Source organism: Cibotium barometz, chromosome 29 (assembly GCF_041138505.1).
Source record: "Cibotium barometz isolate CiBa-2024 chromosome 29, ASM4113850v1, whole genome shotgun sequence".
NCBI lineage: Eukaryota > Viridiplantae > Streptophyta > Polypodiopsida > Cyatheales > Cibotiaceae > Cibotium > Cibotium barometz.
In genome coordinates this window covers 33,173,529-33,317,707 of record NC_141074.1, presented here as the reverse complement: position 1 = coordinate 33,317,707, position 144,179 = coordinate 33,173,529, and the positions used below count along the sequence as shown (strand labels likewise).

Here is a 144,179-nt window from a genome sequence, read left to right as displayed (position 1 = left end):
GATTTTCTCACCAAAATTAAGCAAATTAGCGATTCACAAAAAAGAATTTTCTCACCAAAAAGTAAGCAAACCTATAATTAACTTTGCATTTTCACCAAAATAAAGAAAAGTATCAAAATAATAAATTAGTATTTTTTAAGCTGTGATTAGCTTTGTGTTTTTACCAAAATAGCATTTTCTCATCAATTCAACAGATTAGCTTGCCTGTCCTCCTTAATATGATCATTCCTTGTATAGCTTGTGGCCTCTTTTGATAAGGAAACCACCCCCACAAATACCTCACTTTCACTGAATGATTTTTTAAATAAGTATGCTAGTGAGATAACTCAAGTTTCTAAGAGATCCTCAATATAAGTTATAGGATTCTTAGCGATGAGGAATCATTTCAAATAGAGAGTAGAATTATATTGATGGCTTTGTGACTTAAAATAATTAGTGAGCACTTTAGAAGGATGGAGCTACAAGGAAAAGAATCTTTAGATATATCACTCTGTAACCAAAGCTCATGCCATATGGTTAAATATAGTTTGAACTTGGATAAGGCACCTCTCACATTCCAAACACACACTCTAAAACCAATTGCACACTTAAAAACCAAATTCTAATGTAAAACCAAAATTCCACTAGAGCAATACAATGGGTGGGATGTTCAAGTGGGACTCAACAAGTTTCTATCTTTGCACTTGAATTGGTAGTGGGTGGAATAGTCTATAGTAGAAAGCAACAATCTAATGTGGAATAGAGACATATATCAAAAGCTTTTTTGCATTGTAGCTCCATCCTTCTATTTGTGGTTCCAAAGCCATCAATATTAGTCTACTCTATATTTGTAATTCTGTGTTGAGGAGAAGCCAACTCCTTATTGCTAAGAAACTTATAATTTTATGTTTGATCTTATTAAGAATTGTATGGTTGACCTTATTAAGAATTTTAAGAAACTTGCATCATTTTTACTAGGATACTTCTTATAAAATTCATCCAATGAAAGAAAGGTATCTATGGGGGTTATTTTTGTGCTAATATATGGAGAGATAAAGCTAACCACTGCTTTGCTTGCTTTTGGTAAGAAAACACTATTTTGGTGAAAACAAATAAAATAGCTACTTTGGAAACAATATTTTATTATTTGTTGCTTTGCTTGAGAGAGGCAAAGCTACGTGCAATTTGCTTGCTTTTGGTGAGAAAACCCTATTCTGGTGAAAATGCAAAGCGGTTTTTTTTGTTGTATTTTAGAGTGTGGAGGTACTTGTCCATGTTAGATTCAACCACATGTTTGTAATTTTTTTATTTTTCTCAAGCAAAGTAGCAAAAAGCAAGCAATGATATAATTAGCTTTGCATTTTCACCAAAGCAATCTCACTAAAAACAAGCAAAGTTGTATTTAATGAGCTTTGCATTCTCATTAAAATAGTTTCACCAAAATCAAGGAAAGTAGCAGATACCTTTATGCAAAACAACAAATAATAAAATAGGTGTTTTAAAGCAGCAATAGCTTTCTATTTTCACCACCAAAAGCAATTAGCTTTGTAATGGATTTGGTCATAAACTAACTTGTGAGCACTCTAGAAGTATGGAGCTACAAAAGGCAAAGAAGATTTTGATAAGGAGTTGGTTTCTACTTGGGGAGGTGATGGCACGTAGAAACTACCCCCATAGATACCCCCAAATATCCTTCATAAGGTTAACCAAAAAATTATAGGTTTCCATAGATATCTTCTCATTGGATGATTTTTTAAAATAACTATGCTAGTGAAGATAAGGTTAACTAAGAAATTATAGGTTTCTTAACGATAAGGAGTTGATTTTCTTAACAAGTTTCTCCAAGATCCTTGATAGGTTAAAAATAAATAGGTTAAGTAATTTGTTTGTTTGTTTTTTTTTTCTCAAGCAGAGGCAAACAATAAAATAGAGTTTCCTCACCAAAATCAAGCAAAGAAACAATAAATAAAATAGTGTTTTCAATTATGATGATGGGATTGTTTGTTTTCTCAACACTGGAAAATGTCTTATATACAAAACCTATAAAAAATGGAAGATTGCCCATCCAATTTCCAAATCTAGAATTTTTTGTGGTGGTGTATTTATGTGGTGGTCGTCAGGCCAAGCCATTTTATTCATCCTTGTGTATATGAAAGATATTGTTCTTACTTTTTGTTCATCCAAGATATTGCAACAATGTCTAGTTGTAATTAAAAGGTTTAATTTTAACAAAGGATTGGATATAATTTTCAATAATACCTCCATACTTTAGGGTGGAAACATGTGGGAGCTAGGGGCTCATAAAAATTTCTAAAGCATCAAAGGCATGTCTAAGTAAGGATTTCATGTTCCTTGGTGTGCCAATGTTTCTAAGTTCAAATTTGGGATCTCAACAAACAAAACAATGCTTTATAAGCTTATTAGGGAAAACTATCACTAGCTCACGAGAGCATCTTAGCTCTCTCCACGAGAGGTTGATGTAATCCTCCAATCAATAACGTAGCTTCACATAGTTTAATCTCATGCATGTAACATACTCTCAAAGATTGTATTGATTGCATCCACAATGCCAAACTTCACAGGTAAGGTTCAAGAAATATCATTTCAACAAGCTTTCCTTGTAAAGTCTCCAAATAGTTCACCAATATTATGGTGTAAGGTCCCTGTCCCCACTGCACAACGAATTCAGGGCCGCTAGTGGAAGAAGCACTTCATGCGCAGGTCAGGGTCCCTTACTCGGGGCCTCGCCCACGGATATCCGGACAAGAGACTAATCCATCAGTTCTTCTAATACCGAACCCGAAAAAACTTCCCTTGCTCGGAAAGCACAGGCGATTTCTCCAGGATAATTTTTCTCTAACTTAGTCAAAAAGTCTTAATAACTAACTGAACTGATCTGACCGAACCCGTAAGTCCCATAGTCAGATCAGGGAAAGATTGCACTTGGATCGTAGAGACCAACGCTTTTTTCCTCATTGAGAGGCACAACCGTTGATTCTTTTCCATAGAACAATTTTTGTCTGAGATTTACTTCATCTATCATACCATAACATAATTGAGTCTCAATTTAGGGATCCATCAGTCCAGCCTCACCCCATCTAGTCCCATGGGTTAGCCAACCACCCAACCATTGTAGTGTTGGGATTCAATTAGGAATTTGGTTAGGTTTTGTCCCAGGTACCAGGGAAAAGAGAGTTCCTAGGGCCCCCTAGCTGGATATTCATGCAAACTTAAAACTAGTCACACCACTTACACACCCAATATGAAATACCTTCTTCAAATATTCAACTATCTTTAAAATAATCATTTAATAAAATCATAGTCACTGATCATAATCCTCCACGGTTGAATTCTAATTTCCAATCATGTGTACCTATGGCATCATTGGCAACCAGAACGCTCACCAGCTGTCCACTCAGGGGTCTTTTCGATGGCTCCTAGCTCATAGTACTCGACAATATTCACATATCAAAATGAAATCTTTGTTGCGAAGATCAGCAAGATCGACCAACAGATCCATATAAAAGAACCATGGACTTATCCGTTGTTGAGGACCAGCAAGGTCAATCAACCATATCCATGCCCGAATTCAGAAAACAACTCTTACTCCTTATTCCAATATCTTCCACGACACACGTGTGGGTATCTTCGACGATCCAGAGCCCGAGCATCGTATGGTCAGCACCCTCTAGGATCCTTCGCATGTCACCTAGCGCTTCACTCATATGCTGCTTCCTTGGTCCCTCATTCACCGTACCGGAAGCCCACCATTTTAATCGAACTGAGGCGCGACTGGTCAAGACCTTGATCGACCTTGCTACGCGAGACGTCCTCCATTGACTCTCTGTCAGCTATTGCAACTTTATCAGATTAGGTCTCCATGACCTCATTCACAAGACGGTCAAAATGCTTCCCTAGCATTCTTGACATAAAACAGTCATTTAAAAAAAACAGTTCATAAATACTGTTTCTATAATGAACTCTCGTCTTTCCACATTGTTCCACATCATTCCTCATTTATTTCATCTGTATTCCCTTTCTCATCACATCATAATCATTCACATCACAATTCACATGACACATCAATTCTCGTCCATCATATTCAATTACATCACATCCATTTATACCCATCACATCTCATTCATTTATATCCATCACATTCGTTCATTCATACCCCACCACATACATTTCCATAACCATCCCATCACATACATTCGATCCACATTATATCACATCACTTCTGTCCACACCATATCTCATTCATACACATCCATCAACAAATCGTTCACCTGTACGACTACCCACATCTATTCATACACATCCATCCAATCATTCACCTGTACGACTGTCCACATCTATTCATACATTCATATCTATCACTTCACATCCACATATATTCATGTTACATCACATCAGTTTTCATCACATCACATTTCTTCGCATACACATCCACATCACATTCTTTTACATACATTCACATCCATTCTTTCACATACATCCACTCACATCCCATATCATTCATTTACATCCTGATTCACATGACATCACATCTATTCACCTCACATCTCTTCACCACCATTCACATCACACATCTCATCACATCCATCTATTCACCTCACATCTCATCACCTCTATTCTTATCACATCTATCCATTCCTTCATTCACATCTATCTGATTCACATCACATCTCATCACATCTATTTACCTCACATCTCATCACCTCTATTCAAATCACATCTATTCATCCCTTCATTTACATCTATCTAATTCTCATCACACATCTCTTCACATCTATTTACCTCACATCTCATCACCTCTATTCACATCACATCTATTCATCCCTTCATTCACATCTATTTGATTCACATCACTCTCATCACTTCTATTTACCTCACATCCCTTTTTCTTCCTGAATTGTTTTTCTCAAAAAAAAGAGTGATATTTCAATTACTAATTTATTGAATTTCATTCATTGAATATTTACTTAACTGAATTCTATATTAATCACAAATTTTGATGAGAAATAAATTAATCATTTATCTGAATATTTCGACTTCGAGAGATTTCTTGAATTTTCTCTTTATAAATGGACTGAATATGAAACGATAGAATTTTTCCTCTCAGAGTATTTTCTTATTCATTTATCAAATATTCATGAAAATTAAACATAGAATTAAAGAGAATCTAATTTTGATATAAAAAATTTTATGCATCTATTTATGCATAAAATCAATTTAATAGGAATAACACTTAAAATAAAAATATTTCCAATATGCATCTTTCTATGCATAGAATTTAAATCTAATGAAAATAACACTTTTATATTAAAAAAATTTAATATATATCTTTCTAAGCATAGAAATCGAATCTAATGAAAATAACACTTTTATAATTGAAAAAAATATATCCTATATGCATCTTTCTATGCATAGAAATTGAATCTAATGAAAATAACACTTTTATAAATTAAAAAATATCCAATATGCATCTTTCTATGCATAGAAATTGAACCTAATGAAAATAACACTTTTATAATTAAAAAATATCCAATATGCATCTTTCTAATGCATAGAAATTGAATCTTATGAAAATAACACTTTTATAATTAAAAAAATATCAAATATGCACCTTTTTTTTCGAGAAAAGATCCTTTCATTAGTTATAAAAAAAACGCCCGTAGGACTACAAAAGATCCTCTCCTGCTCACAAGAAAAAACAGAGCAGAGAAAACAGCAGGCAGCTAGGGAGACTCTCCCTAGGTGCTGAAAAGTACAAGTATCAGTACAAAGAACTAAATGGCTATATCATACAATAGGAGGGGGGGAAAGCCAAACAGCAGGGGGACCCCGCGTGAAGGGTATAGAAGGGGCCGCTGCGCCAGGTGGTGTGAAAGGCCTGGCGCCGCAAGATCGCCTCATTCGAGTCGCCTCGAATGCAGTCGTACTGTCCGCGCAAGGTGTGGATCAACTCCTGCCAGATCCCCCGAACAGTCTCTGCTAGTGGCTCTAGTCTCTCCTCAAAGGCCCTGAAACACCGGGCCTTCCAGGTCAACCAGATGGTGATGCTGCTGAGGAACTCCCATCATAGATCCCTCTCCTGTGTCCAGCTGGCGGACGAGAAATCCGGTGAAGGAACAAGGCGAGGCTAGTCCCTAATGAATCTGATGGCCTAGCTGTCCTGCTCCGTCTCATAGCCCATAGCAAGCCCTGAGACAAAGTCGACCAAGCAATGGCACCCCATGTATACGTACCCCCTGGAGAGAGGGGCCAAAATACGCAGCATCCGCAGCCAAATCAGCTGCGCCGCCTGAGGGCAGTCCCAAAGGCAATGTCTCTGTGTCTCCATAGGGTGGCCGCATTGGACGCAGGCCGCCGGAAGACCGCTGTAGACAAGCCAAGTGCCAACTGCTGAGCCCCTGTGGCGACCAGCCACTGGAAAGTCGAGATCCTGCGGGCTTGTCGACTAGCCCAGAGCCGGGCCCAAAAATCCTCCAGAAACTCCTGTGAGAGTCCATGTAGCCGCCAGTGCCCCGCTCTGCAGCTGGAGAGACCATCCTCCTCACCGTCAAAATATGCCGTCCCAACCGAACAGTATACTAAAAAAAGGTAATATCTGTGGCCTCAAGGGATGCATAAGGATCGTGCCACTCGTACTCACGAGGGTCCCACTGTAGCCGGGCTAAGGGGCGCGCTACATATGCCCATATGCGCCAATCCAGGAGCACATCTGTAGGGTCTGGGTCAATATGCCACTTCCAAGAAGTGGCGACCACTACCCATATCCTTTGAAAGGTGCACTCTGCAACCAAAGGCGACTCCACCTCCACTCTCTGAAGTCTGCCCTTATCCTGAATCTCATAGTAGAGGCATCTGCCATCCTCAGTGCAAGCTCTGACAGCAATCAGGATCTCCAACTGTGTAATGTTGAAATTTGAGCATAATGATGAGCTAGGGTGGATCAAACACTAGAATCAACATGATTAAGAAAGTGATTAGCAAATGATTAACACGTAATTAGTGAATAATTAGCAGATAGATTAATGTAGGCATGGATACTCAAAAACCAGCAAATTCTCATTAGGGCTATGCCTCAATTTATAGAGTTTACATCAAGCATCAAATCCCCTTGATTTCTCCATGATTCATTCCCTGAATTTCTCCACCTCTTGCCTGATTCTCTCCACCTCTTCTCTTTTCCCTGAATATCTCCCAGAATAACTCCACACTCCTAAATTCCCTCATGCTACCCATTATTCTCTCCCAGTAGATTCTCCTAACCTTTTCACAGGTTCTTTCACAATTACATCTCATCTTTTACAGCCTCTATCCAAGAGCTTGTTCCCACACACACCCTATTCACTTGTATATTTCAACACCTCTCCTCAAGTGAATAATCCTAACACACCTGGACCCTGTATCAAGTTTCCCTCTTACTTGATAGCCCGCGACCAGTGCCTCAAGTCCCTAAACTCCATAGTCCTTGACACTCTCTCTCTCTATGTGTCCAAGGCTACTATAAGTGCCCGTGACCTTGACTAAAGTGCTCACACATACATCTACCACTTGGCCTACATCATCGGTGGCTCAGAGGTGGTTTTACTTTATTGGGGCAGGTTACATTGGGTTGTGGGTTCTCTCTCTCTCTCTCTCACAAAAGATGATCCGACTCCACTTCTCTTGGAGCCTCCATGAAGTTTGCCGATGTCGTTCCTTCTTCACTGGGTTTGCTGTAGCAGTCTCTCGCCATGTGTCCTGGCTTTCCACATTTGTGGCAAGTGAAGGTCCTCCCTCCTACTCTGCCTCTTCCTCGTCCTCGTCCTCGAGAGAATCCTCCTCGTGTGAAGAATGCTTTTTCCTCTCCTGCTGTTGAGTCGAGCTCTTTCTTCTCTTTGCCTCTGCTCTCTTGCTCCAGTAGAGCTGCTTCTATCTCGTGTATCTTCAGTTCAGGCACATTCTTTAGTGTTGCTACAATGTTTTCATAATCTCCTTTATCCACACTCTTCAAAAGTACAGCTAATGCTTCATCATCTTCTACCTTTTTGCCAATAGCTGCCAGCTGTTGCTTAATGCTTTTATATTTGTTCAAGTGTGTGATTAAGGGTTCACTTTCCTTCATGTCCAATTTGTAAAACTGCATTAATAGATTTATCTTGGAATTTTTTGCTTGTGTACCAAATAATTTATTGAGTTCATCCCATGCATCTTTTGCCCACTGTATCCCTGTGATATGGTGAATGATCTCATCATTTAAACTGAGTGCAATAAGCCCCAATGCTTTTTCATTCCTACACTTCCACTCATTTTCCCCTCTCTCTGGGTATTCATCTCTCCCTTCAACTAATCCCCACAGATTTTTTCTCATCAGCAAATACATGGTTTTTGTTTGCCATGTATAAAACTGTTCTCCATTAAATTTGGCTATTTCCTGTGCTGAATTCATGGTGATGTGAAGGGGGTCTTACCTCTTGATCCAAATTCAAGATTCAAGGGCAGTGTCTACCCTTTTACAACTCAATCTGGTGTTTAATAGATGATTACAATAATTTTATCAGCATAAAATCACCAGAAATTACATTAAATTGAGAGTAACCAATTTGTACGGGATGGTTGGAGTATCAAACCAACTCCGATTTGCAATCTGAAGCTTTAGGGATCTGTATCAGATACCTAATGGTTAATTTGAACCCTCAATTGCACCAAAGTACAGTGATTAGCACTGATTAATCACTGATTAGCAAATTAATGCTCTGGTTTGTGTGCAGAAAACAGAGTATGCGGGGAGCTCAGATCTGGTGCCTTCCACTTCAAATGAACTCAAATGCTTTCAAAGGCATCAATAGCAATGAGTCTAGTAGAGGATTAAGCCAAGAAACACAAGATTTGACCAAATAATGAAAGCTTAATCTCTGTTTTACCAAAGTCACCTGCAGATTTGATGAAGAGCTTTGATCTCTCTGTAGACTTGATGAAATTGATTTCTGTCTTCACCAGCTTGTAGAGCATGCTTGATTACCCCTTGGGCTAGGAGGAATTGAAGCAATTTGATTGGAGCAAGTAGCAATGTCCAATTCACTCAGAAAAATAGGCGCCAGCGATTTTCGTGATTTCTCCTTCGTTTCTACGCGGTTTGATGCGCCGTCTTGCTGAGCATGAAGCTGAGAGTGTTAGCTAGCTTGTGTTAAAGTCTCAAGACCTAATGTGATGTGTGCTAAGTGCTAGAGACCCTCCACTGGCTGGGGGTGAAGGGGAAGAGTGAAAACTCACTAAAAACTGATTTTTTTTTGCTAATTATCTTACTAATCCTGATTAATTCACTAATGGGCTCATAAATCTAGTTGATTCTAGGCATGGCTCTGATACCATGTTGAAATTTGAGCATAATGATGAGCTAGGGTGGATCAAACACTAGAATCAACATGATTAAGAAAGTGATTAGCAAATGATTAACACGTAATTAGTGAATAATTAGCAGATAGATTAATGTAGGCATGGATACTCAAAAACCAGCAAATTCTCATTAGGGCTATGCCTCAATTTATAGAGTTTACATCAAGCATCAAATCCCCTTGATTTCTCCATGATTCATTCCCTGAATTTCTCCACCTCTTGCCTGATTCTCTCCACCTCTTCTCTTTTCCCTGAATATCTCCCAGAATAACTCCACACTCCTAAATTCCCTCATGCTACCCATTATTCTCTCCCAGTAGATTCTCCTAACCTTTTCACAGGTTCTTTCACAATTACATCTCATCTTTTACAGCCTCTATCCAAGAGCTTGTTCCCACACACACCCTATTCACTTGTATATTTCAACATGTAAAGGCTCCCATCCATCGTGGGGCCACTAGTTCGATAGGCATGAACCACTCCTCTGTGAGTGCCTCTTGAATGTCATCCCTCATAATCAACCCCCCTCTGAAGTGACTCAGCCTCTCCACCTAGATCTCCTCTGGTAGACTGTAGAAGGCCTGCCAGTCTCCAAAGCTACGTGCTGGGCCTGCCGCCAAAGGTCCCCAGGCTAGACGCGGCCGAGAACCCAGCATATGGCCCTGCTCTGTGCGAACCGCTGGGCTCCAGATGAGCGGCTGTCTGGCCGCTCATTTGGCCGCTCCTCAACACAAGAAGGAGGTCGCTGAGAGAGCCCCGGTCTCAGCAGCTCCCAAGCTCTCAGGATGCTCAAAGCAAATCTGTCCTCCCATCCTCTACTAAGGCTTGTCCTCCTCATCTCTATGAAGATCCATCGAATCTCTGGTGCCCAAGTGCCCCCTACTGGGGGAGCCCGAGCCTGCAGCCGCCGTTGCAAGAGAAGCTCTTTCCAAGGCTCAGCAGCCCCCCTACTGGGGGAGCCCGAGCCTGCAGCAAGCCGCTGCAAGAGAAGCTCTTTCCAAGGCTCAGCGCCTGGAAACAGCCCCCAAACAACAAGCTTCCCCAATAAGGCTCTACTCTGATCGACTGGATCTATAATGCCTAAGCCTCCCTGAGCCAGCAGAAGTGTAATAACTACCCTGCAACCTTTGCCCGAGCTGGCTGATCGTCCCGCCCAGACCAAAGAAAGTTCTTGATCAGCCTCTATACGTGGCTGATGCAAGAGCTCAAGAAGATCCAGCAAGACGTAATGTACCACATGGTCGCTAACAGCACCTGATTTGCCACCACCACCCTCCCAGCCAAGGATAGTTGAGCTGTACTCCAATACAAAAGCTTCTTTCGAATGCTAGAAGAAGCGGGGCAATCTGCTGCTCAGGTGACAAATCTAGTCCAATCTGGCATCCCAAATACCGCACTGCTGTGCCAGGAGGAATCCATCTAAAGCCGGGGTCCGGGCTCCATGCCAGAGTGGGAGCGCTACTGATCCAAAAGGCCACTGTCTTGTGCCAATTGATCAAAGCTCCTGAAGCTGCACAAAAAACCTGGAGCGACTGCTCTGCCCGAAGAAGATTGGCCTCCTGGCCATGCAAAAATAAGCCCGTGTCGTCCGCAAACTCAGCATCGAGCAGGTCCTCCCCCCAAACTGGGAGCTGGAGTCCTCTCAAACCAACCTCCTCTGCCGTCAAATACATGCTCATAGCCTCCGCAAAGAAGAGAAAAAGAAAAGGGACGAGGGAACACCCCGGACTGATCTGGTCAGCTCAAAACTCGATCCTCCGTCCTCTTGCAATCAACACCTGGCTGCTGCGAGCCTAGCTCAAAGCCGCCACCCCTCTAATCCAACCTAGCTCAAAGCCCAGGCGAAGCATAGTGCCACCCCTCTAATCCAACCTAGCTCAAAGCCCACGCGAAGCATAGTCCCCTCTAAGAAACCCCAATCGACTCTATCGTATGCCTTCTCAAAATCGAGAAGCATCACGACCAAGTCCTCACCAAGAAATCTAGCTCGGGCCGTCGCCTCCCAGAAGGTGAAAATGTTGTCAAGGATACTACGCTCCTTGACAAATCCTATCTGGGTAGCCCCAGGAAGGGATGGATCCTCAAACTCAAGGCCTTTGCTAAGACCTTGTAGACAGTATTGAGGATCATAATAGGTCTCCAATGCCGAATATCATCTGATACTCCCTCCCACGTGGGGATGAGAAAGATCAAGCCCTCTGAAAAGCTCTGTGGCATTACCCCAGTGTCCAAAACATACTGAAAGCCCTTGCGCGGAGGCCTGGCCCCAAAAGGTCCCAATAGCACATAAAAAAGGTAGGCGTCAACCCGTCCTCCCCTGGGCAACTATGGCACGGCAGGACCCTCAAGGCCTCAGCAAGCTCAACCTCTGAAAGAGGCGCACCAAGGACTGTACGCATACGATCTGTGACCCTCCTCTGCACCTGGGCCCACACCGTCTATCTGCAAGCATCCCGAGCCTCAATGGCTGGCTCCGCTGAAAGCAGGTCTCTATAGAACCCAGTGGCAATGGCTGTGATCTCGCCGGGCTCAGTAGCTATAGACCCGTCCGGCCTCCCAAGTTGACGGACTCCTGCTCGAGCATGGCGGGGTCCAGTAATCTCAAAAAACTCCCCAGTCACTCTATCCCCAAGCTGCGTCCACTGAGAGGGCTAGCGACGATAGTAAAACTCATGTCTCTGCTCCTCTGCCTCTCTAACCTCCTGGCGTGCCTGGCTCAGCTGGGACGCCACCCACTCACATGCAGGCTGCTGCTCCCGCTCGCGAATCTCTCCCAGCCGTGTCAAAGCTGCAGCGTGCAGAAAAGAGCTAAGCTCCACGAGTCCCTGGGCACACTGGCCTGCTGCATCTTGATCAGAGCACTGACTATCATGCCAGATCCTCTCAATGTCCTCTGCGAGACTAGGATCTGTAAGTACCCTCTCTTGGATCCTCAACTGCAAGATGGGCTCCCGTGTCCTCTCCTCAAGCGTCAAAATAACTGGCGCATGATCTGCAAATGAGGTGCCACGGCAAGAATGCCAACGGTGCCCCCTCGCTCCCCGAACCAGTCGCCCACATAAAAGCGATCAATCCAGATAGATTAGTCCCTCCCTGCCAGCGATCCGACCGAGAGAAACTAAGACTATCCTGAGAGCAGGAGAAGGCCCCATGCTGCCATGCATCAGTGATCCTCATCCGGCGGCTGCGAATCTGCCCACCTGGTGTACTGCAAGAATCACGGATCAGGCACCAGTGGGGGCTGTGTCCCATGGCGACTGCCTCCCGCTCAGATAGAGCAACCTCGTGTATACATACATATCCAGGGTTGCGTGCTAAGTCTGCCACTATGCGAACGACCAAATGACAAATCTCTGAGGCATCCACACTCCCGTGATCCAAGAAAAAATGAGCCAATTCCCATAGTCGGCCTATCACATCTGTCACCTCCATCGCTCACATGATGAGAAAACTCAAATGCATGAGTCTTCAAAGTGCTAAGAGCGAGCTCTAGAGTCCAACTCACTCCCGGTCGCATGGGCCACCTAGAGGGAACGAGAAGGCCACCCGCTGAATCAAGTGCCTCCTCCCCGTGGGCCGGAGGAATCACTACATGAACTCTGATGGGTGCTGGCTCATGGGGGCCCTCTGCTCCAAAAAGCCGTGTAAAGGCGTAATCAAAAGCCTCCGAGTGCTGTCTAGTGCCGAGGCGACTCAGCCGACTGCGGATAGATGATATCCGTGAAGCCCGAATTGGCATGGTAAGTCTCCTCTGTGGTGCTCGAGCGAGGTCGGTGCTAAGCGCCCTCCAGACTCCAGGTGAACGCCAGGGGACTGCCAGGGCCTCCCTGGGAGGTGAGGTGGGCAGGGGGGAGAGGGGGCCGCTGCCGAAACTGGAGGTGAGTGTGGAGAGGGAGCCGCTGCCGAAACTGGAGGCGAAGGTGGAAGCGAGGCGGTGGGGGGGGACGGGGGTGGGGGTGGGGGGGTGAAGGAGGGGGTGCTGGCATCTCCTGGTCCTCAGTCGTCTCGCAGGGGTCTCCTTCTGGAGGGGAGCAAAGCTATTCCTCACGGGAACCCAGTGATGCTGAGACTGTGGCTGCTACTGCAGCGGTCTCTGCACGTGCTGCTGTGGCTGTCTCCCTCGACGGCGCCCCTGTCCAAGCTGCCACTCCGAGGTCTCTGTGGCCTGAGCAGGTGTCCCGAAGGCTGCCTGCCGAGCCGCATCTGTGGGCGGGCCATCAGGGGCCTGCTGTGGTGAGGGTCGGGGTCTCCTGCGAGGGCAGGCCTTGGCCAGATGACCGACCTGCCTGCAAATGAAGCACTGGTTCGGGAGCCCCGAGAACTCCACTCTCTGATCAATCCATCCCCCCCATCCTAGGTAGCTGAATGACCTTAGGAAGGGAGGAGATGTCAGACACCAAAACTCTAACCGAAGGTAGCCCAGCTGCTTTGGCCACCACTGAAGCTGCTGTGGGGCCAGTCTCTAGTACCGAGCCCACCAATGCTCCTAGCCTAGAGAGGAGTGGAAGATACTCCCGGCGGAGTCCAGGGAAGCAAACTGTAACAAGGAAAAGGCGCTCTCCCTGCTCGGCCTCCCTGCTCGGCCCGCTGCTGGGTCAAAGCCATGCTGCGAAGGTCTGAAGAAAGCCCGAGCATCCCTGATGTCAAGGGGACTCATGGCTAGGACCTTGGCCACGCTCTGGGCGGTCTCGAACTCGATCTGGTAATGTCCACGGCCTAGTAGCTGTACGTCCAGGATCTTGCCCACATCTGCAAGAAGGCGGGCCTGGAGAAGATCCCGGATCTCCCCTCTGCTGGGGCGAGTGCCGACTATACGGCAGATGGTGGAATGAGCCTGGAGGTGTTCCACCTCTACGGTGAGGCTCGCTTCCTCTTCTGGTGAAAGAGAAAGCCTGATGGGGGTGTCCTCAGCAGGGGCGGGCGAGGGGGCTGCGGGGGAGTCCCTCTGAGGTGGGGCGGGAGGAGCCTCCATCAAAGTCTGAAGCTATGGCGAAGGCGAGGCGAAAGTGGAGATCCTACAAGAACCAAGCTGCACACAGAGAAGCGGAAGACGAAGGCCGGAGAAAAAGGAAAAACCCCCCTGGGGGCGGAAATCAGCAAGAAAAGGGAGGGGGGGCGAGGCGGTGAAGGAGTAGCCCTAGGGGGCGGAAGCTACGCGCAAGAGGGGTGGGGGGGAGAAAGAACTGGCAGAGGGGGGGTCGGGGCGCTGCAGAGGGGAGGTGGGCGAGCGCGAAAAGAAGGGGGGGCGCGAAGGAGAGGTGGGGCGGCAGGCAGAACAACGTGAGGGAGGGGGGCGCAGTAGCAAGGATAGGCGGGGGGCAAGGGGGGGTGCAAGGAATGAGGGGGGCACGAGGGGGCGAGCAGGCAGGAAGGCGGGGGGCACAGGTGTGGAGGTAGCGCGAGCAAGGAGGGGCGGGAGCTTCAGCGAGCCAGTCACTCAGCTACTTACAATGAGAATTTTGCATCAAATATGCATCTATTTATGCATAAAATAAGAATAACACTTTTAAAAGAATTTCTTTTAGAATGCACAAATGGTGGGGGATTATTCTTTTGGAGTAACATAAAGATAAAACTTATTTCCACAAAATTTATGAAAATTTTACCATAACCTCCTTTGTATGGCTGACCATTTCTCAATTTTTACATTCTAAATTTATCCCAAGATGAAATAAAGCACTCTAATCTAATCAATTTTTCACTTCTAAAGAGTAATCAATAGGAAAAGTTTAACTCAATTTAATTGTTGTTACTCATTTTAGGATAAAGAAAGGCTGAAATTCTTAATGAAGAGAAGGGGGAAGCCTTTTCATCAAGGCTTATAATCCATAATCACATCGAAAAGCAAAGAATTCTAAAAACCATAGATTAGTATTAAAAAAAGTAGAATTAATAACTTACATGGGATTTTGTGAGCTTTCCTTTGGCTTGAGAGATTGAGGGTTCTACTCTTGTTTGGATCAAGAGTGGCCACCAATTCTTTGTAGAGGAATTAGTAAAAAAAATCAAATTTTCAAGTGAATTCAATCTTTTTGGCTCTGGGGAGAAGAAGAGTAACAGTGCATAAACACTATTAAGCTTTTACAAAGGGGAAGGCTTCTATTTATAGAAAAAAGTGAGCCTCAAACCAAGCAAAGTGATTCTAGAATTTTCCATATCAATTTTTGACTATTTTTGGGTTAGTTTAGCTTACTTTTTGGAACTAGACTTGAATTAGGAGTGAGGAGAGATGAAATATCTCATTTTATTGATTTAAAATGGAAATAAATGATAAGAAAAAAGGTGCCTCCTTCATGAGAAAAAATCCCTATTTTGAGGTGTCAAAAATTAGTTTTTTAACTATTTTCCTTGGTCCTTAGTCCATTCTTCATCTTATGTGAGTATTTACTCATTTTTGGGGGGGAGGGGTGTCTTTATTTCTTCAATTTATCTCCTCCCTACATTTGGATTAATCTAATTGATCTCTCAAAACCTTAATCCAAAATTTTCCAAAAAATCTGGACCCTTAGGCTAAGGCCTTTTGAGCATATTATAATTTATTTCTAATGCACCTTAGGAAATTCTTTTTAAACTTCTATTTTGAGGAAATTTAGTTTAATAAGAAAGGATAATTTTTCCATCCAAAGATATCTAAAAACTCAGCTATCTCTCTCTAGAATATTTTCTCTCTCTAAGCCAAAAAACAGGTAGAAACAAGATCTTTTATTATTCTGAAAAGGGGATTGATTACAGCGGAAAAAATTGGACATCTTGAGGGACTGGGGAGGAATCTTACATTCTCTCCCACTTGAAAAACGCGAGATGTCCTCATCTCGCAGGTGGACTATGATCTCTTTCTTCTTCTTCTTCTTCTTCTTCAATTACTTCCAGCGTTACTACCTCTTGGAAGTGGACGGCCGATTTAGAAATCTCTCTTTGCCTTCCCCTATCTGAGGTGGAGGTCTTGCATTACTTTGTATTGAGACTGCAGGTTAGTTAGAGGGTCTACCTTTGGGATTTTCTTGATTTTGACGGAAAGAAACTTGATTACTCTGGAAGGAAGGAGCTGGAGTCTGGAATCTTGATCCCTGATTTCCCTACCCCGAAAACCTTAATCTAAAAGGTGTTGGGCATATCCATACTGTGACATCCAAATCCTTGAGAGTTATAGCATTTCACTCCCTTGTTTAAGGGTGGAGCTTCTGAAGTTGAATTCCAGAGGGGATTGAGTTTCAGAAAAATGACATTTCTTCCATTCTGGAACTTCCTATATCCTGGGCTTGAACTTGATATCTTTTAGGCGACGGAAGGTTGGAATCACCTTCTGGAATTAAAAACCTTTTGAAAGGTGATGGTGCTGGTTTCGGCGGGCGGGACTTTGACATCAAAGGCCTTGGTGAAATCCTTCACCATCCGCACTGCTTCAGCCATGGAAACTGGCTTGGCATTCTTCACCGGGATATTCAAAGGTTCGTTCAGTCCCCGAATGAACCTGGCCATCAGCTATTCTTCATCCACTAGCAGAATAGTTCTACTCCCCTGGGTTAACTCTAAGAATTCGTTCATCTTTGATTCCAAAAAGCCGGGAGAACAGAACCTCATCCTTAGATAATTTTTGAGATCATTCCATGTCTGGGTATTCCGATCCAGACGGTTTGTCTCGCAGTGGTTTTTGCATGCCACTCTGGCTGTTTCTACTATCTTCAGTCTTGCAAGAGCCATTTTGCTCCTCATTGTACCCGGTGACATCGAAGTACTCTTCCATTGCTTCGATCCACTTTTCCACAGCCTCACCCAAGTTTTTCCCTTCACCCTTGAAAGGTCTAGGCTGCAATCTATGAAGAGTTTTACGAACATCCAAGTCGAGCTCTTCCTCGTCAAGTTGGGGAGGTTATTATTTCTATCAATTCATGCTTCTATCACTCAATACAAAAATTCTTATTAAGTCCTTTTATTTATGATTCAAATCCGATTTTAGATTCAACTGATTCTGGGGTTCTTTAGATTGGTCAGTTCCTCACAGAATCATGGGATAAAGATATTCATATAGAACTCATTATCGGATAACAATTCATTCAGAACATCTCATTCATATCTTTAACACAATAATGGTCCATTAGACCGAAATTTCCATTTGAACAGTCCTCCATGGGGATTTCAATTATACAAATTTTTTTATTTGTCATCCCTTAACTTGATCCACTGGTGGATCAAGTGTTAACAGTAGCAATTTGCCAACATAATCCACTAATCTCATAGTGATTTGCTGAAGTCATTATCGTCATTCCAGTTATGAAAATCATCACAGGGACTCATCCCATTCATCCTCATTGTGGTTTTGTTCAACTTATTACATTTCAACCAAAATTCAAGAATCATCATTTTTCAATTAGAATCCGAATCAACTCATCAGTTCTCAACCAGAATTTGAAAATCATATTAACCACATTTGAATTCATCATCTAGACAGCATTTTTGCTTATAATTTTAAGATCTTAGATTTACTCGTATATACTGCCAGTAAAGAGTTGCAGTTATACCCTCGGTATAAACAGGTAGTCACGGTCCTTGGAATTATAAGGTAAATACCATCATGTCTAGGCCTCAAGTAAGTCAAGGATTCTATATAATTGCGGTACTTCCATGAAGACCCAATACTTCATCAATTTTTAACATTTTTGGCTTTTCAGTTAATCCACTTTAGCCAAACTTGCTCTGATACCAAATGTAAGGTCCCTGTCCCCACCCGCGCAATGAATTCAAGGCCGCTATAGCAGAGCGAAAGAAGCACTTCATGCGCAAGTCAGGGTCCCTCACTCGGGGCCTCACCCATGGATATCCAAACAAGAGACTAATCCATCGATTCTTCTAAAAACCAAACCCGAAAAAACTTTCCTTGCTCGGAAAGCACATGCGATTCCTCCAGGATAATTTTCTCTGACGTAGTCAAAAAGTCTTAACTAACTGAATTGATCTGACCAAATCCGTAAGTTCCATAGTCAGATCAAGGAAAGATTACAAATGGATCATAAAGACCAACGTTTTTTTTCTCATTGAGGCACAGCCGTTGATTCTTTTCCATAGAACAATTTTTATCCGAGATTTACTTCATCTATCATACTATAACAGAATTGAGTTTCAATTTAGGGATCCATCAGTCCAGCCTAACCCCATCCAGTCCCATGGGTTAGCCAACCGTCCAACCACTGTAATGATGGGATCCAATTAGGAATTTGGTTAGGTTTTGTCTCGGGTACCAGGGAAAAGAGTTCCCAGGGCTCCCTAGCTAGATATTCATGCAAACTTAAAACTAGTCACACCACTCACACACTCAATATGAAATTGCCTTTTTCACAGAATCAGCTGTCTTTAAAACAATCATTTAATGAAATCATAGTCACTGATCATAATCCTCCAAAAATTTTTGGTTGAATTCTAATTTTCAAATCATTCCTTCCTCAGTGTACCTATGGCATCATTGGCAACCAGAACGTTCACCACCTGTCCACTCATTTCAGGGGTTCTTTCGATGGTTCCTAGCTCATAGTACTCGGCAATATTCACATATCAAAATGAAATCTTTGTTTGAAGATCAGCAAGATCAACCAACAGATCCATATAAAAGAACCATGGACTCATCCGTTTGAGGACCGGCAAGGTCAATCAACCAGATCCATGCCCAAATTCAGAAAACAACTCTTACTCCTTGTTCCAATATCTTCCACGACACACGTGTGGGTACCTTCGGTGACCCAGAGCCCAAGCACCATATACCTCTAGGATCCTTTACAGATCACCTAGCGCTTCACTCATAGGCCGCTTCCTTGGTCCCTCATCCACTGTACCGAAAGCTCACCATTTTAATCGAACCGAGATTGATCAAGACCTCGACCGAACTTGCTACGAGAGACGTCCTCCATTGACTCTCCGTCAGCTGTTGCAACTTTATCAGATTGGGTCTCCACGACCTCATTCACAAAATGGTCAAAACGCTTCCCCAGCATTCTTGACATAAAACAGTTATTTTAAAAAACAGTTCATAAATACAATTTCTATAACGAACTCTCGTCTTTCCACATTGTTCTACATTATTCCTCATTTATTTCATCTGTATTTCCTTTCTCATCACATCATAATCATTCACATCACAATTCACATGACACCACATCAATTCCCGTCCATCACATCCATTTACACCCATCAAATCTCATTCATTCATTCATATCCATCACATTCATTCATTCATACCACCACATTGTTCTACATTATTCCTCATTTATTTCATCTGTATTTCCTTTCTCATCACATCATAATCATTCACATCACAATTCACATGACACCACATCAATTCTCGTCCATCACATCCATTTACACCCATCAAATCTCATTCATTCATTCATATCCATCACATTCATTCATTCATACCACCACATACATTTTCATAACCATCCCATCACATACATTCTATCCACATTATATCACATCACTTCTGTCCACACCATATCTCATTCATACATCCATCCAATCGTTCACCTGTATGACTACCCACATCTATTCATACATTCATATCTATCACTTCACATCCACATATATTCATGTCACATCACATCACATTCCTTCGCGCACATATCCACATCACATTCTTTTACATACATTCACATCCATTCTTTCACATACATCCACTCACATCCCATATCATTCATTTACATTCTGATTCACATGACATCACATCTATTCACATGACGTCACATCTATTCACCTCACATCTCTTCACCACTATTCACATCACACATCTCATCACATCTATTCACCTCACATCTCATTACCTTTATTCTCATCACATCTATCCATCCCTTCATTCACATCTATCTGATTCACATCACACATCTCATCACCTCTATTCAAATCACATCTATTCGTCCCTTCATTCACATCTATCTGATTCTCATCACATCTCTTCACATCTATTTATCTCACATCTCATCACCTCTATTCACATCACATCTATTCATCCCTTCATTCGCATCTATCTGATTCACATCACACCTCTCATCACTTCTATTTATCTCACATCTCTTTTTCTTTCTGAATTATCTTTCTCGAAAAGGGGGTGATATTTTAATTACTAATTTATTGAATTTCATTCATTGAATATTCACTTAACTGAATTTTATATTAATCACGAATTTCAATGAGAAATAAATTAATCATTTATCTGAATATTTTGACTTCGATAGATTTCTTGAATTTTCTCTTTACAAACCGAGTGAATATGAAACGATAGAATTTTTCCTCTTATAGTATTTTCTTATTCATTTATCAAATATTCATGAAAATTAAACATAAAATTAAAGAGAATCTAATTTTGATATAAAATTTCTTTATGCATAAAATCAATTTAACAAAAATAACACTTTTAATATAAAAAGATTTCCAATATGCATCTTTCTATGCATAGAATTTAAATCTAATGAAAATAACACTTTTATAATTTAAAAAATTTCAATATACATCTTTTTGTACATACAAATCGAATCTAATGAAAATAATACTTTTATAATTAAAAAATATATCCATTATGTATCTTTCTATGCATAGAAATTGAATCTAATAAAAATAACACTTTTATAATAAAAAAATATCCAATATGCATCTTTCTATGCATAGAAATTAAATCTAATAAAAATAATATTTTCATAATTAAAAAATATTCAATATACATCTTTCTATGCATAGAAATTGAATCTAATAAAAATAACATTTTTATAATAATAAAAATATCCAATATGCATCTTTCTATGCATAGAAATTGAATCTAATAAAAATAACACTTTTATAATAAAAAAATATCCAATATGCATCTTTCTATGCATAGAAATTGAATCTAATTAAAATAACACTTTTATAATAAAAAATATCCAATATGCATCTTTCTATGTATAGAAATTGAATCTAATAAAAATAACACTTTTATAATTAAAAAATTTTAATATGCATCTTTCTATGCATAGAAATTAAATCTAATGAAAATAACACTTTTATAATAAAAAAATATCTAATATGCATCTATTTTTGCATAAAATAAGAATAATACTTTTAAAAGAATTTCTTTTAGAATGCACAAACGGTGGAAATTTTTCTTTTTGAATAACATAAAGATAAAACTTATTTTCATAAAATTTAAAAAAATTACTATAACCTCCTTTGTATGGCTGACCATTTCTCAATTTTTACATTCTAAATTTACTTTAAATTTATCCCAAGATGAAATAAAGCACTCTAATCTAATCAATTTTTCACTTCTAAAGAGTAATGAATAAGAAAAGTTTAACTCAATTTAATTGTTACTCATTTTAGGATAAAGAAAGGCTGAAATTCTTAATGAAGAGAAGGGGGAAGCCTTTTCATCAAGGCTTATAATCCATAATCACATCGAAAAGCAAAGAATTCTAAAAACCATAGATTAGTATTAAAAAAAGTAGAATTAATAACTTACATGGGATTTTGTGAGCTTTCCTTTGGCTTGAGGGATTGAGGGTTCTACTCTTGTTTGGATCAAGAGTGACCACCAATTCTTTGTATAGGAATTAGTCAAAAACAAGTGAATTCAATGTTTTTAGCTCTGGGGAAGAGTAGAGTAATAGTGCATAAATACTATTAAGCTTTTATAAAAGGAGAGGCTTCTATTTATAGGAAAAAGTGAGTCTCAAACCAAACAAACTGATTCTAGAATTTTTCAAATCAATTTGATCAATTTTTGACTATTTTTGGATCAGTTCAGCTTACTTTTTGGAACTAGACTTGAATTAGGAGAGAGGAGAGATTAAATATCTCATTTTATTGATTTAAAATGAAAAGCAATGATGAGAAAAAAGGCGCCTCCTTCATGAGAGAGAATCCCTATTTTGAGATGTCAAAAATCAAATTTTTAACTATTTTCCTTGGTCCTTAGTCCACTCGTTATCTTATGTGAGTATTCACTCATTTTTTGAGAGTTTTTCTTTATTTCTTCAATTTATCTCCTCCCTATATTTGGATTAATCTAATTGGTCCCTCAGAACCTTAATCTAAAATTTTAAAAAAATCTGGATCCTTAGGCTAAGGCCTTTTGAGTAGATTATAATTTATTTCTAATGCACCTTAGGAAATTCTTTTTAAACTTATGTTTCGAAAAAAATTAGTTTAATAAGAAATGATATTTTTTCATCCAAAGATATCTAAAAACTAAGCTATCTCTCTTTAGAACATTTTCTCTCTAGGCCAAAACAGGTAGAAACAAGATCTTTTATTATTCTGAAAAGGGGATTGATTACAGGAGAAGAAACTGGACATCTTGAGGGACTGGGGAGGAATCTTACAATGGACTATGATGTTACTAGAGCACTACTAGATCACTTCTCTCTAAAGGCAATAATATGGTAGCATGCCACCCTTTTACTATAGTCTTGAAACTTTCAATATCAACTTTACTAGATAGAAGCTCAATCACATTATCCAAATGGAAGTCATCCATCCCATAATCTTCTCAACATAGATTTTGAACCACCAAATCTTCTCACAAAGATAGGCTTTTACAATTTAAACAACCCAAAATAAGAAGTTTCTTTATTTGAGTGCCTATCCAAGGTCCCTCCCTCTCTCCCCCCCCTCCCCCCCTCCCACACACACACACACACACACAACTAGCATGTTTGTGAAGCAATCCAAGTACTTGTAATCCATGGTCAAACACATCAAATACCATGACAAGAAAGGCATGTTTGGCTAACACCACCCAATTATAAGCTACAAACCAGATATAACGTGATAAGCCTAGAGACCACAAAAACTTAGCTTAGTCCACATTCCACATGCATCCCAAATCATTGACGTGACTAGTCAGTGGGCTGTCCAAATAGTTTGAGGGTCCACATTCACCGCAATGATTTGAGGGTCTACTCAACACAAATGGGAGAGAACCTCCAAAATTGCAACCCAACACCCCAACACAAAAGTAAACCACCACCACTCTCACACACCTAAGCCCCCAAAACAGTCTACAAATGCAACTCTCAATTTTAGCAAAATTACTCCACCAAAGCCAAAGGTAGATGACCTTATGAAGTCCTTTTATTACCAAGGTTCCTTAAATAATCTCTCTCTCTCTCTCTCTCTCTCTCTCTCTCTCCCTGCCTATGAGAAGCACTGTAGAGTAATCTCGAGGAATGGCTCCGAGTCTGCAAGAGAAGCTCGAGACCCTCAAGGTAGCAATGAAGGCACAAATCAAGGAGAACAAGAAGACATCCGATTCCAACCTCAATGAGGTGGAGAATAAATTACACCGGCACATCATGGCCCTCGAAGCACGGGTCACAGACCTTCTTGAACAAAAGAACACGGCACTCAAGGAGGAGGTGAGTGCATTGAAAGTGGAATTGGTAGCCGTCAAGAACACCGACAAGGAAGAAGGGGAGATCAATGACAACACTCTCACGGCCATCAAAGAAGAGATCTCCAAGGAGATCACAAAAAAGACATGTAAGGGAAACTCGAAGCCAAGCAGTCACGATGGGTTGAAGTGGTGAAGAAGAACATCCTTAAAGAAGTGAGGGAGGAGATTGAAAGGGAAGAACACCAAATCATTCACACCACCATTGAGGAGGAGTAGATGAGGCAGGCCCACCGCTTCAACATTCGAGTCCCAAGTATAGCCGAGACACCCAACTCCACTCCCGAGAAAGATGGAAAGCTTCTATGCACGAAGCTCGGCTACAGGGAAGAGGACCCTCTCCCCTTCACCAAAGCATGGAGAGCCGAGAAATACTCAACACGCAAGCGAGCCCTCATCCTACAGTTTGCAGGAGAGACGGAGAGGGTCACCTTCATGAGGAAGAGGATGATTCTACGAGAATTACAAGGGGGATCCCATCTATTTGGATGACGACCTTACAAGGATGCAAATAGTAACATAGGAAAACATGCATGCGGAGAGTTCTACATGCCCGAAAAGAGGGCAAGAGAGCATTCTATCACGATGGCCATGTCATCATCGATGGCAAGGCCATCGATTAGCGCCATGCGGCCTATGGGACATCGACTATGGAGGATCCAGATTCACAGACACACATAGCAGTTTGGAACTATAATGGAGAACTCTAGACACATCCTGGGAGGATGGAGGAGGTCATGGAGGGACGAGACATCATACTACGTATTACAAAGACGCACCAGAGCCCAGAGAGGGGGCTACCCAAAGTAGAGGGTTATCAGTGGGAGTCTACATACAGGGGGATCACACGGCAGAGCACATCGAGAGGATCTGGAGGTATAGCAATACTCTTCAAGCGAGAGCTACAGGAGTGCCTATAGGTGGTAGCACGTAACCAGAAGAGGCTAGATACATGTGGATCAGACTACAGCTCTCGACAGACAGGGTGTTACACATTGCTCTATGCTACTTCTCTCCTAGAGGATCGAGATATGCCATGACAACAGAGGAGGAGAGTAGAGGCGGACGAGGACATAGGGCCATTGGGAGAGTCACCATATGCATCCCTTTCAGATGAGATCATACACTACTCCAACCTAGGGGAAGTCCTCCTTATGGGGGACTTCAATGCACGGACACAGAGCCGACAGTGCGACATTTATGATTTCGAGCACCCCGAGGTGATGCACACACTAGAGGTGAAGGACACGGGAGCTTGCAGGGTGTTAGAGGACATGGGGCCGGATAACTCCAGATATGGTCATAACTTACTTGAGTTGGGAGCCTGACACCATCTCATTATTTATAACAGGATGAGACAATGGCAGGATTCAAGAGCACTGACATGCTTTCCACGATCAAGGGGGGTAGCATAGTGGACTACATCATGGGGTCCACAGAGACCACACAGGAAGTGACATCTTTCACCATCCCCCCGTCCTATTGGTGCGGATCACACGTACCTCTTACTGTCACTGGCGAGCTCCACACTAGCACCCACACAGCCCACACAGGCATCGCATACAACTTTCTACTTCACCCATGACTTGGAAGACATATATGAGCATCATGTATATGACGAGCTACTCCAGATGGATCCCCTGTCACCTCTAGACACTCACCACTCAGCTGTCATCTCTACTACATACGGCCGCCACCCACAGCTTCCTCCATCATACACATTGCACACACACATAGATTTGGGAGCATGCCCCAGAATCGGTGGTATGATGATGAGTGCATAGAGCTATATAGACACCTCCGTGTCCAGAGAGCGCTGGGGACCATTACACAAAGACAGTGGAGCAGATGAGGACCCTGACACGCCGTAAGAGGCATGCATATGAGGAGGCAGAGTACTGGGATATATACCACCTAATCATGAGCAGAGATGCAGTCACTGCATGGCGCAGGATGAGAGAGCCTGGCCCTCATACCCCGATTGAGGATCCACACACATGGCACACATATGCAGAGAGCCTTTACCATATCGCGCTCAACAGCCGCCCATACCACAGCCACAAGAGCACCACCCTACCACCTCTACTTTCTTTACCACCTCAATGGTAGAGAGAGCTATCCGCCGGTTATTACAGCATGGGAGATCGGCTGACCACACAGGTATACAGAGTGAGCATCTTATTTATGCAGCTGACACACTAGGACCCTTTGTTGCTCACCTCTTTAATAGGGCACTTGTGGAGGGCCTACCAGTTGAGTGGACTATGCACACCATCGTGCCTCTCCACAAAGCAGGAGACGTGCTAGACCCGAGCAGTTATAGGACTATCATGATTGGTCATACATTGGCCAAACTTTATGGCGCAATGCTCGAGGCAGAGTTGAGCTCATATGCAGAGAAGGAGGGACTGCGAGCACGAGGGCAGTCTGGATTCCTCGATGAGCTTTCTCCACTATTGAACCATATATTCACTCTGAGATATCTGATTGACCAGGCTAGGGCGCAGGAGAGGAGATTATACTACTACTTTGTGGATTTCCACAAAAAGCATTTGACACGGTGCCACGAGAGAGACTCTTCCAGTGTGTACAGTCATTAAGGATCCCATCAGAGATGGTTTGGGGCATTTATGCTTTATATGATCAGGTCCTCGTGCACATACGATGCTCCGGGGGGCTATTTGATGTTATTGCTAGCACCATAGGTGTGAAGCAAGGATGCCCACTCTCTCCTACACTATTTGGGCTATACCTCAATGAGGTGGCTGACTTCATTGGTCACGATGGTGGGGACGGGGTAAACATCTCAGGTACCACATACCACGTTATGCTATATGCAGATGATATTATTTTGGTCTCTGAGTCATGGATGGGACTACAGCACCATCTCTATGCACTCAACGACTTCTGCACACAGAGGAGGCTTACAATGAACCTTGGAAAAACCAAGGCCATGATTTTCCACACCTCAGGGCCGATTCGACGACAGGCCATCTTCACACTAGTAGCAGGAGGACAAGTACATGTGGTAGACTCGTATGTGTACCTGGGGATTACATTTGCGACTCCGCCATGAAGATTACTATGGCACAGGCAGCCAAGGATAGATTCACACGAGGGTATGCAGCTCTGGCCATGCTAGAGAGACAATGTCACTAGGCACACTTCTAGGAGTCCCGCACGAAGGGGTGGTTGTTTGACACACTAGTCACCCCTACTTTGATGTATGGTGCAGTAGCATTATGGGCACCCGGGCTTGCCACCTCCACATGGTCTCAGATAGAGAGGCCTCAGATTCTCATGCTCTCGCGGATGATCCGCAGCAAACCCTCCGTCCCACATGACATTGTCCGGACGGAGTTTACTGCACCTCCTATAATAGTAGAGGCCCTCTTTCAGACGATCTGCTTCATACAAAGGATCAGGGATATGCCATCAGATCAACTCTCACATAGAGCTTTTGAGGCATCCAAGCAGGTCGCAAAGAGTGGAGATAGGAGATCATGGTATTCACAGATGATACATTGGCTCACTCAGCATGGTCTCGACATAGATCACCTGCCACCTTTCCAGTATGATATACATGCACCACACATCCAGCTCTCACAGTGAGAGGAACAGAGTCCTTCAGCAAGATTGATGGCAGCGATACACTCAAGAGACTTGGATTACACCCAATCAACCTCTACCGCCGAAGATGCCATACTATAGAGATCAGTTTATGGGTATCTCAGCGGATGGATTCATACAGAGACCTGGATACATGGATGTGTACATGCCTCACAATGCCCAAGTGGCGATTGGCCAGCTCAGAGTGTCATCACACCAGCTTGAGATTGAGGCAGGGAGGGCAGCACAGATCCCTAGAGCCAAGAGGATATGCAGACTATGCCAGGAGGAGGTTGAGAGTAAGGAGCATTATGTATGCAAATGCAGAGCATATAGTGTCATTAAAGAGAGATACACCACCATGTTCAGTGGACATCCCTCACTCCGCCACATCATGGAGTCCGCAGACCAACACAGATTTGGCCATTTCTTGCTAGAGACATAGCGCCACAGAGACACTGCTATACGGACTCATACCACAGGGAGAGGTGGGCGGGCGACATCTCTAGCTCACTAATTTCTTCGAGAGATCTATCCAAGTGCCTACCCCGACATAGGAGGGGGTTACACTTCAGCACGCTGCGGACCTCTGAGCCAGACGGGGATTGAGAGCACCAGACTCCCAGACTACATCGGAGGGAGATCACAGAGATACGGGCTCGACATCAGCACCATATCCAGGAGCGGCTAGCTCACTTACACTCACACCCGGAGATCATGCTCTGAGGTATTTTTGCCTCGCCATCGCCTATGTATCACATATTACACTAGTTGGAGCTAGACAGATCTGCATTGCTTTCTTGTATACCCTACGCATATAGGTTGCATACTGAGCCTCTAGCAGTAGTGCTCCATCCATCACACCCCTCCAGTAGTACTTTCATAGTTTATGTCATGTTCATTTTGTCCTTTTTTTTTCTGGACATCCAGAGGACAATGACAATTGTACATTGATTTTTCTCATCGATCGAGTTCAGCCCCTAGTAGACGTTAATACAGCTCTCTCTCTCTCTCTCTCTCTCTCTCTCTCTCTCTCTCTCTCTCTCACGCACACAAATTAGGCTTCACATTTCACAAGAGAAAGTCAACTTTGATACCAAATCAAACACCCCAAAGTAAGAAATCCACTTGCCTAAGCACAAGCATATCCATGAAGCAATCCAAGTATTTGTGCCATGGTCACAAAAACATCAACAATACCATGAGAACGAACGTAGGTTTGGCTACCATTTACACATCCATAGGCTACAAACCAAGAGCCTCAACTACAGACCACTCCCAATCCACATCCCGGCATGCATGGTGCATACCAAGCACCCCCACTCACCTACATTGTAACTGATGTGATAAGCCCTTGTGGGCCAATAACTAGACCCTTGGGAAGCCCCTCACCCAAGGCCTAAGTCTCATGTAGTAACTCCCTCTAAATGAGCCAAAAACCAACTATATATAACCCAATAGTCCAATTCACTATAATGAACTGTCCTACCTCAATGCTAGAAAAATACCAAGGTACCTAGAAAGACATGCTTCATGCTTCATCATAACGCTATGATGTGAGATAGGGCTTTATGGGGAGCAGTAGTTGGAGGAGGTTGTACCATTTCTGGAATGTGCAACACCAAGGGAATTGAAGTAGACGTTTCCAATGTCCTGCCAAATGGATCCATCACCTCGAACTTCCCACCAACCCATCCCTCTCTCTCTCTTTCTCTCTCTCTCTCTCTCTCTCTCACTAATCAAGGAGAACAAGAAGACGTCTGATTCCAACCTCAATGAGGTGGAGAACAAACTACACCAGCACATCATGGCCCTCAAAGCACGGGTCACGGACCTTGAACGGTGAGTGCATTGAAAGTGGAACTAGTAGCTGTCAAGAACACCGAGAAGGAAGAAGGGGAGATCAATGACAACACTCTCACGGCCATCAAAAAAGAGATCTCCAAGGAGATCACAAAGGACATGGAGGGAAAACTCCAAGCCAAGCAGTCAGGATGGGTTAAGGTGCTGAAGAAGAACATCCGTAAAGAAGTGAGGGAGGAGACTCAAAGGGAAGAACACCAATTCATTCACACCACCATTGAGGAGGAGAAGACGAGGCATGCCCGCCGCCTCAACATTCGAGTCACAGGTATAGCCAAGACACCCGACTCCACTCCCAAGAAAGATAGACAGCATCTATGCATGAAGCTCGGCTATAGGGAAGAGGACCCTCTCCCCTTCACCAAAGCATGGAAAGCCGGGAAAGACACAACACGCAAGCGAGCCCTCATGCTACAGTTTGCAGGAGAGACGGAGAGGGTCACCTTCATGAGAAAGAGGGTGATTCTACGAAGATTACGGGGAGATCCCATCTATTTGGATGACGACCTTACAAGGATGCAGATACAACACAGGAAAACATGCATGCCGAGAGTCCTATAGGCCCGAAAAGAGGGCAAGAGAGCATTCTATCGCGATGGCCGTGTCATCATCGATGGCAAGTCCACCGATTAGCGCCAGGCGGCCTATGGGACATCGGCTATGGAGGATCCAGATTCACAAATACACATAGCAGTTTAGAACTGCAATGGAGCACTTTGGACACATCTTGGGAGTATGGAGGAGGTCATGGAGGGACAAGACATCATACTACTTACAGAGACGCACCAGAGCCCAGAGAGGGGGCTACCCAAAGTAGAGGGTTATCAGTGGGAGTTTACATACAGGGGGACCACACGACAGAGCACATCGAGAGGATCTGGAGGTATAGCAACACTCTTTAAGCGAGAGCTACACGAGTGCCTACAGGTGGTAGCACGTGACCAGGAGGCTAGATACATGTGGATTAGACTGGAGCTCTCAGCAGACAGGGTGTTATACATTGCTCTATGCTACTTCTCTCCTAGAGGATCGAGATATGCCATGACAGCAGAGGATGAGAGTAGAGGCGAGGACGAGGACACAGGGCCATTGGGAGAGTCACCATATGCAGCCCTTTCAGATGAGATCATACACTACTCCAACCTGGGGGAAGTCCTCCTTATGGGGGACTTCAATGCACGAACACGGAGCCGACAGTGTGACATTTATGATTTCGAGCACCTTGAGGTGATGCACACACTAGAGGTGGAGGACATGGGAGCCTGCAGGGTGTTAGAGGACATGGGGCCGGATAATAGAGATATGATCATCACTTACTTGAGCTGGGAGCGCGACACCATCTCATTATTTATAACCGGATCGTGGAAAGCACTGACATGCTTTCCACGATCAGGGGGTAGCACAGTGGACTACATCATGGGGTCCACGGAGACCACACAGGCAGTGACATCTTTCACCATCCCCCATGTCCTTTTGGTGCGGATCACACGTACCTCTTACTGTCACTGGAGAGCTCCACACCAGCACCCACACAGCCCACACAAGCATCACATACAACTTTCTACTTCACCCATGACTTGGAAGACATATATGAGCATCATGTATATGACAGGCTATTCCAAATGGACCCCGTGTCACCTCTAGACACACTCACCAGCTGTCATCTCTACTACATACGGCCCCCACCTGCCCGCAGCTTCCCCCATCATATACACATTGCACACACAGATAGATGTGGAAGCATGCCCTAGAATCAGTGGTATGATGATGAGTGCAGAGCTATATAGACACCTCCATGCCTAGAGAGCACTGGGGACCATTACACAGAGACAGGCGAGCCGACAGATGAGGATCCTCACACGCCGTAAGAGGCGTGCATGTGAGGAGGCACAATACTGGGACATATATACCACCTACTCATGAGCAGAGATGCAACCACTGCATGGCGCAGGATGAGAGAGCCTCGCCCTCGTACTCTGATTGAGGATCCACACACATGGCACACATATGCAAAGAGCCTCTACCATATCCCTCAACAACCGCCCATACCACAGCCACAGGAATCTCACCCTACCACCTCTCCTTTCTTTACCGCCTCGATGGTAGAGAGAGCTATCCACCGGTTACAGCATGGGAGATCAGCTGACCACACAAGTATACAGAGTGAGCATCTTATTTATGCAACTGACACATTGGGACCCTTTGTTGCTCACCTCTTTAATAGGGCTCTAGTGGAGGGCCTACCAGCTGAGTGGACTATGCACACCATCGTGCCTCTCCACAAAGCGGGAGACATGCTAGACCCCACCAACTACAGGACTATCATGATTGGTCATACATTGGCCAAACTTTATGGCGCAGTGCTCGAGGCACAGTTGAGCTCATATGCAGAGGAGGAGGGACTGCGAGCACCATGGCACGCTGGATTCCAACGAGCTTTCTCCACTATTGACCATATATTCACTTTCAGATGTCTGATTGACCAGGCTAGGGCGCGGGAGAAGAGATAATACTGCTGCTTTGTGGATTTCCGCAAAGCATTTGACACGGTGCCACGAGAGAGACTCTTCCAATGCCTACAGTCATTGGGGATCCCATCAGAGATGGTTTGGGGCATCTATGCTTTATATGAGCAAGTCTTCGGGCGCATACGATGCCCCAGGGGGCTATCTGAAGTTATTGCTAGCACCATAGGTGTGAAGCAAGAATGCCCACTCTCTCCTACACTATTTGGGCTATACATCGATGAGGTGGCTGACTTCATTGGTCATGGTGGTGGGGACGGGGTAAACATCTCAGGTACCACAGTCCACATTATGCTATATGCAGATGATATTATTTTGGTCTCTGAGTCACAAATGAGACTACAGTACCATCTCCATGCACTCGATGACTTCTGCACACAAAGGGGGCTTACGGGAAATCCAAGGCCATGATTTTCCACACCTCAGGGCTAGTTCGACGCGACAGGCCATCTTCACACTAGCAGGAGGACAGGTAGAGGTGGTAGACTCATATGTGTACCTGGGGATTACATTTACGACTCTGCTAGGAAGATTTACTATGCCACAAGCAGCCAGGGATAGACTCACACGAGGGTATGCAGCTCTGGCCATGCTAGAGAGGCAGTGTCACCAGGCACACTTCCAGGAACCCCGCACGAAGGGGTGGTTGTTTGACACACTAGTCACCCCTGCTTTGATGTATGCTACAGCGGCATGGGCACCTGGGCTCGCCACCTCCACATGGTCTCAGATAGAGAGACCTCAAATTCTCATGCTCTCACGGATGATCCGCAGCAAACCCTCTGTCCCATGTGACATTGTCCGGACGGAGTTTGCTGCACCTCCTATGCTAGTAGAGGCCCTCTTCCAGACGATCTGCTTCATACAGAGGATCAAAGATATGCCATCAGATCGACTCTCACATAGAGTTTTTGAGGCGTCCACGCAGCTCGCAGAGAGTGGAGATAGGAGATCATGGTGTTCACAGATGATACAATGGCTCGCTCAGCATGGTCTTGACATAGATCACCTGCCGCCTTTCCAGTATAATATACATGCACCACACATCCAGCTCTCTCACAATGAGAGGAACAGAGTCCTTCGGCAAGATTTATGGCAGCGATACACTCAACAGACTTGGATTACATCCAGTCAGCCTCTACCGCCGAAGATGCTATACTGCAAAGATCAATTTATGCATATCTCAGCGAATGGATTCATACAGAGACCTGGATACATGGATGTGTACATGCCTCAGAGAGCCCGAGTGGTGATTGGCCAGCTCAGAGTGTCATCACACCAGCTTGAGATTGAGGCAGGTAGGGCAGCACTGATCCTCAGAGCAGAGAGGATATGGAGACTATGCCAGGAGGAGGTTGAGAGAGAGGAACATTATGTATGCAGATGCAGAGCATATAGTGTCATTAGAGAGAGATACACCACCATCTTCAGTGGACATCCCTCACTCCGCCAGATCATGGAGTCCTCAGACCAGCGCAGATTTGGCCAGTTCTTGCTAGAGACACAGCGCCACAAAGAGACACTGCTACGGACTCATACCACAGGGAGAGGTGGGCAACAGCTCCACCTCACTGATTTCTTCCAAAGATCTATCCCAATGCCTATCCTGGCACAAGAGGGGGTTACACTTCAGCGCGTTGCGGACCTCCGAGCCATACGGAGACCGAGAGCCCCAGGCTACCAGACTCCCAGATTACATCAGAGGGAGATCACAGAGATACGGGCTCGACATCAACACCATATCCACAAGCGGCTAGCTCACTTACACTCACACCCGGAGATCATGCTCCGAGGTATTTTTGCCTCGCCATCACCTATGTATCACATATTACACTAGTTGGAGCTAGAGAGATCTGCATTGCATTCTTGTTTACCCTGCGCATATAGGTTGCATATTGAGCGTCTAGCAGTAGTGCTCCATCCATCACACCCCCCCACTAGCTCAGTACTTTCATAGTTTATTTCATGTTCATTTTGTCCTCTTTTTTTTCTAGACATCCAGAAGACATTGACAGTTGTACATTGATTTGTCTCAGAGGTCGAGTTCGGCCTCTAGTAGTCGTTAATACAGCTTTCTTTCTTTCTTTCTTTCTCACATGTACCATGATGAGATTACATGGACACTATTGTATCACTTTTGGTCCCATAGACCCATTGGGTCTTTTGAAGACGTTTAATAAAATTTTCTTTCTTTCTCTCTCTCTCTCGCAAGAATATGTTGATGCAATCAAGGCAAACCTTTACAGAATCCTTTCCTAGGAAAAAAAGGAATTAATGTAACAGTTTCTTCACTGTAATCTCATGTTGGGAAGAACTCCCTAAAAATTATTTGGGACCCAATTTCCCAACCATATCTTTGACTAGTGTAGGATTACTTACATCTCCAAACTGATAGGATTTCATAAGCATAGTTGCCACATTGACCCTACACCGGCCAAGGTGGCCAGAGAGGGATTCTGGCATGTCTAGAACTTTGGATGCTTCAATCATTAGAACAAAACCAAAATATACCTATTCTTAGCATGAACTTAATATCATGGGTGCTTCAACTCTTGAGAGATACCGGCATATCAAAGCATAAATGGTATGCCCAAAACAAAAGAATCTTTTTAGCATGACTGACACTTCATGCATGTGCCTGTCAAAGGTGGCATCATGCAACTCTCCCCATACTTCAGCTCCCATCAATATGCATCAATATGCTTGGAACCTATCCTGTCATTTGCAAGTCTTGGGCGGTTCTGCTATAGCTGTAGTAGCTCAAGTTCATTCCTCATTTGTTCTGGAAGAGGTATTGCAGTAGAGAAGCCACAACAGCCACACTGAGACTGTTGCCTAGCAACGCATACCTGCAGAGTCAACAGAGCAAGCTTCATGGTACTGAAATCAACTTTAGCAAAAGCTTTATTAGGTATGAGAAATGTGTGCCAAGCATGCATGTACATTGCTTTAAAGACGTCATCAATTAATCAGGTTTGAAGTAACCTCACACCTTTGCTTCAAGCTTACATGACCTGGAAAATTGAACTCTTTTGGAAAAGAATGCAGGTTTGCAATCTGTTATATACCATCAAAGGGCTCATCTTAAAACCACCAAATCAGCTTCTAAATAATCACTTGCAATTAAGCTCTTCATTGGTTCCATGCTTGACTAGCCATTACCTCACGTGGAGTGAAGTATCGCAGTCCCAACCGTTTCAAAAAAGGTTTGCTCTTTGTGATTGTGGAAGCATCCTCCTCATCCCTAGACTGTTTGTCAAAAGCTGCTGTAAGAATATATGACATGTAAAAGTAGTAAGCACTCTTTTACATGAACAAGAGCTGTGCTTCAATATGTATAGGCAGGGCAGGTGACATCTGAGAAAGTTGGTACAAGCCCACAAATGTAAAAAAAGAAAAGGAGGGGGGGGTTGTGGGGGGGGGAGGCGGGCGGGCACGGCTTGGTGTCTGTCACAGGCAAGGGAAAATCACACAAGAAATGGCTGTGTAAGGCAGCTTTTGCTGAGTTTGTCAGGCTTTTCTTGGTGAAGGTTGGCAGGTATCTCTCAATCACCCAATACGAGGTAAAGCTTGATGGAGCCAACCACGCCCTCTAAAAACTTGTGTTGATTCAAGAGAGCCAAGCTGGCCTCCTAAACCAAGAGACCATGGGCAGAACCCCCCAAAAGAACTTCAAAGGTAAGTCTTTCTGTAGCTTTCTCGCCAACCAGATGCACGCTAAAGCCTACAACTACCAACCTGCAAATCCCTGCCACCTCTACAGCCTGCGAACTCTCAGTCAGCAAGTGGATATTTTGGCACCTCAAGGTTCCAATAGGCAAAGCCCAAAACTGATCACCTTAGTTCCAAAGAATCAAGCGACCAAAAGAAGGCCCACTCCAAGAGCAGGACATCATCAAAGAAGAAGCCGCTCAAAACTGGTCATCGTTGCCCTTAAAGAAAGCACCCTCCAAGTGCAGGACAATAAAGAAGTTCAAGGAGAGGAGGACGAAGATGAGGACGATGAGAGGCTGCCACTCAAGCGAGGTGACAATGATAGCTCTTTCTGTACGGACATGTTCTTGCTCAGAGGCTATCATGATTCATATTCAGTCTCAAAAGATGATAATATAGAAAAATGATTGCAGCAGAATAAGGCATATGAAAGCTCACGCAAACACATACCTTAGTTGCTAAAAAGGAACCAGTGCCCTTGACAAAACGCCCATAACTTTTTGTAAAGCAGCAACACCTCTTTGAACTTGGTGTGACAACATCTGCAGCAAGAACACCAGATTATATTAAATTATTTCACAAAAGCAAGACTTCAAAGAATAGAAAATGTCTTTACAGCAAGCTTATCTCCATAACTGTCGTAACTTTTCCCCTAATGCATGTTTAAGCACAGAGATAATCACAAGATGTGTACCCAGCTTGACTGGCATGGAAAGTCTAGTTTGGTTGGCATAGAAAGTCCAGCTTGGCTCTGACACAAAAAGCCCAACTTGGTTGGCACGAAGTCCAACTTGGTTGGCATGAAGCCCTAGCTTGGTTAGGCACCAGATCACACTAGCTTGGCTTTGGGATCTCATCCCTAGGTCCATAGTCACAGGGGACGGCGGGGACGGAGCCTAGGAACGCTGGGACGCCGAAACGGGACGGCGCAGGGACGGACGGACGTCCCCTGACGGGCGTTTCAAACAGGGGACGGCGCAGGGGATGGCATAGGGACGGGGACGGCTGTCGGGGACGGCCTGTGCGGGGGACGGCAGAGAGCCGTTGTGCCTGCGCCTGCGCCCGTTTCTGGCCGTTGCGCCTGCCTGCCGCCTGCCTGCCTTCGTAGCCGTTTATGGCTGTTGGGCCTGGGCTCTTCTAGCCGTTTATGGCTGTTGGGCCTTGGCCCTCTCTCTCTCTCTTGCCCTTGAGGCTTTCCTCTCTCTCTTGCCTATCTATATAAGAGCCCACCTCTACAAGGCTACAAGCACACACAAGTTCATTGCTCATTGCTCGAGCTTTCAAGGCTCAAGCTCCTTGAATCTTCTCTCTTCCAACTTCCAAGCTTTCAAGGCTCAAGCTACACACAAGTTCATTGCTCATTGCTCAAGCTTCTCTCTACAAGGCTACAAGCACACACAAGTTCATTGCTCATTGCTCAAGCTTTCAAGGCTCAAGCTTTCAAGAGGAACCGACTGGGGGTAGAGCGTGCCAATGACCTTGTCTTCGTCAGCGCGAACTTGCGAATGCTTTGCAAGAGCGTGACCAAGAAGGAGATTCCTTCACCGAGTGGGAGATGAGTCAACAAGAAGAGCAACGGGAGGATGAGGTGCAGGAGCAGCATGCCAGTGAGGATGAGACTGAGGATGAGTTTGATGCTTCTTTGGCAGCCGCACAAGCTACCCATGACCATGAGGCGAGCACTTCACGTGGATGATCATTCATGGATCATGATTCATGGGCCTTACTACTTAGCTCTAGCCTCTAGCCTCTAGTCTTCAGCACTTTTTTGTCATTGACTCGTTTGAGTCCGTCCTTGTATTTTGCCTCCTTAAGGCTTAGTCCTGACTCCTGAGTCCTGACTCTTGAGTCATGACTCATTTTGTATCTACTTAATTATTAATATGACTCAAAATCTTACCATTTTAGTGTAAATTTGTGCTCATTTTGATGTACTTCCAAAGTAGAATAAGTGCAGAGTAGAAAAATTTAACAAAAAAGTATTTTTTGAGTGCCGTTTCCTCCCCCGTCCCCGTTCCCTACTTATGGCCGTCCCCCGTCCCGTCCCCGTCCCCCGTCCCCCGTCCCCCCGTCCCTTGTGACTATGCCTGGGTCTATTAGCTTGGCTTTTGGCCCACGATAGGTACAAGGATGGTGAACAGGGAAATTCCAAGTTTTCATATGCATATGCATCTCGTACCTGCTTGGCTAGTTAGATGAGTTGCTAGATGTGTGCCTTGTTTTCCTGTCTTGCATGAGATGTCGTGGGTCAGTCTCATGGAGCCGGGGACGCCCGGAACTACTGGCTTCGAGATCGTGCATGTGCCATATTCTGACAAGTTGTCATCGTTGCAAGACTCCGAAGTTGGGCCGAACTTCACTTTGGGGACTTAGAGAAATTTGTAAGCTTACGTGTTCACACCCAATTATTATGGGGTGTGAACACATAAACCGGGCACTGCGCATTTTCAAGGCATGTGGACTCCCAAACCTTTCTATTTTATAAGGATCCTTCTTTTGGACATTAGAGAGTGCCGAAGCCCATTTTGAAGTGTGTGTTAACACTTTAGACACTTGTCAAGCTATGCATGCATGTTTACACACAACAAGCAAAGTGTGCATGTTTTGACACATCTCCTTCTTCCACTCAAGCAAAAACCTCTCTCTCTCTCTCTCTCTCTCTCTCTCTCTCATGGGGTACGGTGTGCTATTGGTCAGATGCGCACATCCTCACACCAGCTAGAGATTGAGACTGGCAGATTCAGAGGAGTACCAGCTGAGGCCAGGATTTGTCAGCTGTGCCAGATGGAGCCAGAGACAGAGTTACATTACATATGTCACTGTCCAGTATATTATGAGATACGAGGCCGTTTTCACTGCCTGTTCAGAGAGGGCTTTGGACCACTCTCTAGAGTCACGAGATACCAGGATCAGAGATGCCTCGGATTGTACTTCCTGGAGCTGCGTAGACATAGAGAGGGTCTCCTGAGAGGGAGGGGATCAGAGAGGGAGAGACACCTACAGAGGCAGATTACAGACTTCTTTCAACCAGAGATTGAGCAGTCAGGTCAGCAGGCATTGCAGCTAGCCCCAGAGTACAACCGCACCAGAGGTACACTGATTGATCGGGCTATAGAGCTGGGGCGGTCCAGGCGCCCCAAGATGAGAGGCCCATCTCGACACCTGCGGAGACTACAACAGAGGATCAGGACCATACTAGCACGGCATGGGAGACGTCCAGTCAGAGTACTCACCATGGAGGACATTGAGGATATCCGCCATCGACCGATGAGCGACATCTTTGGATAGTGATGTGTATGATGCTTACCTTTGTTGCTGGAGTTTTCCTCCCAGATGTTATCCATTAGGAGCTCCTAGTACCGTACTTTTCCTCATAGTTGTTTCAGTTTCAGTTAGTTGTTTAGTTGTTTTTAGCTTTCCTTACACAGACATTGTATCAGATCCACCAATTGTTGTAACCTTTTTGGTCTCATAGGTCATTTTGGCCTTTTGAAGACGTTAATATATCATTTCATTTCTCTCTCTCTCTCTCTCTCTCACCCCTAACACATGCTCTATGTCACAAATTGGGGACCCGGAACAATAGTAGACCAACACTTCAAATACTAAACAGAGCATGAAGACACAGCGGAAGAACAATAAACAATATAATAACATTCAGAGAGAGAAGGTGTTATACGGACGGCAAACAGCCACCCATCACATGTATGGCCAACGAAAAGAAGAAGAGGAACTGCTGCCGGCGAGGGAAGAAGGGTGCTTGTTCTTGATGATGCCAAACAGGAGCCTCTTACAGCTTTTATAAAGTCGACCAGCCTATAATTGAAGTGTTTTTCCCCTTTTGGCCCAAAATAGCTTAACTTGCCCCAACATATCAACTTTATGCTTTTCTTGGCTTGTACTCCAAGTTTGAGCCCAAAATATCAACTTTATGCTTTTCATGGCTTGTTTTCGGCCCAAAATATCAACTTTTGTGCTTTTCCCAAGCTTGTTGCCCAAGTTTGCTCTAGGCGCCTCTTTCTGTCCACATATACATGCCCATAATAATAACATGTCCAGCCCTTCATTAATGATGTGTCTTATAAACATTATAAGTCACTTTAATGATAAAATCCCATGGTGCTCATGTTGCATAGCCATCTTTCGGACTAAGCTTTGCCAACTCTAGCTTTCTTCCGTGGAAAATCCCCATCCACACCCTGGTTCCGCCCAATGTGTGAAACACTGGTCAAGACTAGTGGAGGGACCAAATGGTGACATCCCCTCCATCTTATAAAGGAGTTGTCCGCAACTGTATAAACTTGATACCACTCAGATATCCTTCAAGTATAGCAAATGCACTGCCAATCCATGATATTTCATAATTCCGTCATTAAAGCCATAAATCCAAATCCACAATCTGACACTAGATACATGCACAAGAGCCAACCGTATCAAGAAAGAAACTTTATCCATATCTTGAGTCAACAACTCTGATAATAACTAGACACAGGCACAAGAGCCAACTGTGTCCCAAAAATCCATAATTCCATAAGCCGGATAATAACTAGACACAGGAACAAGAGCCAACTGTGTCCCGAACCAAATATCCATAAATCCATAAGCCAGATAATCAATAGACTCAGGCACAAGAGCCAATTGTGTCTCAAATATCCATGATTCCAGAAGTAGCTTTAAGTACCTCCAAAAATAAAGAAGCAGTATACATAGCCACAACCATCTTGCCATGCCATTGGACTACATAAGGGCATCACCCCTATGATCCATACTCATGCCCAAGCCTATGGTCTACCAGGGCAACAACCCTTCCATGAAACCATAGATGCTCGCCAGGGTTTCCCCTTCCACGAGGCTTCACTCACTAGGGCAACTACCCTTCCATGAGTTCATGCGACACTCACTAAGGTTTCAACCCTTCTATGAGTTCACAGAAAACATTCACTCACCAGGGTTACTACCCTTCCATGAATGAATGTGCTCACCAGGGTTTCCCCTTCCACGAGGCTTCACTCACCAGGGCAACTGTCCTTCCATGAGTTCATGTCATCACTCACCACGGCTACTACCCTTCCATGAGTGAATCTAAATCACATGACCCTTGGCGTAGACATAACTTCCCAGCCAACAAGGCATCATGTCCACTCTACCACGTGCACTCGATGCCGGTACCTAGAACATACACTTTGGAGGAGAGATGGACTCAAGTTCACTCTACCACATGCACTCCGTATCGGTACTCCAACCACCTAGGAGGAGAGCTGGGCTCAAGTGCATTCTACCACGTGCACTCCATGGTGGTATCTTGATCACAGACCTGTAAGGAGAGGTGGGCTCAAGTGTAGAAGATAAGATGAGAATAAGTCACAGGCATAAATATCCTGGTTTTCCATAAGCATGTCCACAACAGATAAGTTCACAGGCATAAATATCCTGGTTTTCCATAAGCATGTCCACAACAGATAGTTTTTACAAGCATTTCAGCCGCCAATAGTTTTACAGGCATCTCCGTCGATAAAAGAAATCCATAGATAAATCCTCGATCCATAAGATATCCATAAATTCCAAAGATCTACTGCATCCCCAATAAAGGGAGCCAAAAAATACTCCATCCGAGTATAAAGGAACCAAAAACTCAGTCCATAGTCCATGGTCATGTCCATATGAAAAACAATGTAAACCAGGCTTTTCAACCATAATGTTTATCTGAAACAATTCAAGGCAAACAAACAACACAATTCTCCTTGTACGGGCATACAAGGGTTAAGTGTCCAAAAACACTTGCAACAAATTTCAAAAATCGGTAACTTTGCAAAGCCCAAAGTATACTTTAGCTTTTCTCACTAGGTTCGTCATGAAGCCAAAGAAATGTCTCCTTAGCATACGCATAAGATATCTTGAGATATAGCTCCATATAGGTTGCTCATAAGCTTGATTTATAATTCACAATAATCAATATGGAAAAAGTGCTGAACACGGGCACATAAAACCAACTCCATATTCCGAGGATAAAATCCGTGAATCCATAAATCCTTAGACCAAGCTGTCTACTGCTCATGCTCTTAACTGCTTCCATAAGCTCAATAGCAAAACTGTTGATTAGTGTAGTCCCCACTTCTGATCTTTTCTCTTTCTCATTGTTGAAGGAAGTCTCTTGCTTCCGAGAAAGCCTATGCTCTCGATACCACTGTCACAAACTGGAACGATAGTATATCAACACTTCAAATACTAGACAGAGCATGAAGACAAAGTTGGAAGAACAATAAACGATATAATAACACCGCACTGACCGCCCAGTGTGTGAAACGCTAATCAAGACTCCTGAAGGGACCAAATGGTGACACTCTACCTTCTCTACATTCTGATTTTCGCCCCTCCACTCACCAAACTAGGGTTTTTGAACCTCCTCTTTGATAGAATGCACAACGGAAGAAGGGAAAGTGGAAACACAGGAGAGGGAGTGAGAGAGAGAGAGAGATGGAGAGGAAACACGGGTATGGACCTGCTCTCAATATCATCAACCAAGAATACATGTCCCGAGCAAGAGGGAGAAAGCCTCGTATGTGAGGGACTGCAACAAACGATTGCTAATCAATGAATAGGAGTGAGGTTATGCCCAGCTATATATATGCCTATGTAGAGGCAATCGACTAGCATCCCACGGCTAGGATAAAATGTCCATGACTCCATAAAATGAGGAAAATATGGGGAAAGGGGTGACCAGCCCCTCTAGCTAACATGGTCAGCCCTAAAGGCTAAAAAAGGACCCCACACAGGAAGCCAGCAGCAAGGGGATGATGTCTAACACCCCCTCTCAGCACCGGATGCTAAGTGAACTCCAAGAAGCCAAAGATGCCGCCCTCGATCATAGATGAAAGACTGCAGAAACAGGTACCAGGAAAGCTCCACAAGCAATCTCCTCAACAACTCAGTTACAAAAGCAACACAACAAGCTGCCAGGTACACCACTCTTTTGAAAGAAAACAACCATGAAGGCTGCGACGTGCTGCTCCAAATAATGCTGCCAAACCCCAAGTGTAAGAACACTCCCCGAAGTCATATGTCGTGTTTCCAATCTAGAGAAGGTATGAAAAAACTCAAAACCAACCAAGATCAGATAATCCATCCTGGGAGAAGCAAACCGCTCCTCACTCGAACCCTCAAAAGAAATAGAGTCAATCTGCACCAACTCTGTACCAAGAGTAGCCAAATGCTGTACAAAAGCATCCTCTGAAAAGGTCGGCATCGCAAGATGTAAAGACTCTATAGAAAAGATGGGGTTCATCTACTCAAACTCCATACCATGAGTTGCCCAATGTTGTACATAAGCACACTCCACTAAGGTGGGCATCGCTAGATGAAAGGACTCCACATCCCCTCTGAAAAATGATGTCGTCGAACTGATACAAGCCCAACCTGATTTTGATCCAAATCCAAAGAATTCTGGAAGTACCACTGTGCCCCAGGCACGATTAGCAACCACAGATCCAAAGCATACCACTAGGTCCAGAACAAACCTACACACCACAACAAATTGGCAGGCGGATGGGCATCCTCAGAAGCATCATAAAGAGAGGTAGAGGTAGACTCTTCACAATGAGGAAGGAAAGAAGGAATATAAACTGCAATGGTAACAAAGTCCTCAAAAGCATCACTGAGAGCAGAAGACTTTTCCATAAGTAGAATCAGATCCCAAAAATCAGCAACAAACAAGTGATCCATGTGAAAGGATCACACCTCACAGGCAAAACACCCTCCTTTCTCTGCAAACACTGCAAACAACACATGCTCGGAAAAAATAAACTCTGCTCAGGATCTCTGAAAAGATCACTACCCTCCTCCAAAATCTGTAAACTCCTGTTTACAGAAGAAATTCTCCACAGATACAAAACAGCTCCCGAAGCTGATCCTCAAGTGAAGTAGCTGGAGATGGGCCCCCTCTGAGTATAGAAAACTCCTTTGGGAAGCAAAATGCAGCCAAAACACTGCTGTCCCAACCAAAAAAAAAAACAGCACTCCACCGCCAACAGAAGACAAGGAACATGAAGAAACTGGGAAACCGTGTAGGCCAAGAACAAGACACAGGTATAGATGCTCCAAAATCAGTAAAACGCTGACTGAAATCAGAAATTCAATGTGCTCCTCAAGTACCAAACTACTTCCAAAGCCATAATCCACACAAAACTCCCTCTGCAAGTGATCTATGTCCACTGGAGGAGAAAACGCAGCCAAACAAGGGCTACAAACCTGAAAATTCAGGCCAACCAGTGTCCACACCTCCTATGAGGAAAAACGTTGAAGAGAAGGTACCTTCGGGTCCAACGGTGTCATGTACACAGTGTGTATCTACCGTGTGCTACACGCACACAAGACTAGCTTCGAGACTTGGGGAAGCTTGAAGCTAGGCAGGCTGATTGGCGAGCTAGGCTAGGGATAGACTAACGGGCGGGCACCTAAGTATGGACGGGCGGGCACCCAAGTGTGGATGCCCGATGACCGGCCAAGAGCTTATAAAAGAGTGGCCAAGGTTAGTCATTAGTTCACAGAGTCTCGCATGTCTTTCTGAGAGCTCTATGGTCAGGAGCCTGGATCTAGTGCAGACGTGCACCTGCTTTATGCAGCCGAGGCCGGCAGCAGTCTCGAGGCCCCCGAGGGTAGCTTCGTGGCAGTATGGGACATCACGAGGTAGAGATTGGTCGGTACGTCCATCTAGGTAGCTCAGCTCGTGGCTCCGTGGGGACAGCCAAGACTTGTCGGCTTGCCCACGGCTGTCATGGTTGGGAGGTGAGTCAGGCCTGCACCCCCTTCACGTTTGCTTGTTTGTTTGCAGGTTTCGAGTCTTGTACTACCAGGAGCGTTCTACGAGGTGATCCTATGGGGACTTGACAGTGGTATCAGAGCAAGCCTCGAGAACGAGCAAGTCGGTAGGTAGAGAAGATGAGGTCTAAGAAAAGGTACGAGTTCATGAAGATTGCTGTTTTTTTCTGTTTATACTGCTGTTTTTCAGCACGTTGCTTTTGCATCGTAGGAACCCGTGATGAAGATTGTGGTCTAGTATGGGTTGTTTGCTTTGCAAAGAAGAAGGGTTGGATGTGTTTGCAACTGTATGAACAGTTTGAGAGAGGAAAAAGAAAAGGCCTGTTGGCTGTTTTTTGTAAGAGAGAGAGATAGAGAGAGAAAGTCGCCGGCTGTAGCTGTGTAGCGTTTGTATGATTGATGTGCAGCCCACCTGAGCGAAGACACCTGTAAGCAGGCACGCTGGCTGGTACACATAGGTGGTACTCACACGCAAGCGGGTAGACGTGCGCATCTGGTACGCAGATGGAAGCAAGTCTTGCACGTAGGCTGGATGTACACGCAGGCAGCGCAAGTGCGCCGTGTATAAACAGGCACAGTCGGTCAGGTAGGCGCACGTCTGTGCACAGCCGATTCCAGGCGCACGTAAACAAGCGTACCTTTGGCAGAAAATCGGGCGCAGCAGAAAAGCGAAAAGCAAACGCGTGGCGTGGAGTTTTTAGTTTTTGTTTTATATATATATATATATATATAAAACCCACGATTGACGTTGCTTTCGTTTTTTTGCTAAACCTTAGAGAGGGTTTTTTTTTTTAAAACCACGTATTGCTTCTATTGCTTTGTAAAGTTTTTTTTTTTTAAGAAAAACAGAATATATATATATATATATATATATTCCAAAAAAAAAACAAAAAACAAAAAACAAAAAACAAAAAACGAAAAACAAAAGCCAAAAGCAAAAGCTAAGTTAGCTTTTGGGGAATCCTATATATTCCCCTTAAGTGGGCTTCTTGCCACACATCTCTCAAGCTCTCAAGCTCCCAAGCTCCCAAGCTCTCAAGCTCTCTAGCACTCTTATTTGTGCGAGATCAAACTTTTCTCTCATCTTGCCCTCTTCAAGATGTCGACCCAAGAATCCGAGTTGGAACCCATTCTCGAACGTGAAGACCTGCCGACTACGGAAGCCACCGATGGCGATCTTTTCGACAATTTTGTTTCAAAATCAGATTTCCAAGAGTTTAAAGTTGCTCTCGAAGCTTCTTCCTCGGAACGTCGAGCGCAAATCGCCGCGCAGATGCAGGCTTTGCAGAACTCCATCTCTTTGTTGACCACTACCCTATCTACTCTTTCGGGTATGGATACTTTGGCATTTGCTTTAGGCTCCAATATTACTCCGGAACAGTTTAGGGCCGAGCAAAAGCAACGTACCAAGGAGATAGTGGACACTTGGCTACATAAGTGGCAGGTCCATTTTCAGTTTCATCCATATGACGATGGCAAAAAGATCCAATTAGCAGTAGGCTTCCTCTCAGGCAAAGCTTTGCTTTGGTGAAAAGAACTCAACCCTAAACCAACGACTTGGGCACAATTCGAAGAAGTCAAGGAAGCACCTATCTTAGCATTACCCGATCCTAGTCAGGCACAATTCGAAGAAGTCAAGGAAGCACCTATCTTAGCATTATCCGATCCTAGTCGGCCTTATGTTCTTGAAACTGATGCAAGTGACTATGCAATCGAGGCTGCTCTATTTCAAGATGGTACACATGTTACTTTCGAGAGTAAAAAGCTAGATGACACTCAATTTCGTTGGCCAACCCTTGAGAAGGAGCTTTATGCTGTGATTCACGCTCTCAAGGTTTGGAGACATTATTTACATGGCTCCAAGTTTGTGGTATTGACTGATCATCAGTCAATCAAGTATGTGTGTGATGCCGATGATTTGAAAGGAAGGAAAGCTCAATGGGCTGAGTTAATGCAAGATTTTGATTTTGAGATTCATTATAGAAAAGGGTCCATGAATAGTGTCACAGATGCGCTTAGTCGAATTAGAGAGGTGAATACTTTGTCGTTCACCGAGATTTCTGCTGACTTATTTCAGTCATTGAGAGGGCTTTGTAGGACTGATAGTTATTTTGGTCCATTTTGACAGAAGATCCAAGACGGGAGCTCATTGATTGACCAAGACTCAATGACTGAGCAGCCTACCATTCAGGCTGCAGGAGGCCAGTGGATGATTAGAAATGGTTTACTATTCCGTAATGACAAAATTTATGTACCACATATCCCGGACATTAGGTCCAAGATTCTTAAGGAGTGTCACGACGCCCCTTCTACTGGACACCCTGGGATACACAAGACATTATCGTTAGTGAAACACACTTTTTATTGGCCAAGGATGAGAAGAGTATATAGAAGATTATGTTCTCAAGTGTCAAGTTTTAATTTCCACGTGAAGTCCCGTTCACGCGTGAAGAGTGTTCCACGACGTGAAACAAAAGTTCACGCGAACCAAAAAAAATCAAAATCAAAATTTAATTTCCACGTGAAGTACGGTTTCACGCACGAAGAGTTTTTCACGACGTGAATCAAAAGTTCACGCGTTTTTAAAAAAAACGAAATTTAATTTCCACGTGAAGTCCGGTTCACTTAAAGAGTTTTTCACGACGTGAAACATAAATTCACGCAGCCCAAAAAAAAAACGAAATTTAATTTCCACGTGAAGTCCAATTCACGCGTGAAGAGTTTTTCACAGCGTGAAACAAAAGTTCATGTGGCCCAAAAAAAACGAAATTTAATTTTCACGTGAAGTCCGGTTCACACGTGAAGAGTTTTTCACCGCGTAAAACATAAATTCACGCGGCAGCACCCAAAAAAAAAAAACGACTCTGGAAACCACCCTTGTTTGGAGGCTCGTATCTCCTAAACCGTATATCCGATGAAGGCGCTCTAGGGCACATCGAAAAGCTGACATTGAGCTCTTCGACTTTGGACTTCGTCGTCCGAAGTTAAAATCGATTATTTTGGCCTCCGACCAGCAGCCTCAAAATTCGACCCGAAACAAAAAACCACCCAAAAACCACAAAACATCACAAAAAATAGTGCGAAAACAATGACGAGCCATATTCGGGCTACTTTTTGAGAGTCTAAACAACAAAATCACAGATGAATCAGGGAAACAAAGTTGTGGTACTCCAAAAATACTACAACTCTCTCATATAGAGTTTTCCAAAATTCCTTTTGGAACACTCTCAAAAACGTGCTGCGAAACAGGAAAAAAATTCTCAGAAAAATTTTTCATCTTGAGACAGTGATGGAAAATAAGTTTTAGGACCTCCTCTTCCCTCTGGAAAGTTCCTAGCATACACTTTTTTCGGAAAAATATATTTAAGAACTCGTTCACGTGCGTATAGCACCTAAGCTAATTAGGACAAACGGACACCCGTTTGATCCAACGAAGAGTACGCCTAGCCTCTTGAGATTGTAACGGGCTGTGGAAAAGTAAAAAAAGCAAAACATAAAAATTTTAAAAAAAAAAGTGATTGCTTATTAAGGACCATTTAGGTACTCTGACATAACCACAATTGAGGAATTGCCTGCAATTACACAAGGACTGAACCCAATGGCTGACATCTTTGAGCCTTTGAGATCCATGCCGCCAATTCACCTCCCCATGCCATTGACCATGCCTATAACAAGCGTGTCATCGGGTTTTACACCCCCTGTCACTTCGATTCCACCAGGCTTTGGCCCCTTGCCTAACATTCCTACAAATTCTATAAGTACCAACCCTTTCCTGGATACCCACACCTTGGACATACTAACTAGTCTACGAAGGGGGGTGGCCCAAGGACTCCATGAGTCTCTTCCAACAAGAGCACTCACATACGGCCTCAATGACTCTTATAAAAATACGACCGTACAAATTTTTAAAATTATGGGCAAATATGACGGAACAACCGACCCAAGTCGGGCGGCGAAGCCAATGTTACACCAAATCGTTGTAGCGAAGACGGGATTATACCCAAGCCGAGTAGCGACCCTGTTCAATTCATTCAAAAGTTTGAACAAAGATGTGAAGCCTTTGGAAATCCCAACTGCCCCACTAAGGTACCTGCATTAAACTTATGCTTATAAGAAAAAGCTAGTCGATGGCTCATCGCATTGCTGCCGGCGATCAAGACCAACTTCAAAACCTTGAAATCAGCCTTTAACCATGGCTTTTCCAGACAACGTGATCGGTGGAGTGCAACAACACAACTCTATTTAATTGAACGTCAACCAAATGAATCCATTTGATATTTTATCCTTCGGATAAAACTCTTGGACTCACATTGTGAGTCATGGGAAAAATTAAACGATGTTCAATTGAGGAGATGTTTCATGATGGGCTTAAAGAATAACAGCTTACATAACTTGGTCATTGTATAATCAATGATCTCCTTGTAGAGTAATCCTGAAACATGACTTGAAACTTGCAAAACAAAGCCAACAACTTGAAGGGGGTGCAGGCCTGACTCACCACTGACAACCGTGGGCAAAGCCCACAAGCCTTGGTTGCCCCCACCAAACCACAAGCTAAGCTAACTAGCAAGACGCTCCGACCAGTCTCTACCCCGTGACGTCCCATACTGCCAAGGAACTACCCTCACGGGCCTTGAGATTGCTGCGGGCCTCGGCTGCAAGGACCCCACACAGGAAGCCAGCAGCAGCAAGGGGATGATGTCTAACACTCTTTCCATCTACATGCTGCCAAGACTGTTTTGAAGCCTCCCCACTGCCTCTACATGCTGTTTTTTGGGCTGTTTTCATGTGAGAAAACAATTTCTCTACAAGCTCCCCAAGTGCCATGGAAACTATCATGGGAAATTTTATCACCTAAAGTGTTCCCCACCGGGAGGTACCTAGTGCCTAGTAAATTACTCTCTTGCTGAAATTTCAAATTTTCAACAAGCGTAAAGTTGTTCTATTTGAGTATCATGGATAGCTCCATGGGTGCATCTAGGGTTATGGGCATAGCTAGAAGGGTTTAGAGCATGTCTCACAAGTGTTTAGCTTGGCCAAAAGCCTTGGTCAGTGTCTAACCCTCTAGAGCCATGTTGTCCTTAACCCTAGTGTGAAGCTAGACTCTCCCCTTGCCTTGGGCTTGGGTGGTGATAATGTTTTCTTTGATTTCATTCATGAAACTTGGAGTTTGGTGTGTTGCACCCACTATCTTGTACCTTATATCCAGTTGTTCCTAAAGGGGAGGGGCGGCCCTATTCCGGTCCTAGTGTGGACTATCATATCATTTATGTGTTGAGAGAGAGTGTTGATTTGTTGTCTAAAGTTATTCTCATTTATGGTTATTTAATCACAAGATTAGGGCTCATTAACCCACCGCATTACATTGGTATCAAAGCCAAGGTTTCGTTCCCATTGTGGTTGGAAGAAGTCCTCTCTTGTGTTAAATTCCTTATTCATCTCGCCAAGGCTATGAGCAGTTTTCTCTCAGCTCAAGAGATGGGGCTCCAGGGATTCCGTCTCCCCCTCTGTACACAAGAGGAGCTACTGGACTCAGAGTTTGCAGATAACACAACAGCATACCTATCAAGAGATGTGGGGAATCTCCAGAGATTCGCTGAGGCGATCGAGATCTTTTGTCGCGCATCAGGAGCGCAGATCAACTGGCACAAGTCGTGTGGTTTTTGGGTAGGATCTACACCCACCGCGACTTGGCACCCACCAGTAGAGGCTTTCTAGTGGGTTTCGAGGGGCACTCTAGTCCGCTATCTTGGATGCAAGGTGGGCACCGATAACTCTCCAGAGCAACAACTCGCCCCTCTTCCACTAAGCATTCAGAAGCAGCTTTTGTACTGGAGTTCTACGAGGCTCTCCTTAGCCGGTCGAATCTTTCTTTGGTTGATGGCACACAAGAGCTTGACGGTTGGCACGTGGTTGGCCATTGGTGGTCAACCAATAGCTTGCCCGAGGTGCAGCCACCCTCAAGAGTCTTAGCGACACTGTCTTTCGGATTTCCCGAAGGCTCAGCAGGTTTGGCAACGGATTCTCCGTGTCTTCACGATGGGCAAGACCTCGACCCATATCATTACATGGGGGACTGTCGCTTGGGCCATAGAGGTTGAGGTTGGCAAGGCTTATGAGAAGGATGGTTGGGGGCTAGCCCTTCACGTCTCTCACCTCTGCATTTCGGCAATACCCGCATTTCGACAGTACCAGTCCCAGCCCCATCTACTGAGACCACTGGAGACCGGGCTCATGTTAGAGATGGGAGCTTTGCAGAAGCCTTGCAGCCTGGCACATATGGAGAGCTAGATGCAGCCAAGCCATCGAGGGTACCCACACTCCGCTTACAAAGTCCATCAAAACCCAAGGACCATGCATCCCGGGAAGAACTCCCTCCACCCTTAGTGTGGTCCGATATGGGAGATCACCCCACACTTGTGTGATGCCAAATCTATGTAAGCCGTCCCTTAACCATCTGGCCACATATGGCCTATCCCCGGTGTGGAAACCAAAATCTGCTAGGTGTCCGTGTTGCTCATACACAAAGCAGCTTCTCCTCATAAAGGAGGCCTTACAAAATAAAGCTAACCGGTCCCATGCACTCATGATGAGGGTGGAGCACTGATTTTCAACAATAAGTTCCTGCCCAATTCGGATTGAAAACCAAAGTTCTACTAGACTTTCCCTTTTGGCAAATAATTCAACGGCCCCCATGGTGACCTAGGCAAGGGGGTGAGTGTGGCCCCTCACCAAGCAACCCACTCATTGCATGCTGCGAGAAACCTGGGCAAGCAGTCTTTGTTGAAGCAGGCCTTTGGCACAGGTACAAGACTAGTTGCATCTGCTTTTGGTAATGTTTTCTCATAAATTGACAGCTGAAATTGTAGACGTAGTGTGTCTGCATCATATGACTTGCATGGCAACCCAAGACCTGCATGATTACATATGCTATGTGTATGCATGATTCACAAATTGCATGCAGGCCAATGTAGAGTGCAGGCATGGAACTCACATTGGGGCCTGCATGTGACTTATGAATCATGCATGCACCTGGCATGCAATCATGCCAGAAAAACTCCTTATCTTGCTTGTTAATGCTCCCACCAAATAGCAGACCCTCACAAAAGAGAGAGAGAGAGAGAGAGAGAGAGAGAGAGAGAGAGAGAGGTGCCAATCGGCACAGGACTTACCAAACGCATCACCCCACCGATCTATTAAATAGTCCGGAACTTTATAACATGTATGTGTCAACTTCTGCCCATTGCTATCCACTGATACTAGATGAGACTCCGTATCATCAATGCTACTGCTGTCTTCAAGTGGATAATCTCTGCCAACATCTGCAGTCCCATCTTCACCAAGTAGCTGCTCTTCTTCTAGATACTCATTGATGGATGTGCAGGCACCGTTCTGATTGAGTTCTAGCTCATGGATCTCTGAGGACTCTTGTGAGCTGCTTGCAAATGGCTCAAACTCTAACTCACTTGTTTCAGAAAAGAACGGTGCTAGAGGGCCAGGCTTGCAGAGTAGCTGATCATCAAATTGAGGATACAAGAAACACAATGGTCTTTTTTTGGCCTGTACATGCATATTAGAGTCTCCCTGAGTTCAATTTCTTGTGTACTGAAATCAGACCAAAGCTCAAAAACTATATTTGATCATTTAGGTATGTACCAGAGTCACTAACCAGGCAAAAATATCGGGGTCTAGAATATGGGATTCCAAACTGAAGTGGCGTCAAGATAAACTCCTGTATTGAGAAGTCTGCCCCCTTTAAAGCCTTAACAAGACAATTGTGACTCACAGAGCACTATATCCAAAAAACAAAAAACAAAAAAAAAAACAAAACAAAAAAAATCAATAGATATAATTTCAGGCATATATATACATAGGAACATACAGCATACATGCATGCATACATAAGGAGAAATGCAGTTATAGGGAGTAATCTGAATAACCATTACTATCAAAAAAGCTACCTCAAAACCAACAACGTTCTCTACAAACAGGCGTGTTGGAGGCCTTGACATGAGGGGAAGCATCTCCAGTAACCTCAAGAAAGACAATGCCCTTAAATCTTCTGCATCTTTCTGCAACCCTGTGACCTTTCAAGAACCATAAGACTTATAAGAACAACTTAAGCATGTGTTACCGTAACAAGCATTTAATTGTCTCTTTCAAGAAAAATCAAGATACATACGTGTGCTTACAAATGGATGTGTGACAAACAGCACAACAATTAAAGATTGGTTGCTGTGCATACCTTGACGGGTGTATGGCTGGCATGGAGGAGACAAAAGCCAAGCATCTGCCTCAAAACTGTCAAGTTTTTGAGTTGTGAGGTGCTGGATATTTCCCTGTATTTGAAGAGATGCATCTATAAGTTTTCCTTGATTAATTTGCTGATAGAATTGAGCATGAAATTCTATCACAGATAAACATGTTTTGGGCAAGGTAAAGCAGCATGATGCTTAAAAGGTCTTAGACCATAGTTTCCAGCAGGAGTTTTGTTAATTTGTTCCAAAAACGTTTCCAAAGTTTCAAACCTTTACAACATGTTTTGGAGTATAAACTTTGGGACATGCAAAAATGTGCCCTATTCTTCCCTAACAACAGATAGGAGATGTCGAAATAAGCCATAAATGTGTAAAACATTGTTGCAAAATAGATCAATCATCATTACAATTTAAACACAAAAAGCCAGTGAACTAAATGATTTTGAATCTAAGGAATGAAGAGAAAAAGGAATCACAAATTTAACATTTGGCAAAGATAATTAGCTAGGAACCTTGATAAATTCCTCAAAAGCTTGAGCATGGAAAAAAAATGTTTGGTACAACATAGCAGTTTCAAACTGCACAAAATGCATTTCGATGCAACTATTTATACCTTCATAAGATTGGAATGTATCCAATCTTACAAAATGAGAGAATAATTGCACTAATTTACCAACAAACAAACACAAACAAGGAAAACAACTAAAAAGAGTTTCACAAAGAATGAATTAACTATTAAAAGCAAGTTATTATTTAAATCAAGAAAATTAGTCTATAAAAAACTTGGTTCGGCCAAGAATCCTGGACTCCTATGTTGCTCCCTCTTGTCACTTGCATAAAGCTCTGGCATGAAAGAAGGGCCACTGAACTAGGTATCACGGAAGAATACGGGTTCAAAACTACCTGCTACAAGAGAGAACTAATTGCTCCCCTACGTGTAGAACACTTGCCTATGTGCTAGGGTTTCCAAAGATAGAAAGAAGAGTGCGACAGAATCACACAAACAGCACACACAAGATTCCTAAACTACTGCTTTGTATCATGTACAAGGAGTAATACAACTGAAATTCAAGTACAAGATGTGGCTGAGAATGAAGATATCAAATCACAGCCCTGTGACCTACTGTTCACTCCCGACTAGCACTTTGCCTACAAAGAAACACTTTGTGAAGTACAACGCTGAGGAAAGCAGCTGAATATTACAATTTGGCTACCCACGTATATATATGCGCCAATGCTCCTAGTCGGCCAGTAGTACACTTGTCGGCCACTTGTACCCGACTACCACATCATCACCGCCATGTCATCAATGCCGTGTATCATCACCACCACATCATTATTCCCACGTGTCCTCTATGTTGTCCAACTCTACCTGTCGGTTGCTATCTTACATCCGGTTGTGCCTTGCATTCTTGTAGGTGTGTCACATTCTCCCCTACTTGCATTGCAACTGTCCTCAGCTACATGGCCTCTTGATAAGCTCTCAACAACAGGTGAGACTCATTCATGAACTGGTCCTCACTAAATCAGATTGCCTACTGGATTGGGTAGCCCTCGAACTCGGGGGGATACTGAAGCTACCGTGAAGGGCTCATCCAAATCCGGTAGCCGTAGCATAATGCTCCACAAAACGCCAATAAAAGACTATAAGCCCAAGAAATCCACCAAGCTCGTGTACATTTTCTAGTATGGGCCACAAAACAATGGCCTCGAATCTTCTCCGCATCCATCAAGATTCCTCCTCAGAGACGACCTAAAAAAGAAATTTTGATCATATAAAAACTCGGTCTTTGGAGGGTGAAGTCGCAAATTATGGGCATCAATCAACCGCAAGGCTGTCTCCACACACTTCCCATGCTCATCTATAGTCTTGCTAAAGACCAAGATATCATCTGAGAAGACAATGATGAATATCCCAAGGAAAGGCTGGAAGATCCGGGACATCATCCTGTTGAAGGTAGCCGGGGCATTCGTTAAACCAAATAGCATCACAAGAAACTCGAACAAACCGAACAAAGTCCGAAATGCTGTCTTCTAAATATCATCCGGATATATGCAAACCTGATGATATCCGGATTTCAAATCTAGCTTGCTAAACCACTTCGCCCCTGCGAGCTGATCCAACAAGTCATCAATGTGGGGAAGCAGTAACCCTGTGACCTATTGTTCTACACGGAAATGCTCTGTAAAGTACAACACTGAGGAAAGCAGATGAATATGACAATTTGGCTATCCACATATACATATGCACCAATGCTCCTAGTCAGCCAGTAGTACTGTTGTTGGCCACTTGTACCCGACAGCCATGTCATCACCGCCACATCATCATTGCCACGTGGCAATGCCACATGTCCTCTATGTTGTCTGACTTTGCCTTTCGGTTGCTATCTTATGCCCGGATGTGCCCTACATTCTCATAGGTGTGTTATAGTAAGCATCTTCTCCTGATGTTTTGCCATCTCAATATCAAACAATGTTATTTTCACCACCAGCTCCTATCTCCCCAGTCCCCTCAAACCCAGGTATAACCATAGCTCATTGCTCCCCCAAGTGCTCCACATGATGATAAAGACCATCAAGGAAGGTAATCCAGTTGGGGTTGCCATGAGGTAGAAGAAAGAAGCTAGAAAAAATCAAGTAAGCCTCCATCCCACAAGTCCCAAGAAAGCGTGTGCTGTCTGGCATGTATATCTCTCATCTCGTGCTGACGAGCAAAAACAATGGACAATGGAAAGAGTAAAACCCTAGGGTCAAACCTACCCTAGTGTGTGCGTCGGAATAACCAAAAGAAACACCCTCTTTAAATTTCAAAAAGCTGTGTATGCTTTTTCCAAAAAAGCCGTGTAGCTTTTATTTTATTTTTATAAATCCCGACGTGTGTTCGTAAAAAATAGCCCCATCGTATGTGTGTACATAAAAGCAAACGTTTTTGATAAGAGATCTGCACATTCAAGATTTTTCTTAAATAACATATAAGTGCCCCTTTTAAAAAATCCGTTCTTTACTAAAACAGGGGATTTTCATGCTTTTTCAATGCCATGCATGTGCTTTTTCCTTTAGCGTTGCCCTCTCCTCTCTACACCGCACTGAGACCATGCTCACAGCCCACCCTGCAGAAAGCCTAACATCTGTATAGCTGCCACATCAGCCTGTACAGCTGCCACGTGGCAGGCCGTATTGTGTAGGGCCAGTTTGCTGCATATACCATCTGTACCTGCTACTGCGTGATGCTGGATGTTGGCTGCCTGTTGCATGTGTGTGTACCCCCGCCGAGCTTAAGAGTTATTAAACCTTTCCATACACTAGTTACATACTACAATAGTAAGCATGTAGATGTATGCAATTTCCTGCATACAGTCTATAGGCGACTCATACAGCCCCTATCCCTCTCTAGACTATGCACACCACACACACCCGGCCCATAGGCTTCTACACTTAAGGTTCCCACACACAACTAACCCATGGCTGCACACACTCTCCCCACACACCCTTTCTCTCTTTCCTCCTTTGGACCACACGATTCAAACATGCATGACAGAAAACTGAAAAGAAAAAAAAGCCATACCTTTTCAATCGAGATCAAAACTCTAGCAATTCCACAAGAAAAATACTTGGGATTCTTGACATACTTGCAACCATGCGTGAGACATGCAAACCTTGCTTTTTCCGCTTCCCGTGTTTAGGTTAGCTCTAATACCAACTGTAAGATCCCTTCAAGATCTCCCTAAACACAAGGAACAAGATTAGTACTATAGAGAAGGGGTGCAGGCTAGCTCACCTCCCAATAGTAGGTTTGGGATTGCAAACCACCCCCAAGCCAGGGCTAAGGTTCACTCCCATCTACCAAGTCCATGGTGGGAGTCTCTCATCTAGGCTGAGACCCACTGTCAACAATATAATAATAAACCCATAAGTCACTTATATAGTGACTACTATTGCTATAACTAGCCATCCAGTCATAAATAGCCAGTAACCATGGATTTACTAATAATCCACCTTAGCCACCCGTATTAGCTTGCTTTCCCTAATCCCAGGGCTCCCCTAACCCTACCAAATTAGGCCACTAATCCCAAGGATTAGCGTTAGGTATGTAACATGAACAGCCACTGGGCAATCTTCGAGCAACTCGACCAGTCAATAGGACTTCTCTGGCAACTTCAAATTAAGCAGTACAAATGAGTGCAAGTGTATGCAGCCAAACAAAGCTGATACAACGATAGGGCAGCAAGAATGAGGTGAATTTACAAACTCAGAAACGTGAACAAGCTGGTAGTATAGTTTCCCAACAGCAAGGCGTAAAATCCATAGAGAAAAGAGTCAATATAACTTGAAGTAGGTGTGGGAATTCAAAAACCATGCAGTCCCTAGTTCACTGGTGAGCTGCCCACATGTTGGATTGCCCACACGCACAAGCTTTCCATGCTTATAATTAACTAGGGTGCCCTATTTATAAGTTATCCGTCCATGTTATTACTTGTCTACGTACATTCCAGTGTCATGTGAACCTTTCACTTACACATTGGTTCTAAAACTTTAATAAAATAAAGTGGGGCTGAAACCGGCCTCTGGTAGAAACCAAAGTGCGGTAGACTAGCAGTCACCCTTCCACTTGTAGTCCAGATATGAAAACAAATTTGATTGGAGCTAGAGTGCCCCAAATCTGAAATAAACCGACACCTGTTGGCCCCAAAGCTTGGCGCCCCTTGCGGTATTTCTTTATTCAATTTCAAAAATATGTAAGGCTGAGTACACCAAAATCAGCCAAGGGAGTACACCTATATGTCCAATCTGACAGCCCACAATACCACTTAGCACAGAGGATTCACACACACAGATCTGTGTCTCAAAGCAACACACTGTGCCTCCCTCTCATTAGCCAAGACCACTAAGCAGGGCAGCCATGAGCATACATCTGGCATATCTCAAGCACATGATTCAACATCTCAGCTCATACATACATGTACTGTTCAACCTCTGTCTCCACCCTTTTCAATCTGCCATACCCCTCCTCTCACAAGGGGCCAGATAACTCAAATCTGCAACAGACATAAGGCAATAGATAGAGAGATAGATGAACAAACTCGGAGCTTACCAAAATCAGCTCGTGGATCTGCACCGGAGGAAGTAACGGTACCAATCTGTACTTGCAGGCACTTGTTTCAACGACCCAGCTTCACACGTGTGAGTGTACTTGTTTGTACCTTCCTCTTTGCATCCACCTCAGTGCTGTACTTAACTGTACAGTTCTGAAAATTTGTACTGCACCAATCCGTACAGGCCACGTGTCACTGTACTTGCATACGCCGCCTGCAACCAGTATCTGTACCCGACTGTACCTGCGCAGCCAGCCTGTACCAGATCTGTCCAGCGCCGCCAACAGCTGTACTGTCTAGCGCAGCTGTACCTGAACTGTCCGCACACTGTACCTGCAGTGGTACAGTACTGTACCTGCACTTGTACTTGTCTACACAGCCTGTACCAGCAACTCATAGTTACCACGGAACGGGAACGTTCCGGAAACGTTGGATGCTAGAACAGGAGTGGGAACGGAAACGGGAGCGGATCGGGAACGTCGCAGAACGCCACGTCATATGACATGTCGGCATTTAGGACTAAAATGACAAAACATTTAAAATATCCAAGATTAAACTTTAAAGTCTTAAACATTAAAAAATTGAAGAGTCCAGACTCCAAATAGAAACTGAAAAGAAAGTACATCGCATGTGGATATATAGAAACTGAAAAAGAAAGTACATCGCATGACAAGTATAAAACTAGCCTCAAGGGCCAAGGTAACTGGTGAGTCAAAGACTAGTCATCAGCAAGTGGGATCTCATATTCCTGTCCAGGCTGTCCCTCAATCTGCTCATCCTCATGCTGCTCCACATCATCCTCTCCCTTTGGCTGATCCTCACCATCATTGTCATCAAGATCAAGGCAAAATCCAATAAATGGCTCTGGAGTACACTCAGCCCTGAACTTGTTAAGCAAACGCAAGTTTGCATTAACAAATACAAGGTCATTTGCCTTCTGGACACCAAGCCTGTTCCTCTTCTTGCTTGCAATGTTCCCAAAACTGCTCCATAAGCGCTCACATGGCGAGGAGCTAGCACCCTGGCTAAGCACTCGAATGGCCAATCTTTGCAGCAATGGTGTATCTGCCCCATAATCCTCCCACCACCGTGCACTGGATATCTTGAACCTATCATTCTGTGCATCCTGCAAAGCGAAGAGGCCTCTCTTTTGTCGATAGAAGGAAAGGTCTTCACGAACCCTCCTCCTATCATTTGCACTGGGTACAAGCTTCCTCAAGATATCCTCCCAACCTTGCACAACCTCTGCATCTGTCTCTTGTCCTTTGCCTTGAAATTCTGGATCCACCACAAATGCAGCAACCTCTAATGCAGAGTGATACTCTGTCCACCTGCCTGTCGCAAGACGAGATAGCTCCTGTCTCCTACCCCCATCCAAAGTCTGTAGAGATAGGATTCTCTCAATCATCCTGTCCATCCCCTCATACACCTTGCCAATGCAAGGCTCATCTCCATCAAGAAGCCTCAACATAAGAATGATTGGCCGCACAACCTGCAACAATACCTCAACAGTGTCCCAAAAAGTGTCATCAAGAACAATGGACCTGCATCGAATACCTGCCACTGAGGTACGCTCTCGCCATGCATCCCACTCCTCACAAACTACAAGCTGCCTCAAATGATTCTTCACTTCAAAAAGACGCTTTAGCATAAGGAAATTATATGCAAAGCGTGTATCTGAATACTTTAAGAGATCCTTTGGGGATCTCTGTCGATATACAGCCAAAATGTAGTGGTGGCGAGTGATAAATGAAACAATGTGATTGCCCATTTCAATAGAAGGCTCCACCCACTGCATCTTACCAATATCTTTGAGGAGATTGTTGAGCCCATGTGACATGCAAGGAGTGAAGCAAATATGTGGGTACCTATCCTCAATGATCCTCCCTGCTGCCCTGTTTGAGTTCTCTCCATCAGAAACAAACTGGATGACATTATTGGGACCCACGTACTCAATGGCTTCACTCCAAATATTTGCCAATCTCTCTGCAGTTTTGCCCGCCTCTGAATTGTCAATAGCTTTAATAAAAAAGCTACATCCTCTGGAGTAGGCAAGGATACCCTGAATGGAGCGGCTCCTGGTGTCACTCCAACCATCACCCATGATAGTGACGCCACATCTACGCCATACATCCTGAATGGGTCCCAAGGCATCCTCTATGGCCATCCTCTCTGTGGCTAGAAGTGTAGTGCGCAATGCCTCGGATGAAGGTGGAGCATAGCCAGGTCCGAAAGAAGCAATCTCCTTCACCATATCTGCAAAGTATGGGTTGCGGGCCTTTACCAAAGGAACGTCTGCAGCATAAAAAAACCGTGCCACTGATGCATCTACTTGTGCCCTCCTCCCAGGGTGCCATGATGCCACAAGACTAGCCTGCACTGGACCTCGTGAAGCCTAGGTCTGGGAAGCATTTGTTCCATGTGCGGATGGCTGTGGAGCAGCCCCAAATAATGGAGTAGAGGCACTCGCTGAAGATGCCACGCCTGCAGGTGTAGCTGATGATGATGTACCTCGAGGATCAAGAACAGAGGGCCGACTCCCTGCTGCATCAAGTCTATCTGCAAGTGCCTGCAATCGTATGATATCTGCTCCTGACACTGTAGGGCAAACAGAAATGCCTTTGCCTCTAACCCCCAACAAATGGGCTCGCACACGATCCGTGCCTCCAGTCTTAATGGATCCACAAAAGTGGCACTTCCACTTGCGTGACCCTCCTCCTCTTGCACTATCATATCTGGACACAAGATCCACCTCATTCCACCAAGGGGATCTGTTTTCTGCATCTATGCCACGAGGAGGTGCCATTGAAATTGATAAATGACTGAAAATTAAAAAAACATGCAAAATGCCCTTGCATGAGACATAAGTAAAGTGTCCACAAAGTGGAAAAAAACGCAGCAAACTAGAATCTCCAAAATCCAATGTTCATTGTGTAAATTTTAAATCTTACCTGCTGAGTGCTCAAGACTCGAGTCACGAGTGCCACCCGAGCAAAAGAAGGGGCCAACTTGCCAAGGCCCAAGAGCCTAGAGGAGGGGCCAAGAGGAGGTAGGAAGAGTGTGCACTGTGGGGCAGCCAAGGCTCAAGGTAGGGAGAGTGTGGGGCAGCCAAGAGGAAGGGTGGGATAGTAGGTGGAATGGAGAGTGTGGGCCAGCCAAGGGGGCAGCCAAGGGGGCAGCGTGGAGTGGTAGGGAGAGCAGCCAATGAAGCACGCGCAGCCAACGAAGCAGGCGCAAAAGCGAAAAAGAGCCGTACGCTGGAAAAAAATGGCCGCCGGCGACTTAGCGAAAGTACACTTTTCCGGAACGCCCGGAACGTGCGTTCCGCCCTAGCGTTCCGGCGTTCCGACACGCGTTCCACCACGTTCCCCGGCAAGTGATCCGTTCCGGCTCCCGTTTCCACGTTCCGGGCACGCCTTGCGCTTCGGAGCGGCGTTCCGACGTTCCAGGAAGGCGGAACGCCGTTCCGCGGTAACTATGCAGCAACTGCAGCCGCCTGTAACAGCCGCCGCCCACTCTCTTGGTGCAGAATTCAGTCAGCGCAGCCTGTACCTGCAGTCGTACAGATGAGTACGGGTGTTGTACGGCCTGTTCTAGCACACAGAAATCAGCAACCAGAAATCTGCACCAGCCAACTTGCTCTCTTGCTTTTCCACGCTTCCCCACAACACGTTTGCTCTACGTTTCTTTTTCCAAAAAAGAAGAGAGAGAGAGTGTAGAGAGAGAGGCATGCACTCCAAAAGTGGAGTTGCCTCCTCCCCATAATAATCCTAGGGCCCCACCTTTAATAAATATTAAAGTTCCCTAGGGGCCACTAAGGCCTAGGAGCAACCTTCAATAAAGCATTAAAATTTTAATGTTCTAGTTCCCCCCTTCACACCTAGGGATGTCCACACATCATTAACTCTGTCCGGGCACCCCCCATGTGAATCATTCAATATTTTTGACTCAGCAACCACCATGCCCACACTTGTGCTGTTCCATTTTCACAGGGCCATGACATACCCCCCTCTTGAAAAATGGCAAGCGTCCTCGATTGCATTCTGGTGATACAGCAAAATATCCAAAGTGAAATATACAATATGGCAAGATCAGCGTCCCAATCTCTCTAGGCCATGCACATGTATCAACATCATTCACTGCAAAACAATGGCGTAGTAATAGTCCAAGTTGTATACCACTGTGAACCATACATATCCACAAAATCCCATGTGACTAGTACACATATATCATAGAAGTCCCATAAACAGATGTACTGTCAGCCTCAGTACCTTCGGGTGAGATAAAAACTGCACCAAGCGACCTCTAGATGTCATCTGAGCCTGTCTGTATCAAGGGAGTGGAGGTGCTACCCCCCTCTTGAGCATCAGGTAATGCTCCAGACCCATGCTCTGCTGAACCTGAATGAGCCACAACAAGAGTCGGCTCTAACTCAAAGGCATCGAGATAAAGCTGCAAAACCTGAGGTGAATCTGTTAAGTCACCTTCCTCCATCCACTTCGCATCCATCGGTGAATAGTTCTTGAACTTCACAAGATAGCGACGGGAAACTTTACCTCGTACCTTTCTTTCCTTATGTGCCAGTATCTGCTCTGGAATCAGAACCTCATCAAGTTCCTCAACTTCCGGCTGAGCCTCATCTGATACATCCTCAGGCACATCCCCACGGAAAGGTCTAAGGAGACTCACGTGAAAAGCATTGTGAATCCTCCAGTGATCTGGTAGCTTCAAGCGATAGGCTACCTCACCAATCTTTTCCAATACCTGAAAAGGCCCATAATAACACATGCTCAATTTAGGGAATAAGCGCTCTTTACCCTTCATCTTCTTGAGTCTAGCCTTTTCAAAGCGCAAAAGAACCCAATCACCCAATCCAAACTGTAAATCACGTCTGTGACGGTCTGCGGCTTTCTTTTGCTTCTGCTGAGTTTTCTGTTACCATATTATAGTAGTGATGTGTGTGAACACACTTAGGACCGCCGGGGCACTTTTTCCCTCACTAGGAGGTTTTTTCCCCCGTGCATTGTATATACGCCCATTATCTTCTAGGGCTTGTTATCTTTCATTTTAGGCACTCATAATACACTACAGTGTTGTGCTCAAGCTTCCTCATCTTCTTGAAGTTGTGTGTGCATTCCTGCAACCCTAATTCCAACAATTGGTATCAGAGCAGGCTTCCTTCTCCCGGGCAGCATCACCGGCACCTGCCGCTTCATCTCCTCCGATTGCAACGAGGTTTCACGAGCGTCTGCAGGTTAGTATATGCCGTGGGAGAGCCCGTAGGGCTCGGTCGTTTCAGAATTTTGATCTGAAGTCATTTCGCCCTCCGTTTTTGCATTCCAAGTACTGCGCAGGCAAAATCGTCCTACTGTGCAGATTTTCTGTCAAGATTAAAATCTGCAGGACAGGTGCCCATTCGTCTGTTTTGGGCTGTGCTATATAGCACAGGTCGATTTTATACAGGTTTACCTCTTGCAGACAGCATTTACATCTAGTAGTACAGTCATTGGCCATGGCTGACAACAATGATGTATTCCGCATGTTGGCTGCTGAGGATAAGTTGGATGGCACCAACTATCCATTGTGGGCATATATGATGCGACATGTATTGGTAGCAAAGGGGTTATGGAATATTGTGCAGGGTATTGATGCACGTCCTATTGTGGCTGGAAATGCTGCAAACACATCAGAAACAGGTACTGTTGATGATGGTGCAGGCACAAGTGCTGTAGCAGCTGTTCGAGAACCACCACTTTCAGCAGAGCAGATTCGTTGGGATGGTAGAGATGCGCAGGCTCATGCCTTGATTGCGCTGTCTGTCAAACGTACCATTATCCCACATATTCGCTCCTGCAGGACTTCTAAGGATGCTTGGGATGTACTTGCCACATTGTATCAGGCAAGAAATGAGGCTCGTGTTGCTTACCTCCGAAAACAGTTGGAGAATGAGCATATGAACGAAGGTGATTCTATGGATAGCTTTTTGACAAAGATCAAGGATTTCAAAGAGCAGCTCATTTCTGCAGATGAAATCCTGTCAGACAGTTCACTTGTGCAGACTGTTTTGAATGGTCTACCAGATTCTTATCAGGGTTTTGCTTCCACTCTTCGCTTGATGATGAAAGGCAATCCCAATGCCTTATCATTTGAGGAGTTAGTTTCTGTTTTGCTGCAAGAAGACCAGTCAAGGCAAAACAGGAATATTATGCGTGTCGCAGATCAAGCTTTCGGTGCTAGTCAGAGAAGCGGGAAAGGTAAAGCTGGCTTTTCTTCTAGTAAGCAGAAATCTGCAAATGCTGCGCAACCAAAGAAGGAAGACAAAGATGAGAAGAAGGGTGACAAACAGAAGACATTTTGTAAGTACTGTAAGGGAAATGATCATGTCATCAAAGCGTGTCCTAAGCTGGCTGCGAAAGAGGCTAAGAAGAAAGAGGCTGGTATGGCTGTTGCAGATGCCTCTCCTTCTAACAATGAATCTGCTAATGTTGTGCTAGATACAGAATGGGCATTCAATGCGCAGTGCAGTTATGACCCATCTTTGCATGACACATGTATATCTGCAGTAGATTCAGATGTATGGTACTTTGACAGTGGTGCCACTAAGCATATCACCTCGCAGCGCAGTTTATTCACTTTCCTTGAGTCTGCTCCCACAGGGAATACTGTCACTTGTGCCAATAACTCCTCTTATCCCGTTAAAGGAGTTGGACAGATTGTGCTGAATGTTGCAAATGGCAACACCTTTACACTTTTTGATGCATTGTATGTGCCAGGGATCAAAAAGAATCTGCTGTCAGTCTCCGCATTTGCCAAAACAGGTTTGGTTGTAAAATTTGTGGATGACAGATGTACTGTTCATGATCTCTCTTGTGGTGACATCATTGTAGCATCTGGTTCACTATGTCGAGGGCTGTATAAGCTCAATATGGATGGCAAATGTGTAGAGGATTCAGCATGTGCTATTATGGATACGCAGGCTATTTCAAATGCAAAACTGTGGCATGCACGTTTTGGTCATCTGAATTTTGCAAGTTTGCTGCGCCTGCAGAAATCTGAAATGGTGTCTTCTTTGCCTAAGCTTGAGGCACCTGTCAAGCATGTTTGTGAGGGCTGCATATTGGGTAAAATGCAGCGTGCTTCCTTTCCCAAAGATGGATCAGTGAGAGCTGAACGCAGATTGCAGCTTGTTCACAGTGATGTTTGTGGTCCCATGCAAACTCCATCATTTGGAAACTACCTTTACTTCGTGACTTTCATTGATGATTTTACCAGGCATGCATGGGTATATCCTTTGAAGGCAAAGTCCGAAGTGTTTTTGTGCTTCAAACAGTTTTTGGTTATGGCTGAAAATGTGTCAGAAAGTAAGATGGGCACCCTCCGTTCAGATCGAGGGGGGGAGTATATGTCTTCAGAATTTAATGCATTTCTGGCTGAGCGTGGGATAAAACACCAATGTACAGTGCCGTATACACCACAGCAAAATGGTGTGGCTGAGAGAAAAAACAGGTCTCTCATGGAAATGGCAAGATGTATGGTTAAGAGTCAAAGTCTACCACATGGTTTTTGGCTTGAGGCTGTCATGTGTGCCACTTATGTACTAAACAGGTGTCCCACCAAAGCATTACAGGTTGTCACTCCATATGAGGCTTGGCATGGCCGCAAGCCATCTGTTGGCCATTTACGTGTTTTTGGTTGCCTGGCATATGCATTAGTGCCTGTGCAACATCGCAGAAAATTGGATGACAAAGCTGTCAAATGTATTTTTGTTGGATATAGTGCTGAGAGCAAAGGCTATCGTTTGTATCATCCACAGACAAAGCGCATTCTGGTTAGCCGTGATGTTGTATTTGTGGAAGATGCAGTTCAGCCCTTGGTTTCATGTACTAAGGAGACAGATATCAGCTCACGTGATGTCTATGATACATTGTTGCCTCTTTTCAGTGGTGCACAGTCAAGTGCAATACCTCATGAGGCAGTTTTTCAGCCTATGCAGGTTTTAAATGATGGCACAGATCAGCCTATATCTGATGCAGATGTGCATGATGCACTTGAGGATGAGAGACAAGAGATTGAGGGCTCTAGGAATATGCCTAGATGGCTGGTGCAGACTTTGCGTGACAGCAAGTTGGATGCCCCTTTGTCTAGTCGCACTCGTTCTGGCTCTCATGGTGCCTCTTATGCGTCAGATTGTTATGCATTGGCTGTTTCTAGTATGTGCGATGAAAGTGAGCCTGTTTCATTTGATGAGGCACAAAGTTCAGAAAATTGGATGGCTGCTATGCAAGCAGAATACGATGCTATTATGAAGAATAGTACATGGTCTTTATGTGACTTGCCCCCTGGCAAGAAGGCCATTGGCACTAAGTGGGTATACAAATTGAAGCGTAAGCCTGATGGCACAGTGGATCGCCATAAGGCTAGGCTTGTTGCAAAAGGTTATGCTCAAGAGAAGGGCATTGATTTTGATGAGACTTTTGCTCCCACATGTCGTATGACCACTGTTCGTAGCATCTGTGCATTAGCAGCTCATAATGGTTGGAATGTACATCAGCTGGACATAAAGACTGCGTTCTTAAATGGAGATTTGCATGAGGAAGTGTATGTATCGCAGCCTCGTGGTTTTGTTCAAAGAGGGCAGGAAAACAAAGTGTGCAGGTTAAAAAAGGCTTTATATGGTTTAAAGCAAGCTCCACGAGCTTGGTATGAAAAAATACATGCATATTTGACTGCACATGGGTTTCAGAATAGTCCAACAGAAAGCACTTTGTATGTTAAACGTGTGGATGGTGTACATCTAATCATTGCTCTCTATGTCGATGACATGCTGCTCACAGGACCAAATGAGAGTCATATTGCTGATTTTAAGGCTGATTTGAATGCCTCTTTTGAGATGTCAGATTTGGGGCATTTGCATCATTATTTGGGGATACAATTTAAGCAGTGTGATGGAGGTATTGCTTTGTGTCAGACAAAGTATATTGAAACATTGTTGCGGAGATTTGGCCTTGAAGACTGCAAGCCTATTGCTACTCCAATGGAGACAGGTTTGAAGTTGAGTCTTCATGATGCTGGAGATCACTTTGATGTCACACTCTATCAGACAGCTGTTGGTTGCCTCATTTATGTATGCATTACGAGGCCAGACATTCAGTTTGCAGTCTCACAGGTGAGCAGATTTATGCATAGCCCAGGCATTAAGCATTGGCAGGCAATGAAGCGTATCTTTCGCTATTTGAGTGGTACTCGGCATCTTGGGTTGTTTTATCCCAAGGGGGGATCATTGCTGCCAGATTTACATGCTTTTTCAGATTCTGACTGGGCTGGTTGTTATGACACACGCGTGTCCACGAGTGGTTTTTGCTTCATGCTTGGAAGCTCATGCATATCATGGTTGAGCAAGAAGCAGCCTACTGTGGCCACTTCTAGTTGTGAAGCTGAGTACAGGGCAGCTTTCACAGCTACGGTTGAGTGTGTGTGGCTCAGACGCCTTATGGCTGATTTGGGTGTTGGGCAGCCATCTGCCACCACCATCTTCACTGACAGTCAGAGCGCATTGGCAGTTGCGCGGAACCCAGTGTTCCATGCTCGTACGAAGCACATTGAGGTGCACTACCATTATGTCAGGGAGAGACTCTCTGCAGGAGAGATCAGTTTGGCTTATGTGCCAACACAGGATAACCTTGCAGACCTTTTCACAAAGGCTCTGCCTCGTGAGAAGTTCGAAGCTTTTCGCAAAGCTTTGGGCTTACTCCCTTTTGTGGATTCGTCCACATAGCTAGACACTTCCCTATACATGAGTGCTAGCTCTTGTTCACCGCATCACTCCAGGGGGGATTTGTTACCATATTATAGTAGTGATGTGTGTGAACACACTTAGGACCGCCGGGGCACTTTTTCCCTCACTAGGAGGTTTTTTCCCCCGTACATTGTATATACGCCCATTATCTTCTAAGGCTTGTTATCTTTCATTTTAGGCACTCATAATACACTACAGTGTTGTGCTCAAGCTTCCTCATCTTCTTGAAGTTGTGTGTGCATTCCTGCAACCCTAATTCCAACATTTTCTGGAGTGCCAACTTAACCCTCCGATAAGCTTCATCCAAACTTTCCACATACTGATCAGCCTCAAAGATCTTATCCTTTGTATGCAAAATGGATGGTACCTTCTTCCCTCCTTTTACAATCTCAAAAGGCGTCTTGCCTTTCGAGGTATGTACAGTGTTGTTATATGCAAACTCCACCAAAGGAAGATACTTTTCCCATTGTTGCTTGTGCTCTGACACATAACACTTGAGAAGATCCAACACTGTAGAGTTAGCCTCTTCTGACTGACCATCTGTTTGTGGATGAAATGAGGATGAAAACTTGAGAGTTGTACCCATGTTGTCAAACAACCCTCTCCAGAACAAACTCGTCATCCGTGGATCACGGTCACTAATGACAGACATAGGCAAGCCATGATACTTGAAGATGTTCGCCATGAACAACTTCACCATATGATCCACTTTGATCGTCTTACGCACGGAAATGAAATGAGCCTGCTTACTGAACCTGCATATGATAGTCCAGATGCCATCATTTCCCGTTTGTATCCGAGGAAGATCAAATATAAAATCCATGGCATGCTCTCCCAAGGTCTATCTGGAATAGGTAAAGGCTGTAGTAACCCTGGTGCCTTTTGACGGTCAAACTTTACCTTCTGACATACGATGCATTGCCTGACAAAGACATCAACATCTCTTCTCAAGGTTGGCCAATAAAAGAAAGTCTCCACTGCTTTTACCGTGGCGTCAATACCTCTATGACCTGCATACGGTGGAGCATGACTTTCAATCATAACCTTGAGTCGCAATGGCCTGGTAACACACAGTCTGCCATGCATCAATAGAAATCCATCTCTGAGAGTATAATGCTCATCCCGCTGACCCTCAGACATCTGATCATACCTTTCAAAGTCCTCATCATGGGCATACTGCTCTTTCATTTCATCAAGCTCATGATGATAAGCAAGTGAAACTGCGGAGACCTGTGGCTTGCGTGACAAAGCATCTACCACTACATTCTTTTTGCCTTCCACATGTACAATCTGGAAGTGAAACATAGACAAAAAGTTTGCCCAATGCATATGCTTCTCTGAAAGCTTAGCTTACGTGAGAAAATAATGCAAGGTCTGATGATCTGTCTGCACAGTGAAATCAGCCCCAAGCAAATAGTGTTTCCATGTAGAAAGAGCATGAATTACAGCCAACATCTCTTTCTCATAAACCTGTAAATGCTTCTCGGCATCTTGCAATATTCTACTCTCATAGGCTATCACATGTCCCTCCTGCATGAGAACTGCCCCAATGCTACTTCCGCATGCATCACACTGGACAACAAAAGCCTTTCGGAGGTCCGGTAACACCAATACTGGATCCGAAGTAAGCTTTTCTTTGAGCTTTTTGAATGCTGTAATTTCCCGATCAGCCCATTTAAACGGAGTTTCCTTCTTTGTTAAGGCATGAAGGGACGAAGCAATTTCAGCAAAATACCGTATGTACCGCCTGTAATAGAAACACAATCCTAGAAAGCTACGTACATCATGCACGGTCCTCAAATCTCGCCAATTAAGAATTGCTTCCACCTTCGCTGGATCCATACGGACTCCATGCTTAGACACAATATGCCCCAAGAAGTGTATCTCTTGCAAGAAAAACTCACTCTTCTTGCCATTAATAACCAGCCTATGGTTCCTAAGTTCTGCAAACACAATGGCCAAATGTCTTCTATGCTCTTCCTCAGTTTGTGAATGCACAATCATATCATCAAAGAATGTGCCCACAAACGCTCTATGAGGCCTGAAAATCCTGTCCATCATTCTGTTAAATGTGACAGGTGCATTTGTCAAACCAAAGGGCATAACCAAGAACTCATACAACCCAAACGTGGTTCGAAATGTTGTCTTATGCACATCCTCAGGTCTAATACGTATCTGATGGTACCCACTTTTCAAGTCAATGCGACTAAAAACTGTGGAGCCCTGTAAGCGGGTCCAAAATGTCATCGATCCTCAGAATGGGGAATCGATTCTTGATGGTGTTCTTGTTCAGCGCCCTGTAATCAATACACATGCGCCAAGAACCATCCTTCTTTTGCACTAAGAGTACAGGTGAGCAAAAGGGTGATGAGCTAGGCTGTATCAACCCTTTATTCAAAAGCTCCTGTACCTGACTCATAATTTCTTCCTGTTGGGTTGCACTAACACGGTACGGCGGTCTATTTGGTGGAGTACTACCAGGAATTAGATCAATAGCATGATCTTCTTGCCTCTCAAGAGGAAGTTCTCTTGGCAATGACTCGGAAAAACAATCTTGGAACCCACATAAGAAATCAGTCCTATCCTTATCTAGCATAGACAAATTAGACTTAGACTCATCATCTTGTGCATCCTTTACATAAATCAAGTACGCGGAAAGATGCTTTTTCATTACTGATAAAATTGCCGAAGCGGATACAATAGGAACAGATTCCCCTTTCAGTTTTATATCCAAAACATGTTCTTTCCCTCTATGAGTCAGAGTGATCTTCCTATTGTATGTGTCCACCACCGCATGTACTCTGTGGCACCATGGCATACCCAACGAAACATCACAGCCATCAAGTGGCATGATGAAAAACTCTTCGCTGTCCACATAACCCTGCAAATGAAGCCTGAGCTTCCCAATGATAGGAGTGACGGGTTCTGCATACCCTGGACAAGCCATGTTAGCCTCATATAACGGCCCCATCTCCTCTGCACGAATCCCCAATCGGCCAGCCAAATCTGGTGAAATGAAGTTGGCTCTAGCACCTGTGTCAAAGAATATCAAGGCATTTTGATCTCTCACTTTGCCCCATGCCCTGCACAACTCTGTCTCTTCACCACCTGGCTGTTCCCCAACAAGATCAGGAACTAACCCTGCAGAAGGTCTTGGTTTCTTTGACTTGGGCTCTCCTTTATTGTCAGAGTCTTTTTGGGACTTTCTCTTGGGACAATTAAATGACATATGTCCCTCTTCTGTACAGTAAAAACATTTCCGAGCATCTCTCAAAGCCTGTCTTTCCTCAGAAGTTCTCTTGGGCATTGGCAACTTCTTATACCGCGTCTCTGAAGACCCTTTCGCATCACGTGAAGCATGCCCAGATTTTTCAACTTTCTTCCTCGAGTTCTTACTTCCTTTAAACCCAGATGAACCTCCAGTGAGTAATGCATTAGCTGTCATAGCATTCTCTATCATCTGTGACATGTTCGTTACTCGAGTCTTGATACAGTAGTCATGCACCTCTTTGGGCAGCCCACAACAATACTTCTGTACCTGCTCAGACAAAGGCACTGCACGGTAAGAAGTCACTGGGAGTAAAGCTTCCCAAAACTTCTTGTTATAATCTTCCAAATTTTCACATTTTGAGGCATCCAACTTGTGCCATGCAGTCATAACATCCACCTCAAATGTAGATGTGAGCCATACGGACGAGAAGACCTGTTTAAATTGTACCCAAGTAGTGGGTGCTATGCCCTGCAGAAGAAGAGTAGACCACCACTGCAATGCATTGCCTTTGAGAAAAGTGGCAGCTTCCCTCACCTTAGAGGACTCCGTGTAATTCCCACCAGAAAAAGCAGCATCAAAGTGCTGTAAAAAGGTAAGTGCTTTTAATTTATCTTTGGCTCCACTAAATGTATCAAATTTTCAAAGTATTCACCTCTCGAGTCTTTTTTTTTTTTTGTAAAGGGCTCGCTGAAGCTCCCGCCCCCCTCCCTGCTCGCGCTACCTGCACACCTGTGCCTCCCGCCTACCTGCCTGCTCTTTCCTCGCGCCCCCCTCATTCCTCGCGCCTCCCCCTTGTCCCCCCCGCCTGCCTTCCCTACTGCACCCCCCTCCCTCGCTGCACTGCCCGCCGCCCCTCCTTTTGCCCCCCCCTCCCTCCCCCGCCTGCCTTCGCTGCTGCGCCCCCCTCCCTTGCTGCATTGCCCGCCGCCCCTCCTCGCCTTCGCGGCGCCCCCCCCCCCTCCCCCCCCTCTTTCGCGCCCACCTCCACTCTGCAGCGCCCCGCCCCCCCCCCCCCTCCACCAGCTCTTTCTCCACCCCTCCCCTCTTGCGCGCAGCTCCCGCCCCCCCTCCCCTCCTCCCCCCCCCCCCCCCCTAGGGTTTCTCCTTAGCCGCTTCACCCCCCCTCCTTTTTCTTGCTGACTTCCGCCCCCAGGGGGGTTTTTTCCTTTTTCTCCGGCCTTCGTCTTTCTCCTCGCTGTGTGCAGCTCGGTTCTTGCAGGATCTCCGCTTTCGCCTCGCCTTCGCCATAACTTCAGACTCTGATGGAGGCTCCTCCCGCCCCGCCTCAGAGGGACTCATCCGCAGCCCCCTCGCCCGCCCCTGAAGACACCCCAGAGGTCCAAAGAAGGAACTCTGAGAGTTAGCACCATAAGCATGCTGCATATTTGGAAACTGTCCAAAAGATGGATCCTGTGGGAAGGCACCACTATGACCCTGAGGAAGGTTTTTAGAACGCACCTCTTCTTCTTCTTTTCGGGCTTTGTACGGGATCTCATAAATTCAGCAAACTTCTCACTTTGTGTGAGCTGCATAAACACATCCGTAACACCAGCCAAACGATTTTTAAACTGAGCATCATCTTCCTCTTTACCAAGCACATCTTCTGGCTGTGTTACATCCTCATATTGCTCAACATCTGCAGCTTGTTCTCCTGCAAGAATATCCTCGGATTCATTTCTTTCAGGAGAGGTCTCTTGCTCTTCCTCTTCATGATAAAAGTACTCGTCTTCTGTATCAGACATGTTGCTGAATTTTTCAGCGATGACTTTCCTCGAGTCAACCACGAGCTCACCCCCTTAAGAAAGTTGATGATTGGTCCCGGGGACGGAACGTTGAAACCGGCCTCTGGTAGAAACCAAAGTGCGGTAGACTAGCAGTCACCCTTCCACTTGTAGTCCAGATATGAAAACAAATTTTATTGGAGCTAGAGTGCCCCAAATCTGAAATAAAACCGACACCTGTTGGCCCCAAAGCTTGGCGCCCCTTGCGGTATTTCTTTATTCAATTTCAAAAATATGTAAGGCTGAGTACACCAAAATCAGCCAAGGGAGTACACCTGTATGTCCAATCTGACAGCCCACAATACCTCTTAGCACAGAGGATTCACGCACACAGATCTGTGTCTCAAAGCAACACACTGTACCTCCCTCTCATCAGCCAAGACCACTAAGCAGGGCAGCCATGAGCATACATCTGGCATATCTCAAGCACATGATTCAACATCTCAGCTCATACATACATGTACTGTTCAACCTCTGTCTCCACCCTTTTCAATCTGCCATACCCCTCCTCTCACAAGGGGCCAAATAACTCAAATCTGCAACAGACATAAGGCAATAGAAAGAGATATAGATGAACAAACTCGGAGCTTACCAAAATCAGCTCGTGGATCTGCACCGGAGGAAGTAACGGTACCAATCTGTACTTGCAGGCACTTGTTTCAACGACCCAGCTTCACACGTGTGAGTGTACTTGTCTATACCTTCCTCTTTGCATCCACCTCAGTGCTGTACTTAACTGTACAGTTCTGAAAATTTGTGCTGCACCAATCCGTACAGGCCACGTGTCACTGTACTTGCATACGCCGCCTGCAACCAATATCTGTACCCGACTGTACCTTCGCAGCCAGCCTGTACCAGATCTGTCCAGCGCCACCAACATTTGTACTGTCCGTACACTGTACCTGCAGTGGTACAGTACTATACCTGCACTTGTACTTGTCTACACAGCCTGTACCAGCAACTGCAGCCGCCTGTAACAGCCGCCGCCCACTCTCTTGGTGCAGAATTCAGTCAACGCAGCCTGTACCTGCAGTCGTACAGATGAGTACGGGTGCTGTACGGCCTGTTCTAGCACACAGAAATCAGCAACCAGAAATCTGCACCAGCCAACTTGCTCTCTTGCTTTTCCACGCTTCCCCACAACACATTTGCTCCACGTTTCTTTTTCCAAAAAAGAAGAGAGACAGAGTGTAGAGAGAGAGGCATGCACTCCAAAAGTGGAGTTGCCCCCTCCCCATAATAATCCTAGGGCCCCAACTTTAATAAATATTAAAGTTCCCTAGGGGCCACTAAGGCCTAGGGGCAACCTTCAATAAAGCATTAAAATTTTAATGTTCTAGTTCCCCCCTTCACACCTAGGGATGTCCACACATCATTAACTCTGTCCGGGCACCCCCCATGTGAATCATTCAATATTTTGACTCAGCAACCACCATGCCCACACTTGTGCTGTTCCATTTTCACAGGGCCATGACAGGGGCTTTAAGTTACGCACTGTTTACCATGAAATTCACGTGTAAGGCCCCAAACACATTCAAGCACACACGCCCACAGGGTTCCAGTGCGTCCCCGCCCTATGGGCATTCACAAGCATTTAAGTCCAAAAGTGTCCACGCTAGAAAAAAAACAAGTTGACACGTTCAAAACATGTGCCAAGCAACAAGCTAATGTGTCTTAACTCTCTCCAGGTGTAGCGTCCATGTGGGAATTGAGTGAATCAATTGGAGTCAAATGGACCAACTATGGGAATAGTGCAATCCAATGGACCAACTGCATGTAGTCTTCAACTATAACATGGCTACGGAAGCTGAACGGGTAACGTTGAGCCAAGGTCACCGTGAAACGTTTCACTATTGAAACGAAATGGTGCTGAAACGATTTATGTTGGAACAAAACGTTTCAACACCAAGTAGGTGGACAATGAAACGTTGGACCGAAATCATCATTTACATAAAATGTGAAGGTACTGGCCAATAGTTATAAGATGATATTAGCATATTTATCATCAGTAAACAAAGAAGACAAACAAAAGAGAAGAGAAAAGAACAAATGGAATGAAAGAAGGAAAGAGAAAGAATTATAATAGATAAAAAGCACACAAAATCACCACCTTTTTTCCCACATGAAACGATATGGTTTCAATGTGCACATGAAACCAGTTTCAAAGCCACTGAAACGAGTTTCATAGTGACCATGCGTTAAGCACATAGGGAGATTAATGTTACTCATGCTTAGCAAAAACACAATAGAGAAGACCCTGTAAACCTACACCACTTCATACTGCCAAAACATGATTATATACAATGAGCTCGCATATCTAAACTCGGGTCTATACTACGCATGTTGTGCAAACGGTTATAATGCATGACCTTAGTGCTGGTTCTCCTATCCTCAAAGATATGCTCAAAAGAACTTCCTTCTAGATGTTCTCGATGCTCTATTTGCTACCAAGGGGATCGAGCTATGCAAATGCTAGTTCACATCTGACTCCACTCGCTTGGGAATGACCTAAGTCTACCTATAAAATTTGCCAGTTTATGCTAGTAGTCTGTCAGCACTTATTGTCATAAATATCATAATGTGTCCAAGTTGTGTGTCATCCATTGGTGCATGTCGTGGGCACTTCTGAGCCCCTATCAGGCTGCTGAATTTGCCCAAAACGGTCTACACTCACCCTCGGATCTTCCTCTTTAGACAGTTGCAGTAGAGAATCGTGTCCATGAGCATCACACTCATAGCATGCACATGGCATCCCTTCCTACTAAACTTGGAGAACTAGGGGACGTGATGCACCTTTTCTCCACTCCCATGGAGATTTGTCACTTCCTGTTGGTGGACTTCTTGTGTGAATACACATGATGGCTCGAAAAGCAACATAGCCATCATCACATAACTCGTAGATCTTTGGTTGTCACAATCTACCACAACTCCCAATAAACTATCTTTCATAATCATCAGACCTAAGGAAGTTGTAAGCACATCTCCCTCCACGTCGCCCAACCATAGACTCTAGTCCAAACTTTCTATCAATGCAAACATTCACTCTAATGGAGCACACCCAATGAAAGTGGTTGAATTGAATCCCAAGAGGATTAGGAGGAGGTGGATTATTTATGAAAGATCACACAAAAGTACCAACTTTTCTTCTTAAAATATGATACCCAACAAGCACACAAGGAAATTTATGTGTTAAAGAGATCGATGTACCTTAAATACCCATTCAAAAATTGCTCATTCCTCAGTGGGGGCACCAAAATCGAGGCAGTCCGGGGTGGGCAACAAGAAGAGCGGCCTCTAAGCACTCCTCAAGGCTCCCATGTTGCTCAATGGGCTTGGGGCACAACGCAACACAAACATAAAGAACCCCAAAACCACATACTCAACAACAAAAGGGACACCACCTAGTTATGTGTGTGAACTAGGACACCAAAGATCTTTCCTTGTAGCCAATCAATACAAGCTAACCATATACATCAATCAAAAAGTACACCCACCATCAACAAACACTCATAAACATATGATATTGTGTGTGGAGGAGACTAGCATAACACAAATAGATGCACACCAAACTTGGAGAAGAGCTTAGAGAGACAATATAAGCTTGATTTTGTTGTTGGTATGCACATGGTCTTAAGGTTACGGGAGCCCTCTCACCATACAACCCTCTTACATTGGATTGAAAGACAACAAATCAAAAACAGGCCCTCAACAAGCTGCCAAGCATAAAATCACACCACAAAATATAAGGATCGAATTTACCTTAAATCAAACATCTGACCGCTTTGCTAAATCAACTTTGGAGATGTAGTAGTCCAAGACTTTGTACACAAATGCACCCAAATTCCTAATCTTATTTATGCAACAAAGGCAAGATACAATTGTGATAAGGGAGTATGACATCACTCAAGCCCTCATCACAATGACATAACTAGCTTCAAGCTTTTCTATGCAATCAAAGGTATTGATGTATAGAGAGAGCTCACAAGTTCACTATCTCCTTACACACTAGAGTTGGGAGTGGTGTACAATGTGTGATTCTCCCCTCCACAAGGAATGGAGGGACTATATTTATAGGTTTGAGAAGCCCCAATTAGGATTAAGCCTAATCAATTTTATTATGAGAAATCATAGATTATGGATTTTTTATTTTGAAATGAGAGTGGGCCTCTTCTTATACCTTGAGTCACATGGATGTGGGCTCAAGGTGAGAATTATTGAAGGTGAGAGGAGAGTGTGATGTAGAGGTTTGAGCAAATAACTTGCAGTAATGCCTACTCAAAAAGTAGTAGAGTGGGTGCTTATTTAAATATGTTTAGTGGTTAGTAGTTAGTAATCACTATAAAAGGTTAGTAGTACAATGTACAAATGGGTGAGAAGGGCTGAGAGGTTGAGTGAGAAGAGTAAAGGTTTGGAAAGATCTTTTGTGCGGTTGAAAGCTCAAAGAAGCTTGGACTCACCCATGTGTAGATCTTTAAGTTAACCGCCGGTCTCCTTCTTGCATTCGACGCCACAAAAGTTGATTGGGGTGAAGAACATAGGGGTTTTGTAGATAAAAACCCCATATTTACAGAGGTTAATATGATACAGTCATGCTAAATTTTTATGTATTTTTTGAGATTGGGAAAATAATTTAGTAACATGGGAGTAGTAGGGAGAGAAATGGAGATGAGGTATGGGTGTAGAGTAGATATGAGAGCAAATGGAGATGAAAGGAGAGGACAAAGGTGAAGAGAGTGAGAGAGAACATGAAGTTCGCAGGTTTGATGGAGTGAAAAAGGAATGAGTAAGTGTGTAGGTGATGAATGTGTAAGGGAGGTGAGAAGAGACTAGGTGTACCTTGTCAAAAGGTGGGCAGACTGGGGTCCAATAAAAACTCATATCTCACCGCCATTAGCTCCAAAAATTCTCAAAAAATTTGAGCATACTCCTGAGCTCACAAGCTAACTTTTGTCCCTTGATGACCAGTCCAAATTCGGAGTGGAGGTGGGCGCAAAAATTTCAGCAGAATCATGTATTTTTTAAATTTTTAAAATCTTTGTGTGGATCTCCATCGGTGGAATTTCTTGATAGCTCCAAGAGTGAGCCCCCAATACATCATATCCTGACCTTAGAGACTCAAGTGTATGTGAACATGGAGAAGATTTTTTTCATTTTATAGAAAGATTTACATAATAAGAAAAAAACAAGCTAGTACTTTAACTAGTCAACATATCATGATAATATGGTTACTATGATAGGAAAATAAAATAAACAAAAAGATCTAATTGTGAATAAAAATACTAAAATAAAATATACAAAAATAATTGATATATGAAAAACAAAAATACTATACCATGGAAGTCAAAAGAGAGGGAGATCCTCATTATTTTAGAGTAGATGAGAGAATAAAAGATGAAATAGTCTAAGGAAAAAAGTGATTTAGGTAGTAGATTTCTTATTTTTTTATTTTTATTTTTATTTTTTTGGCTTTCTACACGGTGTGGGTAAAAATGTGAGGGTATAGGATTTACTTATGCATGGTGAAGTTGAAGCATATCTACAATGATGGTCCAAAAGTATTATGAAGAAAAAATAATAATAAATAAATAAATAAATAAAAGTATATTTAGGTTTTGTAATACACACACCTAATGAAATATTTACATAATTAGAGAAAATAGAGACCAGAAATACACATAGTTGTTGGTAGTAAGTTGCAATTTCAGCGTGTCATTCGTCGTATGTTTGGACCTAGGCAAGTAGCAGCCATTAATGCCTTAGTTAATCCATTTATTTTGCCTTTGATTCGTTATGACATAAGCTTTGACGTCTACATTTTCATTCTACTTTGAAAAAAAAAAAAAAGAGTGAGAGAGAAAGAGAGTGAAGGAAGACCTTTGTGCAATCATATTTGTGCTTCTTCTTCTTAAGCATGGATACCACCAGGCAAATGAGTGGCTACCCCTTATTCTTTGGAGAGCCCGGTGAGGATGCCGAGTTGTTCTTATCAAACTTTAGAATGGCACTCCACATAAAGAGAGTGGTAGGAGACCAAGAGTGCTTAGACATGTTTGAGTTGGTCCTACGAAGAGATGCTTCCACTTGGTTTCAATCTCTACCTGCACATGCACGAGTAGATTACAAGGGAGTCATACAACTTTTTAGAGACAATTACTTCACTCCTTTGAACACACAAAAGCTATGGCAAGAAATAGTTGCTCATAAGCAAAAGGATCTAGAGGACTACTTGAGTTATAAGCAAGAATTCTTACGTCTTTGGACTCTTTGGTTGCGTAGTCTCCAGGGTTCAATTACTTCACTCCTTTGAACACACAAAAGCTATGGCAAGAAATAGTTGCTCATAAGCAAAAGGATCTAGAGGACTACTTGAGTTATAAGCAAGAATTCTTACGTCTTTGGACTCTTTGGTTGCGTAGTCTCCAAACCCTGGAGACTACGCAACCAAAGAGTCCAAAGACGTAAGAATTCTTGCTTATAACTCAAGTAGTCCTCTAGATCCTTTTGCTTATGAGCAACTATTTCTTGCCATAGCTTTTGTGTGTTCAAAGGAGTGAAGTAATTGTCTCTAAAACCCTGGAGACTACGCAACCAAAGAGTCCAAAGACGTAAGAATTCTTGCTTATAACTCAAGTAGTCCTCTAGATCCTTTTGCTTATGAGCAACTATTTCTTGCCATAGCTTTTGTGTTTTCAAAGGAGTGAAGTAATTGTCTCTAAAAAGTTGTATGACCCCCTTGTAATCTACTCGTGCATGTGCAGGTAGAGATTGAAACCAAGAGGAAGCATCTCTTCATAGAACCAACTCAAACATGTCTAAGTACTCTTGGTCTCCTACCACTCTCTTTATGTGGAGTGCCATTCTAAAGTTTGATAAGAACAACTCGGCATCCTCACCGGACTCTCCAAAGAATAAGGGGTAGCCACTCATTTCCCTAGTGGTATCCATGCTTAAGAAGAAGAAGCACAAATATGATTGCACAAAGGTCTTCCTTCACTCTCTTTCTCTCTCACTCTTTTCTTTTTTTTTTTCAAAGTAGAATGAAAATGTAGACGTCAAAGCTTATGTCATAACGAATCAAAGGTAAAATAAATGGATTAACTAAGGCATTAATGGCTGCTACTTACCTAGGTCCAAACATACGACGAATGACACGCTGAAATTGCAACTTACTACCAACAACTATGTGTATTTCTTGCCTAGCATAAGAAATTAGCCTACGGTATAAGTCTTCTTGATTCATAAAACTAAGCTAAAACAAGATGAAAATATGCACATCAAAGGAAATGGTGTAATCTACAATGGGAAGTATGAGAGGATTAGGTGATGCTAAAACCTCTCTTAGTCTTTCTGGACCAAAAAGAAGAACCATGCGTTGTTGGTAGAAAATTTTTCTATCAATGCAAACATTCACTTTAATGGAGCGCACCCAATGAAACTGGTTGAAGGATTAGGAGAAGGTGGAATATTCATGAAAGATCACACAAAAGTACCAACTTTCCTTCTTAAAATATGATACCCAACAAGTACACAAGGAAATTTATGTGTTAAAGAGATCGATGTACCTTAAATACCTATTCAAAAACTGCTCGTTCCTCAGTGGGGGCACCAAAATTAGGGCAGTCCAGAGCGGGCAACAAGAAGAGCGGCCTCTAAGCACTCCTCAAGGCTCCCGTGTTGCTCAATGGGCTTGGGGCACAACGCAACACAAACATAAGAACCCCAAAACCACACACTCAACAAGAAAAGGGGCACCACCTAGTTATGTGTGTGAACTAGGACACCAAAGATCTTTCCTTGTAGCCAATCAATACAAGCTAACCATATACATCAATCAAAAGGCACACACACCCTCAATAAACACTCATAACATATGATATTGTGTGTGGAGGAGACTAGCATAACACAAATAGATGCACACCAAACTTGGAGAAGAACTTAGACAGACAATATAAGCTTGATTTTGTTGTCGGTATACACATGGTCTTAGTGTTACGGGAGCCCTCTCACCATACAACCCTCTTACCATGGATTGAAAGGCAACAAATCAAAAACAGGCCCTCAAGCCGCCAAGCATAAAATCACACCACAAAATACAAGGATCGAATTTACCTTAAATCAAACATCGGACAGCTTTGCTAAATCAACTTTCGAGATGTAGGAATCCAAGATTTTGTACGCAATTGCACCTAAACTACTAATCAAAAAAAAAGTTTTTTCTAGCTACTTATCAAAAATAAATAAAATTATTACCGCCCATTTTGTGTAAATATTTCATTTCATATAAGCACCTAAATATGGGAGTCTCTATTTTCTCTAATTATGTAAATACTTCATTAGGTGTGTATTAAAAAACCTACTTATATTTTTATTTTTTTATTTTTTTTTCTTCATAATACTTTTGGACCATCATTGTACATATGCTTCAACTTCACTATGCATAAGTAAATTCCATGCCCTCACATTTCTACCCACATCGTGTAGAAAGCCAAAAAAATAAAAATAAAAATAAAAAAATAAGAAATCTACTACCTAAATCACTTTTTCCCTTAGACTATTTCATCTTTTATTCTCTCATCTACCCTAAAATAATGAGAATCTCCCTCCCTTTTCACTTCCATAGTAATAGTACTTTTGTTTTTCATATATCAATTCTTTTTGTATATTTTATTTTAGTATTTTTATTCACAATCAGATCTTTTTGTTTATCTTATTTTTCTATCATAATAACCATATTATCATGATATGTTGACTAGTTAAAGTATTAGCTTGTTTTTTTCTTCTTATGTAAATTCTTCTATAAAATGGAAAAAATCTCCTCCATGCAAGTGTCCACATACACTTGAGTCTCTAAGGTCAGGATATGATGTATTGGGGGCTCACTCTTGGAGCTATCAAGAAAATTCCACCGATGGGGACCCACACATAGATTTTGAAAATTCAGAAAATACATAATTCTACTAAAATTTTTGCGCCCACCTCCACTCCGAATTTAGACTGGTCATCAAAAGACAAAAGTTAGCTCGTGAGCTCATGAATATGCTCAAATTTTTTGAGAATTTTTGGAGCTAATGACGGTGAGATATGAATTTTTTATTGGACCCCAGTCTGCCCACTTTTCGACAAGGTACACCTAGTCTCTTCTCACCTCCCTTACACATTCATCACCTACACACTTACTCATTCCTTTCTCACTCCATCAAACCTGCAAACTTCATGTCCTCTCTCACCCTCTTCACCTTTGCTCTCTCCTTCCATCTCCATTTGCTCTCATATCTACTCTACACCCATACCTCATCTCCATTTCTCTCCCTACCACTCCCATATTACTAAATTATTTTCCCAATCTCAAAAAATACATAAAAATTTAGCATGACTGTATCATATTAATCTCTGCAAATATGAGATTTTCATCTACAAAAATCCCCATGTTCTTCACCTCAATCAACTTTTATGGCGTCAACTGCAAGAACGAGACCGGCGGTTAACTTAAAGATCTACACATAGGAGAGTCCAAGCTTCTTTGAGCTTTCAACCACAAAGGATCTTTCCAAATCTTTACTCCTCTCACTCAACCTCTCAGCCCTTCTCACCCATTTGTACATTGTATTACTAACCTTTTATAGTGATTACTAACTACTAACCACTAAACATATGTAAATAAGCACCCACTCTACTACTTTTTGAGTAGGCATTACTACAAGTTATTTGCTCAAACCTCTACATCACACTCTCCTCTCACGTTCAATAATTCTCTCACCTTGAGCCCACATCCATGAGACCCAAGGGATAAGAAGAGGCCCACTCTCATTTCAATATAAAAAATCCATAATCTATGATTTCTCATAATAAAATTGATTAGGCTTAATCCTAATTAAGGCTTCTCAAACCTATAAATAGAGCCCCTCCATTCCTTGTGAAGGGGGATTACACACATTGTACACCACTCCCAACTCTAGTGTGTAAGGAGATAGTGAACTTGTGAGCTCTCTCTATACATCAATACCTTTGATTGCATGGAGAAGCTTGAAGCTAGTTATGTCATTGTGAGGGCTTGAGTGATGCCATACTCCCTATCATAACTGTATCTTGTCTTTGTTGCATAAATAAGATTAGTAGTTTGGATGCAATTGTGTACAAAATCTTGGACTCCTACATCTCCAAAGTTGATTTAGCAAAGCGGTTCGATGCTTGATTTAAGGTAAATTCGATCCTTGTATTTTGTGGTGTGATTTTATGCTTGGCGGCTTGAGGACCTCTTTTTGATTTGTTGCCTTTCAATCCATGGTAAGAGGGTTGTATGGTGAGAGGGCTCCCGTAAGACCATGTGTATACCGACAACAAAATCAAGCTTATATTGTCTGTCTAAGTTCTTCTCCAAGTTTGGTGTGCATCTATTTGTGTTATGCTAGTCTCCTCCACACACAATATCATATGTTATGAGTGTTTGTTAAGGGTGTGTGTGCCTTTTGATTGATGTATATGGTTAGCTTGTATTGATTGGCTACAAAGAAAGATCTTTGGTGTCCTAGTTCACACACATAACTAGGTGGTGCCCCTTTTCTTGTTGAGTGTGTGGTTTTTGGGTTCTTATGTTTGTGTTGCGTTGTGCCCCAAGCCCATTGAGCAACACGGGAGCCTTGAGGAGTGCTTAGAGGCCGCTCTTCTTGTTGCCCGCCCCGGACTGCGCCACTAGCTCTACACCCAATAGTGTCTCTATTGGATCTGTTGTCATAGGAATTGCTACAACACCTGTCTCATCCTCCTCTCTAATGGATTTGAAGAGACACACCTAAAGCTCCTCAAGTAACTAGCCCTGGCATTTGCTTCGCTAGCAACTACACCTCTGTTGGATCTTCACCCTCATCCTCTAGAAGCTCCTCTCATGAAAGGTCTTTCCCACTGGAGAAAACACATCAGGTTGTGCCTCAACCCGAGTAACTAGTTCTACCATTTGCTTCACTAGCAACTACACCTCTATTGGATCTTCACCCTTGTCCTCCAGAAGCTCCTCCTCTCTTGAAAGTTCTTCCACACCGGAGACATCACATCGAACACTGCCTCAACCCGTGGGTGGTGACTCCAATGTAGTACTTGTCGATGTTGCCACATATGCTGCCCACAAGCTCCAAGTCATTGATTGCCTTTTCCCTAGGTTGGGTTTTGTGTTTCCCTTCTTGTTTATATCACCTTAGAGATCCTTAGTCAAACTATAAGTTGTGCAACCCCGTGAGTAAAGGATTTCATATGTTATTGGCTAGATTCCTCATATTTGGGCGTCCAAGACATTGTGTTAAGGCGAAGAAGTGGTGGGTGGCATTATGCAGGCAAATGGGTGTCATAGGAAATCCTTTGTAGATGCATGGCGAGTTGGAAAGGACTTGTCGAGGGAACAACCCCTCATCCTTAAGTTTAGCGACCCCGAATCACAAGTTACTTCCGAAAAAATAAAAGAGTAGCTCTCAAAGCTACTACGATTATGTACCTAGGGGATGGCCTCACACCTTCGCAAGTGGAGCACAAAAAATATGGAATGGTCCAAGTCACGGAAGCCTGCCGAGCAGGGAAGTGACCAGTTTACCATGAGGGTAGGATCTAATCACAAACAAACACCTTGCTTGACAACGCAGGGTCTATGAGACCATAGATAAAGTTCACATGGCTGCTTGGAGTTTAAGTGGAACTCTATGGTCTAAACCGGGAGGTTTTGCATAGACGCTAGGAAGGGCGAATAGAATCCGGCCTCTACAACACCCAGCTCAAGACATCCAGCAGCGCTATAGCTATCCTCTGAATCTCTGCTGAAGTAGTCGGACACCTGAACTCCCTCAGTCTAAATCAGCTGACCTACCAAAATGTCCGCCTGCGTCAGACCTAATTCTCAACAGCCCCGATCTTCAGTCCTAACACCTCAGCTGACCTCCTTTGTTCTGCTGCTGACCTTATCAGACTTTCTAGAGCTTCTTGTCCTCTAGACTCCCAAATTTTCCTCCAGAACCAACAGCCCTCAAATCCCTTGCTCCAGAACCCTGCTGATCATGTCAACACCCCTCTATTGACTGCCTGCTGACTCCTTTCTGATTCATCCCATGACTCAATTGACTTCAGACCTTCCCACTTATGTGTCCTCTAACACTTACAAACCCTCAAATACCTTAAATCCCACAATGATTCAGCACTACTGCTCTACGAGTTGAGATATTTTTAGAGATGAAGTTTATGGAAGGAACGATCTCTTAAATTGGGACATGTGGCACATGGATGCTACGACTTGTGTGAATTCTTACCATGTGGACTTGCACGAGATCATGAACTCCAGGTGAGGAACAATCATAGAAGAACGCTTGAGGATGCCATCAAGTATGATAGGATTTATGAGGAAACTGGCTAGCCAGACTCAGAAACAAGCCTCACTCCGGTCAATTCCAAACACGGTTCCCAACGTAAATGCAAGTTTAGGTTTGGGAAGGCTTTACATAATAAAATTCATTTGTGGCCACAGAAGAGCCACATATGAGAGTGAGTTGTCCGCATGCAAAGAAAGCACCCAAGGCAGCTCATGTAACTAAAGTAAAAGGTAGCCCTAAAAGTTCTTCAGCTGATACTACGGTTCTAGATCATAGTCCCTGCATGGTATGTAACTTCAACATGAAGGTGTATGGGTCAGTCTTGGGTAAGACTATGCACATCCTTTTTGACCCTAGCAATACTCACAACTTCATTAATGCAAAACTTGTGCAGAAGTTGGACGTGGAGATGCAGCTAAGCGATCGTGTGAACCTAGCAGCAAGGCATGGACAGAATTGGAACCAGCGGGTTTCTTAGTTGCCGATCTCTATCCAAGATTACACAGAGCCCCTAGATTTTTTGATTATGAATCTGCTTTTTCCTTGAGAACCTGCAGGCAAAAGTCTAAAACCAAGTGGAAACACGTAACCTGTGTTAGCCAAAAACAAAACCATGCATCATTCTACATATGACACACATATGCATTCGCAAGCAATGTGCTCCTCAAGATGCTCTACCTACTCTAAAGTAACAGTCTAAGGGCTGCTCTTCGCAAGCCTTATGCCCATGGGCATCCCGCAAACCCCACAACTGGTGGTACAACATGAGCATATGAAAGCACTCAATGCATCCAAACAATACATCCACTAAGTACTTCCCACATATGTCTCATGGCCATCCCGCAAGAGTCACACCCAATGGTGCATCCATGAACATAATAAAGTACTTGATGTATCATACCAATATACATGCATCACACGACACAATCCAAAGTATTACCCAATGTATTCTCAATGGTACCAGGATCCAATGGCACCAAAATACAATAATACCTCAAAAAGTGTATGCATACATGCACAAATAGAGTTCGATCCATATATCCATGAGCCAAACCAACTCTAGGACTGCTCGCAAAACTTATGTCCTCCATAGAGTCTCGAAGTGTTAGCTCATGTTGCCGCAGACTTTGAGCTCAACCAAACCATGCCATTCCAAAGGAGACCAACTCCACAAATAGCATCATCTCAATATCCAATTGACCGATCCTGTGGTCAAGAACACCCAGAACCATATGACAAAGATCAATGTCCCAATCTTCCTCAGTCATACCTTAGTTCCAAAGGCAAAAACCATCTCTGTTACCCATAGATGTAGACAGAGTTATCCATAGTTACAGTTATAGTTCATGGTGCGGCCGACTGTGAACCATACCCAACTTTACCATCTCATGAGACTAGTACACAATATCATAGAAGTCCCATAAGCAGATGTACTGTCAGCTATCAGTACCTTCGGGTGAAGATGTCACCAAGTGACTCCTAGATGACAATTGAGCCTGTCTGTAACCCCCTCTTGAGCATGAGGCAATGCTCCAGACCAGCTCTGCTGAACCTGAATGAGCCGTAGCAAGAGTCGCTCCAACTCAAAGGCATCAAGGTAAAGCTACAATACCTGAGGTGAATCTGCTAAGTCACCCTCCTCCATCCACTTCGCATACATCGGTGAATAGTTCTTGAACTTCACAAGATAGCGACGGGAAACTTTACCTTGTACCTTTCTTTTCTTGTCTGACAGTATCTGCTCGGGAATAAGAACCTCATCCCGTTCCTCCACTTCTGTCTAAGCCTCATTTGATACATCCTTAGGCACCGAAAACCTGCTTGCACTCCACCCAAGTGGTAAGCACAAGTCCCCAATGAAGCGTAGTAGATCACCACAGCTAAACATAGAAAGAAACTGTCTTCCGAGCCCATGAAGCCTCCGTGAAGATACCACCGGTGACAAAGTGTCGAAAGCCATAGCCTTCAACCCATCTTTTGCACCATAACACTTCAACTGCTTCTTGTTCTTGGCCGACTACTTCTTGTCCTTGGTGCCTTTTCTCCTGAGCTTCATCCTTAGCTTTTGCTCTTCACCTCATATAGGCAAAGACACAATCCTGCACTGCCTTTCCTTTTCACTTTCCACATGTTGAAGCTTTTGGTGTGACTCTCATGAGACAACCACGAGCTCACCCCCTTGGGAAAGTTGGCGACTGTCCCGACCAGAGTAACCACAAGCTCGCCTACTTGAGAAAGTCGACGATGTCCCGGCAACGGAACCTTGTAAACCGGCCTCGGTCTTCAGACAAAACCAAAGGGCGGTGTGAAACAAACACTCGTACACAAAACACTTCAACACCTTTAAGGACCAAGAGAAGGAAAAAGTACATCCTCCGGGCTGCCTCTGCTTCGTCTTGTGACATTGGGGCGATTTATGACCCTTCTTGCCACAATAATGACACTCAATGTCCTTGTTTTTAGAAAATTTGCTTTTGTCTTTATCCTTGGAGTTCTTGTCAAAACCCCCTTTCCCTTTCTTCTGTTGATTCTTCCCTTTATCTCGCGCAGCCAAAGCTGCATCAGAACCACCAGAGGTGCCAGTCCGCTCCTAAAAGCGAGACTCAATCTGCATAATGGAGGGAAGAACTTCCTCCCAAGTAACTTGAACAGGACGAGGAGAAGAAACAAGAGACTCAAAATAAGCATCAAACCTCTCTGGAAGCTTGAAGGGAAGCCGAATAGCCATATCCTCTGTAAGATATCCTTGCCACAAACAACAAGCTCGTCCCGGAGATCTTTCATCTTCAAGATGAAAGCAGATAAAGATGGAAAGGCCAAAACTGATAAGTTCATAAGCTGCTTTTCCAACGCCAAAATCCGACCCGGAGACTTAATCTCGTAGAGATCTGCAAATGCCTTCCAAACTTCATGTGCAGCATCTGTTGTAAGCACATGAGAGAGAACAGAATCCTGACAATTCAACATCAGAAAGGAGAAGACACGACGATTGCCAAATATCAATCTGTGCCTTAGTCACACCACCGGAAGCAAGGGTGGGAGGGGTGGCATTGGCAGGTGTAACAAGCCAATCCCAGAGATCCACCCCACGCAAGGCTGATTTCACCCTCACCTTCCACGAAGTATAGTTGGAGCCATCCAACTTTGCAGACTCAAAGAAAATATGAAGTGTAATCAGGGCAGCCATCACAAAAGCTTGGGCTCAATCTCAGAATTATGCACAATCTCGGTAGTGTCCACCACAGGTACCAAGGTTACCACCAAAGCCCTAACCATCACAATACCCCCTCTACAAAAAGGAATGTCCACTGGAGAGGAAAACGCAGCCAAAGAGGGGCTGCTGTCCTGAAAAAACAGGCCGCCTAGTTCCAAACTCCAAGTAGAAGAAAACGTTGATGAGAAATTACCTTCAGACTGCAAGCAATGAAGCTAAAGTGAAGGGAAAGCAATCAGCAGCAGCTGTCCAGAAAATACAGCATCCAGAGGGCTGCAAATCTGAGAAAAACACAGAGGTGAAGGGGCTGTAGATAGGGCTGAATCTGGGGCAGCAGAGGGAATCGCTGAACCAGGAGCGATGATACCATGAAAGAGTGCACAGAGCGGAAGCAAATAAGCACTAGAGTGTGCTGAGTAGAGAGTGCAAAAGAGAGAGAGATATGGAGCAACTATGTTGAATATATTGAAGTGATACAGTCCCAAGCAAGAGACAGAAAGAGTCTCATAAGTAAGGGAGCAAAAGAAAGACTAGGCAAGATGGAAAAGTGAGAGGCCAGCCCACCTATTTATAGGTGAGAAGGGCTAAACGACTGGACATGCTAATACTAGCTGACTGGACATGATATAGCTGGCTGACTGGGAAAATACATCCAGGCTGGGAAAAATCCCAGAAAAATATATAAAAAAGGGGTGGCCAGCCCACAATCAAGGACCATGAAAAAGGGACCAAAAGGAACACCAAACATGGGCATAAACCGGGGATGAATGTGCTAACAAATTTTACTCCAAGAACTTCACGGTCACAGAGTTAGTCATGGCCTTGTACCATGCAAGACATAAACCTAATACCCTACAGATATTGGAATGACTATTGTTTTCGTTGTTGGGCTTTGATAGGCAAGACTTATCTGCATATGTAGGATTGAGGAATAGTTGACCACACATTGCCACTGTGGCTACACGAATATTTGATAGAGGGCATCTAGAGTAAGTTTACTTGTTGGGTTTCATTGTCAGATTGCATGACAAGACAGTTATGCGACAATACCCAATATGTACCTTTTCAGCCTTACAGCCCATAATCCATGTTACCACTAGGGGAGCAGTACAACCAAGTGAAATGGTGCATGCAAACGAGACTCTAGTCACTTGGTATGGTCCAAGATTTTCTGGGTTTAGACACATGCTTTGACTGGGACGCTGGTCAAGGTTGTTCTTCTTTGTGTACACAGATGTTGTCTAATCCCTAGACCGAGTTATGATCACTAGTCTCGTTTGGAGTTTGTTCAAAGAGGGGGAGGGGGGTTCCGGCCCAAGAGTGTGTGTCTTTTCATCTTATGCTAAGTCTATTTTAAGTTGTCTACTCTCTATAAGATTTGTTAGTAATGAGAAAGCCCAGTTAATTTGTTCTGAGCTTGTTACAAAAGCTATCTGCACATTGACATTCCACATCCATATGGTCCATGGAGCTCTAGGTTGATTTCCATACATAAACATGAATGAACTCAACTTAGTGACAGCATGATTTGCCCTATTATATGCAAACTCTGCATGCGGAAGGAAATCCTTCCAATCAGTCTCTCTTGGACGCATACGCACGAAACATATCTTCCAGAGTCGAGACTTGAATTTACCCGCTCTGTTTGACCATCGAATTCAGGATGATCTACCAAATTCATGTTCAGCCATGTATTCAAATTCTTGAATACTTCTTGCCAGAAGTATCACAGTCACTAACAATGCTCTCTGGCATACCACACACATTAAATGGCTTTTCCACAAGCAACCAAGCTAGTTGTGGAGATGTTATCGAATTTCTTGTAGGAATGAACCTACCATTTTAGTCAAGCAATCCACTATCACCCCAATAGCATCGTGCCCTCTAATGGTCCTAGGCAATCCCACAAAAAAAATCGATGGAAATACTTTCTCATTTCTTTCCAGGAATCTCTATCGGATGAAACAAGCCACTCTACCTAAGGCATTCATCGTTATTGACTTGGCATTGCTCATAACCATGCACAAATTGCTCCACAAATATTCGCATCTTTGGCCACTAGATATCTCTCTTAACCAAGTCCAATGTCCTTTGGACACATGGATGTCAAGCACAAGGGTTGTCACGTGACATTCGAAAAGTACTTTCTTCCTTATGACTTGAACATCCAAGACACAAACCTTTTCTCTTCAGAAAAGCAATCCATTCCGAATGGAATACTGCTCTCTCTCGTCCCCATCCAAAAGTGAGTTATCTAGCTTAGTTGGGGCTGCATACAAATGCTCTTTAAAGAAAAACAATCTCTCATCTGCAATGCAAAATACATTCTCAAATAGGTATTTGAACAAATTTGGCTCATCAACCAGCTATAGGTAGGAGAATTCTGCAACCAAATTTCTCCCACCTATAATTTTCCTTCACTCAATATGCCCAATACAAGTCGGGACTTGGCCTAATCTAGTCATTGAATCCCTCAACCCCTTTGATGATACAAGGCTTCTAAACTTTGAAATGTATGTCTAACCTATCAACAACCAAACCATTGCCTAAGGTTTTCATATGCCACAAACCATGACAAAGCACAACAACTACAAGACAAGTTACACATCAGACCATTACAATCTCGCACAAGATAGATCATAGATTGCCTACTCAACACACTCGTCACAAGGACCAGAGCCATAATGTTCCCTCTCTCAAGCTTGGCTTTACTTGGCCAATGATTAAATTTTCATCTCACTCTATGAGCAGCCACTAAGTACTCCAAGATATACATCATCCTACAAAAAAAATGATTCATTTTTATACCTGATTGGGGCGATGGCCAAAATTGTACTCATAGACATCGTTTGCCATATCATTGATTTCGAAGGCCTCAACTACAGTTGCTAACACCTCAACTTGTTCCAAAGCATACCTCTATCACATCAAAAATGAAGGTAAAGCACTACATATAAATATCTAGTTCTACAATAGAAAATTTAAGTAAATAAACAACAAAATTGTATACGGGTGTATATGCACATGGAAGGAAGAGGAATCAAAAGTTAAAATCAGAAGTCTCTTTCCTAATATAGAGACAGTATGAGTGTAATTTCTAAATTGCTACAATGCTAGGGAGGATCAAACTTGAATAGGAATCAAAAATTAAAATCAAAAGCCCCTTTCCTAATCTAAAGCCAGTACGAGTGTAATTTCTAAATTGCTACAATGCTAGGGAGGATCAAACTTGAATGATAAATTCATTATGATGAGTTACAACGATGGAAAATATAACCCAAAGCATCACGAGAATTCTCTATAGATACATGTCTCATACTATGAGGATTAGCATTGGTCAGGTGAGGGTGTCTTCCTATTGTCTTGAATCGAATCAGGGATAGCTGAGGTCTCTCACGGGTAATGCATTCCAGAGATCAAAGATGTTTGGGCCTAGACTTGCTTGAGCTCCCTCATCACCGAGAGGCCTTGATGAGGTGACACACAAGGAGGTGGTTTCAACACCACCCATACCTCCATTACAAACTTCATTGGCCCTTGCCAGATGGCCATGACAGACCACTCCCCAACCTCAATGGGATCGGAGAGAGCAAACAGATCATGGACGACACACTCAGTCTTAAGATCCCTTGGTCCTATGAACATATGGAGTCGTCAGAGATAAGACACAGTCCCTCCAGAGAGCTAGATGCCCCTGTCCTCACAGAGATCCAAACCCTCCATCTGTCAGCTCCAGATCCACGACATACTTCGGTGCCATAGAGAGATACCGCCACAAAAGGTGGACATTGATGCTTTGTGCTCCATAGAGGAGGGAAGTGACATAGGATGAGTTTTTTCATTTCATTGTATAAACAGGCCCGCATAATATGCGGGCTTTGTTTCCATTTTCTGACATTCAGTTTATCGATGGATCACATGTATCACCCCTAGAATCTTTTGCAGGTGTTAATAAAATCTTTCTATCAATGAGAGCAAGAGAGTTAAAGCTCAGAAGAGAATCTCCAGGCATCATCTCGAAGACCCTTCTTTCTTTCTCTCTAAGAGGAATCAGAGGCAAGTTCCTTACAGGCAGAGTTTCAAAGGAAAACTACCCTACGAAGAGCAAGTTCACAGCCCTCTCCCAAAAAACAACTACAGGCTAATTTTCTTGAGTTTACAGTATTAGAAGAGTACCATGCCGCCTATGCCGCTGTAGAATTCAAGTACCCGCAATGGCCTTGACGACGCATCCTCCATGTTCTCTTTCCCCAGTCGCGGAAGCCTTATACAAATCCGAGCTCGACAGTGTCTCGCCTTCCCAAAGCTGAAATTATATTTAACCACTTGGCATCAAGGTCCAAGAGCAAACAATAAAGTAAAGTTTCCTCCGTTAATAAAATTTTGTTTTCTCTGGGTGCCCAATTTAGTTTTTGTATTAATTAGTGAGAGGAAGGGTGGAGCCTTAGGAAACAAGTCGTTTGAAAACCTTAGGGGATGTTTTTTTTTAATCATCAAAATTTTCACCACTTTCAAGAGTTTTCCACCGCCTTCAAGGGAATCCTTGTGGCTCTCTCTCTCTCTCTCTCTCTCTCTCTCTCTCTCTCTCTCTCTCTCTCTCTCTCTCTCTCTCTCTCTCGGAGTCGTGTGTAGAGTAGGCCTATGTTGGTCCTATAGGGCAGACTAGGCTACTTGAAGCGCTAGTAAGCTGGGAGAGGGGAGATGTGTGGCTTGGGCAAGGAAGTGCGAGCTGGACTGGCAGTCGGGCGTCATTGGTCCTCGAATGGTGCTTGCACTTTGATGTGTCTGTCCCAAACCGTGCTTCGTCTACTGTGTCGGACGGTCGCTTGGTATTGCACGAACAAGCTCCTTGGTCGCTAAGGTGCAGGCGGCACCTTAGTGTATGCTAAGGTATTAATTTATTGATGCCGACTTTGAGTCAGCATTAGGAAATTAATAGCCCATGCGCCTAAATATGCATACTAGAATAGGGGGCAATTGAGTTTGCATTTTCATCAAAAAATAGGGTTTTATCACCAAAAGCAATTAGCTTCGTCGCTCTCATACAAAGCTGGGATCAACTTTGTGTTTACACCAAAATAGAGTTTTCTCACCAAAGCCAAGCAAATTAGCTATTAGCTTTGCCTCTCCTACTTCTTGCCTCTCTCGCTACTTGTCTCATAACATATCTCTGCTACTTCCCCAGCCAGATGTGGCCTCTTCTGGCACTAAAACCACCCCCATAGATAGCTCTCTTTGATCAGATGATTTTTTCAAGAAGTATTCTAGTGAAGGGATATATGTTATAATAACACTAAAATTATATGATTTTTTTAAAGAAGTATTCTAGTGAAGGGATATATGTTATAATTACTCTAAAATTACTTTCCAAAAAAAAAAGATAATGCAAGTTTCTCAAAGATCTTTGATAAGGTTAACAGGTTTCTTAGTGATGATAAGGAAATAGCTTCTCCTCAACATTGAATTGCAAATGAACTCTATCGATGGCTTTCAGACCTCAAATTAGCTTGTGTGGAAGGTGGAGCTACAAGGCAAAGGAGATTTTGATACATAACTTTGTATTGCACATACTAACCAATCAAAGCGTGTAGTCGTGCACAATACTGCCAACTATTCCACATACCAATCCAAGCTCACAGTTAGAAACTTGTCGAATTCTAGCCAATCAAAGCCTAGAGTCTTGCATAATATTGCCAACTATTCCACATACCAATCCAAGCTCACAATTAGAAACTTGTCGAGTACTAGCCAATCAAAGCCTAGAGTCTTGGACAATACTGCCAACTATTCCACGTACCAATCCAAGCTCACACTTAGAAACTTGTCGAGTCCCACATGAACTTCCCAAACATGCTACCATTGTATTTTTCTACCTAGTAGTAGTTTGCATTGACCCAACCATGTCACAGGTGCAGCTTGGTGTTGAGGGAGAAAGAAGGTGGACAAATGAGAATTGGTTAGTTAGCATAGTAGAATTCTATCAATGGCCTTGGGACCTCAAATTAACTTATGAGTGAGCACACTTGAGCTACGAGGAAAATGATGACGCTTTAATCCAGCTAGCAATCCAAGCCTATACACATCTAAGAATAGCTTTATAAGCACACAACCAAAGTAGCAATTACATTTTCCTCTCTCACGCAAAAGAGTAAATTAAAATATAGTGTTTTCAAAGTAGCAATTAGCTTTGTTTTTACCAAAATAAAGTTTTATCACCAATAGCAAGCAAAGTAAGAGTTAGCGTTGCCTCTCCTTCTTCTTATCTCAGAACACCTCTCTGCTCATTCCTTGGTGGCTAGCATCCAACCTCTTCCATCATAAAAACCACCCCCATAGATATCTTGCATTCATTACATTATTTTTTAAAGAAGTATGGTAGTGAAGATAATGCAAGTTTCTCAAAGATCCTTAATAAAGTTAAATAGAAAATAACAAGTTTCTTAACGATACAGAGTTGGCTTCTCCTCAACACAAAATTACTAAAAATAGAGAGTAGAACGTTATTGATAGCTAATAAAATATCGTTTACTCACTAAAAGTAAGCAAAGATATGATTAAATTTGCATTGCCACTACAATAGGGTTTACAAAAGGAAGCAAAGTATCAATTAGCTTTTCCTCTCTCATGAAAAGTCGAAAAGAATAAACTAGTATTTTCAAATAGATGATTAGCTTTGTGTTTTAACCAAAATAGTGTTTTCTCACCAAAAGCAAGTAAGGAAGAAGCTACCTCTTTTGCTTCTTGTCTCAAAACACATCTCGTCTACTCATTCCTTGATGTGGCCTCTTTTGACAAAGAAACCACCCCCATAGATACCTCACTTTCATTGGATGATCTTTGAAGAAGTATGCTAGTGAAGATAACACAAGTTTCTCAAAGATCCTTAATAAGGTTAATGAGAAAATTACAAGTTCCTTAGTGATGAGGGGCTAGTTTCTTCTCAACACAACATTGCAAATAGAGAGCAAAATTCTACCGATGGGTTGGAAGGATGGAGTTGTAAGGTGAAGAAGCTTTTGATATATTATTATGTATTCCACTAGCAATCTAAACCTAGGTAATTACTCAATACTATAAAAAATGCTACCTACCAAACTATTAACCCATTTTGGTGTTAACAAGAGTTGCCACTATAATTCTACATCAAATAGCAAAGGAGGAGACACCAAAAGCATGTATGATAAGCAACGGTAACCCAAATCAATAACTCGGATGGGTGCTCGAAAATGCTTGATGGATTCCCTATGAATGTACATCATGCATGTATTATGAGATTAAGCTTTGTATGAACTTGGATGGGCATGTGATCAACCACAACTTAAGTGTGTGTGAACACTTATGGCCTCGTGTATAAGTCACTTTCTCTCATAATGCAATACACTCTCCCATTGTACAATAGAGTCTTGCTCTTGCTAATTACCTTCTCTAACACATGTATGCTAGTGAGAGTGATTAAGTGATTTGAGGTGAGAGGAGGGAGGAGGGACGAGGACTCATAGTCTAATACGGTAGTGTGACAACACTTGTGTACATCGAGTCGAAATCCCCAATGCGATAATGTCACAATGCTTGTGTGAGACATCCGGGAGAAATCCCTTAGATTTTTCTATTCTTTTTTCTCTAAGTCTACGTAACCCGTTGCCCACACTCTCTAGTAGTGGATTTCTACACAAAATAGTTGGTTTGATAGAGATTTGTGGTGATTTTGTTCTCTTTTTATGTTTTGAAAAGAAACTTTAATTATTTAACTTCATTTTTTTCTTGATTTGTTGTTGTTATTATGTTTAGATTGGTTTCAATGGTTCATTTTGCATCCGCATAGATTAATCTAGGCTTCAAATGCATCATTTTGTATCACATTATGCATTATGAAGCATTTTAGTGGATGTTTTGAATTTTTAATTTAGAGTTTAGATAGATGCTTAATTTTTGCATTTTAAATTAATTTTCTATTGAATTTGGTAGATTAGAGTGTTAGCATGCATTTTAGTTAGCTTAATCATCAAAAATCCTTTAAAATCGTATTAAAAATCTAATTTTCACAAAAAAAAATGGATTGTTTTTTTGTATTAAAGAAGCGATTAGTAACGATAAAGAGTTAAAAACTAAAATTTATATCTTTAAGTAGTTTTTGGCCTAATGTGAGCTTAGAATTAATGAGTAGGAGTGCATAGAGTGCATTTTGATGCAAAAATGCACCAAATTACCCTTAAAACCCCATGAAATTGAGGAATTTAGCTCTCTTTTACACAATTTTCATAAGAGAAGGCCCCATAATTAAAAGCTTGATTAACTTTCAATACTTATTAATTTATACATTAGGTAATAATGCATGTGTCTTAGTAATTCAATGCTTAATCTAATGACATGCTTAATCATGTGAATTAACTAGTAATTAGTCGTTTATTTGAGCCTCTTTATCATTTTAAAAGAGAGAAAAAATAGTTAGGGTTAATCTTAGATTAAGTCTTAATCCTTTTTTTGCAACTCATTAGTGGCTACTGTACATTCAATGTGAAGTTATCTAGTGGGTTGGGTAGTACCTACATTTGGGTGTTTTTTATGATGACATGTGTAAGAGAGGTGTAAGAGGGTGAGTGTTGAAATTTTTGCCTGCTACTTTCCTTGTTGGAAAAACCTCATCTAGACACTAATTTGAAATTTAGAACCACCCCCTTCACACAAACTGAATCTCACATAAAATATTTTTATAGAATTCATGTGTGAGTTTCTCTCTCTAAAAAGTCACACCATGAATAAGAAAGATTATCATGTCCAAATTAATTTTGAGATTAAGGTTAGTAAGGTGATAAGATAGTTTACATTGCATGTAACCTTCGCCAATCTTTATATACCAGAGTCATTACAAGGCTTTTAGTCATGACATCTCACAATGTCTGCATTCACATGTAACAAGTGCACAACAATCATAAGGAGCCCCATGCACACATCCACTCATCCAATCTCCTTGACTCAAATAGAAACAAAACGAAGGATAGAAACTGCTGAGGAAGCAGTTAGACAAACACTGCAATTCTTATATTGTCATGGACCATACAAGGTTGTAGAGACTGCCCAACATGGAGTACACTCATAATTCATGACATCACAGAACTCCTGGGTGAATGATGTGCCATCGATCACGTGTTCATATACTACCCAAGGAGAGATGCTTTATTATAAGATGCCTCGCAATACTCAACACACTCAATATTATAAGTGTGGAGAATGGACACTCGTCCCCACAGTTCCACTAAATGTGCTTAAAAATCTTGCAAAATAATACTCTACACAATGGGTAGAGGATAATATCTTGAAACAAAAACTAAAAAAGGATTCACAACCTTCTAAACCCAAGAAAACTAAAGGCATACAAACTCAAGAGGTTAAAACTAGAGGAGAATATCTTGAAACAAAAACCAAAAAAGGATTCACAACCTCATGAACCCAAGAAAACTAAAGACATACAAACTAAAGAGGTTAAAACTAAACCTCAAGACAAGGGAAAGGGGTATGAAGCCAAGGGAGTTAAATGGAGGGAAAGCATTGAGACCAAGGACCCAATGTATGCAACACTTGCTAGATGTTCTCAAAAGAAAAGTTTTTCTCATTGCATGAGAAAAGTCTTTCTCATTGCATGAGAAAGAACATTGGGAACCTACCAAGAAGAATTAGATGAAGAAACAAGGTCTAGCACCTCATCTATGCAATTGAAAGTCAAATCAAAGCACTAAGACCTGACCCATAACCCCAAGATGAGAACGAGACTCTGTCAAAAGCCCTTGCAAATACTAAAGAGACCATGCTTATAATTGTCAAGCTATTGATTGGGTCACTAGTTGACATCAAACCACATCTTGTTAAACCCAAAAGAGAAGAAGGGAAGAACCAATTTTCTTTTCAAGAGGAAGAAGGGACACCATCTATAAAAACCAATTTCCTTTTCAAGAGGAAGAAGGGACACTATCTATAAAAACCAATCCATTGAACCATGATGAGAAAAAATCAAAAGAAGAATCTATAGATGAAACTCCAAGTTAGTATTTAACTAAGAATGAGATTGCAAGATCTAGAGAGTCTATGATGAAGGATGTTGCTACATCTCATTTTAGATCTACACTAGGAGAAGCAACCTCATCTTATGATGATAAGTAGTTTTCAGTGCTCTATTAACCAATCGATGCGAATTGTCACCTTAAAACACCCAATGATTACATTCACACTACTCTTTACAACAAGAAGGGGGAGCCATTTCCAAAAATGGAACAATTCAAGGTCAAATTTATCTGTGGTGTGAACATAATCTCATGACCCTTGTGAACTATGGGAATTATTAAGTCAACCTGCACTATAAGCTCAACCTGATTGGATTCCTTCTTCATGATGTAAGACATAAATATACCATGTTTGAGGTAATTTTAACTATATGCAAACTAACCCCCTTAACTTATGATTGAGTTTGTGTTGGAAACAAACTTAGTTTTGGGATGGAAATGGATTATTAATGCCAATTCTAAACCATGGTTCACTAGTAATACCATTACCTTGAAGGTCCACAACATGGAGATGGTAATACCACTTGCCAATGCTAAACCATGGTTCACTAGCAATACCATCACCTTGAAGTTCCACTACACGGAGATGGTAATACCATTTTGTGAGTGACAAAGAGGGTCTGAGATCTATATAATATTGAGCGTAAAAGGCTACCAGTCTCCTAAAAAGCTACTCAACTTGAAAACTTACCTTCTCCATCAGAAGCCCTTTCCAACAAAGCCTCTGTCCATTCAACTCCACCCTCACCATCAAAATAACTAGCTTTACAAGATGTCCCTTAGTATACCCCATCGATACTAACAAAGATTGCATCCTACTTGGCAAGGGTAAGCTCATGTAACCTTCAATGTTAATAGAGCATATAGCCTCTCCAGCACCATAAATATTAAAGACCTACCCTCTACCTCATGATGAAGCCTATACTCCCAGATCTCCCCTTTAAACCAACCTTATAAAAGGAGTCAAAGGCTTCTATCACAAAAACCTCATCATTTCCCAATGAGTTGATGATAACATTGAAGATCATTGATACAGTAGTTGATAAAGGTAAATCCATCTAAGTGACCTTGACATCGGCATCCCCTTTCTCATGAAGACCCAAGCCTCATCATTGATGCTGCTCAAACCAACAACCATCACTACTCCATTACAAGCTAATGCCAAGAAAGGTACCAAACCTTCAGTTCCACAAAAGAAGGTATATCGAGCATATTAATCAATGTCAAGGTATCTTCATGGCATCAAAAGGTGGGTAAAAAATCAGTTATTAGTAGTTCGAGACTAATACAAGGGTGGCAATCCAATTCGGCTACCTCACTAACCCAGGCAATGCTCATAACAATGCTCGCAATGTAAATATCAAGAGACTAGAAAGCAGAGTACTCATCAACCTTTTTTGAATCCCACAAGAGTCCAACAAGATCTTCTTTTAACTTATCAATTATGGGCTCCCAATAAATTGTTGCAAGCACATGGATTCTATGAAGGTAATGAAAATGTGTGGATTTTAAAGAAATCCACAAGATCCCTTCAATTTGTACAAAGGTAGCAACCCCACGACAAAAAAGGTACCAACCCCCACATCGTAAAGTCCACTAAAAATGGTGCCTACAACTGCCTACTCATTGCTCAAGGGTATTATGATGGTAATTCCACCATCTGGGTCGATCAAAGAAAGAATTATGTGTCAAGACAAATCACAAAGCAACAACAAATAGACCACAAGAACCCTCTCCCAAAAGAAAGAATTATGATGGTGATTCCACAACAAATAGACCACAAGAACCCTCTCCAAAAAGAAAGAATTATGATGATAATTCCACAACAAATAGACCACAAGAACCCTCTCCCAAAATAAAGACTTATGATGGTAATTCCACCATCTGGGTCCATCAAAGAAATAATTACATGTCAAGACGAATAAAAAAGAAACAACAAATAGGCCGCAAGAACTCTCTCCCAAAAATGGAGAAGCCATAAGAACGTGCTTGCACTTTGCAAAGACATGCAACAAATAACCTCATCAGATGCATCAACACACCTAAAGAGCTACTAGTCAAAGCTTTAGCATCAACACTTGCTACTTCCATAATAGTGATATCTCTTAAAGTGCTTAATGACACAACTCAGAGTGTTTGTCAACTCACTTTGCAAGTCACTACCAAAGTTCATCGAAGCTTAGTAGAATACATGAGAACCTACTCTCTCAAAAAGGAGAGTAAACACAAGAACTTGTTGCTCGCACAAGGAGGTAGATATAACAATTAGGGAGCCACAAGAATTGTTGTGTCCAGTCGAGACCCAGCACTTACGTGGTTCTAGACCACCTAGTCGTCTCCTGAAAAGCAGCGAAACTAAGCTATGCCCAATGCGACAAGCTAATGCCATGCATTGAGCTACTAGTCTGCTTATGCTTAGGGGAGTTAATCATAACTATGCATTGGTTAGTTCCTAGATCTTTCATGTTTTTGGATAGGAGTTAACACATAGACATGCATGCAATTGACACGGAGTAGATAGAACTATGCAGTACATAATAGAGATAAGAGAGAGACCAACCCACAAGACATTCTTGAATATTAGCTCAGACTCTTAACAATACATCAATCCCACATCTACTGATCTCCTATCTTGCATAACATAACCGTGAGAGTTCTTCCCTTGCTTTTTGCATCTAGTCGGGTACTACCCATTTGCAAGAGGTCATTACAAGGATGTTATAAAAACAAGAAGGCTTAGCCCATAATAGGTTTGTTGATATCGAGCTCAACTAGTGCTACGAGAAGGACATTGATGACCCGCCTGGGTGATAGCTTCCGCACTTATGCCATTGGCATGGTTGGTGAGATTATGGTTGATATGCTGCCATGGATGATAGGCTAAGTGAAGCCGCTTTGGAGTACTAGAGTTATGGCATTGTTATAGCGCCAGCTCATATAGTCGGGTTCACACTATAGATCGACCATTGTATGTTGTTGTAGGAGAGTACTTTCCCTTTATGTATATACTCTTATCTTTTAGTTACATGGTTGTAGAGAAGAGAAGAAGATAGAAAAAAATTCAAACATCCACCTCTCTCGTGTCTTGCACTCTCATGTGTGGGTGTGTGTTTCCTTGTAAGGAACTCAAGCTCTTTGTCTCCCCTACATTCTCTTTAATATGGGCATCGAGAATTTTGGCTACGGAGGATGCACTTCTAAGTGTAGTGTTACAATGGAAGCTACTCCAGCTTTTGGGATAACAGTATAGATTTGCTTAGCGCGACCAGATCCTCCTTCATTTGCTGCCCGCGTGGCACCTCCGCTCCTCCGGTGGAACCCTCCTTGGAGACTTTTCCTTTTTTGGTGTTGACTTTCTTCTCTGCAAATTCAAACACCCTCTTCTTGCCCTATTCGAAGGTGGATGGTTCCTAAGTCCTTCCAGAGGGGTTTAAGCTTTGAGCTTTTCCGAGGGCACTCTCCTTTGAGCCCTCCTCCTTTTCCTTCTCTACGCTTGGTTGCACCTTTCCTTTGAAAAGCGTGTCAAGGTACGACTTGATTTTTGTGTTGGTGTTGGGCCCGGTGAGCTTCTTGATTTGCTCCTTGAGATTATGGTAGAGCACTTCATCCCATGCCACCCTTGTGCTTCTGCCACCTTCACCATGCCAAATGTCCTTATGGACATGTAGTAGGGTTTGTGGGTGAGGTTTATCATCTCCACCACAAACCTTATTTTCTACTATATGTCTTCATCGATAGTTCCAGTTATCTTGTATTCTTTGGCCTTTCCCTCCAGTGGGCCAAATTTTGCCCTAAGGTCACCATCCTATGCTACTTTGATTTTAGCTTTGCCTTCTATTGGTAAAGTGGAACACCTTTTCTAAGTACAAGGGGGTGAACTCCCTCTTCTCTCAGGAGGGCAGAGTGATGATGTTGGAACGTTGGAGCTATTCTAAAGAGCATAACATAGCATAAATAAGAGAGAGAGAATGACATCACCATCAAGACAAGATTTGTGAGGTCCCTATCCCCACCGCGCAACGAATTCAGGGGTGCTAGCAGCGAAAGTAGCACTTCTTGCGCGGGGCAGGGTCCCACACTCGGGGCCTCGCCCACGGATATCCGGACAAGAGACTAATCCATCGAACTCGGAAAAACTTTCCTTGCCCGAAAAGCACAGGCAATTCCTCCCAGGATAACTTTTCTCTAACGTAGTCAAAAGCCTTAACTAACTGAACTGATTTGACCGTACCCATAAGTCCCATAGTCAGATCAGGAAAAAGATTGTCCCAGGATAACTTTTCTCTAACGTAGTCAAAAGCCTTAACTAACTGAACTGATTTGACCGAACCCATAAGTCCCATAGTCAGATCAGGGAAAAGATTGTACTTGGATCATAGAGACCAATGCTTTTTTCCTCATTGAGAGACACAACCGTTGATTCTTTTCTATAGAACAATTTTTGTTCGGGATTTACTTCATATATCGAACCAGAATAGAATTGAGTCTCAATTTAGGGATCCATCAGTCCAGCCTAACCCCATCCAATCCCATGGGTTAGCTAACCGCCCACCAACCACTGTAGTGATGGGATCCAATTAGGCCCCCTAGCCGGATATTCATGCAAACTTAAAACTAGTCACACCACTTACACACCCAATATAAAATTGCCTTTTGCATAGATTCAACAGTCTTTAAAACAATCATTTAATGAAACCATAGTGTCACTGATCATAATCCTCTAATTATCCAATTGAATCTTTATTTCCAAATATTTCTTCATCGGTGTACCTATGGCATCATTGGCAACGAGAATGCTCACCCCCTGTCCACTCAGGGGCCTTTTCGATAGTTCCTAACTCATAGTAATAACCGGCAAGTATACACTTTAACAAAAATGGAGTCTCTGTTGAAGATCAGCAAGATCAACCAACAGATCCATATAAAAGAGCCATGGACTCATGCATTGAGGACCAGCAAGGTCAATCAACCAGATCCATGCCCGAATTCAGAAAACAACTCTTACTCCTTGTTCCAATACTTCCGCGACATATGTGTGGGTATCTTCGGTGACCCAGAGCCCGAGCACCGTATGGTCAGCACACTCTAGGATCCTTCGCAGGTCACCTAGCGCTTCATTCATAGGCCGCTTCCTTGGTCCCTCATCCAATGTACCGGAAGCTCACCATTTAAATCAAACTGAGGCTGGTCAAGACCTTGGCCAACCTTGCTACGCGAGATGTCCTCCGTTGACTCTCCGTGAGTAGTTGCAACTTTAACAGATAGGTCTCCACGATCTCATTCACAAGACGGTCAAAATGCTTCCCTAGCATTCTTGACATAAAACAGTCATTTAAAAACAGATTTCACATACAAATACAGTTCCAACAATATTTCCATCTTTTCCCATCACTCCACATCCTTTCACATTAGTCCTCATCTTTTCTCATCTTTTCACAATTTCTTTTTTTTCATCGATCCCTATCACATCACATCATTCCCACATCAAATCACATCCAATCGCATCATCCACACATCAATCCACATCATCCATACATCCATCCACATCAATCCACATCATCCATACATCCATCCACATTATCCACACATCCATCCACATCTTCCATATATCCATCCACATCAATCCACATCATCCATACATCCATCCACATCAATCCACATTATCCACACATCAATCCACATCATTCATACATCTATTCACGCCAATCCACATTATCCACACATCAACCCCATCATCCATACATCCATTCACGTCAATCCACATTACCCACACATCAATCCACATCATTCATACATCCATCCACATCAATCCACATTATCCACTCATCCATTCACGTCAATCCACATTATCCACACATCAACCCACATCATCCATACATCCATCCACATCATCCACATCAATCCACATCATCCATACATCCATCCACATCAATCCACATTATCCATACATCCATTCACGTCAATCCACATTATCCACACATCCATCCACATCTTCCATACATCCATCCACATCAATTCACACGACAATCCACATCATCCATACATCCATCCACATCAATCCACATTATCCACACGTCAATCCACACCATCCACATTCATTTCATAAGTATTCCCATTCTCATCTAATCACATCTTTTTCTATCTCACATTCATTTCATAAGTATTCCCATTCTCATCTAATCACATCTTTTTCTATCTCATCACTTATTTCCTCATTTGGGCCTCATCAGATCTCATCCACTTGCATCTACCCATACATCTCATCACTTCACATACATTAACATCTATCCAGTTTACATCGCATCTTATCACATCCATTTCACATCACATCTCATTCATTCACATCCCGATTCACATGCTCACACATTCATTCACCTCCCTTATCGTTCATTCACATCCCGATTCACATCACATCACATCACATCCCTTATCATTCATTCACATCCTGATTCACATGCTATCACATTTATTCACATCCTATATCATTCATTCACATCCTGATTCACATGCTAACACATTCATTCACATGCTATATCATTCATTCACATCGCGATTCACATGCCAACACATTCATTCACATCCTATATCATTCATTTACATATCCTGATTCACATGACATCACATCTCATCTATTCATTCACATTTATCTGATTCACATCACATCTCATCACATCTATTTACCTCTCATTCTCATCACTTCTATTCTTATCACATCCATCCATCCATTTTTTCCCATCTATCTGATTCGCATCCCATCTCATCACATCCATCCATCCATTTTTTCCCATCTATCTGATTCGCATTCCATCTCATCACATCTATTTACCTCTCATTCTCATCACATCTATTCTCATCACATCCATCCATCCATTCATTCCCATCTATCTGATTCGCATTACATCTCATCACATCTATTCACCTCATATTCTCGTCACTCCTATTCTCGTCGCATCCATCCATTCATTCCTATCTATCTGATTTGCATCACATATCATCACATCTATTTACCTCTCATTCTCATCACTTCTATTCTCACCACATCCATTCTCTATTCATTCTCATCTATCTGATTCATATCACATCTTATCACATCTATTTATCAAATGTAAGAGAATTCTTATTTTTGATATAAAGATTCTTTACGCATCTATTTATGCATAAGAACAACTTCAGTCGGAAATAAAACTTTTATAAAAATCCGTTTATGCATCTATTTATGCATAAATTCAATTTGAAGGAGAATAACACTTTCGAAATAAAAATGAATCTTTTATGCATCTTTCTATGCATAAATTCAATTTTAATGAGAATAACTCTTTTGAAATAAAAATAAATTTCTTTATGCATCTTTCTATGCAAAAAATCAAAATTTGATGAGAATAACACTTTTGAAATACAAATAAATTTCCTTATGCATCTTTCTATGCATAAAATCAAAAATAATGAGAGACTCTTTTGAAATAAAAATAAATTTCTTTATGCATCTTTCTATGCATAAAATGAAAATCAATGAGAATAACTCTTTTGAAATAAAAATAAATTTCTTTATGCATCTTGCTATGCATAAAATCAAAATTGATGAGAATAACACTTTTGAAATAAAAAGAAATTTCTTTATTTATCTTTCTATGCATAAAATCAAAATTGATGAGAATAACTCTTTTGAAATAAAAATAAATTTCTTTATTCATCTTTCTATGTATAAAATCAAAATTGATGAGAATAACTCTTTTGAAATAAAAATAAATTTCTTTATGCATCTTTCTATGCATAAAATCAAAATTGATGAGCGTAATGCTTTTATAATAAAAAAATTCTTTTATGCATCTATTTATGCATAAATTTAATTTTAATGAAAGTAACACTTTTATAATAAAAAAAATCTTTTATGCATCTATTTATGCATAAAAATCAATTTTGATGAAAGTAACACTTTTATAATCAAAATATTCCCAATATGCATCTTTCTATGCATAGAAATTAATTCTAATGAAAATTACACTTTTATAATAAAAATATTTCTAATATGCATTTTTCTATGCATAGAATAAAAATAACACTTTTAGAATACACAAGCGGTGGGGATTACTCTTTTTGAATAATAAAAAGATAAAACTTACTTCACTAAATTTAAGAAAATTTTGCCATAACCTCCTTTGTATGGCTGACCATTTTTCAAAATTTTCACTCTAAAATTTACTAGAAATTATCCAAGATGATTTAAATCATTCTAATCTAATCAATTTCCACTTTATTAAGAGTAAACAATACGAAAAGTTTAATTCCATCAATTTGATTACACATCTAGGATAAAGAAAAAGGCTGAATTCAATAATGAAGAGAAGGGGGAAAGCCTTTCCAGCAAGGCATAACATCCATTTTCATTTTAAAGAAAGCAAAAATAAAAAAAAGTAGAATTTCTAACTTACTAGGAGTTTTGTGAGCTTTCCTTTGGCTTAATGGTTTGAGGGATCTACTCTTGCAACAAGAGTGGCCATCAATTCTTTTGAAGAGGAAATGGTAAAAAACAAATGAATTATCAATGAATTCACCGTTTTTGGCTTTGGGGAGGAGTAGAGTAATAGTGTATAAAACACTATTAACCATTTACAAAGGGGAGGCTTCATTTATAGGAAAAAGTGAGCCTCTAACCAAGCAAACTGATTCTAGAATTTTCCAGATCAGTTTGGTCAATTTTTGACCATTTTTAGGTCAGTTTAGCTTACTTTTTGGATCTAGTTGAAGCAGGAGAGAGGAGAGATGAAAATATCTCATTATTTGTGAGCTTAAAACTCAACCACACATGTGAAATAGGCGCCTCCTTCATGAGGAAAATTCCCCACACTGAGGTGTCAAAAATGCATCATTTCTTCTAACATCTCTTCCTTTTTAACTAATAACCTTGTTCTTAGTCAACTCTTCATCTTATGTGAGCATTTACTCATTTTTGGGGGATTTTCTTTTATTCTTCCATTTATCTCCTCCCTACATTTGGATTAATCTGATTGGTCCATAGGAACCTTAATTCAAAAATTTTAGAAAATCTGGACCCTTAGGCTAAGGTCCTTTTTACATGATTTCAATTTATTCCAATTGCACATTGGAAATTTATTTTTGAGTATCTGTTTCAGGGGAAACCATTTTAGACACTAGGAGGATTTTTATATCCAAAAATATCTCAATTTTGAATTACCTCCCTCTAGACATTTTCTCTCTGTAGGCCAAAATAGGGTAAAAGAGGATCTTTCTTTTATTTCAGAGAGGGGAATAATTATAAGATTAGAAAGGGAGGTTCTTACACCTGCACACCTCAAAAGCCGAAGGGATGAATCTTACATCATACCCCACTTAAAAAATGCGAGATGTCCTCATCTCGCAAAATTAGAGGAGAACTCTTTTCCTTAAGATCCAACTAATTCTGGGGTTTTTAGAGTTTGGTGAACCCAACAGAATCCTGGGATAAAGATCCCTTGTATAAAACTCATCATCAGATAATAATTCACTCAGATCGTAAACATTCAAATCCTTATCATAATAATGGTCCATTAGACCAAAATTTTTAGCTGAGCAGTCCTTCATGGAAATTTTCAATTATACAGATTTCTAATTTGACATCCCTTAACTTGATCCATTGGGTCAAGTGTTAATAGCAGCAATCTGCTAGCACAATCCACTAATCTCATAGTGATTTGCTGAAGTCATTAACGTCATTCCAGCTACGAACATCATCACAGGGACTCGTCCCATTCATCCTCATTGTGGTTTTGCTTAGTTTATTACATTTCAACCAAAATTCAGGAATCTTCATTTTTCAATCAGAATCCAAATCAACTCATCAGTTCTTAACCAGAATCATTTAAAATCATATCAACCACATTCAAATTCATCATTTGAATAGTATTAATGCTTATAATTTCAAGTCTTAGATTTACTCGTATATACTGCCAGTAAAGAGCTGCAGTTATATCCTCGGTATATACGGGTAGTCACGGTCCTTGGAACTATAAGGTAAATACCATCATGTCTAGGCCTCAAGCAAGTCAGGGATTCCATACAATTGCGGTACTTCCATCTAAAGACCCAATTACCAATTTACGAATTTCAGTTTGAATATCAATTTGTATGAATTTTATCATACAATTCCAAATCTTGTTTGCTATTGTAAATTTTGGGACTTTGGCAAGAGGGGTTGTCATTGATGAGGACACAATGATAGCTTTTCATTTGTCAACTGGCAGTGATAACCTTGGTTGGTGTGGTCAAGGGTTGTGGAGGTGTCAATAGAGGGGCTATTGATGATGAGGATCCCTTGGTGTGTCTTTCCTTTTTTTGGTGATGTCTATCAAGGATTTTTTCTTGGAGTAGAATTTTCATCCTTGGGTTCTTTGTTAGATGTAGGTTTGACCATTGGAGCCATAAGTGGTGATTGGGAATTGTTTTTAGGAGTGGTATTTGTAGGCGAGGTTTTGTGATTTTAAGATTTTGGCAATTCCTTGGTGACATTCTAGAAGAGGTTCTTCAGACATAGCGGTTGTATCCTAGGAAACTCTTCCTTCAAAAGATATAGTCCTAGCCTTTGGTGTAATGGAATGGCCACCTTCCGCCGAGGATATTTACAATTTGAGGACTCTGAATATCTAGATTTTGGACTGGTTCCTTCTTTGGGGATATGGTTGATTTAGAGAGTTCAACACAAGATATTTGATGGAGAAGATGGGTCTTCATCAAGAGTTGTTTATGATGTAGAGGCTATTATATCTTTTGAACAAGGTCATAAAGAGCGTTGAGTGTTATTTCATCCTGGTCATAGAATGGCACCACCATTTCTTTGGTAGAAATCTTCATGGCACATGTTTGGCTGACCAAGTTTGGTATAGCTTGTACTAAGGTAGCCCAATCCCTTCTTGGCATAAAATCCACTTCCAGCACATATTCTAGCACACAAATCTTACATTTCAAGGGGTTATACTCCACATAAATTATGCATTCAAAACGTCCTAGACATGGTATACCTTGAGTGTCAGTCCAGGGAATCCATTCATGAGCCTACAAGTTTTGCTCGCCTATGCAATGCCATAGCTTATATGTCATGAGATTGTGTTGTGTGTAATGATAGATTTGAGATTGGATGGTTTTGACTCCCAAGATCATTTGAAAGCCAATTTCTATTCAAGGAATCCATTTAAATGGTTTAGGTTCTAGAGTTTTAGATTCTAAAGCTTCAAGTTGTTGAGCTTCTAGCTATTTTAGCTTTGGCAAGATGAGTTCAGACTCTACAATATCACTTTTAGGCACAAGGGTTTGGCTGGTTGTAAGAGTAATGTGAAGTATGTTTCACCGGTTTCTAAGAAGATGGTCTGCTTACTTTCATCAGTGGAGTACGAGGTGTTGATCACCACCACCAAGGACAACCTCTTCAAGAGTAACTTGAAATTCACATTCGATGCTAACCCCAGACTTCAAGGTCTTCAAACCACGTTCATTTTTCTAGGAATGAGTGGGATTTGGCCTAAAGATGCCCAAATTCTTCCCAAAACAATATTGTGAGTAGCATTGAGGCTAATCACTAATTATTTTTATTGAAAGTCTTTGCCCACTAGGAAATCTAGCCAAATGTTGATTGGATCTTCAAGAGGTAGCATAGATGTCTTGGTGAATGATTCTCATTCACTTCTAGATTCACTCATTTGATCTTCAGTCCTCATAACTCATATTCTCCTACCGCACTTTCAAGTCTACATTTATCCATCGAGGGTTGATCAAGGATTTGAAGGTCATTGCCACGGTCCACAACACTAATTGTGTACAAAGATGCATATTGTTTATCCCTTCCCATTGGTTATGTTGAAAGTTTTTCCTTATTTGCATCCAGACACTTTCAGTTTCATTTGCTATTAGCTTTGTAATAAGCCAATGACATTGTTCTGCCTCCGTACAACACCTTGAGTTCTCTCTAGTTTTCTTGTCTTGGGGATTGAATTTCACTTAGCAAATTTGGCTCATTTTGAAAGGAAATTGATAATCATCAATTTGGTCTTGTTTCTCTAGTGTGAAAATTTGGGAAGTCGATAGGGAGGAGTCAATTTGGTCTTGTTTCTCTAGTGTGAAAATTTGGGAAGTCGATAGGGAAGACCAAATTGATAATCGTCAATTTGGTCTTGTTTCTCTAGTGTGAAAATTTGGGAAGTCAATACGGAGGAGTCAATGGTGGGGTGAATCGGTCCCATTCAACCACATTTCATCCTTGGAATTATTAGTTGGAGTCAATTCTTCTTCATTTAGTTGGAAGGGTGTATGTGCTTCCAATACCTTGTTTTGCCATGTGGTGGCAAAGTTTTATTTTGGGTCTCTATTTGTGTTCCTCTATGTAGCACTTGCATCCCAATCTCTTTGTGTGCTTGCAAAAAAAGAACTAGTTTTTGGGTATCAACATCAATAGTTTTACATGGAAGTTTTGATGTTTCTTGTGTGTAGCGGATGTTCCCGCATTGAGAGATAGCTTAAGTCCCTTTGGTGATCTACTATTTTGATTTTCCTATCCTCATTTGAGCTTTTTGAAACCTCCACCTTTTGCTTCTCCTTGGCTTTGTTTGGTTTTTGAGGTTCCAGATCCCTTTTTTGTGTGGTTGATCTTTTAGTTGGTTTGAGGCTTGTTTGCCACCCATTGGGTCACCTGTTGATTTGTGAAATTCATCCTTCAACTTTGGATCCTCATTAATATAATGTGTTACAACATTTTCCTCGACCCATTTCTAAGTTTCAATGTTGGTAGATTGTGTTTTGGTTTGCATCATCTTAGCTCGCAAACCATGTTAGCAAATTCAATGGTAAGATGGTTAACCATCCATTATGTACACTAACAATGTTGAGTGGTGCAGTTTTTGTTGTGTTTGGTATTGCTATGTTTAGTTTCGGACAATATTTGAACAAGTGGTGTATTGCACATTGCTCACATAGGGGTTTCAATGTGTTGGCAGATGGGGTGTTCCAAACAGAGAAATCTACTATCTTGTGTGGTCCATGATAGTAAAAGCACTAGAGTGATGGTCTTGTCACATCTTTTACAATTTATACCCCTTGTTTGGTCTCATTTTGGGCCAAGGGCACCAAACTTTTTAATGTGAGTTCTTGGATTTGTAGGGTTTGAGGTTTTTGTGTCTCTTGTTGAATCATTTGTGTTGTATTTCATTGAGTTGAAGATAATGTACCAATCAAAAAAGGTTAGTGTGCTGCATGACTTTGGTTGCACAAAATTTAGGAGAAAGTATGGTTTCATGGTCTTATTTGCAATGATTGAAATATACAAGCATTGGCTATATGCCCCCAAGTGGAAGAGGTTTCATATTTTGTTGATGTTTAGCTCCTTTTTCATCTCAAATTTATCTCCCCATCAAAGCGGTATAAAGCTATTGACTGGTGGGCTCCAAAATCAATTTGTTTACAACCCCTCATTTGGTTGAGAAATTTTCCACTTCTAGGCCATCATCCAAAAAGTTATGATCCAATTGGATGGCCTCTTTGCAACATTGGCCAAAGGTCTCATGATTTGATACAACGATTAAATTTTGCAAGCCATTTTTCTTTACCCCCATCATAAAACATTGTTTTGATTGAGCGTCATTCAATTTTTCCCATGGTTCACACCATGAAGAATCTAGGGGATAAAATCTCGTATGGTTTCATCAAATTTTTGCTCAATTGAGTAAAGTTTACGTGATGCATAACACCACCAGTGACCTTGCCTCAAGAACCCATAGATGGAGCTACCTTGCCTCAAGAACCCATAGATGGAGCTACCTTCAAAGCTCTATAATTCACTTTGATTTTGGGCCACAATGTGGTAAACCATCAACTCGCTTTTCCTGTTAAGCATAATGTGAAAGCATGGACCTTAGACAAGCAGTTAATTCGCTGCAAAAGCATCACGAGGCTGTTTAAACACTTGCATGAATTCATATGATTCCATGGAACCATTAAATTTATTCATATATTTTGATATTTCCGAGGCAACATATTTAAGGGTATCCCTTGAGCTATGTGTAGCTCCTTCTTGGACTAGGACACCTTTTAACCCATGTGCGACCCCCCTTCCTAAACTATTTATAGCATGGAAAGAATTTGTTTACTAAAGGGAGTTGAGAAGTGATTGAAATTAGTGTTATATGAAAGGGACGTGAGATTGCTAAAATGGCGGTTACCTACACGTTTGGTGAAACTTAGTGGAACACTTCGGGCAAATTCATGCTGATTTTTTTGCCATATTCATGTTTCGGGGGCGTTTTGGTCTCTGTTCGGCCACCACTGCCATGTGTTTTTGGGCACTTATGAGAATTTTTGGTTTGGAATTGTTTCTATCCAAACTCTGCTTTTGCAATGCATCACTGCATTTTGGGTGTGCAGATAGTAATTGCACATGTATAGTTGATTAGGAGAGTATGTGGGCACACCGATGTAGAAGGAAGGTCCTTGAGGAGGAGCAATGGCAAGTCCAATCCTAGATAGAGGGAGGAAGGTGGTAAGGGTCACATTGGTGAAAGGGGTGTTGAGGGGACACAAGGTGGTGTGGTATGGGGTGAGGGAAAGAGGAGACAGGTGGCAAGGGAAGAGGCTAGAGGCTAGAGGGGAAATTTGGTGCTTGAGAGGATTTTGGCATGGAGGGTGGGTGATTCGAGGGAGCAGTGGTGGGCACTAGTGGGGGGTGGGTTGGATGGCAAGTGAGAGATGAAGCCTGGGTTGGATGGCAAGTGAGAGATGAAGCCTGGGTGGGAGTGATAGTGTAGGCTAGGAGGAGGTTGCTAGGGGCGAGGTTGGGGGGGTCTCCTCTAGTGGAATGATCATTGCCCTCATCATCATTAAGGGAGACTGCCAACAGGCAAGTTTAGAGAAAAAAAAGGCCTTTACCTTGCGTGCCTCTTCGAGAGTGAAGTCTTGGGAAAAGTGATACGGGAATCATCAAACTGGAGGATGGCGGTGGCGAGACGATGAATTCTAGTTGGTGGTAGTAGACGTGGGTGTAGAGGAAAAGGAGGCCATATGGGGAGTAAGGGGAATGGAGAGCCTTATAAGCTGAGTAGATTGTTGTCCAGCCGTACCGGTCTAGGAAGGTGAGGGTGGTAAGGGATTTGGACAAGGCATAGGGGTACGAACAAAGGCTAGTAGGTACGGTAAGTCTGATGAAGGGGTCGGTGTCCATGGCTTGTACTCCAGGAGGGTGGCCTAGTTGGAGAGGTTGGCAGTGAGAGGGTGAATGGGAAGGGTGAAGAGGATGGTCGGGTTGTCAAAAAAAAAAGGTTTTGGAAGAAGAGGGTGACAGAGCAGGTTAATGGATGAGGGGGGATTTTGGTGACGAGGTAGGCCAGGGTGGAGGTGGTGAGAGGGTTGTTGAGGAAAATGTTGTGTTGAAGGAGGTTGAGCTGTAGGGTGCAGAACTGGAGCTCCAGAAGCTAGGCAGGCTTTTGTGGTGGGATGGAGAGTTTGGGTAACTCAGTGGTGGCAACATGCATCAAGGTGTCAACTTTGATGGTGTTGTGGATGTCTGTCCTAGAGTTGCGTGTTGTGCTTGAGTCATGAGCTCCTCAACCACTCGTAGGCTATGCATCCTTTTGTTATAGGGTCTACCTTGTATGATTCAAAGGGGGTGCAGATTTGGTTACGATCATCTTGGGTGGTTTGGGCTATTCATAGGGCTTCCCTCTAGGCTAGGGCGTGGGCATTGTGGACTGTTTAGGCATCCTCTTGGGCCGTGTGGAGTTGTTCCTGGAGTTCAGTGTGATTGCTTGTAGGGCTTCGCTGGAGTTGCGTGTTGTGCTTGAGTCATGAGCTCCTCAACCACTCGTAGGCTGTGCATCCTTTTGTTATAGGGTCTACCTTGTATGATTCAAAGGGGGTGCAGATTTGGTTACGATCATCTTGGGTGGTTTGGGCTATTCAGTGCATATCTAGGGCTTCCCTCTAGGCTAGGGCGTGGGCATTGTGGACTGTTTAGGCATCCTCTTGGGCCGTGTGGAGTTGTTCCTGGAGTTCAGTGTGATTGCTTGTAGGGCTTGTAGGGCTTCGCTGGAGTTGTTCCTGGAGTTCAGTGTGACTGCTTGTAGGGCTTCACTGGAGTTGTTCCTAGAGTTCACTGTGACTGCTTGTAGGGCTTCGCTGGTGAGGGTATGCTCTCGATCCTCCAGGGAGGCCTACAATTGGGTGTTGGCAAGGAGGGCAGCCTGTAGATCTTGTTGGCTTTAGATTAAATCCACGCAAGCTAGGAGCATGGCGGATTGAGAGGCTATGACATGCTCATGCTGTGCTGCTTCATGTGTCTATCATGGAGGTGAGGATATCTCTTGTGATGTTAGATAATCGAGGGAGGACTAGAATCCTTCACAAAAAGCCTATTGGGAGTGGAAAAAGCCAGACTACACCCAACAGAGAGTATCCAATGTGTGGCACTGAGAGGTGGATGGTGAGGCTAATGGGCCTTTTGTTAAGGTGAGTTGGTAAGGGAGAGTGGAGAGGTTGGCCACTCGGGCTGGGTGTGGAGTGAAGTAGGGTCTCTTAGAGGAACTTGGAAGTTTGGCAAAGCCCTTTTTACATGGCTGCTTTGCGGCATGCCTCCTCCTCCTATAGATCAAAATAGTGGTGCTTGGAGGGGGCATTGAAGGGGAAGGTTGTGGCTCAGAGATGGGGGGAGGGATAGAGGCACTGCCCTATAGATAGATAGGTGGGGGAAGATCCTCCCAGACGCGTGTATGGTAGAGGACCTTGGTGAGGAGGGATGAGGATGCCAGCTTGCCTTGCAGGTTGCAGAGCAAACGACATGGAGTTATTTGTGGAGGTATTTGGCCTAGTGGACAGGCACACCCTGACACGGGCGAGGGTGGAGAGGTTACGTCTGTTGAAGCGGTCAGCTCAGCATATCGTGAGGGGGACGGAGAGGGCGCAAGGAGGCATCACCAATGTATGTTGTGTGATATTGTGCCACTCAACACCATCTTTGGTTGTGGGACCCTAGAAGGCATCATGCATGGTGCATGACCTATGGTGCGGGTGGGTATCACCAATGCTTGTTGTGTGATATTGTGCCACTCCACTCCATCTTTGGTTGTGGGACCCTAGAAGGCATCACGCATGGTGCATGATGTTGCAATGGTGCACGTAAGGCTGCTCGGGCTAGGGGAGTTGGCGTGCATCCTGGACCAGCTCAAGGTTGAGGTGTACTGTAAGGGGAGTGCCTTTCGAGTCGAGCACCTACCCTGTAGCCTGGCTGGCATTGTATGTCTCAATAAAGTAGAGACAGTTAAGTAGGTTAGGTCCCTAGGGCTGTATGATTGGTAAACCATCGAGCCCAATCTGCTCTAGGTGAGTGACGACATCTGGGTTGGCAACACGGTGTGGTAGTAGGGCTTAGTGTAGTAGAGAAACTTGTGCTCTACTTTATGTGTGTTCTTCATCAAGCTGGGGATGGTGTGGCCATTGACTTGCTTTATCAAGGACTCACCTAGATGAGAGAGCTAGGTTTGGTGCTTGCCATACTCCTCAAAGCGGTGGCCTGTGTGCCGAGAGAGAGGAGTTGGAGGGCTCGGGAGTAGGCAGGAGAGTGGCAGGGTGGCACAAGTGGGTAGGAAGCTATGAAAATTTGCGAGAAAAAATGGCAAGAGTTCGGACAGGGGGCAAGAGGAAAAGTGAGAAAAATGAGTGGTGGTGGGCCCTTTTATAAATTTGTAGGGGAGGTGGCTAGATAGAGGATCGGGTGTGGCTCTGCCTGACGAGGGGAGGGCAATGGATTGGACAAGCAAATGGGTGTGGGTTCATGAGAAGGAACGGCTGTGGCTTTGTGAGACGAGGGGAGGGCCATGGATTGGACAAGCAAATGGGTGTGGGTTCATGAGAAGGAACGACTGTGGCTTGGGGTAAGTGAATGAACGTGGCTACCTTTAGAAAATGGGTGTGGCCTGACAGACGAACGACTGTGGATTTGTGGAAGTGAACGGCCATGGCTTCACGAGAGTGAATGGCCATTTTTTTGGGGACCCTGCTAATAGGTTTTGTACCTTGGACTTTGTGGTCAACACCCCATTGCGGGTTTTGTACTAACTCCTTACTGCCCGATTGGTAATGGTGAGACAAGTCAGATCCAATTGGTTATGGGAAAGGTTGGAAACTCTTCTTTAATCCTTGTTGCCTGTCGGGAGGGGTCTACGTGACTGTAAGGGGTTGGGGGGATGAGAGAATGAGTAGGGGTGAAGTGTGGGAGTCACGTGATAATGGCAAGTGGGGTGGCTGAGGTTGAGGGAATATCATTGATGGAGATGGTGGGTGTGGGAGTCGTGTGCTTGGCTTCATCTTGAACCTTCTGTTTGCCCTTATTTGGCAAAGCGTAGTACTAATGTGCCCAACTTTTGCCGCCATTAGAGGTGTTGCGGCATGGGGCAGGACATTGGGCATTGGCAGCTTGGGTAGCCATATTTGCCTATTGCCTTCATAGAACTTTTGGGATTTGAGAAGATTTTTAGGTACCCACCTATAAGAAGTTGTGGTGTGAGGATGAGGTGGGTTGTGTCGATGGTTCTCCCTGACCTTATGGGTTTGCAGTTTCCTTCGCGAAGGTCGACGTGAGGTTTTGGTAATATGCCGATGTGTTATACCCTTTGGGGTTACGAAGGTTTGAGGGGAAAGGTGGGATCTTTGGGGAATCCACTAGGTGGTAGCACCCTTATAGTAACCTTGTGCGACGAGGATGTTCTTGGGTATCCAATAGTAAGTATTGGTGGGTTGAGTGGAACATGGGTGAGATAGTACCTACTAGAAGTTAGTGGTGTTAGCATTGTTAGCTCGGTTAGCAGGCATCATATTGGTGAGGGTTGACGAGCTGTGGAGTGTGTCGCTAATGAGGCTTTGTTGGATCGGCGAGGATCTTGGTAAGGAAGAGGCCTCTTTTTGGGTGGCATGGTTCTATCTTTTTTGGTAATCAAGAAAGTTGTGGTTGGTGAAGAGGGTTTGACATCTTGTGGAGGTAAGATCTATGGCTCTGACTCTTCATCTGTCATGAGATCGCTTTAGTTCCATATATTAGGCTGAAGGCATTCATCACATTGTTTGACTTATTCGGCTAAATCTCCAAACAAGGTTGGCTACCATAAGCCTGCTAGAAGGATCTTTTGAGCAGTGGTGTCTCCTTTGCAAAGTGTCCGCCTCCTGCGACCCTAGAGAACTCAAATTTAGGAATTTTGGGAAATATGCACAATTTTGGGACAATTCTTTGTTAGATCCAATACAATGTTTACTGTGCGATATGCAAGATTTATTATTGGATGTTCTCAACAAGCATTCTTTGTTAGATCCAATACAATGTTTACTGTACGATATGCAAGATTTATTATTGGATGTTCTCAACAAGCATTTGAATAATGCGATATGATTTATATACTATTGTACATTTGTAACAAGTGTATATGATGTTGGTGGTGGGATGTAAATTTGCCTGCACACACACACACACACACATGCACACCAGGAATTAAGCTTGTTTATATCACATAGCCTCCAATTGACCATCAAACACAGAAACTTTATATTCAATGTAACTTTAAGTTGTAAGAAAGTCTAGGTGATAGAATTAAAAAGATCACCATCTGTATTGAATCAAAATTCTTGAACAATGGGTGAACCATAAATCTAAAAGCTTAAGAAAGCCTTACAATCTGAATAATGATTGAACTATGAGTTTGGTAGCTTCATACAACATTGCTAAAAGATTACAAAGCTAGTTGCCCATATGCTAACAAATCATTCTTTCTCAACTGCACTGACATGTTGATTCAATTGATTCTGTTTGGCCTTCAGTATTATAGCCTTTGGAATTTTGATTTTCTCTGGAAGTCGTCCACCCTTGGGCTTCCATGCCCAAATGATGTAGCTAGTATCTTCCCAGCGCTGAGGATCATTTCTGTTCTCTCGCCACAATACTTGTTCCAGCAATCCTTATAAACCTCCACATCACTTGCATTCTTCTTCTTTGAAATTGGTGCCCAATATTGTATCTAAACTTGTAGGTAGTTTATCGAGTTGTTGTTTTGATCAACATCACCTGTTGTCACTCCCAACCATATTGGGTAATTTGCATCACAAGGTTGTACAAGCGCAAAATCTCCTTTAGACACATCAAGAGTTGGGTTGAACTCTTCAGCAGGTTTGTTGCGCATTGGACCACAATAATGGTCCCCATTTACATCAAACCCTTCATCTACATTCTCCTCCACTTGAAGGTTAAGAGGCTCAGCTTTTTCGCATACACTCCTTGGCCAAAAGTCATAAAATCCAATGTCTTCCCTTGCACTAGGGGTTTGCATGTTTAGCATAAGATTCTCCTAATAGGCAAGGATTGGATTGATCCACTTAGCATAATCACTTTGGTCTCCTTTCTCTTGCAAGTGATCTTTCCACCAATTGACATGTTTTTTTAAGCCCTCGACAACCTTCTCATTTTCCTTAACATACTCAAAGGGTGGCAATACTTTTGGAAAACCTTCAGGAAGCTTGGGTCCTCCCTGGTCATTTCTCTTCCATAACTCTATACCGCTTTCTGGTAACCAATCAACATTTTTGGGGTGTACTTTGTATTGCATCAAAGGTATTCCATCACTCATATAAAACCTGAATTGCAATGGCTTTGAATGTCCAATCAAGCTATCGGCTCCATCATGTAAGCATCCCTTGATAAAGCCTTTGAAGTCTGCCACCTTTTGTAGGAGAAAGGGTGCTGGATGCATGCTAACATACTCATTAAAGATCATCAAATGTGGAAATGTGAAAATGGTTTGTTTCCTCAACTTCTCAGAGAAGCGACTGAACAATGCATCAATATCTTCATGAGTATGACCAACCATAAGAAAACCAAGCTGCACCATGTCAAACACTCCTCGTGCAACCAATAGGGATAGATAGGCAAATACATAACGGTTCTTATTTTCAGAACCACAATTGTCAAGTTGCAACAACAACATCCTTGGCAATCTCTTAAAAAATGTCCTTGAATTTGATGGCATTAAACTTAAGGCATTTCCATTGCCCCTATCTTGCACATGTGTGTTAGTATGAAAGACTGAATGCATATGTGAAGAACAATTTTCCTCTATATCCACATTTGTTTCTGTCTCTGCATCTACATCCTCAATGCTCTGCTTGCAATATGCATTTCTCTCCTTCAGCACTTCCATATGCTGATACAGGGCCATAGTAGACAAAACACAATCAAAAAGATTTGTTCGTGGTTCAGCATCTGAGTTTTATGAGCTCAAGTCACCATACATGTGTTGCTCTCCTCTTTCTAAGTTTCTTAAACATTTTGAGAGAGATGAAATTGTGAAGTTGGGATCACTTGGCCATAACCCCAAGGCAAAGTGACCATAAGTTGTTTGTCCATGTCCATGAGTGAGCATTCCTGTTAAGGATACTGGAAGCCTCTCAATCCCATTGAGAGATTTAGGAACTGGTTTAATTTGTGGTATGGTAGTCTTGCTCTGACCAGTCCATCTTATCATGTATAATACATAAATACCTGTTTGGGTTCATTTCGGAAGAGCTCCTCCAAGCATAGTATAGATTTCGGAAGAGCTCCTCCAAGCATAGTATAGATTTCTACAACTCATTTGTTTCAACATGTGTGCCCTTCTTTGTGCCATGTATCTGGCACGCTCCTCTTGATTTTTTGTTGATTCCAACTTGACCTTAATTGCCGTACAAATGTCGCATTTTGAGAAGGTGCTGGTTTTTGATAAACTAACTGTCTTGAACTTTGTGTTCCACAATCTTGAGAATGATGGTTGTGACAGTGGCCGGTATTCGAACGAGACAAGTGTGTCATTCACTTCATGCAATATGTCCACCTGTTTGTACATTATTGGTAGAACACGTTGGGTCTCGCGGGCTCCATGCATAGTTGTCCTTGACCTATGTGGCATTTGATCGGCATTATTATCTATGAAGCCCTGTATGATTGATTTTGCCATCTCAACATGTGTCATGCCCTTCCGTATTATCCCACTGTTGCCATGACTGACATTACATGCACCATTCAAGAACTTCTTTTTGAGCCTATAGAACGTTGACTTACCAATGCCATGCATTACATACCATGCTTTACTACAAATCTTCTTCCCATCAAATGTGAACTCAAAGCACTCGTCATCTTGACCTTGTCTATAGGCCATGCCCATGTACAAATGTGTATCGTGTACTATAGCTCTGTCCCCAAAAGTGTACCCTAGCTTGTATGATTTCGAATCTATCTCCAATTTGACAACATCGGTTCTCGCAACAATCAATGGTTGCGACGTTGTGAATGTTTGCAACATCACATTTTTTACCAGCTCCATGGGTTTTATCGTAATTTTTCATTACCCTTACCCTATGGACATAGCTCCTTTTCTTATTTGTCCCTTCAATGATATCATAGTCAGTGATCATGGCATCATGGTGTTTGTCATTAGAACTATCGCCATCATTGCCCTCTACATCATCATCCTCTTTTTCATCACTTGAATTGTTTAGGCTGTCAAATTTTTTTTGCATGAAGTGATCTTGAATACCCTCATCAATAGAAGAAGATTCTGTGTCCTTCACTAATGGTTCACCATTCTCAAGTGTGAGTTGCCTGATCGGCCAACTAACCAAATTCAAACCTGAAACACAAGTTGAACTTGGATGCAAAGATCCTTCTATAATGACACCCAAGCTACTCTCCCCTAGTTCTCTACAATTTATAGCCTCGTATGGGTGGACCAGCAATACTACTCCATTGCCAAGTTTTGTAGATTTGTTGTCATCCCAGAGGATGACACTTTTCTCTTTCTAGCTCTCCCTATCTATAAAGTGATCTTCTTGATCAACAAGAAGTTCCGCAAAATTATCCTCTTTGGTATTAGTAATGTCTCTGTCCATAACAAGGTTGACCAATGGCCATTTGATGATGCTTCCAACTGCTTGAGACATTGTTCTTGCATCCATTGTGGCAAATGGAATGAGAAATGTGTCATCAAAGCTTTGTTGAACATGTATTGCTGCACATGTCTCACCAATGAATTGAAAACCACATGTTTGAGATGCATCAATGGAATGAATAACCCCGCGTGCCTTCCTTGCAGAACCATCAATGAGAAACACTGAAGCACCTTGTTTTAGACCCTGCAATCCCTGAGAAAATCAAAATCTCAATAAGAAAGACTGAAGCGATGTTTTTGCGGTAGTACACAAAACTATAAATGTAATTCAATCTCAACATGAGTTCAGGCTCCAACCAAAGTTTGAATCTCACCTATCAATGCTAATTTGCTAGGAGGCTAGGCTCCATCTAAAGCTTGAGCCTTTGCCTGCATATACTAGCTTGTTAGTAGGAGGCTCCATGAGGCTCACCATCATATGTTAGTTTGCTAGGAGGCTCCAGTTAAAGTTATCATCCTCACTTGCATCATATATTAGTTTGCATATGTTAGCTAGAATGGTAGGCTCCTCCAACAAAAGTTAAAGCCTCACCTGCGGATGCTAGTTCGCTTCTAGGAAGCTGCAAGTAAAGTTTGAACCTGACCCACAGATGCTAGTTTGCTTGGAGGCTCCAACCAAAGTTTGAGCCTCACCTTCATATGCTAGTTTGCTATTAAGAGGTCCCAATTGAAGTGATAATCCTCACCTCATGTATATGCTAGTTTCCCAAGAGGTAGGCTTCATCACCCTCTGCATCTGGCCACACCGTTTCATTGGGATATTGAGTCAAGATATGGTGTCAATTAGCCAACCATCAATGTTTCATAGCTACAAAAGGCAAAGGTGAGTGGTTACAACAGCAGCAAAGGCAAAGAGAAAGCAATAGAGAGAAACAATATACTAGTGAAGAGAATGTGACATGGAAATGAGCAAATGGACATTGGATTTGAGACTTTTCTCCTTCGTGAGACTCAAACTCAAGTTTGAGCCATTGTGCATTATATAGATTTTAGTTGAATTTTTAATCGCATAGTTCATAAGTATGTTTGGGTGTATGGGGAAAGAGGGAAGAAAACAAGAAATCTCAAGCTCAAGGCTCGAACTTGAGTTTGAGCCTTGTCTATTCACACAAGTAAGTAGGAATAGAGAGGGAAGCTAGGATAATCCAATAGAACAAGTGGGGTGTGGATGAAGATGGGTATATAACCAAAAGTGAAAGTAACTATAATCAAAAGACCTGGGACCTGGGCCTGGGCCTGGGCTTGGGGAATGAGCCATTGTGCATTATATAGATTTTAGTTGAATTTTTAATTGCATAGTTTAGAAGTATATTTGGGTGTATGAGAAAAATAGGAAAGAAAACAAGAAATCTCAAGCTCAAGGCTCGAACTTGAGTTTGAGCGTTGTCTATTACACAAGTAAGTAGGAATAGAGAGGGAAGCTAGGATAATCCAATAGAACAAGTGGGGTGTGGGTGAAGATGGGTATATAACCAAAAGTGAAAGTAACTATAATCAAAAGACCTGGGACCTGGGCCTGGGCTTGGGCTTGGGCTTAGGCTTGGGCTTGGGGAATGAGCCATTGTGCATTATATAGATTTTAGTTGAATTTTTAATCGCATAGTTTATAAGTATATTTGGGTGTATGAGGGAAGAAAACAAGAAATCTCAAGCTCAAGGATCAAACTTGAGTTTGAGCCTTGTCTATTACACAAGTAAGTAGGAATAGAGAGGGAAACTAGCCTAATCCCATAGAACAAGTGGGGTGTGGGTGAAGATGAGTATATAACCAAAAGTGAAAGTAACTATTATCAAAAGACCTGGGACCTGGGGCCTGGGCCTGGGCCTGGGCCTGGGCTTGGGCTTTGAAACCGAAACCGAAACTCGGCTTTCTGCCGGGTCATCCCCACGCTCCTCCATTGATGTCCCCACGCTCCTCCCCGTTGACGTCCTCCTCTCCCGACGTCGGCGCAGCCAGCCCCCCCCCCTCCTCCTCTCGGCGCAGCCCCACCCCCCCTCCCTCCTCTCCCGGCCACCAGCCCAACCCCCCTTCGCCTTGGATTTTTTCTTGTTTGAATCGCATGCATGCCAAATAGGGTTTTCAAACAGTGGGTCTCATCCAATGCTATTTTGTTTTCCTTGTTTGTCTACGCAAACATCATCTACAGTTTCATCTACGGAAACAAAATTTAAAAGAGGGTAACAAGCACATACCTCTGCTATCTGGCCTCTGCAGACCGCTGTGCACAGCTCCATGGAGGAAATAAGTGGTGTGGCAGGGACAGTACGGTCGCCCTGCAGGGTAATGACTCTACCTCCATTCTCAAAACGTAGCGTATTATGTAGGTAACTCCGAGCTAGACTAGGGCCCAAGCCATACAGCCACTCCCTGCTTAGATATACGTCTGCTCTGGCTAAGTGCATGACCTGAAAGTCAAGCGGAGCCTCATAGTCCTGCATAGATAATGGGACCCCCAATACTACGGTATTCCATACCATTTTGTCATACCCGTTGGCTAGGCCAACAGTATACTCATGATCGCTCTGGCAACCCCAACTTCTTGACTAACGAGTAGTTCAAGAAGTTGTGGCTAGCTCCATCATCAATAAAAACTGTGACTCTACAGCCACCTATGGTGCCATACATGTGCACCATGTCATGCGGACCTACCTTAGGCTGCCACATCGCTGGTGTCACCGAACAAGCGTGATGCTCATCACAATGATACACTGTCACCTCTCTGAACTCTGCGGAACTGAGAGGGAGTCTCTGCACTATATACAACTGCCTAGAGGATTTACCATCTCTTTTGGGCTCATTGTCGCTCGTGCTGGCTTTAAGCTTTGGACACTCAGCCTTCGTGTGCCCTACATCATTGCAATTAAAGCACGCGCTTTAATATGCTCCTCTTTTTTTTTGGACTTCGCTGTCTCTTTTCTTCCTGGATGGTCGCGGTTTTTTAGACCAATGACCACCCTGTCCTCCCTGGTCCATCCTATCCCCCTGCTTATCACTACGGAACCCTTTTCTTTTAAGGCCTGACCTCCTCTTTTCACTACCCTTGGCCCTGCTCGAACCACCACCACGCGCACTATGGCGCTTGATGTCATCAAATATCTGCGCATACTTAATTGCCTCTGCTAAGTCTTTAGGCTGTAAGGGCTCTACGTACTCAAGGTAATCATCTTTGAGGCCTCTTTTAAAGCCTCACAATGTCTGGAATGCATCGATCCCCTTTAGCTGGAGTACTATCTCCCTATAGTCTGAGATGTACTGAGTCAGGGATTTGTTCTCCATCGAGCACTTGTCCCATAACTCCCAGCTTCTCTCCGCCTCATTAACAGGCAAAAACTCTTTTCGAAACTTTGTGTCAAACTCCGTCCAAGTGGTAGGACGAGTCGTCAAACTCATCCACCACTTGTACACTTTGCCGGTTAATGAGAGGCTAGCCTCTATGGGCTGCACCCGGCTAGGCTGTTGTCGCAGCGCGTGCAAGTCTGACCACTTCGCTAGAAACATGTTGACCGAGTCCTTGTTTCTCTCCTTCTCCTCGCCACCAAAACTAGGTGGCTTCAAGTCTTTCAATAACAACGAAGCTGTCTCTACGGAGCCACGTAGGCGCATCGGCCTGTACTCCTACAACCACTGGCAAGGCTATGCTCACCCGTGCCGCAGGAGCTTATCTATCACGAGGAGTCGGAGTACTAGCCGAGGCGGCTATCAGTGCGTCTAACCGGGTGGAGATGCTCTATAGCATCGTGACTAAGTCAGCTTGGACTTTACCCATATTGTTCAATTTTGCATTAAGATATTTAAAAATCCACTAGAGAGCTCCGTCTCTGTCAGGACGTCGACAGGGTCCAATAGGTCATAATCGTCGTCGTCGTCATATTCCAAGAGGTCCTCCTCGGTCCCCTCGACGACGTCGGTGTTCATGTCATCTGGCTCATCGGCCAATGTGGCCGCTGCGGGCTCGCTGGGTCCTAAGGCGGGGTCAACAGATGAGGAGGGCACTGGTTGATCACGTGTGATTGACGAGCGCACTCCGGATCGGGTGTATACGGCCTGACAATTCGGTCGAGGTCAAACCCGCGACCGAGGACAAGAGACCTAAAAACCCTAGAGAAGTAGAAGGCGGTGGTGGGGACACACTACGCCTAGCAGACATTTTAATTCTTGCACAAATAAAAATGCGAGAACTCGAAAATTACCAAAAAAACGCTAATAAAATGAGCAGTGGAGAGAGAATAGTCACCCCCCTTACGGTCGCCTGCGAGCGACTCTTATCGACTGCCAATTTGTGTTGTGTTGCGAGCCTCTACAAGCGTCGCTACTCCGGGATGCTCCGATCCGAGAGAAAGGTGCCTGCAACTCATAAAAAAAATTATTCCCCGCGGGAACCTATGCCTGAACCACCCTGGGATTATCCCTCCACTGCCGGGATTATCCCTCCATAGCCGGGAGAGAGGTGTTCGCTGGATTTAAAAAAACAAAAAAAAATCGTTTTTGTCACTTCATCAGGTTTCAAATTGACGGCCGCGGCACTAGCCTTGGCTGGCCGCCTATGGGCTGGCCACCGGAGCGGCAGCGCGAGCAGGCAGGCCACCGGCTGTGCTGGTCGTGGCTGGCCGCCTGGCCGCCTGTCCGTCGGCTGCGCTGGCCTGGCTAGCCGCCGGTGCTGGCCTGCTGGCTGGCTGGGCTGGCCATCGACAGCACCAGGCAGGCCGTCGGCTGCGACTATTCTCCAGCTAGAGAGCTCCGTCTTCTCAGGCCGCCCTTACAAGGTTCCCTCCACATAGTCGACCTCTTCACATATACTCACACAGTGGACTTCTTCTTCCGCAGACAAGCTCTAAAGCAAAAGAAAGAAAAAAACACAGAAATTGCTTACCTGCAATGGAGAGCTTGGTGGGTGTGTGCAAGGGGGAGAGAGAGAGAGAGAGAGAGAGGAAACCCTTCCTTCCAGCTATGGCCAACCTCTTCTTCTGTCCATGACTTCTTGCTGTAGGATCTTTGGGATAAGGTTATCCCCCCAAATTTGATTGAGAGCCAATCATTAAACGGTTGGGCCCGCTTCGCACGCCACTTTCGCACGCCACTCGCGATCCTGACGCCAAGTGCTACCACAGGAGGGGGGACGGCCTTTGGCTCACCACCCAGCCCCACAGAGGAAGAATGAGGATTGCCCCTCATTCCCCTAGGCTATATAGTGTGTGGCCTGTCATCCACACTAGTCTGGCCGCCCATGACTCCGCATGGGCATCCTCTCTCCCACTGAACCCCGGATGGCCACATCCTCGGCGCTCCGACCGAGGCATTGACGCTAAAGCCCCGTCTGGCCATCTGGTCTGTTCGTCGGTCAGAGGCATTACAGCCTACGTGACAGCAACCCATGATCATACATAAGAAATCAATAGTCTACTACCCACCACAGGCTAATGGGTAGGCGGAATCCACAAACAGAATCATGAAAGGAATTCTATTATTCAAGACAATAAATGAAAATAGGATAGATTGGGATACAAAATTGCATTCTGCATTGTGGGCATTCAGAACAGCTTACAAGAATGCAATTCAACATGGTGTATGGATTGGAATCCCATGGAGTTCCTCACACAAAGCCTCAGGATGATAGATGTGGTAGAAAGACTCTCTCCGAAAGAATGAGAAGTCAACAAAATCGAGAAACTCCTCAAATTGGATGAGAACAGACTGCATAGTGCATGGACAACTAAGATTGTGCAGAGAAAAAGAAAGCTCTAGGTGAAAAGGAACAAAAAATTCAAGATCTTCGAGGAAGGAGACGCAATCTTGCTATTCTCCTCAAGAATGGGACCTCACCCAACCAAGAAAGTTAAAAATGAGATGGACAGGCCCATTCAGAATCGTCAAGAAAATGGGAGCGTGAACCTTAGAACTGGCAAGCCTAGATGGAGAAAGGCTAAAGAAACTAGTGAATGCATATAGGCTGAAGCCTTATCATGGAAGGATGCCAGAACAGGAAAAGACCCAAGCAGAACAAGTGCGTCAAGATCCAAAAAGTAGCCAAGGAGCAAAATAAGAATCCAGTCAGGATAAGGAATGGGAAGTGGGACAGGATTCTGGAAAGAGCAAAAAGGGAAAAGAACAAAATCTAAAAATAGAAACTATCACTATAAATATGATTTTAGTGTGTACAAAAACTGAGGAGCCAGGTAGCAACTGCATGCAGGTGGTGGGAAAATCGATGTTACCGCTCGTAAAAGGGTGCATGGATGGAAAGGGAAAGGCATCACATCACTTTCGCCCCACCACTACTCGGCCATAATGACCTCATGGCTTGTGCAATAGGCACTAATGAACAAAATTTGAAAAGAATTGGGAAAAATCATGAAAATATTAGGCAATTATGGCCATACCAAGGGGAGGCATACACCATGACAACAACTGAGACACTGCACTTTCTCACTCGAATGCCTGGGTTGCATGTTTCTATTATACAAAAGCTATATTCCCCGCTCTCTGATTCGCTACGCTACCTGTCCTCTCCTTGATAAGCCTTGTTGGAATCCCTACATTTTCTCACTCTACCCTTGCTATCTGTTGCCTGATAGGATGGTGGAGTTTGAATATATGTCGTCTACTCTATACAAGGAAGCTTTGTACAAGGAAGCATATAAACATGTAGAGTGGATGGAAAAGATGGAGTTGAAGGAGTTTGCAAAATTACCTTGGGAGGATCTCCGGCATAACTTCAGAGCAAGAGAACATCTCATATCAGTTTGATGCAAGTTTATGCTTTAATCTTTGATGAATTTGTGAGTTTTTAATTATTTCTTCAAGAAGTACAAAAGGTCCCGTGATAGTGGTATTAGAGAATAGGGTACTTTGATTTGAAGAATAAGGGAGAACTCACTAAAAGTGAAAGGTTAGAGTACAAGGACTCATGGAAAAAGATTGGGAGGTTCATGGAAATTTTTTGAGCCACTAGATCAAGATTTAGATCAAGGGCTATGGTTTAATATCAACCTACCCTTCTTCTTCCCAAAACCACCTTTAAAAATCTTAATCCTCTCCTTAATCCATCTATATGGATGGAATTAGAAAATTTAGGAGATCAAAGCCTTGATTTCAGAATTGCTAATCATACCCTCTACTCAATTTCTATAATGGAGGGCTCAAATTTTTTCTCTCTTCTTCCCTTCTCCATAAATCATTGTGCGTTGTAGGATCTCAACTTTTGAAGAAACAAAGAATTTTGTTTTTCTTTTAGTTCTCTTAATTAATTTTTTTGTATTCTCTTTCCCGCCCTCTCCTTGGCACGACGACGGCAAGACATTCAATGATGGCAGATTTTGTTGTTGTTGTCTTCTTCTTCATTTCTTTTCCTTCGCCTAGTCGTGCTACACACTGTTGTTTTGATACAAACTTCTAAGATTTTTTACAAAGCTTTAATAAACTTTGGATAAGCCTTACTAAGCTTTTATTAAAGCTTATTTTAATTTTTTTTCCAAAAATATTTTCAAGTTCCTCTATACAAAAAGAAAAGAAATAGTGGGAGCTTTACAAAAGAAAACTTCAAAAAGTGGATAAAAACTTTGACGGAGGTTCTTCTACAAAATATAATATTCCTTTTCAACATTTCTTTAACCCATTATTATTGGCATTATTTAGGCATCAAGAAATTATTATCCTAGTTATCGTCTTTGACATTTTTTTACTCTTAACAAAACTTTTTCAACAAGTAATTACTTGAATTTATTGCGTTAAGGAGTTATCTTCCACATCGGATGTATTTATTGAGCAATATTCTCGAGCTTTTAAAGATTTTCGGATCCATGGTTATTAGTTTATTTTTTGACATCAACAAATATTATTTTTCCCACTTACTCTTCGACATATGAGCTTTCAATTTTTTACAAATGGTGGGTGAAATTCAAGCTAAGTAATAACTATACTTTTTAAAATTTATAAATCAATAATTGAATTTTGATATTATATTATGAATTGAAACTAACCTATATACTAGTATATGCAAAATCTCTGATGATTTACCATTTAAGTATTCGCCTTGTGTAATTTGATTACTTGCATAAAATAAAAATTGTTGATTATCGATTTGTTTTCTTCTAAGTAATATTTTACATTCCAACCTATGTAAGTTTCTCCATTTTCCATAATTTTAATCATCAAAAAATTACAACGTCACATATGCTTGCAATATTTGTGTCCTTTTAATGATGTATTTTGTAGCAAAGCTATCCAACACTTGTAAGTTGCTACCCTCTATAACTTAGTAAATAATTCCTCCAATATTTCTATGTAAGTTTTATCTTTCAGATAGTGATTCGAGTACTTTCCAAGTAAGCTTTTCATTACTATCCTTACAATAGTGATCATGCTTAAATATTTATGCATAGAATTTCAAACCATATTACTATAGGTTTTATTTCTTATGAGGCCATAATTTAATATAACCTTAGTTTGGTTTGAAAGAATTCAATATAATTATATATATATATATATATATATATATAAATCCATTCGCGTTGCTTTTGTAAGATTCCTCCCTCTAGCTTTTGAGGTGTACAACTGTAAGAATCTCCCCTTCTACTCTTATAATTATTCCCCTCTCTCGAATAAAAGAAAGATCCTGTTTTGCCCTGTTTTGGCTTGGAGAGAGAAAATGTCTAGAGGGAGGTAATCCAAAATTGAGATATTTTTGGATAGAAAAATCCTCCTAGTATCTAAAATGGTTTCCCCTAAAACAAAAATTCAAAAAGAACTTTCCAATGTGCAATTGGAATTAATTGAAAATAGGTATAAAGGACCTTAGCCTAAGGGTCTAGATTTTCAGAAATTTTTAGATTATGGTCCGATTAAGGTTCCTATGGGCCAATAGGATCAATCCAAGTGTGGGGAGGAGATAAATCCAATTTATAAAAGAAAAATACCCAAAAATGAGTAAATGCCCACATAAGATGAAGAGTTGATTGAGTACAAGGTTTATTAGTAAAAAACTATGAATATTACTAAAAAAATGAGATATTTTGGGTATAATGATACATTTTTGACACCTTGGTAAGGAGAAGGGGGCACTTCAAGGAGGCACGTATTTCACACATGTGGTGGAGTTTTTAACTCAAAAATATTGTGATATTTTTATCTCTCCTCTCTCTTGGATCAAACCAAATCAAAAGGGAGCCAAACTAGGTCCAGATCTTGTCCAAATTCAACCAAACTGAACCTGGAAAATTCTAGAACCTAGTTGGACTTGGTTAGAGACCTCCCTCACCTATAAATAGATCCTTAGTCCTGTGAACTATACCATGCAAGTGTTATACTAAAATAATGATATTTTCTATTATCCTCTAAAAATCCTCTACAATTTGGAGAGATTGGAGCTTCTCTCTCTCTTCAACCTTCTTTGGAGCCTTCCTCAACATACTAACCAATTGATTGGTTAGGGGCCTCTCTAATGACTAAAGAATCAAGCAAAACAAGAGGTAAAATGTGATTTTATGGTCTTTTCCTTAATCTTCTAAATGTTTCTCACTTCTCAACCCCTCTCAAGCTTGAGAAGTACTCAATTGAATGGTTCTTTAATGCAAATGGATTTTATGGGCTTTTCCTTAATCTTCTAAATGTTTCTCACTTCTCAACCCCTCTCAAGCTTGAAAAGTACTCAATTGAATGGTTCTTTAATGCAAATGAAGCTCTCTAATGAATTTTAGTGATAAATCACATAAATTTTACATTTATGCTTAAATTAGAATGCTTTTATTTTTATCTCTCTCTCCCCCAAAGAATGGTCATTCCTATGACCAATTCTCTATTCAATTAGTTCTTCTCATGGAGAAATTCTCAATTCACAAATCAAATTCTAGGCTTGTGAAGCTAGAGGTTTAAGAAAATGATTTTTATACTTATATGCTTGAAAAATATGGTAATATTATGAGATAAATCCATAAATTGGATTTAAGGCTAAAAGATAGTTATACTATCATAATTACTTTACAATGTCTTAATCTTTTCATAAAAATTAAAAATTACCTGTAATAGCAGCGGAGCTATGGTAAAATTTTTAAGAAAATTGATACATAATTCATTCTTATGCATAACGTGAAAAGAGGACTTCCTACCATATTCTAGGATTGAATATCCTAAGTTAAAAGAATGGTTTTTGTCACATTCAATGGAAAACTAATCTTTAAGTTTATGTGTAATTAAATAATTAAGAAATGAGAAAACTATGGTAGTTATATTTAAAGGATAAAAGAGGAATTCCTATGACATATCGAATTCAATCATTTAGATGGGAAAAGAGAAATTCCTAGCATATTGGAATCAATGGATATTTTAGTTAAATTCAAAGATAAATTTTAGATAAATTTATTTTTCTATGAGAAATATTTAAATGATAAAAGAGAAATTCCTATGATATTTGAAATTCAATCATTTAGATGGGAAAAGAGAAATTCCTAGCATATTGAATAAATGGATATTTTATTTTAGATGAATTTATTTTATGAGAAATATTTGATGATAAAAGAGGAATTCCCATGACATTGGAATGTAAATAATCAAATGAAAAAAGAGGAATTTCCATGATAATTAAGGTCCAAGAAATTAAATGGAAAAAAGTTAAATTCTTAGTATAATTAGATTTATGATTATTTATCAAGTGGAAATATGGGTAGAATTGATTTTTGTAAATCCCATGAATTCTTTTATTCAAAAGAGGAATATCGAATATAATTCATTTGATAAATTGAGAAGGAATATGAAAATAGTCATCGAGAAAAAGAACCTTTATCTAGGCCAAGCAATTGGCAAAAATTTAGAAAAAGTCCCATTATCGGTGTATCAAAGTAGTAAAAAACTACTAAATGGGAATATGATGTGGAACGGATGTGATAAGATGTAAATGGGATGTGATAAGATGTAAATGGGATGTGATATGATGTGAATGGATGTGATAAGATGTAAATAGGATGCGATAGGATGTGAATGGATGTGATAAGATGTGATGTAATGAAAATGGATGTGGATGTGTATGTGAAAGAATGGATGTGGATGTGTATGTGACAGAGTGTGATGTAAATGGATGTGGATGTGTATGTGAAAGAATGGATGTGGATGTGTATGTGAAAGAAGGGATGTGCATGTGTATGTGAAAGAATGGATATGGATGTGTATGTGAAAGAAGGGATGTGTATGTGTATGTGAAAGAATGGATGTGCATGTGTATGTGAAAGAATGGATGTGGATGTATATGTGAAAGAATGTGATGTGATGTAAAGGGATGTGGATGTGTATGTGAAAGAATGGATGTGGATATGTATGTGAAACAATGTGATGTGATGTGACATAAATATATATGGACGTGAAGTGATAGATATGAATGTATGGATAGATGTGGGTAGTCGTACATGTGAACGATTGGATGGATGTGGATGAATGAAATGAGATGTGTATGAATGAGATGTGTATGAATGAGACATGATGTGGATGTGATGTGTATGAATGAGACATGATGTGGATGAGATGTGTATGAATGAGACATGATGTGGATGTGATGTAATGTGGATGGGATGAATGAGATATGATGTGGATAGATGTGATGTGATGTAATGTGGATAGAATGAGATATGATGTGGATAGATGTGATGTAATGTAATGTGGATAGAATGTATATGATGGGATGGTGATGATGAGAATGAATGTGATGGATATGAATGAATGTGATGTAATGGATGTAAATGGATGTAAATGGATGTGATGTAAATGAATGTGATGGACATGAATAGATGTGATGTGATGTGAATCGGGATGTGAATGAATGAGATGTAATGTCATGTGAATCGAGATGTGAATGAATAATATGGGATGTGAATGGATGAGATGTAATGTCATGTGAATGAGATGTGAATGAATAATATGGGATGTGAATGGATGAGATGTGATGATGTGAATCGGGATGTGAATGAATGAGATGTCATGTGAAATGGATGTGATGTAAATTGGGATAGATGTGAATAGATGAGATGTGATGTGATGTGAATGGATGATATGTAATGTGAATGAATGTGATGTGATGTGAAATGGGATAGATGTGAATGAATATGATGTGATGAGATGTGGATATGGGTAGATGCAAGTGGATGAGCTGATGAGGATAAATGAGGAAAGATGTGATGAGATGGAAAATGATGTGATTGGATGAGAATGGGAATACATATGAAATGGATGTGGATTAAGTAATGTGGATTGACATGTAACAATGTGGAAGGACGAGAGTTCGTTATAGAAACTATATTTATGACCTGTGGGGAAGCATTTTGACCATCTTGTGAATGAGGTTGTAGAGACCTAACTGATAAAGTTGCAACAGCTGGATGGAGAGTCAACGGAGGATGTCTCGCGTAGCAAGGTCGGCTGAGGTCTTGACTAGCCTCGGTTTGATTTAAATGGTGAGCTTCCGGTACGGTGGATGAGGGACCAAGGAAGCGGCCCATGAGTGAAGCGCTAGGTGACCTGTGAAGGATCTTAGAGGGTGCTGACCATACGGTGCTCGGGCCTTGGGTCACCGAAGATACCCACACATGCGTCGAGGAAGATAATGGAACAAGGAGTTAGAGTTGTTTTCTGAAAACCGAGCATGGATCTGGTTGATTGACCTTGCTGGTGCTCAATGGATGAGTCCATGGCTCTTTTATATGGATCTGTTGGTTGATCTTGCTGATCTTCAACGGAGATTCCATCTGGATTTTTATAAGTGAATATATTGCCAGGTACTATGAGCTAGGAACTATTGAAAAGGCCCCTGAGTGGACAGGTGGTGAGCGTTCTGGTTACCAATGATGCCATAGGTACAACAATGAAGGAATGATTGGAAATTAGAATTCAACCGGATATTTTAGAGGATTATGATCAGTGATACTATGGTTTCATTAAAAGATTGTTTTAAAGTCAGCTGAATTTGTGAAACAAGTAATTTCATATTGGGTGTGTAAGTAGTGTGACTATCTTGAAGTTTGCATGAAGCGCCGGCTAGGGGCCTGGGAACTCTTTTCCCTGGTACCCCGAGACAAAACCTAACCAAATTCCCAATTGGATCCCATCACTATAGTGGTTGGGCGGTTGGCTAACCCATGGGACTGGATGGCTGGACTGATGGATCCCTAAAAAAAGACTCAATTCTGTTAAGGTACAATAGATGAAGTAAATCCCGGATAGTAATTGTTCTATGGAAAAGAATCAATGGCTGTGCCTCTCAACAATGAGGAAAAAAGCGTTGATCTCTATGATCCAAGTGCAAGTTTCTTCCTTGATCTGACCAAGTGCCTTACAGGTTCGGTTGGATCAGTTTGGTCAGTGATGACCTTGACTATGTTAGAGTAAAATACCCTGGAGGAATTGCCCGTGCTTTCTAGGCGAGGGAAGTTTTTTCGGGTTCGGTTTTGGAAGAACCGAGGGATTAGTCTCTTGTCCGGATATTCGTGGGTGAGGCCCCCTAGTGAGAGACCATGCCCGCGCAAGAAGTGCTACTTTCGCTGTTAGCACCCCCGAATTCGTTGCGCGGAGGGGGCAGGGATCTTTCATTCTCATTTTTCTCTCAAATTTCTAATGAAGTATTCTCAATGTAGAACATCATTGCAACCGAATATATGTAAGGTACGACCTTCTTACACTTGATGCAACCTTATGATTACCAAGTTTTATATTTATTATTCAAGTTTATTTTAACTTCAAATGCAAATTAATCTTTTCATCATCATCTCATTTGACATTAAGGTAAGTACATAGATTTAGACTTGTTTATTTAATCAAGATTGTTAGAATTATTACTATAGTCATTCATATTTATATTTGTGCTTAAACTTTGGATGTATTGAAAAATCAATTCTATCATTCTTTATTTATAATCACACCCTCTCAAATAGCTTTTTAACTCAATATTAGTATTTCCTATCCTTATTGAATTTATCTTTTATTCTTATGATGTTAAGTTTCTCATGAATTAACAACTTTATATTCCCTATCCATAGAAACCATAACGATTCACATCTCTTTGGAGGGTTAAAATTTTTTTTGACAGATAATTTCAATAACACCACCACAACAATGGAGGTATGTATATATTCACTTCCTTTTGTAAACTTTTCATATTTATTCTATATTTCTTTAAGTGTTTCTACAATATTTCTACCATAGTGAATTTTTGCCAGTTAAAACCTTTTCATGCACTTACGATCGGGAAGGCTTGTTGGTGATGACATTGCTTATGACAATAGTGAATCAAACCAACCGAGGGATCCTCCTACCAAGAAAGCCTAGGGTCAGCTTGCTTGATCACCACAACCAGCACACAAAAGAGTGTGTTTGATATGCAAAGATTGGATTCTATTGAATCATCAAGTAGTGAGGAAACAATGGATATCACTCTTAATGAGGAATTGGTGGGAGAGATCTTCTCCAACGCTATCTGGTGGATTCATGGGCTTAGCTTGAGGAATCGTAGGATACATCTATGAGCCTGAAAGAGAAGCTTCACAAGCTGCCAAGGGACAGCCACTATCGAGATGAGATAGGGAAATAGACACTAGAAGACTTAGGAACAAACGATAAATAATCAGCAGAGAAACAGTTATACCAGGGGAGAGAAATCCTCCACCTACCACCAGTACAACTTACTCCCAAAATTGGAAGGGACTCTATAAGTTCCCTAAGGATGGGTAAAATGTATTTTTCCCTTTCGAGGGAGCTAGAAATCAAAGAAAGTTTGAGGGAAGCACAAGCCCAACTCAAGAGGCTTAAATAGGAGAAAGTGAGCCTAGATCTCCCATAAGGAATTATGGCTAAGAGACACGCCTTTAACATGACAATACATGGGGAAGGGTCATCTAGTGGATTGAGACACAAGGAAGACATGGTCGTATGAGACAATTCTAGAGAGATTAAACAGGTAATAGAGGAATTCATGCCACCTCTAGAACCTATTCTAAAAGGAGTCTTGGGAAGGCTTGACTGCTCTTGTAGCACCATTCTCAGATAATGAAAATCTATTGTCGAGAGAAAACATACAACAAGGAAGAAGTAAATGCAATGTTGAGGATCCTAGAGTTCCAAGAGTATATGAGAGGCATGTTATAGGAAGGGAACCTAGGAGAAGTAGTTTTTTATGATATTAAACAAAAATGTGGGAGCTATTCTAATACTACTTGACCCAAGGATACATGATGGAAAAACCAACATGCTGGAGCTAGTAAAGGCCAGGGTAGGGGTGGAGTAGCCATAGGAAAGGTGGTGCACATGAGGCCTCACCAAGGAGCCAATCAAAGTCACCCCTCACATGGGAGTCACAACACAACACCTATCGACCTATTAGGCCAAAGAAATAGGTAGGGGCTTTTTTTCCCTACCAAACCAATGAGACACCAAGAGAGGCGAAACCCAAAAATATCCCTCCCCCCATCTAGCAACATTTTCCCAAGGAATCCTAAGGGTATGGCACCCCCAAGGTCCTCCATACTTGCCCTACACCTTGGGCAGACTCTTGGGGCCACATTTGTTACCTGTATATCCCATAGGCAACACCCCAGCTAAAACCCTCCATAAAAATGTTTTGGCATGCGAAGGAATCTTGGACTCCCAAAGTCTCTTGCCTCTAGCCATCCAGCAATCATCACCCCATTTGACTCTCCATATCTTATAAAATTCAAGGAAATTATGCTTGCCTTACATTAGCCAGCAGATTAATTTCCTTGGTTTTTCCACTCCCCATCAACCCAACCACGGTCCTTGATCCACCTAATCATTGAAAAGGTTGTGTTGATTTGCTACTATTGATTTGTAGAGAGGTCAATTTACCAAGCACTTACCAAGCAATCCTTCTTAGCCCTCATGTTTGCCTAAATGAACATTCTCCTTACCTTGAACCTTGGGAAGACTCTTGAGGCCTAATTTGTTACCTGAAGATTATATCCCATAGGCAACACCCCAGCTAAAACCCTCCATAAAAATGTTTTAGTATGCAAAGGAAGCTTGGACTCCCAAAGTCTCTTGCCTCTAGCGATCCAGCATTCATCACCCCATTTGACTCTCCATATCTTATAAAATTCTATGAAATTCTTCTTGCCTTACATTAGCCAACTGATAAATGTCCCTGGTTTTTTTAACCCCATCAACCCAACCCCGGTCCTTGATCTACATAATCGTTGAAAAGGTTGTGTTGATTTGTAGAGATGCCAATTTACCAAGCAATCCTTATCAGCCCTCATGTTCACCTAAATGAACATTCTCCTTGCCCTGCACCTTGGGAAGACTCTTGAGGCCAAATTTGTTACCTGAAAATTATATCCCATAAGCAACACCCCAGCTAAAACCCTCTATGAAAAGGAAGCTTGGACTCCTAAAGTCTCTTGCCTCTAGCCATCCAGCATTCATCACCCCATTTGACTCTCCATATCTTACAAGATTCTAGGAAATTCTTCTTGTGGCTTACATTAGCAAAATGATAAATGTCCCTGGTTTTTTCAACCCCCATCAACCCAACCCTGGTCCTTGATCCACATAATCATTGAAAAGGTTGTGTTGATTTGTTGTTGATTTGTAGAGAGGTCAATTTACCAAGGACTTACCTTAAGCAATCCTTATTAGCCCTCATGTTCACCTAAATGAACATTCTCCTTGCCTTACACCTTGGGAAGACCCTTGAGGCCTAATTTGTTACCTGATGATTATGTCCCATAGGCAACACCCCAGCTAAAACCCTCCATAAAAATGTTTTGGAATGCGAAGGAAGCTTGGACTCACAAGTGCACCATGGGAGCAAGAGAAAAAAGTATGGGGTTGCCACCTCCTCACAACACACATGTTGCATGATCATAATGCTGCCCTTTGGAAGCAGGTTAACGAGTTAAACACACAAGTGAAGACTTTAAAGGACCACTTGGCAGCAGTAGAGGCCATGCATTGGGATGTTATAATGAAAATTTTGAAGGCCACTGAGGAGCAAGAAACCAGATACAAGGTGTTGGAAAGCAATAATGTGGTCCTTACCCAAACCATTGTTCAGAGAATCAAAGAAAATACAGACCTTAAGGCAAAGTTGGAACAAGCTAAAGAGTAATTCCAGAAGGAGGTCACCCACAACCACGAGCTCAAAGCCCTTCATGCCCAGCAAGTACAAGAACTTAAGCACAAATCGATGGCCAAAGAAGAAGAGTTGCAATGACAGATCCGATAGTTATCCTCAAATTTGAAAGAAGCAGAAGACAAAGCCACTCACTTACAACAAGAGAGAGAACAATCAAACAAGGCACATGCACAGAAAGTGAGAGCACTTAACGACACCATGAGTGCCAATCAAGTCAAGATGAAAAGGATGGTATTATCACACCAAGAGGCAATGTCACAAATCACGCAGTAGTTACTAGAAAGTTAGAGGCTGGCTTCTGTCGAAAGGCTCCAAAGAATCACAGAAGCTCAAGAAAGCAAAGCAATAGCCAGGCGTGCCCAAGAGGAAGCAACCCGGCGATTCGAGGAGTTGGATACAAGGATGGTCCGTGAAACCGCAATATCAAACCTCCTCAGCAACAATGACTCTCGTCTACAAGAGTTGGAACACTAGTTAGTGATACAAGACTGAAGTCAATGGCCGAAGCCTACATATGACATGTGCCTACTCCTTGAGTGTGCCTCGGAGTTGGGTCAAACGCCCAGTAACTCCTCGGGCTCCTCCTCAAACTCTTACTCTGTTTTTGTCTACACCAACCCTCTCCTTACTTCAATACGATATAAATCTGTCTAAGGACGTAGGCCTAGGTGAACCAATCCTATTTAAGCAGAATATTGAACGCAATGCTGAACCCACAATTATAATTGGAATTTTACAGGGGGATATAGTATTAACTAATCCACAAGATATCTTCTTTTATCCATTACATCCTATTGTGTTAAACCTTTGTAGTTGGTGTCAGGTACTCCAAAACTCTGAAATTCTGGACAACTGTGTCAAAAAATTAGACCTTTTTATTCCAGATGACATTCCCAAGACACTGGCCAACTAAGAGGTGGTAGCACACAGCTATCAGTGGATTATAAGCCATGGGTGGCTCAAAGTTTACAATACTCACCGACATCTAAACTTATGTGAGTCTACCTTATACCATCCTTTTGGAATTCTAAAACTATACTCTAATATCTACAAACACTTAGAATCCATGTTAATCAATGTACTCTACAATTTTTATGCCACCCATATTAAATATCCTTCCATAAATCCTGAGGATATCCCTGACCTTCAAGAGTTTATGAAATCTCACAAGCCTAGCCACCCACCCCCTAGCACAGGTCATGGTCAGGAAGAGGCCTCGTCTTCATCTTCAATTTCCACTTACCCCATATATTCTAATGTCACTAGTAAACTCCTTAATCCCTATCCTAACACCCCACCTACTTACACATCTCAAGCCGACTGCATGTTCTCTACTTTCACTCCTCAGCACATATAGATTTTCCCACTATCCCTCTTGCCCCCGAGGAGATACTAGAACCTCACCCGTCTCCCCAACGGCAACCTGAGGAGGTATGCTATCCTATTCCCTAGCACAATATTGAAGCTTTCACTGATGATACAATTTTGGAGTCATTGTCTGGTGCAAAATATGAGGGCTTCATTCGCGCTGGAAATCCTTTGTTAAAGCCCAAGCTGATGTTCAAAGTACTAATGCAAGTAACACCGTTTGAACCAACTCGAAGGATTCTAACCAAAGCCTACTCCGAGGCCACACCAGCAAAACAGCCTTATGTGCCATACCCTCTACGAGCACCTCGCCCAGATTTAGAAGAACTACTTCCCTTGGCTGGAGAGGGTACATTATGGGCTAATGTGGCGTGGCACACAAAATTAGCCAATCCCAATTGGTCGACCTACTGGAGATCAGGATTGTCACTTTCATGATCAGTTATTTCTTTCACGGGTGGAGAAAAGCTCACCCCGTACACACAAGAGGCGGCTATGCCACAATTGTCACAAATGAGGCATAACCACTAGAGGATTTTGGAATATAGCCAGACTGGCGGAAAGAATACTTAACAATTCCAGAGTACAGCCAAGTCTATATGTGCGCACCACCAACTCAGTAGGTTAACCCATTGTACATGCCCCTAAAAAGAAGATGGACTCCACTGGAGTTTTAGGAGGCCAAGCAACGCGACTCCCATGTCTGTTACAATTTCCCAGTCTTCATACCAACAACCTTTACAGACATATGGGAGCAAAGGAAATAGATGATCATTTGGATACAGGCATGGCGACGTATTTCGGACCCAACAATAGTGGCAAGTGTTCAATTTTTGAATTGCTCGTGGTCCTGATTAATCAACCCAAAGAGCCCTATGATGGCTATGAAGCTAAGCAACTGCAATTTGACATGAATCAAAGCCCATCTAACTGGGGCATGATGCTGTATTACCATCATCTAAGGTTCAGCTTACATGCATGTCATGTTCGAAGACATGGTGGTGGACATAGGGTTTTGGCGCTCACACTCAGCATTCAGACGCACCCTCAGAAAGCTTTAATCATGCCAAAATTTTTACCACCAGAATTCAGTGACCAGGTCTTTAGACCTCGATATAATAGGTTCTAAGGACATAACCTACATCAGGAAGGGGGGATAATCCCATTTTAGATTAACAAATATGCTCCTCCAAATTGAGAACATTAATAAGTGTCATGAAACAGCACTATAAAAGTTGTACATTATGAGATATTGGCCACCCAAGGCCTAGTTAAGTAAGTTTTGGGCGCCCAAGTGTGAATAAGGGCCAAATGTATATAAGGCATTTTCTCATAATGAAACGACACAATCCCCCTTTGTGCTATTGAGAGCTCTTCTTTATGTTTTGAGAGAGATAGAGAGAGAGCATTCTAGCATTTGTGCCTCTTCTATGCTTGTATGATTCATGCTTGTGTGGGAGAGTGAGAGAGAGTGATTGCCTTATTCGACAGTGTTAGCGACTCTACTGTGACAGCGTGGAGGTGGAGCTTAGAGGTTTGGAGCTTAACAAGTGAGCTTGGAGGCCTCAAGGGAGTCAAGTTTGAAACATTGGTAAGTGCCCTACGACAATTGTGTTCTATTGCTCATCCTTTAGGTGAATGTATTGAGTTCCCTCTTGGGAGTGTGGTAGCCCATAACATTGGGTAGGTGTGGACTAGTTGGTATAGTCGAGCTGTAGAATCTCTGGTGAAGATATTTTGGTGCCAGCTACCAGACCCGCAAGTGATGCAAATGTCGAACGGTCATGCAGGTGCCTCGTGAGTGTCACCTCATGTTGAGCTTGACATCTCAATACTCCCCCTCAAGCTCAACTCCATCTCATGAACTCCAAGAAATCTCTAAATCTGCGGAGCTTCTCAGCTCCCAAGGCCTTTGTGAAGATGTCAATGACCTAATCCTGTGTGCTGACGTAGGCCAAGTCAATGTTGCCTGCCAAGACTCTCTCCCTGATGAAGTAGTAGTGTACCTCCATGTGTTTTGTCCGCGCATGGAAAACTGGGTTCCTAGCCAAATGTATATTGGTAAGATTGTCACAATATATGAAAACCATTCTCTCCACATGTAACGCCAAATCAGAAGTAGCTTACGTAACCAAGCTACCTCACACGCTACCACGGCAGCTCCTCTGTAGTAGTACTATGTCTATGTGCTCGACAAGGAAACTGCGGGCTGCTTCTTGCTGCTCCATGTCACAGCAGCACTCCCCAATGAAAACATAAATCCATTGGTAGATCTCATGTCTCAGATGCTGCCTGCCCAATCTACATCTATGTACCCATATAGCTTTTCAATGGTACACCTACTGCATAAAACAATGCATAATCAATAGTGGTTCTCAAGTACCAAAGTGTGCATTGCACACTGTCAAGATGTGGTTTGCGCAGAACCTACATAAACTAGATCTCTAAGCCAACAGTGTAGCTCAAATCTAGCCTTCTGATCATGACATAGATCAAACTCCTCACGATCTTCCTGTACATAGTGGGATCCTCCAACACATAACCTGCATCCGCACTAAGCTTGCCATTTTGATCTAATGGCACCGAGATTGACTTACAATTAGCCATCCCATACTTGGACAACATGTCCAATACATATTTTCTCTGTGACAGCCAAACACCCTCAGGTGTGTGAATGACCTCAATTCCCCTAAAAGTAGCGCAGATCTCCCAAATCCTTCATCTCAAACTTCCTTTTGAGAAGACTTTTCACATGCTCTATCTCATCCAAGTTGTCACCGCCTACAATAAGATCATCTATGTAAGATTCCTCCCCAGCCTCTCAAGATGTCCCATATCTTCCCCTGTAATCAAATCCCTCTTCAGAAATATGAAAGATCTTGTTTCTACCTATTTTGGCCTAGAGAGAGAAAATTTTCTAGAGAGAGATTATTCAGATTTTAGATATTTTTGGATGGAAAAATATCTCATCTTATTAAAATAAATTCCCTTGAAACAAAGTTTCAAAAAGATTTTCAGAAGGTGCATTAGAAATCAATTATAATCTGTTCAAAAGGCCTTATCCTAGGGGTCCAGATTTTCTAAAAATTTTAAATTAAGGTTTTGAGGGGCCAATCAGATTCATCCAAATGTATAGAGGAGATAAATAGAAGAAATAAAGAAAATCCCCCCAAAAATGAGTAAATACTCACATAAGATGAAGAGTGGACTAAGGACCAAAGGAAATACTAAAAATAAATAAATTTTGACACCTCAAAGTGGGGATTCCCCCTCATGAAGGAGGCACCTATTTCACATGTGTGGTGGAGTTTTAAATTCTCAAATATTGAGATATTTCATCTCTCCTCTCTCCGAATTCAAGTCTAGTTCCAAAAAGTAAGCTAAACTGACCCAAAAATGGTCAAAAATTGACCAAACTGATCTGGAAAATTCTGGAATCAGTTTGCTTGGTTAGAAGCTCACTTTTTCCTATAAATAGAAGCCTCCCCCTTTGTTGAAGCTTAATAGTGTTTTATGCACTGTTACTCTACTCCTCCCAGAGTCAAAAACTATGAATTTATTAATAATTCATTAGTTTTTGACCATTCCCTCTTCTAAAGAATTGGTGGCCACTCTTGTTGCAAACAACAAGAGTAGATCCCTCAAACCATCAAGCCAAAGGAAAGCTCTCATAAATTCACGTAAGTTAGAAATCCTACTTTTTCTTTATTCTTTTAATGGTTTTCTAAATTTTGTTATCTTTAAAATGAAAAAATGATGCTATGCCTTGTTGGAAAGGTTTTCCCACTCTCTTCCTTCTTGAATTCAGCCTTCTTTATCCTAGATAAGTAATCAAATTGCTAGAATTAAACTTTTCATATTGTTTCTCTTTTAAAAGTGGAATTTAATTAGTTTACAATGCTTTAAACCATTTGGGGATAATTTTTAAGTAATTTAAGGATAGGAAAAATTGAAAAATGGTCAGCCATACAAAGGAGGTTATGGCAAAAGTTTCTAAAATTTTATGAAATAAGTTTTATCTTTTATTATTCAAAATGAGTAATCTCCACCAATTTTGTATTATAAAAGTGTTATTTTCATTCTAGGCATAGAAAAATGCATAGTAGAAATATTTTTATTATAAAAGTGTTATTTTCATTAGATTTAAATTCTATGCATAGAAAGATACATATTGGTTATTTTTTTATATAAAAGAGGGATTTTCATTAGATTTAAATTCTATGCATAGAAAGATGCATATTGGTTATTTTTTTTATATAAAAGAGTGATTTTCATTAGAATTAAATTCTATGCATAGAAAGATGCATATTGGTTATTTTTTTATTATAAAAGAGTGATTTTCATTAGATTTAAATTCTATGCATATAAAGATGCATATTGAAAATATTTTTTTATTATAAAAGTGTTACTTTCATCAATATTGATTTTTATGCATAAAAGAATTTTTTTATTATAAAAGTGTTACTTTCATCAAAATGGATTTTTATGCATAAAATGATGCATAAAAGAATTTTTTTTATTATAAAAGTGTTACTTTCATCAAAATGGATTTTTATGCATAAAATGAAGCATAAAAGATTTTTTTAAAATTATAAA

General features: G+C 42.5%; 1 protein-coding gene across 4 annotated transcripts; it reads right to left on the bottom strand.

Annotated features, from left to right (window-relative positions):
- Positions 1 to 33,975: 33,975 nt before the first annotated feature.
- DNMT2 (DNA methyltransferase-2) lies at positions 33,976 to 92,384 on the bottom strand. Of its 4 annotated transcripts, none has more exons than XM_086823162.1 (10): positions 92,232 to 92,384; positions 90,864 to 90,974; positions 52,544 to 52,637; positions 52,260 to 52,378; positions 51,968 to 52,090; positions 51,471 to 51,858; positions 35,935 to 36,026; positions 34,933 to 35,019; positions 34,763 to 34,827; positions 33,976 to 34,619 (listed from the first exon to the last, which is right to left on the bottom strand). In XM_086823162.1, the coding sequence occupies exons 1-10, from the start codon at positions 92,292 to 92,294 to the stop codon at positions 34,544 to 34,546; spliced, it is 1,218 nt and encodes a 405-aa protein (XP_086679288.1). In that variant the 5' UTR covers positions 92,295 to 92,384; the 3' UTR covers positions 33,976 to 34,543. The 4 variants fall into 4 exon arrangements, with proteins under 4 accessions (XP_086679288.1, XP_086679289.1, XP_086679290.1 ...); XM_086823163.1 differs by having other exon boundaries at positions 51,968 to 52,030; XM_086823164.1 differs by lacking the exon at positions 90,864 to 90,974.
- Between the last annotated feature and the right edge of the window lie 51,795 nt (positions 92,385 to 144,179).

Bases quoted from the DNA above. Each gene is read 5' to 3' on its own strand.
- DNMT2 (XM_086823162.1), bottom strand. From the start codon at position 92,294: ATGGAGGATGCGTCGTCAAGGCCATTGCGGGTACTTGAATTCTACAGC. The intron at 51,859-51,967 runs GTTAGTGACTCT...ATGCATGTACAG, and splicing joins GACCCCGATATTTTTGCCTG to GCCAAAAAAAGACCATTGTG. The intron at 35,020-35,934 runs GTATGTGTTTGC...TTTGACAAACAG, and splicing joins GTTCCTTTTTAGCAACTAAG to TCTAGGGATGAGGAGGATGC.